Genomic DNA, 144179 nt, shown 5'->3' on the forward strand with positions numbered 1-144179 from the left:
TTAACATAATAAACAGTGAGCGATATCTAGCAACACATCACTGCTACCCAACACACGAAAATGTCATGTGATATGATAAATCCTTTTGTGATAATACTTATGTGTATAATTACCCTTTTTCCCTTATGTCTATATTGAACACAAGGCATAGACCGTGTCATCCTTGTCCAGTTCAATATTGGGCCCGTAGACATTTATCTTGTTATGCAGGATGGGCAAATTCCATCTAGGTCACTCATGTCCATCAGCATGCTTCGTGGAGTACCCATCAACTGCCTTTATGGTCATCCAGTTACGGACAAAGTTTGATCAACAATAAGGCACTCGACTCTACATCTAGGGTCCATAGTGGTTTCAGGTCGAAGGGTGGTATACACCATTATCACCATGAGAATAACTTATGACACTTTGCATAACATTCTATATAGTATTCTCGTAGCGGGTCAATTCAGTATAAATATTACTCCTAATATTCATACATATGTTTAAGACTTGATAACTCCTTATCCATGATCCATGAGATGTGATCATCAGTATATATACATAACAATCTTAATGCTTTAATGTTATCCCACTTCACAACAAAGCTCGACTACAAATACTTTAAGAATATTGTCCTTATGTTTAATGGGATCTCATGATTAAGTCACACTTGATACATTAAACGGACTAGCTATTCTAGGGACTTTATTAAACAAACATAATAAAGAAAAAGCATATTATTATTAATATATAATTCGATACAATTACCAAAAGTATTGGCCTCTAGGGTTTACACCAACAATAAGATCTACTAATCAGAATCCGGTTAAGATATTCGAGTAAGCCAGAAGGAACTGGCCTCCCATAAAGCCGAGAATAGTCCAAATATTACATGTCGGATCCTATGACAAGGCCAGGATATCATTTGTAGGGTCATAAGAAGAAATTATAGGGTGATACATTATGACAAGGAGATATAATTAGTGAAGAGGCAAATGTCACATGACAATTATAATGGCGGCGAACGTTATTGATAGATAGATTTATGAAGGATACGGAGAGTCAGGCAAAAGGGTAAGAGAGGGAGATGGAGACCTATAAATATGAGGATGTTTTGAGGGAAAAAGGAGAAGCAAAAACTAGACAAGCACACATAACAGACACCCAAACCATTCATTTTAGGCTCTCATTAAATTAGAACAAGGAAGTCAATATTTTAGTATTTTTTAGAAAGAACAAATGGTACATATCAAATATTAGTAATGACATAACACAAGTGTTATGAAAATGGTACAATAACAGTAAAGGTGCAAATATATTACTATAAACAACATGCAACTTGCTGTCATCTGTCTGATCTTTCAAAGACAACCTTCAACTAACTTCGAGTACAGTTAAACCAAACAAGCGCCCCCCAATTGTACTCATGAATTCGGTCGAAGTCAACGAAGTATCTAAGGTAAACCACCTCGACATAGTTAGCGTGTTTGTTCACAAATATGGACGTGTACTAAATACATGAGGTATGACCTCAATGCACATGTTTTATGATGTATAACCTGTGCATCATCACCATCGGTCTCCACTGCCGCAACTAGGTGGTGTATATACAACTTCTCCAAAAATGAAAATCTAGCATGACACCATATGGTGTCTTCCAGCTCCTTTAGGGCATCCTTTGGGATAACTCTCAAATAGGTTATCATCATCTCTAGTGCATCAGATATGGTCGTTATTAAGTGGTCTAATAATCTTGCCCTGATCGGAAGATGTAGCAAGGATGACACATCATCAAGTGTGATGGACATCTCACCATGCAGAAGATGAAAAAATGATGTCTTTGAGTGTCATCTCTCAATGAAAGTTAACAACATACGATGGTTAATAACAATATAACCAGTCATGCATAAATCTTGCAGCGCAGATAGACACATGGCATCATGAAATCATTACTCCTTATGTTGTTGTAAGCCCACAATATTCATACCTTGGTTGATACATTTTAAAGCATCACGGTATTGCAAAAAAACATCATCGTTAGAAAGTTCGAATATTATAACACATGTGTTTCAAAGAATAAATACAGATAAATTATACCTCTTTGTCCCACACGTGTCTAGCAGCATGATTTACATACAAAGATAGTAGCGAAGTGTCATAGGGGCCTCCTCTAAATTCCTCAAGAACAACAACATCGACAACATGTGCATCAACATGACCAGATACACCTAAATTCCAAAAGTTGGCGCTTTCGCATAAAATGAATTGGCACCAATTGGTGGTCGCGAGGGTCAGGCTTTGTCCCTACGAACAAATGCATGATGGGACACTTTACTGTGCATCAATCATTCTTGGTTGTCAGTCATTTTTCCTATAAATAAATCATACAAAGTAGACAAAACAAGCAAAATCAAACCCATATGAAAGACAATAAAAATCAAACAATACAGACATAATACTGAAGTGTACTTCCGTATTTTTGGAAAATCAATTTCAAACAAAATAAAGAAATTCACTTCCATATTTTCCTGAAATTCCGAGAATGCAAAAATGATAGAAAAATAGGGAAAGCTAAAATGACATAAAACACTTGCCTCGATAGACTACCTAACTAGGAGTATAACTACCTATAATAATGTTTCTTAAACATTCTAATGTACATATTTAGTAATGCATGAAGAATGTAACACTCTGATTTTAGTTTATTAATTTATTTAAATTATTATATTTAATTGGATGAATATATATGTCTTGCTTGAATTATTGTTATTTCACATGTTTTATGGGATTAAGGGTAATTTTGCAATTTAATAAATAATAGGAATATAGAGTATTGAGAGAAGAGAAATAAAGTAGAATTAATTAATTTAGAAATAATTAGATATTTTAATTATTTAGAGATAATTAGAGAAATTATCAGATTAAATAGAAAATGAATATTTTATAGTTAATATATAATTTAGATTTTTTATTAAATAATTATTTAATGGAATTTTATTTAACTAAAATAAAATAAAAATATTATTTTAATTAAATCAGATATTAGAGGGGGGGTGAGTGAGAGGGACGTGGAAACAATATGAAACTACTATTAGGATTTACGTGAAAAATTGGAATTTGGGAATATATGCGGATCAAAAGTGAGAAGAGAGCAACATTGGAGCGATCGTGAGGAAATGGGAAGAATTTCATCAACCATCAAAACTTCGAGGTAGGGGGATTTTTTTACTCATGAGTGGCTTTAAGTAGTCAGGATGATAAAGGGGTCATTACCCTCTTATCTCTGCATTTTAATTTACATGGTTTGTGGTATTGTTGGTGACCAAAGGGGTTTGGCCAAAACCCCCAAGGTTACTGATTGATGTGTTGCTCTGTATTCTGTTACTGTAATGAAAAATATGTATGAATTTGTGAATGTTATGATATGCACTTTTGGGATTTTTGTGATGCATTACATGATTAATCTGTGATATTTTATGGTAAATTGGGACTCATATGATTGTTTGTGATATTTTAAGGATAAATAGGGAATTGTATTGTATATGTGTTTATCAATGAATTTATGCGCAACCCTTTTGGTCTTTTTCTTTTTCCCAAATACCATAAAATGTCAGAAAAGTTAAAAGTCAATAAAACTCAAAATTTATTGAAAATTGTGAAATCGGAAAAAGTCAGGACGACGTCGAGATCAGATGCCCCGTACGGCCGGCGGCGGCAAATGAACAATGTGGCATGGCGACGAGCCGCACCACGATTGCGGCAGGCAGAAACCGATGCCATGTTGACGGTGGAGCTGCGCCACGATGGTTGCGGCCAATGAGGGTACCGTGTCCGCTTAAACCGCGACATGGGTGCGGGTCATAGGTCGGGGCTGGAGGAAGCCATGCGGCGGAGGAGGTCGTATGACCGCAAATTAGGGTCGTTCGGCGGGTATGGTCGGGGCAGGTCGGCAGCGTTTCAATATTTTTCGACTTCGGGGGCCAGTTCAGTGATTTTGAGCAATTTTAGTGTCAATGACCTTTTGTTACCTTTGTGTTATTTTTGAGTAATTTTAAGTCAAACTGCCAGTCCTTTAGAATTCAGTATAATTATCACTTGTGAAATGTTGTCAGTAGAATATTTTTGAGCATTTTAAAGTACTTTTGAGTACTCTAGATTCATTTTTGAGATTTAGGAATTGTTGTAGAGATGCTTAGAGTTCTTTGAGAACTCTATTGAGTTATATATATATATATATATATATATATATATATATATATATATATATATATATATATATATATATATATATATATATATATATATATATATATATATATATATATATATATATATATATATATATATATATGAATTATTATAACCTTTGATGAGCTACAAGTATATAATAAAATGATAAATTACTCTGTTGAGATGTTTTGAGTATGATGGTTGATTTTTGAGCTTATGAGTAATAATACAATTTTAGTCAGTTGTTGATAATTTTTGAGTTATAATATAATTATTAAAATTAATTATATGAATATTTTTGAGTTGAGTAATTTAGAGGAATTATAGTGTGGCCTGATAATTGGCAAACTCATGGTTCAAGAGAGGAACCTGTTTGAGTATGAAATTTTGAGAATGATTTTGGTGATTGTTTGAGTTCTATTATTGTTTATGCCATAATCATGATGATATCCTGGGATTTTTTACTTATCAAATGAATGATGCATTAGTGAAATGTTAAGTGTTAGCATTGATGGGTAGGAGCCGACAATAATGACACGTCAGCTAAGGCATCCTGACTGACATCTTGAGACGTGGTTTGAAAGAATATCAAGAGCAGATCTTGAGATTTGGTTTGGAGGAGTCCTAGAAACATACCTGTATAATCGCTCGACACCATGTCGAGGACGAGACTCTCGACAAGCTCCAAAGACTTAGAAAATTGAGGAAACTAGAGATAGAAGGGACTAAGCGGTATCAACAACTACCTTTGACGAACATGTAGTTACTAGTTGACAAGAGCAGTTAGAAAATGTGAGATAATGATTTTCAACAGTTTCAAAGTATTTCCTATGTGGTATTACATTAGAAGATAAGTTGCATGCATTTGAAGACATGTCAATTTTTTAGGAGTAAACTGTCAGAGACTGTTATTCATAGTTTAGTATATATAGCAGACTCATATGTTGTAATCAAGGTCACAAATTTCATATACTTTCTCTCTAGAACTGGAGTACCCAAGCCAAAGTGTGAAATAGATTGTGAGTAATATTTGAGTCTGCGTCCCTTTTATTGTACCTTTTTTATATTTCCTTAATTGAAACACCTTTTCTTTTGTCATCAACTGCATTCATTTAATGTTGTTTATTTCAAACATTTTTTACTTTAATTCAAACTTTACTGTTTTTAAAATTTACTTTTACATTGCATGTACACATACATTCATAATCACATCAAACACATATTTTCTTGTAAACGTTTTTGCACAAAGTTATTCTCAAGATTTTTTCGAGTTAATCTCAAAGACTTTCAAAATCGTGATTGTTCGTTAAAAAAATATGCGAACAAATTGACATGCCCAATGAGACGCATTTTGTGCAAAAAATCATTTTTCTTTTACAAGAAATTGTCGTATTATTTATTTCGTGATTTTTGAAATATTTTCAATGTCTGAGGTCATGTGCGTTTGAGGAGCGGTAAGATCTCAGCATAAATGGTTAACCCTGAGAATACTTCTTGTGCCCGAAACGATGCTTCAGATCTTGAACCAACGGTTACTATGACGGTTGATACAATAGGGACGACACACATTATCGGAGTCACGGGCGTCATCCTATCTCTGATAACAGCGACTTCTACGTCGATGCTAGGAGTGGTAGCTACTTTACCGCCTCTCCCATGCCTACTTCAATGGTTGCGGGGGACCTTAATCTCCCATATGTCTCAAGTTTCAATTTGCCCTTAATTATGAGAGATTACCCATATGGCATGCCAACTGCCATGACAGAGGGGTTGCAAAGTCACACTTTGACGTTTGCACATAATGCTTCAACAATAACGTCACCCCTCAATCCACATTTGGCATCAGAATCTTCCATAAGCAATCCTGGTCAGATGACACAACCATATGGAGGCTTCCGATATGGTCCTCCTAATGCCACACCATATATGTTTCATTTTATCCAACCAAAAGAGGAAGGTTTCCATAACAACTCAATGCATATTTTTCATTTTGGACTGATGAATGTTTATGTTGAAAGATTTTAATCTCTCTTACACTCTCTCTCCTGATCGACTAGACTGAATCGATACAATGAAGATAATAGATGAGAGAGTGATCCTAAGTAAAATGATTGCCCTATGAGGTACCGTATTGGGATCATATTTTCTTTTGCCCATCAGGCATCATTGGTGATCCATTGAAACATTGTCCACATGCCCGACTTAATGGGGATCCATTTACATAATCATAATTTAACTATTGGTCACATTCAAAGGATATAAGAACTTATCTATCATGCACTTAGTTTAAATTAATGGATCATTGGTGCATACTTTATCAGGTCATTTTGCTGAAGATGATTGATCGATGCAAGCAAATAACTAGAAGAGGGGAAAACTGGAAGATCATAAAATCATGGGGTTTAGTTTTGTAGATCATCCTCCTAAGTGTTTGAATCCAACTTGAGGTATGTTATATTATATATAGATATCTTGATTGATGCTTGGGTCTTGCTTTCTGATTTTTAGTATGGGTTTCCACTTCATCTAGTACATGTATCTAAGTATCTAAGTTGGTAGTATCAAGTAAACGATACATTAAGACTTGTCATTCGATAGGAGAATATAGGAACTATTACCACCCTATTATAATATAATAATAGAAATACATACCCTATCTACAAATGGGTACGCGAGCTTCTTTCACTTTCGTTTTGGAGAGATCATTGTGGAGAAGCAAAAGACATAAATAAGGGGAAGGGGCAGATTCCCTTGAAAATGTCTTAAAATAGTGAAGGCTAATGTAAATTCGGTGTAAGATAATGAATTCTTCCAATGATGATCCAGCAACCTTGTTAGAGTTATTTTCAACCATTCTAATACTATCAACAATGGACTTGATGCTACGTTTCCACTCAAGAGACAATTCTTCCAATCTTGCTTGTTTCTAGCTTGCCAAATCTCAGACAAACTAAAGTGGATTCCAATAGCTATGACCACTTAGCATTGAGGGAATCAACCTCTGCCAATAACCTTTCAACAATCATTTAAACTCGAGATGTTGAAATTGACGATGCTATAGAAATAATGTCAAATGCAGGAAGCGGATCCACAATGGAAGAAGAGATGAACGGATGTTTCCTCATGTAGGAGGAAGAGACTACATCAGGAAGGAAAATGAATCTTTCTAAAATTTTCTCGCCAGTTGGAATGGCATTATGGATGATTCTCCAAAGAAGGAGATACATTGAAAGATGAATGCATGAGTGCCACATAAGCTTGCTCCACAAGACAGAGTTGGAATGACCATTGATGAACTCGTAAGCCAACTTTAAACTGAGGATACCATTCTCAATGTTATTCCAAGTCCAAACATCCTGTTTAAGATAGTGTAGGAATTTAATAGTAGATAATTATATTTGATTTGATTGTAAAATCTTTTTTGTTTAATAAATTTAAGATATTGAATTCAAATTTTTCTCAAGAACAATTAAAAATAATTATTTGTGTTACTTTATTTAATCAAATATTAATATTTTTTCAAAACAATAAAATTGAAAATTGCACTAAAAACATATAATTAAAAAGTAGCATTATAAATATAATTGAAAAATAATTAATGTGATATTAGAGAATAAAAATTGAAGAAATATAACTTTTTCTTTCTAAAATGTGGGCAGTTTATGGGTCCAGCCAACAATTGTTTTAAAGAAACTTGTTAAGATTAAAAGGAATATTTTTTTTGAAAAGAATAATTTCTAAGTTTAAAAAAAATCAACTACACTATTTTTTAGATAATATTTATATATTTGATTTTTCAACATAGGTTTTAAAGCAATTGTTATCATGTACCTTGTATTTTTATAGTATTTTTAAAAGCGAGTGTCATATAAATATGATAGCTATTAGGGTGTAATCAGTTCGGATTGAATCCGTTTTTGATAAAAAAAGATTTGAATCGATGATATCTTCACCGGTTTGCCTTGGTTCGGTTTTTAACAATTTTAAAAAATAGATCCAAACCAAAATAATCGTTTTGGTTTGATTCGGTTGATCGATTTACAATATTTGTTTCAAACATTATATTCATCAATTTATTCTTCACTTTGGTGTTTTTTTTACGTATTTATACTATTATTTTTCAATATAATATATTTCATGTAATTTATTTCTTGTTCTATTTTTCAAACAAATTACAAGTTTCTCTTAATCCATATAAAATAGTGACATGATTTCCATTGCATCACAAAATAAGTTCTCTATCATAAAAGTTGACACTTGGAATTAGAAGGTTGGTAAGAGATTTGAAAGCTTAACACAAAAAAACACATCAATTAACATGTTTCACACCCCAAACACGCATCAAAACTATTTTGTAGCAAAACTAGAAGGAATTTTGTGGAAGAAGAAGAAACAAAAAAGGTAAAAAAAAATGAAAATTAAATAAGAGAACTTAAACACAAAAAAGACGACCGTAACATATTAGAACGACGATAGAAAGGGAAACACTTGTGGTGGGCAGTGGGAGCAATAGTTCAATGGAAGCAAGTTTGACTTATGGTTTCTACTTTTTATTATTTGGAGTTTGGTTTTAGATGTGTGTTTTGTTGAAAAGAAGGAAGTATAAACAAAGGTGGAGAATGGTTGAATTGATACTAAATTTGGGCTTAATGACGAGTGAAATAAAATATTTAAAGCGTAATTATATTCATTGGTTCGATTAATCGTTTTGATAGTTTCTAAAAATTAAAACCGAGAACCGAACCGAACCACAACGGTTTTCATTGGTTCGGTTTGATTTTAGAACCGAATCAGAAACAATTGGTTTTATTTCGATTTAATTTGGTTTGAATTATTGATTTAATTGATTTTTTCTTATCCGCTTACGCCCCTAGTGACTATTAAATTGAATAATGTTAATAATTAACTCTTTAATATGTATTAAAAAATTGACTTATTTGTTAATTAGGCAAAATTTCATCTTTTTTATAGATATTTAGATATAAATAAATGAATCTCGTATCTTGGTACATGCATTCTTATAAATAATTGAATTGATTTATCGAAACATCTCTTTTATTAATTTTAGGTTTAATTTATCTTTTAGTCTCTTAACTTATTTTATTATTTCTATTTAGTTCTTTAATTCAAAAATATTACACTCAAATCCCTTAAAATACTTTCGTTAGTCTAACAAGTCTCTTTTGTTAAATTTTATAGGAAAAACGTTAAAAAATACAAATGTAGCATATTGAAAATATTTTTGTTTTATTAATAAAGTTATTTTAATTTAAATTATGAAAATAATTTCCAACTTTAAAAAACCATTTCTAAAATTATTTTTAGATTGATCCAAGTTTCATATTTGGAACCCTAAGTCATATTTGTAACCTTAGCAATGGAGAAGAGGAATGACAAAGGTTATTAAAGCGAGAAGAATCTCATTAAAGACGCAATGAATATTAACTTTCATTCTTCATTTCCAGTCATTTAATCAATGTATAGTAAATATTGTTCGTGTTTTTTTTTCTTTCAATTTTTTATTATTTTTTTATTCAGATATAAAAAATGGATTTTGTTCTTATTTGTGTTTTCTTTGAAGTCTCAAGCTTTTATGAATTAGAGTAGCTTTAAAGTCTTTTAATTTTGATAGATAGATATTTTTAATTGTTGGATCCGATGTCTATTCTTAATTTTGGTAGATAGAGATGATTAGTTCTTAACATGTCTTTTTGGGATCATCACATGGTCGTACAACAGATAAGGCTAAAGAAGAGATGATCCACTCTTAAGGACCTGGATCTCAATTCTGTGTTTCGCCTGCAAAGAAATTGGTTCAAGGATCTCATCAAGTAAGTTGTTCTAGTGACTATTATCTTGCACTGCTACTTAGTATTATTTTGCATGCAAAGATAGATTACATCTAAACTTATCATGGTTTTTGTGCAGACAAATGAAACGAGATGGTGAGTTTTTGGAAGTTGAGGAAATTATGGATTACAATCTTTTGATTGTAATTATTGGTGCTATTTGGTGTAGTTGTATTAAATTGAATGATTTTTTATTTTGCAGATATGAACTAATTTAGGAAAATATATTTGTTTGATCTATACATTATTAATTTATGGAAGTGTTTGATATTTTTTTTACATATTACTAATATTTTGTGGGGTTTTTAATCTCCTAAAATAAAACATCTTTAGTTAAAATAAAAAATATATATTTTAATATATATGCTGACTCAGCCTTCTAACCTATCATGAACTTAACTAAGTTAATGTTTTTTTTCTAATTTTTAACGATAAAGATCTTTTTGTGTAATAGAATAATTCTTAGGGGACCAATATGTAACTTTTTTTTGTTAAGGATAAAAAAAATATTAAATTAAGTTAAAAGATTTTTGAACTAATTATGCCTTAATTATATATATAAATTTCACAATTTCTCATTCCTTTAGAAAAGGCAATGTCGTGGCGGACAAGCTTGTTAAACTAGGGTTTTTTCATTCGGGTTTTAATTGGGTTCATTCCCTTCCCAAGTTTTGTATGAAAGTTTTCAATCATGATAAGTTGAACCTCCCCAACTTTAGACTCATTCTGTTTAATGGGTTTGATTTTCTTACCATTCTTATATATTTTTCTTCTTATTTTATTGATGATTCTTTCAAAAATAAATATGAATCCTCTTAAATTTATAAGTACTCAATATATTGTTAGAATCCATTTGAATAAAAAAACATTAAAATGCGTGTTTCAGATAATGTACTTCTAACACTTAATATATTCTTATAAAATTTATAATATTATAAAATGTTAAAAAAATATGCTTTAAAGATTGTTTTATAAACATCTTTGTAAAGGTTAAACCTTCAAAAAATAATATATTTATTTTAAAAATTATTACTCTATAAATATAAATAACTTATTTAGAATAATTCACGTCAATTTATCAATAATTTATTTACAATATCTCACATCCATTTAATTCAATTGACACATATTAATTGATCAATCACATCACCATAATGTTTTTATTTATAATGTTGATATAATTTTAAATATTCTATTTTAAAAATATTAAAAGATAATAATTTTTTTTGTTAATGAATACAAAAGTATTTATTTTTATTTCAATAACTTCAATATTATAAAGTAAAAAAAACTTCAATAATACAAAGTTAAAAAAACTTTAATAATTGTCATGATCACCAAGAAACCCACAAAGATGGAAAAAAAGGAAAGCAAGAAGAATAAAACAAGTTGATTATAAACTGTTATTCTTTATTTTCTCTTTGAAACAATATTACAAGTATTACAGAGTAACAAATAACCTCTCTGGCCTTAATTAGGATTTGCGTTATGCCATGACGAGAGACTAGTATGTATTTCTAAAAAAAATAACACACTAAACTAATAAGTTTTTACAAACATACTCATTACACACAAGCCCAATTCGACATACTAACAATCCTAGCATACTTCGACTACAACATGTGAACATACTTTGACGACATGCTGATGATCCTGTCGGATTGTCGAACTAAGAAGCTATCCTTCGACCATACTAGAGTTCGATCCAATATCTCACAAATCTCCACCTTGAAACAAACTCTATAACATTAATGGAACAAACTAGCTTTCTCCATGTAACTTTATCAACTGCATAATGTGGAAAGACATATAACTTGGTAATCGAAGCTAGCGGAAATATACTCGAACGTATCGCACGCTCGAACATACAATAGAGTTGCCATCGAACTTTATTTATTCCTGAAGGAAAGGGAAAACATCGATAAAACCCGGGGGAAAGAGATATGCTGGGTAAGGAAGTCGGTTATGCAAGGGAAAAGTATTAGCATCCCAAACATCCATGGTACTCCATGGAAACCGTTTTGATTGTTCTCGCTCGAATATGTGTGATATCTAAGGATTACTCGCAAAAGAATGGGGGGAAAGGAAGAGAAATAGATAAAATGCTCGGTGAGGATTAGGGTCCTCGTGCCTACTTATCCTCATAGTGCAATGAGGAATTCAGAGCTCCGTGGTTCAAAGAACTAGTGGTGGGAGATGAAAAGAAGTTGTGATCAAAGTAAGGTCTGAACCAAATGATTATGTTTTAAACTCCAACAAGAGTGAAAATATGAACCCAAGAGTAAGGTGGCTATTACCAGTATGCGGGTTAGCAGGACTGCCGCTATAGGGTAATATCGAAAGACGAAGAAATAGGTGTTCGGGCACAGTCCCAAACATCTCTTGGTTCACAAGGTGGCGCAAGAAGGAGCACAAAGAGGTAGTGTATTTGGCTCGAATATCTGGTATATCACATGGATTGAATGAAGGTAGAATATGAATGCATCATGGAGATGAATGGAATGAAGTGACCAAAGTTACAAAATTTAATATTTGGTGATAAGTGACTGAAGAAGTATTATTTGAAACCGAAAGGTGAAAATGTATTGGAATCCATAAGAGAAATGAGATTTGTACCATAGAGGGAAATAACTTTAACCGATACATGGACTAGAATGACTGCCACTATATGGTGATTAGCTAAAAAAGAAGGAATTAAATGGTTGGGCATAGTCCCAAACAACTCTAGGTAGAAATGTGGACTTTACGTTAGGCGCTCTAAAAGGGTGTATATGGATATCCAAAGAAAGTGTGTTTCGATGTCAAAGGAATAATATGTCACTGGGTGAACGATTTATGATCGAAGGTAGATAATGGATTGTGAACGATATGAATGATGACCTAAGGCGGAAGAATAATTAGAAGTATGCTCGCCAAGGATTCACATCCTCGTTCCTACGTATTCTCATCGTGCAATGAGAAAGTCAGACCAATCGTAGTTCGTGGAACCACGAAAGAGAGAGAGAGAGAGAGAGAGAGAGAGAGAGAGAGAGAGAGAGAGAGAGAGAGAGAGAGAGAGAGAGAGAGAGAGAGAGAGATACAGTGATGAAAAGTATAACTTGTACCAACAGAATGGTAACAAAAAGGTATTTGTCCAAGCAATGGGTACTCCCAAGACAAACTAAACTTTAAAGGTTAACTGCCATGAAACAAGGAGATATATATATATATTTATCTAAGCAACGGGGACTCACAAGATAAACACCACATCAAGGAATGATTGCAGTACTGTATTATAAGGAATAATGTATCACTGGATGGGGAACAAATAATTCGAGATCAAAGAAGGGCAGTATCTTGGATCTAAGAAGGAGATAGACTCTAAATCAAAGAGCAAGGTAGGCGTTTACCAGTACGTGGGCTAGCAAGACCGCCACTGTAGGGTAAAGCCCAAAAACAAAGACTGGATTAAGTGTTTGAGCATAGTCCCAAATAACTCTCGATTGATGAGGTGGACTGCCGCTAAATCGTCCTAAAAGGATAAACAAGGAGTCCAAGGAGAAGTAAGATTGATCTAAAAAAGATGGCATTAATTGAATGAATGAAGAACGATTTCAATAAATAGGGTAGCTCGCGAAGAATCTGGATTCTCCTGCCTATGTATCCGTATAGTGCAATAAGGAAATCAGAGCTTTCGTAGTTCAACCCACTAGGGCTGAAAGCAAGATAATTGGAGGCAAACGAATGTGATTGAATGATTTAGTAGAAATGAAGAGTGAGTAATATGAGACTTAACAGTTGATTGATAAGAATCACACTAAAGTCTATGAATAAGGGTGAACGCTTTGAATATTTGGGGCCTACGCCCCATACACAAAGTCACTCTAGACAAGGATAGGAGAAACTTCGTCTCATCATTCCTTACTACTTAAGGCTCGTGGCGCATGATACTTCTCTTAACTGAGAAGTTGCTGGTGAAGAGTCTTCATTGTTGATCCTTATGTTGATGTTGATTTTGTATGAAGGATACTTGGTAGGTTAGTCGATTCGTATTGTACTAAAGTCTATGAGTAAGGGCGAACACTTTGAATATTTGGGGCCTACGCCCCATACGCAAAGTCGCTCTAGACAAGGATAGGAGAAACTCTGCCTCATCATTCCCTATTGCTTAAGGCTCATTTCGTACAATTTTGATCGTGTTTACCAAGTGTGACCTTTGATTTATCTTGTATAATTCTCTGCTTGATGTGACCGAGGATATCTTGATTGAAGATCTTGACTTGAGGCCTTGAGCTCCACAGCTTAGGGAAAAAAGTCATATTAAGTGACCAAGGGTCTTTTGGTCACTCAATTTAGACTGTGGGATTATACAAGTTCAAATGATTTAATTAATCAAAATTACTTTTGATCAATTTAAATCATGGGTTTTATTTGATTAAAGAAACTAGGTTTATCCTAATCTAAAGGTGAGACTCAAACTATCCTAAGGGTACATGTTATGATTGATTAAAAAATCTATGTTAAAATCTTAGGGGAGCATGTTATAGTTAGGCACAACAATTCTATGTTAAAATGCTAAAGGAACAAGTGATTATAAAGTAAAAATGACAAAATAATCTCAAAAGGGTAACATGGGCAATTTACAAAGATGTCCAATTAATAACACAAATTAAATTCTAGTTAACATCTAACTAAAGCCAAAAATTGATTAAGTCTTAAAGCTTGACTTTAACCTAATTGTTTAGAATTTAACTAAGTTCTAAAAACCAACTAAAATCTAATTGATCCTAATTAATTCTAACTTTCTAAATCAAGCTAAAAGTATACTAAAAAAACCAATTAAAACCATACAAAGTTCAATTAATCCATAAACTATATTAGAATCTAATTATCTCATCTTAATACCTAAAAAAATAAAAAGCAAAACAATTATGCTAAAAGAAATGCAAAAGAAAAGTCAAAATTGGGCCAAGAGGGTATTAAACCCAAATCGGTGGTGTAAAGATGAAACCTAGCGCAATGGGCCTTCTGCCAAGCCCAAACCACAAATTGTTTTGGCCCTATGGGTGCAGCAAGGAAAGGCAGGGTGTATCAGGAATTCGCGTGTGGGCCTAGTCACAAAGCCCACATGGAATGAATCTTTTCCAGGGAGTGAGAAGTCGAAATAGGGTGTTTACATGAGGCAAAACTGGATCTGGCCAAATTAGGCCCTCCAAAAACAGGTCCAACAACATTTGAAAACGAGTCAAACGCTCAGTCCCTCTAAAATGTCTCGCAGGACACGTCATGGGCTACCACACCGGACGTTGCTCTCGGCGGCCGTGGCCACCAAAACATTAACTGGAGCTACAACATTGTTCACCTCCCCATGCTTTATTCGATTCTTCAGTCAATTTCAAGAAATTGGAGTTCTATAACCTTAATCGGAACTGCTCACTCCAAGAACCCTAACATGAAAGTCTCAAATTAAATTCTATCCTCACTAGTCCAAAGCCCCAGGGGTGAGGGCTTTGAACCCTCTCATCATGTTCTACATACTGGTAAACATGATTTGAAGAAGAGCCAAAGTTTTCCGAATTACCTTTGCGGAGTTGGCGACGATGATGATGAGCTTCCAGGTAAGTGGTTATGAATCTTTATCTTTTACCCCGGCTTTCGAATTCTTATCTTTCTTCTTCTTCTTCTTCTGGATCCGAGAATAGTGAACTTAGATAACTGGCGAAAAGGCTAAGCACAAGCAATATTGAAGCTCTGATGATGAGCTTCAATGGCTTCTGAATAGTGCGTATAGTGAGGGTGAGAGAGAGATAGTTCGAGATGAGTGCAATGAGTTGATAGTGGTGATGCAAAGGGAACTGAAATATTGATGGAGGTGTTAGTTTATAGATGGTTGGTTTGGAGGAGACATGGTTTGGAATTAATTATTATCAGGTTAGGATCTAGCTTAATAGTTAGTTAGAATGGACTCAGTGAGCTCAGTTGGTTAACTCACTGAGTTAGAGGTTAATTCAATCCAACTAGGTTAATTTTTTGTTTCTCAATGCTAGTGCTTTTAGTTCTCACTTCCAATTGACTGGCTACTACAGGTGATTTAAGTGGAATTGGGCTTGATCATGAGCCATGACCTGCTGAACAAGTTTCCCCTTTTAACATGAGCTTGATTAGTGAGATATGCATAGTGCTTGTTCAGGATAGGTTTAACTTGATAACTCAAGAAGAATGAAAGGAAATAGAAACAGGGTGGTTGCATTTATGCTGCAGGTCAAGGTAAGGTCCTTTCTCATGCCAGGTTGTTATATTGTACTGCATTGTTACTTGGGATATGTAGCGGGGTTTTCGTTACCTTTAGGTTTATTGACTAAACCAAAAGTCAACATACAATTCGAGTCGCCACCACACTTTTATTTGTCCAAAGGAAAGACTAAAAAGCGAACAAAAGCCAAGTAAGAAGTTTTTCAAATCAAAAACTAATAAAAATGTCAGAGATCTAGGTAAGGGGGTTGGTTATGAAATGGGAAGGTTTTACGCAACCAAAACATCCTTAGTACTCTAAGGGAACCCTTTTTGCAAATATGTGTTGTAGGTTGGTATTTGTGAAAAGATTTGTATAAAAGATTGGAGGGATGAGAAGAGAATAGGTTATATTTACAAATTTTATTGTTTGAATGGATGAACCCATTGCCTACGTACCATCACAAAGGAGGATCAAAACCTCGTAGTTCGGGGTAAAAATCTCAAAGATTGGTGAATTGATTTTAATCAAAAGCCTTAAGGTCTTTTGTTATCAGAGGGAGAAAACTCAACCTAAACCAACAATCCACCATGTGAGGAACACTTCAACATGCTAGTGAGGGGTTAACCCTATAATAAGCATGGAAGGCTTATAATCCAACACTAAGGATGAGGTAAGATTTACATCAACCACTATGATAACTCAAACCTATGACTAATGTTTTTGAAAAGGTTTTAACAAGGTGGTCATTGGAACCACAAAAACAACTTGAAATGGGTTATATTTACAAGTAAAGTTATTTACAAAATGAGGTCAAAGTTGGATTAAAGTTTATTTACAAATGAGTATTTTATGAAAAAATGGTTTTGAAAAGTCAAAGGCTTAAGGCCTAGGTTTCTAATTTGAAATAAAGTCAAAGTTTTAAAAATGATTTTTGGCTTGGTTAGAGTGGGGAGAAGAAGAGAAAGGCTATTCCTAAAGCATACAAAGATAAGAGGGGAAAGAAAAACCCTTGGAGTTCCTTTTCTTGGAGTCATAGAGATGACTCAAGATGCTCATTTCCTTTGGACTTAGCACACAAATAAACAATCAATCATTTGGATTCAAGCTCCTAGGATCTCCATTTGGCTTGGCTCTTAACTTGGCTACCAATGACAATGGTCCTCTTTTCACAATCTCAAGGTGGGATCTCTATCACACAAAAGCAAACATCAAAAAGTTCACAACACAATAAAGGGAATGGACAAAGAATAAGTTTGGAGGAGAAGTCCCTTTGAGTTCAACTTTGAATTTTAGCATTCTAAAGGCATGAGGCCTAGTTGCTCTTCAACAAATTTTGCATTCTAAAGGCATGAGGCCTAGTTGCTCTTGAACTCCTTTAAGCATAGGTAAGTCCTAATTCTAAGTCCTTTCTCCTATTTGCATTTGGTTCACATCAAAACAAACACAAACAAAACAAGATAGCAATATATTTATATACAATAATGGGCTCAAATGAGCAAAAGAAAAATGACATAAACATAAAATATGAGCTCAAGTGAGCAAAGATGAAAATCAATATGAATAATGAGCAAGAAATAAATGACATTAAAAGTAAATGACAAGAAATTAAAAGCTCAAATTAAAGTTAGTAGTTAGTGAGGTTATGTTAGCTTGTCATAAGACAATGTAGCGCTATGTTAAGCAATTGTAAGTGGACTAATGTAGTAGTCACACCTATCTGAGGCCGGTCAATAAGAATATAGGCAAAGAACACAAGTTAGAGATCATGACTAGTAAGCCAAGCTCCATAAGCTTGCCATGCCAAACAAAAGGGGAAGGGCCTTGTATTGACTTTTGGTTATTTGCTTGACCAAGAAATAACCTATCTTTGACACAAAATAACTCACTTGATCATGGATCTAGTTGAGTTTGGTTTGGATCAAAGAAGATTAAACTTCTCATTTGTCAAGACCAACCTCAAATTCAATTCAAAGCAACTTAAAAAAAAAGTCCAATTAAATTTTCATAGGTTCAACATAGTCAAACAAGCTTTGACTAATTTTCTCACAAATTTTTGAAACCAGAAAGTAATTAAGACCAATTAAAAACAATTAAAAATAGCATAATATGAATTAAAATCTCAAATAATCTCAAAACAATCAAGAAATTGTTGAGACTATTTTTCATTGACTTATCGTGATCCATAAATGCTATGAAAATATTTTTGGATTTTTTAAAAGTCAAAAAGTATTTTAAAATGAATTAAAACCATTAAAAATCAAATAATCCATGAAAAATATCAAATGAAGTCACAAAGGTAATTAAAAATCATAATATGAAACTAGATTTTTCAAGAATTTTTTTGGAATTGGTCTCATATTTTTATGACTTCAAATGAATTTTTCATATTTTTGAAAATAAAAGGAATTAACAGAAAATAAATGGAAAATGAAAATAAGCGAAAAAGCCACAACCATCAAATGCGTTTCATTAATTGACGTGGCACAAGGCAATGGTCCAGATCTGAGGACACACGGTGCTCACAAGTCAAACACGCCACATCCAGCATTAAATGAAGTAATTATAATGGATGATCAAGATTAGATCGTGGCAAGGTGATCCAATGGCCAGGAAGTGACACACGTGGTGGTGGTGGTGGAAACTACCATCTTCTCCGGTGAAGCAACAAATTCCGGCCACCAATTACAGAAAATAAATCTTAATGAAAATTGAAAACAAGGCCATGGAAATGAAGCTCGTGTGATGGAGATCATCACTGTACCAATGGATCTCCATCACTCTTCCTATATTGAGAGAAATATGAAGGAGAAAATCATGGTGTTCATACTGATTGTTCATGAAATGAAGAATTGAAAGCATCAACAGCTTGCCTCAAGTGTGAGGACTTCAGAAAACCACAGAAACACAAGAATGCAACATTGAATTAAGAGTTCTAGATCCAAAAAGTTTGAGATTATACCTCTGAATTGATGAACTTCTGGCCACGAATTCTCCAAGATCCTTGCTCCTCTTTGATCTGTGAATGTAATGGAAGTGATAGGCTAAGGAATTTGGCTTTAAAACTCAACTAATGATGCTGAATTTCAAGCTCGAAAAATTGAAGAAAAGTGATTAATTCCTTTAGTGATGGCTATGGTTTCACTTCTGCAGCACTTGGGATCTCCAAAAGGTTAGCAAATGAATGAGAGGAAGCCTCTATTTATAACTGAATGCATCAGCTGATCATGCTTTGTTCATGTGCATGACAAATGGAATTTGAATTGCATGGGCCTGTGTAGGCGTGTAGAAGGCCCAATGATGGCTGAAACAACTTGCTGAGTTCATGTGAAAAGCAATTGGACGTGTACATTGGGTGGAATGTGCTTGCAATTCAAGTTATAACATAAAAATACCAAAATGCACATAAATGGAAACAAATTCGAAACTCACAAATGGTAGACCTAAATGAGTATTGTGAGTAACGGTTGGAAAGCTCTTGAAATAAGGAACAAAAGTCATGTTGGGAAAAAATCATTTGGCATGTGCAAATTGATCAAAACTGGCTGTGAAAATTCAAGTACAAAACATGTTCAAATTACTTTGAAAATTTTCACCCAAAAGCAAGCTTAATCAAACCCCTCTTCTCTCATTATACAAGCTTCAAATGAGAAACCCTCAAACATAAAAGTTGTATATATTTTCAAGGTGATAAATTTAGACTCAAAGTTTGCATCATTTGGATTTTCTATGACAAAGTTATGGGCATTTGAAGTTGGGTACTTTTTCAAATTCAATGAATTAGGTCCAAGATGACCTATAATGTTTTGCATTATCACATGTATTTATTTTAGGATTATGAAATTTTGTCCAACATAACATTTTAGGTAGACATCTCAAGATTTCCAATTCATTTAGTCTCACCTCAAAATCATAAAAATTAAGGAAGTTATTCCCTTGGTAAGTTGACCCAAAATTAGGGTTTCAATCAAAATGACCTATAATGTTTTGAAATGAATGATGACCTTACAAGATTCAAATGGATTTTTGATGAAAATGAAAGTTGTTAATATGGTTCTTAGGAGCATTTTTACTCTTGGGGTCATCTTCATTTGACAAACACATCAAAAGTTATATCTCATTGATTCTCAGCTTAGTCAGATAACTTGACTGGTCAACTTTTCAAGGTCAAACTTCCAACCTTGATGAATAAATGATTGAGGATCCTCAAATAGGCTCATATATGCGTAAAATGATGAATGAAATAACTTACCTTGATTAAATTTGATCAGAGGTTGAGGTTACTTCATGGGCAAGACACAGTCAAAGCATAGTGAAATTAGGGTTTCCTTGGGAAACAATCTTCAAGCCCTTTGGATTATCTTGATCAAATTGGCAAATTGAGATACTTGGGAGACATATATGATGATTAGGAGCTTTATGGGCCATTGTCATGTTTTTTCTCATCTTCATCTAGCCATTTCATTGGGCTCATGAGCCTCCTAGGAGCATTGTGGAGCACATGATCACTTGAGCTTCAAAACAACAAGAGTTAGTGACATTTTTTTGTGCTTTTGGTTAGTAATCAAATAAGAAAAGCAATAATATACAATACAAGCATGCTTGGTGGTCTCAAAACACTCAAACAAGTCCAACTCCTAGGGTTAAGGAGCCAAACATGCTATGATCCTTGAGGCAATGCACTTGTGCAATAACACGATGCCACGAGGGATATTAGGGTCAAAATTAGGATCTTACAGGATATTATTGCCTTGATGTATGTTTCTTGGTACTGAAACAAGTCAAGGCATGCTGCCATGATTTGCACCTCTACTTCCTTGAACAATGGTGTCAATTTGTACTGTATCTAGAGCCATCTTCCACATGTTACACTAGGTTAGTCTAAGATCCAGTCTTGCTGCTTATGCCATGCCCTATCCTGTTAACTTGACTTGATGATGGGTTGCAAGATTTTATTGTACGTTGAAGGACATGGTTGCTTGGTGATGTTGCAACAAGTATTGCCTTGATTCAGGCTAAGCATTACAGGTTCTATTTGTGGCCATGTTATTGCAAGCTGCAGCCTTCAGTTGGGTAGTGTAACGTTGTTGTTTGATTCAATGCTTGTGTCCACTGCTGTTAATGCTGGTATGAATTGATGAATTGTTAGCACACTCCTCATGATCTTACAGTGGTTTGACTATGATGTTGCAGGTCTTTGGCAAGCCTTGGTTCATGCTATGCATTGCATTGGTTTTGTTGGCAAGGTTAAACCATGGTATTAAATTGGTTTTGCTGCTGGTTCCTATGATGGTCATGTTACATCAATGTATGTTGTGCACAGCTAGTTCCAGTTGTGACTTGACTTGCCTCAAGTGATGCAGGTAAGGTCAAGTTAAGCTGGAAATATCCAGGGTTTAGAGGTGGTTGTGGAGTGTTCCAGCTGGCAAGAACCTGACACATGATGAAGCTTCAATTCAGCACCACTGTCCATTGCGGTGTGTGTGCATTTGACTTGGGCAAAGGTTTGTGTTGAACATAGTTGAGCAATCATTTGTGCATTATGGTCTGTCAAGGGTTGTGATATAGCGGTAGTAGTTTGTGTAGCCTTGGTTTGATGCAAAAATATTTGGACCTTTATTATGTTAATTCCATGTTAAGTTGTTGTACCAAGTATGCAGGTTGTGGTTGGTCAATTAGCATTGGTTAGGTTGATTAACTGATGCAAATGTTAATTGGGAAATTAGAACTGCTAGATTTATGATTAAATGTTAGTTGAATTGGACTATTATCATGTTGATTGATATGCCTAGTTGTGATTTTACTGAAAAAAAGCCATGTTGCAGTTTCACAAGCAGGTCTGCTAGGATGTATGTGTATGAGATGCTTGGATATTACTTGATGATGCAATTTTGTGATCTGTTTAGGGAAATGGCCATGTTAGTTGCAATGGTTTGTAATGCCTTCTGCAGGTCTGCTCATGGTGCAAAGTTGTTAAGGTCGTGCTTGGTGGATTGCATTGATGCTTAATGTTATAAACCAATTTGTCTTGCTTGGCTACTGCACTAGATTGATGGCCTAAAATGTTGCAAGTCTGCTCCTGAGCCACACTGTGATGGTAGTCCTTTGTGGTTTATGAACATTGTTATACCATGGAACATGTAATGTATTCTGGTTTGGTGTTGAATGCAGGTTAACCTCTGCTTGGATAATGTGTTCACTGCTCCAAATCCTGCAGAATTGTGGCCATGTTGACAATTAGCTGCATTTCCCCTGGTTTGGCCTACTCGATATGAACTAATGAGCCTCAAAGATCATGATGGTACTGTCTCCTGGAGTTAATTTGTGGATTCCTTTAACATAGCATGCAGATCAAGATGGTGACGACCAATTTTATCACTTGCAGATTTGGTGGAACTTAGTCTCATGATTTGAACTAGTCTTTTTAACTGCAAGATCTAGTTTATGGCAGGGTGATAATGCAGGCCAATTGTGTGTTGCTGCAGGAAATGTTGCTTATAGTTGGTTCATGTATTGGTCTTTGAATCTGAAGCAAATTTGGCGAGCTAACCTAATGCAGTCCAGGTGTGACTTTGCTTTGTATGAGGCTCATGGAGCAAGGCTAATGGCTGCTATCAAAGGTCTGTTTCTACTTGCCAATATGCCAATTGGCTTCCTTGCAGGTTGCTCCAGGCAGGATGGTTGTCCAAGTAAGTCTAGAACCAAACTCATGAGTGTTCTTTTGTTCATGTGGCCAATATGAGTGTAATATCTGATCATGTGACTATGATGCTAGGTTGTGGTGAGTGTAAGACTTTGTTAGCAATGCAGGACCAAGGTTGACAAGGCCAAAGGCCAAGACATGGTGCACATGAAGTTGTAAAAGAGCTAAATTACTTGGAAATGAAGATACAAAGCAAAACACCTCAAACATGACTTTTGGATGATGAATCAATGAAGAAAGGCTAGATTAGGTCTTAGGTGGTCAAAAATGGATGAGTTGACTTTGGTCAAAGTTGACCAAAAAGTCAACTGTTGACCAAAAAGTCAATTGTTGACCAAAGTCAAAGTTGTAAAAATATGTATTTTTTTCATGTAATGACTAATGTAATGGCTTGTAATGGTTAAAATGGATTGGAAATGGTTTGAAAATGTTTTTCTTCTTTACATACGTATGCTTGATTTTGAACTAAAATGAACATGACTTTGACTTGTAGATGGAATAAACACACCCCATGGCTCAAGGACATAGGTATAACTTAATGAAATAAGTCTAAGACTTGAACATGAATCACTAGGCATAACTTACAATTGGATTGTGATACACTAGTCTTTTGGTGGTTTGGATAGGTGGGGTTATGCATGCACCAATAAGAAGACATTGAGACCAATATGGACTGGATTCAAGACCAATGACCAAATGAAACCAATCAAAGATTGGACCATGTATATTGATGACAATGGGTGAAAAGTGGATGACATTAAGGTCTTGGATGTCACTAGATGGAAAGTCAATCCACCAAGTCCCTCAGGTTCATTACCTTCTTAATTAGGGTTTTGGTGAGGCTTACTTCCCCAATCAATCATCTTGAATCAAACCAGATGCTCCAACAACAAATTTCCCAATGTATGAGTCTTTACTAGAGTTTTGATGGCCAAGACAAATCCTAGAGAAGCTCTAGAGGATCCATTACCAAATCATCAGGAGTTAGGGTTTTGAAGAACCCTGAAGATTACTTAGATAACCTCTTGTTGAATCCACACTTCCACCATTAAGTAATTAGGGTTTTGACCTCTCCTATGCTTTGATCGATAGTCAAACCATGCTTTTGAAGTTTGATCTATGCCCAAATCGTAGTCTCACAAGCCAAGAGTCTTGAGTCCATAGTGATTCACTAATGTATGAATGATGCATATGAATACTATTAATGTATGCAACTGATCCCCAAGTTAAGTATTTGGATGAAAAGATGGAAAAGTGAAAGGCAAATTTTGGGGTACAACAATAATGTCTTGGTGATCATATCAACAACATTGTGATTTGTTGAAACCTTCAACACTTGGACTTTTGCACGCTCGATTACCCCTCTGACGAAATGCAGCCTCACATCGATGTGTTTGGTTCGCTTATGATAGGATGAATTTTTTGACAGTTGTATATCACTTTGACTATCACATTTAACAGTGATAACTCGACCTTAAAGTTTAATATCCTTAGCAATACCTTCCAGTCACAATGCTTCTTTCATAGCTTTAGTGAGGGCGATATATTCCGCTTCAGTGATTGATAACGCAACAACCTTCTGAAGTGTTTCGTTCCAACTGATTGTTGTGACAAACATAGTGAACACATATCCAACTGCTCAACCCGAATTTTGTCTTCACTCATCTTGAATGAATATAGAGCTTGCTTCAAGTAGAGGCAATTGACCAACTATTTGGTCATGTAAAAACTTTCAAGTTTCACCCATAACTTCGACGTTGCCGTCTCCTTCGAAACTTGTCGAAGAACCTTATCACCAAGCCTCAATAAGTGGCGTTGTGGGCTTTCTCTATCATAGTTGTTTTTTCTTTGTTCATTAACGCAACATCCATGGCTTCGACTCCCTTCAACGCTTATAAAAAAACCTGTTGAACCAGTAAAACTTTCATCTTCAAGCGCCTTAGACCGAAATCGTTCACTCCGGTGAACTTTTCAATCTCATACTTTGTTGATGACATCTTCTCCACGCTCATTGCACTAGTTTATTTTGAAAACTATACTGGAATAACAAAGTATAATAGATTTCTTGATCAGCAAGAAACTCACAAGGGTAGAAAAAAGGGAAGCAAGAACAACACAACAAGTTGTTTATAAACTGTTATTCTTTACTTTCTCTTTGAAAAAAGATTACAAGTATTATAGAATAGCAAATAATCTCTCTCACTCTAATTAGGATTTTCTTTATGCAATGATGAGAGACTAATATGCTATTTATAAGAAAACTAACACACTAAACTAATGGACTTTTACACACAGATCTATTACACAAGTTAACTTAGAGAACAAGTTAACTTAAACAATTGGACATGACAAACAGACTCAATTCGATATGCTAACAATTCTAGCATATTTCAACTACATCATGTGAACAGAATTCAACGACATGCTAATGATCCTGTTGAATTGTCGAACAAAGAAGCTACCCTTCAACCATGCTAGAGTTTGATCCAATGTCTCACAATAATATTATTGCATAAATAAAAAGTTGCAATTATTTAATATAAAACTTAAAACTTTTTTTTTAAATGAATGACTTTTTTTTTCAATTTCTCCTTATTCTACTGCTATTTTTCTTCGGAATCTATTTCAAATTCCAATGCATTTTATCACCACTTTATAAAGTAAGGTTCTTTAGTACATTTCTCTCACAATCCTATCTGAATAAATACAAACAAATCTATTTAACATGGAGAAATTTATGAAACCTTAGTTGTATGAACAATTTATTTACAACAGCTCATATTTTCCTTATTCTTGACAACTTTCTTTGACATCATCATCTTCCTTTGTTGGCATAAGTAAAAGATTACAGATATTTAATATGGAACTTAATACTTTTTCTTAAATGAATGACATATATTTTTTTAAAATTTCTCTTCATTCCTTCCGTGAAGGCAATGTCGTGACGGACAAACTTACTAAATTAGGATTTTCTCATTCGGATTTTATTTGGGTTTATTCTCTTCTCAATTTTTGTTTGAAAATTTTCAATCATGATAGATTGAGCCTCCCCAATTTTAGACTCATTCCGCTTAATGGGTTTGATTTTTTTTTCATTCTTATATCTTTTTCTTATTTTATCGATGATTCTTATAAAAATAAATATGAATCCTCTTAAATTTAAAAGTGCTCAATATATTGTTAGAATCCATTTGAATTAAAAAACATTAAAACACGTGTTTTAGAGAATGGATTTCTAACACTTTAACACATTCTTATAAAATTTATAACATTATAAAATGTTTTAAAAAATATGCTTTAAAGGTTGTTTTATAAACATCTTTGTAAAGTTTAAACCTTCAAAAAGTAATATATTTATTTATTTATTTTAAAAATTATTACTCTATAAATATAAATAACTTATTTATAACAAGTCACGTCAATTTATTAATAATTTGTTTACAATATCTCACATCCATTTAATTCAATTGACACGTATTAATTGAGCTATCACATTCACCATAATGTTTTTATTTATAATGTTGATATAATTTAAAATATTCTATTTTAAAAATATTAAAAGATAATAACTCTTTTCTTAATGAATACAAAAGTATTTATTTTTGTTTCAATAACTTCAATATTATAAATTTTAAAAAAAACTTTAATAATACAAGTTAAAAAAACTTCAATAATTGTTGTGAAAGCGATATCTGAATAACAATATAATCAGTTTCATGATCGGTAAGAAATCTACAAGGATAGAAAAAAAGGAAAGTAATAAGAACACAACAAGTTGGTTATAAACTGTTATTCTTTACTTTCTATTTGAAACAATATTACAAGTATTACAGAATAACAAATAACCTCTCTAACCTTAATTATGATTTGCGTTATGCAATGATGATGACTAGTAAGCATTTATAAGAAAATTAACACACTAAACTAATAGGTTTTTACAAACAGGTTCATTACACAAGCTAACTTAGAGAACGAGTTAACTTAAACAATTGAGCATAACAAACAAGCCCAATTCGACAATGCTAACAATCCTAACATACTTCGACTATAACATGTGAACATACTTCAACGACATGCTAATGATCCTATCAGATTGTTGAACCAATAAACTACCATTCGACCATACTAGAGTTCGATCCAATATCTCACAAATCTCCACATTGGAACAAACTCTATAACATTAATGGAACAAACTAGCTTTCTTCATGTAACTTTATCAACTATATATCGTGAAAAAACTTATAACTTGGTAATGTCTTGGTGATCATATCAGCAACATTGTGATCTATCAAAACCTTCAGCACTTGGACTTCTCCACACTCGATTATCCCTCTGACGAAATGCAGCCTCACACCGATGTGCTTGGTTCGCTCATGATAGGCTGAATTCTTTGACAGATGTATAACACTTTGACTATCACATTTAACAATGAGAACTCGATCTTGAAGTTTTAGCTCCTTAGCAAAACCTTCAAGCCACAATGCTTCTTTTACAGCTTCAGTGAGGATGATATATTTCGCTTCATTGGTTGATAAAGCAACAACCTTCTGAAGTGTTTCTTTCTAACTAATTGTTGTGCCAAACATAGTGAACACATATCCAACTGCTCGGTCATAATTTTGTCTTCACTCATCTTGAATGAATACAAAGCTTACTTCAAGTAGAGGTGTTTAACCAACGGTTTGGTCATGTATAAACTTTCGAGTTTCACCCATAACCCCGACGTCGTCGTCTCTTTCGAAACTTGTCGAAAAGCCTTATCACCAAGCCTCAATAAGATGTCGTTGTAGGCTTTATTTATAATAGTTGTTTTTTCTTTGTCTGTTAACGCAACGTCCATGACTTCGGCTCCCTTCAACGCTTCTAAACAACCCTGTTGAACCAGCAGGGCTTTCGTCTTCAAGCGTCTTAGATCGAAATTGTTCACTCCAGTGAACTTTTCAATCTCATACTTTGTTGACGGCATCTTCTCCACGCTCACCGCACCAATTTATTGTGAAAACGATATTGGAATAACAAAGTATAATCGATTTCTTGATCGGCAAGAAACCCAAAAGGGTAAAAAAAAGAGAAGTAAGAACAACGTAACAAGTTGTTTATAAACTGTTATTCTTTACTTTCTCTTTGAAACAAGATTACAAGTATTACAGAATAGAAAATAACTTATCTCACCCTAATTAGGATTTGCGTTATGTAATGATAAGAGACTAGCATGCTATTTATAAGAAACTAACACACTAAACTAATGGGTTTTTACACATATGTCCATTACACAAGTTAACTTAGAGAGCAAACTAACTTAAACAATTGGATATAACAAACAAGCTCAAATCAAAATGCTAACAATTCTAGCATACTTCAACTACATTATATAAACAAATTTCGACGACATGCTAATGATCCTATCGAATTAAGAAACTACCCTTCGACCATACTAGAGTTATATCAATTGTCTCACAATAATATTATTGCATAAGTAATAAATTACAATTATTTAATATAAAACTTAAAACTTTTTCTTAAATGAATGATTTTTTTTTTCAATTTCTCTTTATTCTACTGCTATTTTTCTTCAGAATTGATTTCAAATTCCAATGCATGTTGTCACCACTTTATAAAGTAAGGTTCTTTAGTACGTTTCTCTCACAATCCTTATCTGAATAAATACAAACAAAACTATTTAACATGGAGAAATTTATAAAACCTTAGTTGTATGAACAATTTATTTACAACAGCTCATATTTTCCATATTCTTGACAACTTTCTTTGACATCATCAACTTCCTTTGTTGGCATAAGTCAAAAATTACAGTTACTTAATATGGAACTTAATACTTTTTCTTAAATGAATGACATACTTTTTTGAAATTTCTCCTCATTCTAGTGCTTTCAGCATTGATTTCAAATTCCAATGCATGTTCTGACCACTTTATAAGGTAAGGTTTCTACTACATTTCTCTCACAATCTCATCTCGATACATACAAACAAAGCTATCTAACATGGAAAATTTTATGAAACTCTTTGCTGTAAGTCTTTTTGTGATTCTGAGTGTGCGTGATGTATCTTTGGCAAGAACAGAGAATAGTGAGAATAAGAAGATTACTTACATTGTTCATGTTGCCAAATCCGTAATGCCAACAAGCTTCCACCACCATTCAATATGGTACAAATCAATTGTGAAGTCGATATCCCAGTCAGCTGAAGTGCTTTACACCTATGATAAAGCAATCAATGGATTCTCAACAAGTTTGACAGTTGAAGAACATAAGTTACTAAAGAGCCAACCAGGGATTCTAAAGGTGACACCAGATCAAAAGTACAAACTCCACACAACTCGAACACCAGAGTTTCTCGGGCTCGATAAAATCGCTAGTTTGTTCCCCACGACAAACAAAAGTAGTGATGTAATTGTGGGAGTCCTTGACACAGGTGTATGGCCTGAAAGCAAGAGCTTCGACGATACTGGATACGGGCCAATCCCGCGCAATTGGAAAGGAATATGTGAAACAGGTACAGATTTTACAACATCTAATTGTAATAAGAAATTGATTGGTGCCAGATTCTTTTTAAAGGGTTTGGAGGCATCTATGGGTTCAATTGATGAAACCACCCAGTCTAGATCGCCTCGAGACGATGCAGGCCATGGAACCCACACCGCGAGCACAGCTGCAGGATCTGCGGTGGAAAACGCAAGTCTTTTTGGCTATGCCAATGGGACTGCACGCGGGATGGCAATTGGCGCCAGAGTTGCTATGTATAAGGTTTGTTGGAAAGATTTATGCACCAGTTCGGATATATTGGCTGCAATAGATCAGGCCATTGCTGACAATGTCGATATTATTTCAATGTCGCTTGGAGGTCCAACACGTGATTATGTTAAGGATAATATGGCAATCGGAGCCTTTGCAGCAATGGAACATGGCATTCTAGTCTCATGCTCAGCAGGAAACTCTGGTCCTACTCCTTCCCGTGTCACTAACGTAGCACCCTGGATTACCAATGTGGGAGCTGGAACACTCGATCGAGATTTCCCTGCATACGTCAGTCTTGGAAATGGAAAAAATTATTCAGGCGAGTCCCTTTATAAAGGCAACTATTTGCCCGATACTCCTGTGCCGTTCATATATGCAGGAAATGCAAGCAAAGATGACGAAGAAACTGCTGGGAGATGCCTTCCAGATAGCTTGGCTCCGGAAAAAGTTGCAGGAAAGCTTGTGTTGTGTGATGGAGGATATTTATCTAGGGTAGCCAAAGGAAATACAGTGAAATCTGCTGGTGGTTTGGGCATGGTGTTAGCCAACACGGAGACAGATGGAGAAATACCTCGAGCAGATGCCCATATTTTGCCAGCAACTGCCGTTGGCTACACAGATGGTGAAGCTATCAAGAAATACTTGTTTTCTGATCCAAAACCGACGGGTACAATTGTGTTTCAGGGAACAAGGCTAAACGTTGAGCCATCTCCTGTTGTTGCAGATTTCAGCTCACGAGGCCCCAATTCAATAACCTCTCAAATACTGAAACCTGATTTTATTGCTCCTGGTGTTAACATCCTAGCAGCTTATTCAAAAAATGCTAGTCTCACAAGCTGGGACGCTGATCCTAGACGCGAAGATTTCAACATTCTATCAGGCACATCCATGTCATGCCCACACGTAAGTGGACTAGCAGCACTAATCAAGTCCATTCATCCAGATTGGAGCCCAGCCGTCATTCGATCCGCGTTGATGACAACCGCTTACACAACTTACAAAAACAATCAAACGTTATTAGACAGTGTAACCAACAAGCCAGCAACTCCATTTGATTTTGGTGCTGGACATGTCGACCCCGTTTCCGCCTTAAATCCCGGACTTGTCTACGATTTAACAGTGGATGACTATTTGAGCTTCCTCTGTGCATTAAACTACTCAGCTGTGAATATCGAAATTGTGGCGAGGAGAAACTACACATGCGATCCAAAGAAACAATACAGTGTAACAAATCTTAATTATCCTTCATTCGGTGTGGTCTTTGAGGGTGGCAATAATGAGATTAAACACAGTCGGACTCTTACCAATGTGGGTGAGGCAGGAACATACAAGGTATCAGTTAAGTCAGATGTTCCATCCGTCAAAATCTCAGTTGAACCAGAAGTGTTGAGTTTTGAGAAAAATGAGAAAAAATCATACATAGTTACATTTACTACATCACCTTCGAAACAAAACATTGCTCAAAGCTTTGGAAGTTTGGAATGGTTTGATGGAAAAACGGTTGTTAGAAGTCCTATAGCGTTTAGTTGGAAATTAAAGTAAAAACTTGATGTTTTAATTTATGATTTTATAATAATATAAAAGCATTATTATGTTTTTATACATTTGAAATTTATTACTTTTGTGTTATCATGTATGAATATACACTTTAGTTCTTCTTCTTGTTTGTTATTTTCTTAACCAATCAAATTATATTGCTGGTTAATATCTAAAACATTTTAAACTTTAAGGAACAATAATAATTCACTTCACCCTTTTAACTTGTTTAAAATCTTCAAATACTTGCAATTTTTATTGAAAAAATACAATTTTAATTTATTAATTAAAAAACATTTTTACTTACAATTTATTGATTATAATAAATTTAAAAATCCCAAATTTCTTATCTTAAAACCTTAATCTCAAATTTTACAAATCCTTCAATGCTATCAAGTTTCTTACTTTTTTATTTTATTTTATATTTCAAATCAATAATTAAATGAAAAAATCGATTTAATTAGGCCCAAATGCAAAAGAAATTTATTTTAATTACGGAAAGAGGGACGGAGGAGGCTAATACTCGTCCTGCACCTACCACCATCTTATCCCAGCTTATTAAATTTGTTTTATTACTCTTATTTTTAAATAATTTTATTATCCATTTATCATTCTTAATCTTAAGAAACTACGGAAAAAAAAATATATTTAATAGCGATTAAAAGCGTTATTAAAGCCTAGGTCAATTAAGCGTTATCCGATGTTAAAACTTTAATAGCTTTCCTCTTCAAAGAGCTATTAAATGTTTAAACTTTAATAGAACTCCTTTTAAAAGTGCTATCATAGTTGTTTGGTAGGAGGGCACATGTTTGTGTATTGGATTTAATAGCACCTTTATAAAAAGCGCCATTATAGACCCTATTTTTAATAGCATTTTTTTAAATAAAATGCTCTCTCAAAACACTATGTTTAAAGGCTTTTTTTAGCTTACAAAAACAACACATTCATTTTTTTCATAAAATGTATACAACAAAGACCAGTTAAATGACCAAAATTTTTAATCACGGGTTGATAGCATGGTAAGACATACCAGAATGTACTCACATTTATTTATTTAACCATTTAAATTGAAAGCATGCATTCATAATACTAGAAAGAAGAGAACATGTATTTGAGAAACACATGTGAAAGAATGATATGATTATAAAGAATTAAAGTTAGTTGGACTACCTGAAAATACCAATTCTAGAAAGCAATAGATGAGACAACCTACTATTATATTAGTTGATAATGTTGAAAATGTATTAAGTATGAGTAGTGTGAGTAATAGTCTCATATTGATTGAAAATATAGAAACTTGAGTATTTATAAGTGAGAGAACTCACTCACCTATCATTTTAAGGTTTTAGGTGAATATGTGGTGTGTCTCTCACAAATGTATTGTTCTAAAAAGAAGTCTCACAATGTTCAATGCTCCCTAGTGAAAAAACCCCAACAAATGATATCAGAGCCTGGTTCGAGAAAGTGACTTACTTGTATCGAAAGTCAACGGCGACAGGGTGGTGAATAAGAAACGTTTCGTTGAAGAGTGTCAACGACGCTAGTGTGGTGAATAAGAAATGTTCTGTGCGGTATAATAGTCCGACATTGGTTGAGAATATGGATACTTTAGCATTTATAAGTGAGAGAACCCACTCACCTATCACCTTAAGGATTTAGGTGAATATGTGGTGTGTGTCTCAAATGCTATCAGAGTCTGGTTCGAGAAATCGACCGACTTACTTGTATCGAAAGTCAACGACACCAGTGTGGTGAATAAGAAATGTTTCGTTGAAGAGTGTCAACAACGCCAGTGTGGTGAATAAGAAATATTCCGTGCGGTATAAGAGTTTGTGGAAGTAAGAAGAACTTTCACTTGAGGGGGAACATTGTGGACACACACACTTGAGAATGAGTGTTGAGAATGTATCAAGTGTGAGTAGTGTGGATAATAGTCCCACATTGATTGAAAATATAGATACTTGAGAGAATCCATTCACCTATCACCTTAAGGTTTTAGGTGAATATATGGTGTGTCTCTCATAAAGGTGTTTCTCTAAAAAGAAGAAGTCCCACAATGTTTAATGCTCGCTGGTGAAGAACTCCTCCAACAGATAATAGTTATCTTAATATGCTGCATATGCCAAAAGAAAATGGCATATACTAGCTAATATTATAATAATTCAAACAATATGAATTAAAAATGGATAATATACATCTATTTTGTTCTCGAGTAATCAAACGCAAGATGTATACCTTGTTTAAGTCGATTATCTGTCTTCCATCCAAAAACATGACAACCAATCAAAGTTTCTTTTTTCACCACCAGACGAGCAAAATTTTTCAATCAAACCATTTATGCCTTAGCGCGATCAACTTTTATTAATTAAAATCTATCAACATACAATTTTTTGCTACCCGGAACTACGTAGCTTTGAATTCTCCATCGCACTTGGGGATACATAGGAGCAAAATTCAACGTCTTGTCAAACACCCAAATAAAAAAATTATTTTTCCCCTATTCCTTTTTTTTGTAAATATATCGTGATAATTAGGAGAATTTTAACACCTTAGGCTAACACTTGCACTCGCAAAACTAATTATAGGTAACCGTTCTTTACAATGGATGTCATAGGATGCTAATATCCTCCCCACGCATAATCGACTCCCTAACTCAAATTTGGTTGAGATGGCCATATTTTTGTTCTTTTAGGGTTTTATCGATGTTTTCCCTTTAAAAATAAACTCCGATGACGACTTCATTATCATTCAAGCGTTCACACGCTCAAGTATTTTTTATGCTGTAACAGCTGGCGACTTCACTAGGAAAGCTTACTAGAGAGTCAAACCTATTTTAAATTAGTTATGCGAATATTGTAGGCCTTGTTTATGCTTTCTTCTAGTGTATTTATATTTTTTTATGTTCTTTGTTCATTTATTTGTTTTCATTGATCATATCTTGTTTGTATATTTCTGTATTTTGATTGCTCTATGGGTTTGGGTGGCATGTGCTTTCACACATACACACACACACACACACACACACACACACACACACACACACACACACACACACACACACACACACACACACACACACACACACACACACACATTTTTGAGTGAGGCTCTATATCCGTGTCTAAGAAACCTAAGTTTAAGTACGGTGGTTGGTAGTATCGACCCACAATATTTACATCTTGCTTGGTCGACATGATGACCCCATCTAGAGTAGATCCTTTTGTGGGTATTGTCCTATAATGGCTAGCCCGTTACTATGACAAAATTCTGAATAGGGTCCTTAACTCTAGGTACCATGTCTAGAACTGTTTTTTGAGTACGGTGGTTGCATAATGTTGGGCTTCAGATGTACATCTCGCTTAGTTGACACGAAGACCCCGCCTAGAAGAGATTCTTTTTGCGAATGTTATCGTATAATTGCTAGCTTGTTACTATGGAAAAATTATGAATGGGTTCGTGACTCTAGATACCCTATCAAAACCCTAGAGTAATCCCTTGTAAGCTCATGGTTTATAGATCATTTAGAACCTTGCCCATCATAAACAACCCTAATATAAGTTGTGTAAAACTCGATCATACATACCTATATAACCTCCAAAACACATACATGACATTACAATACATCCACTCTCATAAACAAAAAATTCATGCATCATCATGCATTCACATTCAACGACATGCATGCACATTTTTTCTGCAAAAAAAGAAACTCATTCCACCTTTTGTCCATAACAAGCAAGCTGATTCTCCGGAACCCGTACGAAACATGAGACAACTCCCGGAGAATCATGGAAGAGATAGAGCAAGGTCAGGAAACAGTTAGAAGAGATGTTGATCAAATGAAAGGCAAGATGGACCAGATTCATGAAGCCTTGCAAGCCATGGTAAGAAGGGGAGACAATCCTCAGCAGACTGTGGCTATAGAAACCGTTACTCTGTCACACCCACCTGGCTTCACCCTAGACCAACAACAAGACCATAGGGAAATCATTTTATTCCCCATATACGATCTCCCTTTTGGTTATACTCTGCCATAAGCTAGTGGTTTGTCTCATCCTTAGCCCGCGAAAATATTAGTGCCTAACGTGAACGAGGTCCCCACTATTCAGGAAAGCTCCAACGTCCATGTTGAACACCCTTCACCTCAAGGCGCTGTAGAGGATCCCCGATTCGCATATCATATGTCGATTCCCCAAGACACATACCCGGTGGCAAATACAGAAAATCCTCAAGGTTGGCAACAACCTAAGTGGAATGAGGATAAAGATCCCAAGGGAAAGTATCATGTCCTAGAAGAAAGGATAAGGGCTATCGAGGAGCATGACGTGTATGGACTCAAAGCTTTCGATATGTGCTTGGTCCCAGACATGGCCATCCCTCATAAGTTTAAAATGCCTGGATTTGAAAAATATAAGGGTCTTAGCTGCCTAAGAAACCACTTGGAGATGTTTTGCCAAATTTTTTTTACCTTATATGCCCGCAACAATAAGTTCTTGATTCACTACTTTCAAGACAATTTGAGTGGGGCATCATTAAACTGGTATATGCACTTAGAAAGGATCTGGATTCGGTCGTGGAAGGACCTGTATGACGCCTTCTTAAAACAATACGAATATAACATGGATATGGAGCCCGATCGCATGCAATATAACATGGATATGGAGCCCGATCGCATGCAATTGCAAAGTCTAGTCTAGAAAAGCAATGAAACCTTTAAGGAATACATGCAGTGGTGGAGAGAGTTGAAATACCTGTTAGAACCATTACTCAGAGAGAGAGAGAGAGAGAGAGAGATAGAGAGAGAGAGAGAGAGAGAGAGAGAGAGAGAGAGAGAGCTAGTTGGTATGTTCACGGACACACTACATCGCCCTTATTATGAGAAGATGATAAGAAGTGTATCCCCGGGATTCTCAAGCTTGGTGGTAGTTGGGGAACGAATAGAAAGTGGTCTAAAAAATGGGAAGATTTAAGGCGTTTCAGGTAGCCAAAGTGGTACATAAAAATTTCAACAACTTCTAAAATAAGAAGGAAAATGAGACCAATGCAATCATGGCAAGCGTGGGAAGTTCTTAGTGCACTGAGAAAAGCTTATCATCCCCTACACTTCTAGCAACCTCTACCTCTGGTGACGTATTATCCATATCCATATGTGGCAGCTATAAAACTAGATCAATATCCACAACAAATGTTTCCCGTACCTCAACCTCAACAACTCTTACAGAACCAGGATTAGAATCAAGCTCAATTCGGACATCAGGTTAATCAAAAATAAGAAATACCCATTTTGACCCGATATCTATAACCTAAAATCAATTGTTGCCACACTTAGTCTAAAATGCATAGTTGGTTCCAAAACCACTTAGACAATTAGTGTCTCCAGTTCTAAAATGGTACAATGCAAATGTTAAATATGAGTGACATGCTAGAACTATGGTGCATTTTACCAAAGGCTGCAAGAGTTTCAAAGATAAAGTATAAGAGCCAATTTACACCAAGTGTTTAACCTTTAAAGGAGAAGGCCCGGATGTGAAGAGTAACCCCTTACTCGGATGAGCGTGAAGGTTTAAAGAAGTGTCTCCAAAAGCTAGTGAATCAAGCATCAAAACTTAGCTTTTAAGATGATGATCATTTGGCTATTTTATCCTTTTCATTTGAAATTTCCTTGCTTGTTAAGTACTAACTTAGTTTCAAATTTGTTATTCTTTGAATTATAAGATTAATGAATTGATCGTGCATCTTTTGAATTAATCCTTTTGCGTTCACTCTTTTTTATATTTCTTCTTTCCTTTTTCTCACAAAATAATATCAATGTTGCTTCACCTTTTCCTTTATCAAAGTTTCGTTTTAACTAAGATTAGATGGAGAATGATGTAAAGAAAAAAATCAAAAATTGTTGAAGTGTGCTTTCTATGATAACCCATATCTTCTTAAATGCTCCATTTTTCGTTAGTTGAGACACTTTGAGTTCTTATATGCTCTATTCTTTGTCATTTTGGATAAATAGAGTAATTAGTGAACTCAAATGAGCTTAATTTTTGCTCAGTGTGATTGAAATTTACTAATTAATAAAAGAAATGACTTTTGGTAGCATCGGTAAATGGTCATTTATCCACTAAGGGATAAAATCCTATTAAGATGCTTTCCTCTCATTCTCTCTTATCCATCAATAACATAAATCTTGTAGTAAGAGAAAGAAAAGGAGAAATAAGAAGAGAAAGAGAAGATAAACATGAAAAGAGAAGCGAAGAATAAAGGAAAAGAGGAAAATCTTGGAAGTGGAGATCAAGAGCTTGGATCATCAAGAACTCACCTCCTTAGTTCATCATTTTAATGCTTTAAAGGTGGATTCCTTGTTAGAGATAGCCTTGGAGGGAAAAATCCATGAAAAGAGAATTTAGGATTTTGTGAAAACTTTTATATGTGTGGAATTTATGCTTATGCATGATCATCGTGTTGTTTTGCATGCCTATTTGTGTTAAGCCATGATACTTGGTGTTATTGGATGCAATATATTGATACATGATGATGTGTGTAGCTTATTTCCCTTCCTATTGCACTTTTGAACTGACCGAGTTATGCAATTCTCACTAGGCAAGAGAATTGCTCACTAGGTGAGCGTATCAGTTCAACGTTCAGAAGTTATCTGCTAAACTCGCTAGGCAAGGACATGTCTCATTATGTGAGACAGCGAAAATTTGGGAAATTATCATTATGTTTGTCTCGCTTGAGCCTCACCAGGAGCTCGCTAGGCGAGAACTCGCTTTGATGCCTCGCTAGGGCTCTCTAGACGAGATTATGAGACTTTGAGAAAATGATTATTTCCCTGTTTCCACCATAAAATGGGATTTGTATCTCTGATTGATACAAGTCGGATACATTGGAAAGCTAGTACAATGATCTACCTTTTTGTAAAGAGAAACGATGTGTGTATTCCAATTGTTATTGGATAATGGTAGTGAACTACTATGTGTGCTTCATGTATCATATTACGATGTGTATGTATTGAATGGCTAATGAATGAACCAAATTCCATGATGATGAGTGAGAGAAAACCTAGAGTTATAGCTAAGTGAATGGAATTAGTAAGATAACTTAGGTTATGGTAAATAACTTGGTTGTGATATTCAAATGTAAGAGGTGCCTCGGTGTGCATTCGTGAGCGAGTAGTTACTAGAGATGAGTCGTCCCATCTATAAGAATGCCAAAGGCATGGATATGGAACAATGTCATAGTTGTGAATCAATGAGCTTGTATGGAAACACATTGTGATATATTATGATTGTGACATAATCACATGGAAATTGTGTATAATCTCATGATGGTTGTGATATAATCACATGGTGATTGATGAGAATAATCACGTTCTGATTAATGAGACTAATTACGTATTTAGGAATAACCCTCATTCGTACTCATCCTGAATCCAAGACTTATATAAGGTAGTGATTGAGATAGTTAAATTATTGAGATGGATATTGTGACCTGTGACCATAGTCTGTGGATTTTGATCGGCTGAGGAGTTCCAGTTATACGAAGTCCATGACCCATATCCATGGTCCATGGATTTGGATCGACTAGGGGGAATAAATTTCTTATTGTGCGGAAAATCATGACCCGTGTCCATAGTAAGTGGATTTGGATCGGCTAGGGAGAAATCCAAGATGATAGAGATCTATGCCTCGTGTCTATAGTCCTGGACATAGGATCAGTCGGTCTATACTTTACATTTTCGAATAGTGATTCATCAAGTTATGTGAACTCACGTGTGTTTCCATACACATCATGAAATTCCTTGAATGCTTAAGCCCTTGTTATATTATGCGAGTGAAACACAAGTAACCTAAAGATGAAAGGCTTAAGTTAATAAAATGATAAGATTCCCTTTATAGCCGAGTGAACCCATAAAATAGGGGGACTCACTGAGATTATTATTGCACCACACTATTATTGTTGTTTTTCAAGTAGTTCTTTGCAAGTTAAAGGCAATGGCAAGATTTCTTGATGGTGTTTGGTGACTTGACTTTTTGGTCATGATCTTTCATTGTGTATTATGTGGACATTGTACATAGATCCTAGTTTTTTTAGGCACTCTTGTATATCATGTGTCATATTATGTATATTATTCATTTTGGACATGTATATATAACAATGTCGATATGATCTTATGTTGTATTAGTATCAGTTACACTATGTATAATGTATTTTATAAATGTAGATCATATGTGGGTGTTAGGATGTCTAATAAATATTAGTTGATGATGTAAGGATCTTTTCACTTCCCAAACACTAAGGAGTTAAGAAAGTTTAATCCCTAGTTAACTCATTTGCGCCTGAAAGTTAGTTTTCTTTCTTTATTAAAAACCCTTAATTTTGACTAGAGGTGGGGTAGTTTTTTTTTTCAATTAGTTCAACTATGTATTCAAAATTCAAGAGAATCATTCCATCTATTCACTCCAAACACCTTCTAATAAGAGGTTAAACCCTTCTTCTTTCTCATACACATCATATACTGTCGAAGAAGTCGTAAAAATCTAAAAGTTTATAGTGGTTGTCTCTCACTAACCATTAACATGTTTTTCATGACCCTTTCAACAAAATCAAACCAAAAGAATAATTTATTCTTAAAAAAAAGAACAAAAAAAAAAGAGATGAAAAAAAATTTCAAAAAAATAAATTAAAAAAGGTCACCAAAATCCTTAACAAACAAGATTAGGTGACCATCATATCAAAAAATAAAACAAAAATAGGTGACTGTCATCTCAAAAAATTATATCTCATTAGTTCTTAAGCCATTATATCTTCACATTTACCGCTTCAAAATTCTCTTGAAAATTGAATGCGTGTATTGAATTGATTGAATATAGGAATGGAGATAACTATAAGGATAAATAGGGGATTAAAATGAATTTTGAGCCTTATAATCCTTTCATTCAAAAACCGTGAACCAAGTCATGTTACAACCATTAAAAGACCTAATTGAAGCAAAGTTTACTTAAAGCATACTAAATCAAAATTGTGTTAAACTAACTAAAAAGATACTTTCTAGCCATATCATGCTCTCGCATTTTCACATTTTTACACTTCGAATATCTAAATCAACATTGTGTTTTGATATTGATCCGTTCACTCTACATCACAACATTGTCTCAATGACAACTTTTCAAAACTTGTATGGACATTGCATTAGAATTACCATCTTGAAGGAACAATTTTCTTGCAAGTCATCATTTAGAATCAAGGAAATTATGACAATGTACAATCAATTATGGAACTTGATTATTCATAAGTGGTCACATCAGGGGAAAACTTCTTCATGTCTCGGTTAATCAGGGGCGAAACGGTTGGATGAGAATATGGATACAACAAGGTGTAGAAGGGGGATTAAATAAACCCTTATTCCCTTAAGATAATTTGCAAAACTTTTTAGGTCCCACAAACGAAATCAGAGAATTTAAGAAACGTGGAAGCAAAACACAAAAATATGAGAGCTTGGAAGCATCTCAATGAATCAAGCCACATGAAATGGTACATGAGGTTAGCATGGGATTGATTGTTTCTATTGAAAGTTACTTACAAGACAATCAAAGATGCTTTAGACAAAGCGTTTAAAAACATGTTACATAGATGTTCTTAACAAATCATAATTGGCTTCATGATGATTTCATAAGATTGATACACTATAGACCTAATCTTATACATTAAATCGCTATATGAACGGTCTAACCTATATGGCATACAATCAATGCAATCATGTAATGATGCAACAACAAATATGAATGAGTGCATGCAAAATAAAAGAGACAAGGGAAAGGAAAAAGATACACATAGATTATAATGCTTCACCATTCAGTCTTGCTTTGCCTACTGCACTCTTCAATGGATGATGCCATCAGAATATAATCACAGTCTTCAACTATTTTGATAAAATTAATTACAGCGTTTTGATTACAAAGAACTATCACACGATAATTCCCTCTATTGATCTAGACACTAAACTGCTAACAAAAATAAGATCCCTCAAGATTATGATCCAATAACCTCGTTATCCACAATAACCTGTTCCAAGTATTCATGTGTAGATATCCCACTAATTTCTTATCTGAGTGATTTCCATTTACTAAGCATATATTGAACAATTCCCAACTTTTTTTGCGAGCAATCTTTCTCCAATGCTATCAAAGAAGAACAACTTCCAACTCCGCCTTACGGACCATTGATACTCTATCTCACCAAATTCTTCCTTTGAGTATATTGGAAACTCTATTCTTGATAGATAATAAATCAATACCAAACTTCATTCAAGAAATGATACCTGCCCCTGTTACATAACAACCAGTTTCACATAAAAACATTAGATACCCTAATGTACCATTATTCTCCCTTAACACTCAATCTTTAGAGGAAGGTCCACAATCAAAGGGAAATGACTAAGGATGAAGATGGTGAACAGTGTCAGCTAATCTCAACCAACCACTAAAATTACAAGGTGTTAGTCAAGTAACTCAATTTTGGTGAATGAAGAACATACATACAAGGTTCTATCAAGTTTATAGATGAATGAGTATCGGTTCTTGATTGATATCAAGAGCTTGATCAATCACAACAAGATTGATCGGCTCACTCTCTAATTCACACAAAGACAATAACAAAATTGCACAAGAACAAGATACAACAAAAAAAGATAATGAATTGACATGGATTCAATATCAAGAAGTTGGTTTTGGATAAGAAGATAGAAACATGGTGTTAGGATGAACACACTAATAAGAGAAGACAAAAATCACATTTTTGCCTCTATGTAATCCACCATAGGTTTCACGCACTTGTTACTTTCACCAAAAGAAACAACTATTTAAATAAAAGATTGAAAATTGGATTTTTAGAAACGTGATTCGAATCAAGAAGGATTTGTGATTTGAACCAATCTGGACATGCCCAAAAGAGGCATTTTGCAAACTTATGATTCAATCATGACATGCACTTGATCCGAATAAAACGGGGTTATGACTTGAATCATGTTCAAATTATGATCTAAATCATTTCGTCTAGAGGTGAATTCCAATTTTCAAAGGTGAGTGGTATGAATCAGAGATAACATGTGATTCGAATTAAATACCACAACATCCAAATTTAAAAGTTATAACTTATGATTCAAGCTACACTTATGGAAATGACAAAAGAGTACTTTCATGGGCTCAAAAATGAAATATTAACAAGGATAAAAGGAATTCAATTCATGAAATGTAGAGGGCTCTGAGTGGTACAAATTAATAGTAGCCGAAGTGATTACAATCAAATAGAAATGATATAAGCGTACAAGCACACAACGAAATTAAAAATATGCAATTCTACTTATATCAATCAATAGTCGAATTGTAAAAACATCAAAACACACAATTGATACTCAAAGCACATAAACGATACCAAATGGTACTTTGTGCTTTCAAAAACAACTTCAAGACTCTGTCAATCAGGGGCAAATCGCTCCAAGGTTCAAACCATTGGGGAAAACCACCTCAAAATCATGTTGTGTCAAATCATTTCAAAACTCATATTAAGGCAAATTTCTTCAAGATCCAACAGACTGAGGCAACATAAGTTGGATAAATGATGGGGCAAGTTTTCCATACCTCAAGGTGTTCAAGAAAACTCTACAATACATTAGCAACCATTGAGTTCAAAACAAGTGCCAAGAGATTAAGCTAGTGCAATATCTTGTCAAGTACATTTTCTCTTGACGAGAAGTTTTGTTGTAAAAGAATAGTTTTGTTTAGTTTTAAACATCCATTGCACGACGTAAATCATTTCATAAAAAAAGGACATCCAAATCATCATTATCTTTGCATTCCCTACACATATATTATAATTGAATTTGTCTTGTGTCAACCATGTTGGCATCACTCTTATATCAATCATGTATGCATTGCTCTAGCGTAAAACCATGCATCTCATATCATTCATCTAGCATATTTCCACAAGATGACGTGGTATCACCCTTATTTCAAAGATCTAAAAGCCTTAAAATGCAAGCTAAAACTTAGACACTACCGAAACCCCAATCATAACTAAGACCAACCGAATAGCCCAATATTCATTGGAAAAACTACCTTAAAGCGTAATACCGCCTGGCACCTCAAAGCTCAATACTTATTGGAACCCTAAAGCCCAACACCACTTGGCACCCGATGACAGACTGTCATTGCATAAATTTAGTCATAGAATCAGAGCAAAACAAGTGAAAGATGATCCAAAATGAAGAAAAATGACCAAAGAATTAGGAAAAACTAGCTAAGTGTGAAGATTGTGGACTTAGTGAAAATATGAGTGAAAAAGGAGCAAAAAAGGACGCAACTTTGGAAATAATCGCATGCACCATCAAGCAACATTGCACGCGCGGGAGGGCCATAAAAGCTGCATCGCGCGTGATGGTCACTTTTTCTGGGCTTTTCTGACGCGTTCTAGTCCATTCTGAAGCAAATAAAAGAGGATTTTCTACAATTTCACAAGGGTTACAATTTGAGAGAGCAAAACATGATTTTGAGAGTACAATGGGTGATTTTTAGAGCATTTGAAGCCATTGGAGGCCATTACTTCAAGGGTATTCATATATTATTTTCATCTATCAATTATGGTATTATTATTTAAATTGTGAGTAGCTAAGCTCCTATAGATTGGGTTGTGTTATGATGAACTTATTTCAATATTGTTGGATTCTATATTGATTTGACTTTGTATGAACCTTTTGATCTATATTGCCATTCAATTTCTTATTATTCTTAATGCTTTTTATGTGAGATAATCTTTTAGTTTGATTATGGGCACATAGGGAATACTAACCATTAGTTTATGTGTTGGACCTTGGGCAATTGTTGTACTTACGCTAGTTGAATAGGAATAAGAGACCCCAAGTAGTGGCATATGGAATTAACGTTCTATACATCGCCTAACCCTGCTTACGCTGGCGGACTAGAGATATAAAGCTTTGAGTAGTGATTAGTGAGTTATTTCGTGAGGGATCGACTATAACGGTTTTGTTAATTCGTCGTGGGGTCATAGTGATAATACCATTCATACAAGGCATCAAACATCAACAACAGAGAAATAGGGGATTCTAAAACACAACCTGATCGTTTTAGCGATTATGTTTACTCGTTTATTTACTTTTTGAACTAAAACTTGAAACCCCCTATTTTTACTAGTTTTTATACATTGAACACATTTTGGCATGCTTGAAGGCAACCCTTGTGGATTCAATCTTTTTATTACTGTGACATTATCGGTACAGTTTCTGAGAAGTCATCAGGGTTTTGACGCCATTGGCGGGGACTGTTGATTTTTCAACAAGGCGACGTTTGTGCAACATTTTAATTTTTTATTTTTTTATTTTTTTTTATTTTCTTGTTTATCATAGTGCTACTGAGTTATTTTATGTTTATGTATGCGCACTTCAGGATCATTATCAATACCATTAGATATAGAGATTGAAAGAACCGCACATGCTCGCAAAAAAGTAGTTAGAGAAGCAACTCTAGACAATGGTGAAGGTGAGAAAAACAAGAAAGGGGGGTTTGAATTGTTTGAAAAATAAGCGCTTTTGCAAAATGAAATCACACAACGATTTTATACTGGTTCGCTTATAACACAAAGCTACTCCAGTCCACCCGGCCAAGGTGATTTCGCCTTCAACAAGGACTTAATCCACTAATCTTGAAAGATTACAAACAACCCCTAAGAGAGAAGAAAATCTCTTAGTCCTCTCAAGTCTACAGACTACAAAGAGTCACTTGAGGAAATCAAATAAAAATTAGATACAAGATGTGTAATCTAGAGTGCTTCTAAGAAAGCAAATATTACAAACTTAAGAACAAATTTTTCACTTGATAAGCAAAAGCTTAGTGAAATTCTTTGAAGAACAAAGATGTTTTTCTTGAGCGTGATATAATTTCAGTATAGTTTTGGCTAGTGATTTCTTGTTTTCTGAATGTTGATTTCTTCTCTATTTATAGGAGTTGAAGTAGAGTTGAAGTAGCGTTGAATCTGTTGGATATTGAGATGTAATTACGCCATTCCATTAATAGCTTCTGCAGTAGACTTTTTCATCTTAGAAGTGACTACTTACCACAATTAGTATCTTCTCTCTTGGAAGTGGAGATTAACGTCTCTTTCTAATTGAGGAAATCCATTTGCAGAACTTTAACTTGGCTTAAACGTTACTTCATCATGATTAACAATTCTGATTAGAGTCTTTGTGTATCTGGAGAAACTGGCTTCTGATGTTATCTCTTGAAAGTTCAGATAGCGCTGATAACTTCAGAGTTTACAGAAGGCATTTGTTCAGAGTCAGAGCTTCTAGACTTTACTTCATGTTCAGATGCTTCTGATACTTTGCAGTTTTGTCCAGAGTCAGAGCTTCTTGAAACGAGATTCCTCTTTAGATGCTTCTGATACTTGAGATATTGCATCTGATCTTGTTTTGCATCTGATGACATCATCAGATTTATTTCTTCTTTCTATAGAACCCTGCACACTTAGAAACTTTTCGTTAGGGTGCCATTTTTGGTTTCATCCTTTGTTATCATCAAAATCATGGAATCTATTGTAGAACTATTTTTGTTCTTACAATCTCCCCCTTTTTGATGATGACAAAACAAATAAAATTATCAGATGAAACATGAAAAATATTAGATCAGATAGACAAAAGCTCCCCCTGAGTTAGTACTAGGGAGTTCAGAAGTTCTTACCAGAGCTTTCCAAGCAATAAGATTTCTGAAAACTTTCTGCAATTTCTTAATTTTAATGTTAGAGTTATTTAATCAGAGCTATTATTTAATCAGAGCTATTTATATCAGAACTATTTCTATAATTGTTGCAGAATGTTTAAGGTTTTAGACATAATTTTCATCAGAGCTATTTAATAATTTCTCCCCCTTTTTGGCATAATCAAAAAAGGCATAAAAAATAAAAAGAATAATAAAGAGAAAAACACTTCATTAAAAAGCACAAAGGCAAACAGCAGTCAAAAACATCAGATTCAAGAGAATATCAGAGCTAAAAAAAGACAGAAGCAAAAACACTTAGGCAAACAAACAAAAATAAATCCTAGGTGCCTAAGGGTTTGGAGGTTGAGGAAGTCTCTGAAGCAACATGGCAAACATGTTCTGGATGTTTTCATTCAAGGCATCTTGCTTGTCCATCCTGGCACGAAGCTCATTCTGATCTTTCTTGATCTCTTGCTGATCTTGCTTTATCTCTTTCAGAGTGTTAAGAATCAGAGGGATCGCAGAGGAAGACTCCCCCTGAATCAGAGCCTGCTGAGCTTCAGCTTCAGCAGCAGCTTGGGCTTCTGCATCTGCCTGAGCCTTGGCTTCAGCTTCCTGAATCCTTAGAAGTTCTGCTTCCTTTGCCAGGCGTTCTTCTTCTAACCTCTTGGCTTCTTCTGCTTCCCTGGCCAACCTTTCCTCCTCTAACCTTCTGGCCTCAGCTTCTCTAGCCAGTCTCTCTTGGAGTCTTTCCTCAGAGTCTCTGATGTAGCCATTTCTGACTTGTTCAGAGATACTCTTCAGCCTATAAGACTCAGAGGTCATCCAACTAATGACTTTGTTCCAGTGTGTCCTAACAGATTTAGGATCATCACTAACTTCAGAGTTTTTAGCCAGAGACTTGATCTTCTGGACTGAGGCTTCTGCAACCTGTATAATGGCCTCCTCAAGGGTAGGTATGGTAAGTTCAGGTTCAGGTTCAGGTTCAGGTGAATGAGGTGGAGAGTTTTGAGGGCTGAGATTTAGAGGTTGAGGTTCAGTTTGTTGAGGTTCAGATTCTGCTTGAAGTTCAGAATCTGCGTCTGGTTGAAGACTGGGGGATGAAGCATATAGTGGATTTAAGTCTAAAGGGTCAGAGTCTGGTCCAGGTACAGCGGGAATAAATGGTGGAGTGATATTAGAGGTGAAGGGATCAGATGGTTGAGTTTCAGAGGGTAAGGTTGTTGTTTGTTGTGGTGGAAGTGAAGTTTGGAGGGGAGAGGTTACTTCAGATTGTCTTAAGGGTTGTGGAGCGAAATTTTTAGCATAAATTTCAGCTATTGTTGGGGAGTTTGGGTCAGAGTGTTCTTGGTCAGAGGACTCTTGTTCAGAGAACTCTTGGTCAGAAGAAGGAGAAAGGTAAGGGGGTGATTCATATTCAGAGGATGAAGAAGAGCTGTGGTGATATAGTTGATTAGGGTCAGAGGTTGTTGTGAAATTACGAGCAATTTTTAGAACAGGTGGAGGTTGAGAGGTTCTGATGGTTGAAGGAGGGATTTCAGAGGTTGTAAATATTGGTTGAGAGGAGAGAGGGTTAGAGGAAGCCATTATAGATTCAGAAGAGACAGGAGGAATAGACTTACCAGAAGAGACATTCAGAGGTGCTGAAGCTTTGGTGCCAGAGGTTTCTCCAAGTCTGGCTTTCTTTGCCTTCCTTGCTTCCTCAGCTATCTTCTTCTCAGAAAGACCTCTTTTGTATCTGACCAGATCTTCTACAGAGTCCAGACAGTCTTCAAGGCGGAAATCAGAAATATCAATGCCTTCATCCAGACGATCCTGAAGGTAGATAGCAATGGCATCTCTGGGTTCATTCTTGAAGAACCTTTCAAGGCCATGAGGCATCTTCCTCTGATCTTTCAGAGCTTCCCAGGTCACATCCATAGTGGGCTTGACTCTGATGTCTTTGATGATTCCCATACTCCTCAGATTTTTGGCATTCAGAGGCTTTCCAACGTCAATTGCCAGAGCATCCATACATCTAGTCTTCTCCAGAGCATCTACCAGCCCATGCTCAATGAAGATGTCAGAGAGCAATCTACCCAGAGGAATGTAGGATCTGGGCTTCATGTTATTCCTGGTTTCTCTGACTGAATCCCTCAGATATCTGAAGAGGAGAACAGGGAGGTTGATCGGGATACCCTTCTGAATACAGTAGAGGATGCATTTCTGATCAGCATTTATGTAATCTGAAGAGTTGGAGGCTGGACGATGATGGATTGTTCCCAGAATAATCTTCAGCCAAACTCGGAGGTTCTGATGAAGCTCCTTGTTCTTAGAGGGGTTTCCTTCAGCGTTTGCTTTGAAGATTGTAGGGTTAATGACTTCTGTGATGCGCTTGGACCTTGGAGGAATATTGTAAATCCTTTTACCTCCAGCTTTCTCCATGTTTAGCAAGGAAGCAATTGATGCTTCAGTGATGACAATCTTCACACCCAGAACAAACGAGACAATGAACTGGTCATCAGCATCTGCACATCTCCAGAATTCCTTCACCAGAAGAGGATAGATTGGACCATAAAGCCTGTTGAAGTAGGTTTCCCAACCTTGTTTGCGAAGATCTTCAGTAAGATCAACACCGTTTCTTCTTAAGTTCTCAAAATCCACCAGTGATTCACACAGTACATCTAAACCTTCAAAGGGAGTTGAAAGGTTTATGTGTTGTTCACGTTCCAAAATGTGAGGTTCTTTGTAGACTGGGGTCGTGGTGACGTCTATAACCATGGGTGTTTGAGTGTTTGAGGTTTGGGGATTAGAAGCGGCTTCCATTTGTTGGGAGAAGTTAAAAACTTCTTGCTCTTGAGGATTCATGAAGAAAATTGATGAAGAAGATGAAGAACTGAAGGAGTTGCAGAGAAAACTTCGAGAGAGGGTTTAGGGTTTAAGAGTGAGTGAGAGTGATAAGTGTGTGAAATGTGAGAAAAGTGTTTATATACTAAGGGTAAAAACACATGCAAAACGACACACATACCAGCGTTAGCACAAAAACCAAAATAGCACGTTTGGGGGAAAAATGATTACAGCTCATAAATGAATGTCTAATCCCACAGTTTGCACACTGCTCGAGGAAAACTCAAACGTCTGCCTTTTGAATTTCTTGACAGCTGTCTAGAAGTTCTAAAGTTTGACGCTTCAGAGTTCCACGCGTTGATGTATCTGATCTTCAGGAATACCAAGAGATTGGTTCTGAAGATTTCTAACTCAGATATCTTCTTAACTTGTAGAAGTATCAGAGTCAGAGGCAGAAGTGTATTTGTTTTTATCAGATTCTCATTTTACATGTTCAGAGCCAAATTTTACTCAGGGCAATTTTTAATGTTCAGATTTTCTAAGATAAAAAGAAATCTATCTTCAGCTAGAGGCTTAGTAAAGATATCTGCCCATTGATGTTCTGTATCAATGAACTTCAGCGTTACTATTCCTTTCTGAACATAGTCTCTAATAAAATGATGTTTAATTTCTATGTGTTTGGCTCTGGAATGTAGAATGGGATTCTTACTTAAACAAATAGCAGCAGTATTATCACAAAGGATAGGAATGTTACTCTCAAAGATTTGAAGATCTTCTAGCTGATGTTTCATCCAGAGCATCTGAGTTGTGCACAGTGACGCTGAGATATATTCTGCTTCTGCAGTTGATAGAGCAATTGTTGACTGTCTTTTGCTAGCCCAGGAGATTAGATTGTTTCCCAGAAGCTGGCAATTTCCAGATGTGCTTTTTCGTTCTATTCTATCTCCTGCATAATCTGCATCACAATAACCAGAAAGCCTATACTCTGATGTTTTCTCATACATCAGGCCCAGGTTAGGAGTTCCTTTCAGATACTTAAGAATTCTCTTAACAGCTGTTAAATGAGATTCTCTAGGATCTGATTGGAATCTGGCACAAAGACAGACACTAAAGAGAATATCAGGACGAGTAGCAGTCAGATAGAGAAGAGAGCCTATCATACCTCGATAGAGCTTCTGACAAACCTTGTTGCTTACCTCTTCCTTTTCCAGAATGCAAGTTGGGTGCATAGGAGTTTTTGCAGAGTTGCATTCAGACATATCAAACTTCTTCAGAACGTCTTTAATGTACTTGCTTTGATGAATGTACGTGACTTCTGGAGTTTGATTGATTTGAATTCCCAGAAAGAACTTTAGTTCTTGCATAAGACTCATTTCAAATTCTGCCTGCATTAACTTAGAAAATTCTTGGCAAACAGAGATATTAGCAGAACCAAAAATAATGTCATCAACATAAATCTGGCATATCATGAGATCATTATTAAGGTTTTTACAGAAGAGTGTAGAATCAACTTTCCCTCTGATAAAATTTTGTTCCAGAAGAAAATTACTTAAGCGTTCATACCAAGCTCTGGGAGCTTGTTTAAGTCCATACAAGGATTTCTTAAGTTTGAAAACATGTTCTGGAAAGTTTGAATTTTCAAAACCAGGAGGTTGATTGACATACACTTCTTCTGAGATATAACCATTAAGAAATGCACTCTTGACATCCATTTGGTATAATTTTATAGAGTGATTAATAGCAAATGATACAAGAAGACGAATAGACTCTAACCTTGCGACTGGAGCAAAAGTTTCATTATAATCAATACCTTCTTGTTGACTATAACCTTGAGCTACCAGTCGAGCCTTGTTTCTGACAACTTCTCCTTTCTCGTTCAGTTTGTTTCTGAAAACCCATCTGGTTCCAATGACATGAGTGCCTCTGGGTTTAGGAACGAGATCCCAGACATCATTCTTGGAGAATTGATCTAACTCTTCTTGCATAGCTGCCACCCAATCGTTGTCTTGAAGAGCTTCATCACAGGACGTAGGCTCAATCAGAGACACTAGTCCCAGAGGAATATCTTCAGAAGTTCTGAAGGTAGATCTGGTTCTAACAGGTTCATCTTTGTTTCCCAAAATCAAATCTTCAGATACGTTGCTACGACTCTTGACTTTCCTTGGAATTTCTGGAGATTTAATTTCTTCAGAGTCTGGAGTGACAGTTGCTTCTGGAGTTTTCTCAGATTCTACCAGAGTGATCTCTAAATCTGCAAACTTTTCAACTAGCTTTGACTTTTCAGGGTCAAGCTTATCATCAAATCTAACATGGATTGATTCCTCTACAATTTTGGTTTCTGTGTTGTATACTCTGTAGCCTTTAGAGCGTTCTGAGTATCCTAACATAATACCTTTCTGTGCTTTGGAATCAAACTTGTTCAGATGTTCTTTAGTATTTAATATAAAGCAAATGCATCCAAAAGGATGAAAATATGAAATGTTGGGTTTTCTTCCCTTACACAGTTCATAGGGAGTCTTATCCAGAATAGGTCTAATAGAGATTCTATTCTGAATGTAACACGCTGTATTTACAGCTTCTGCCCAAAAGTGCTTTGCTACATTTGTTTCATTGATCATGGTTCTGGCCATTTCTTGGAGTGTCCTATTCTTCCTCTCTACAACTCCATTTTGTTGTGGAGTTCTAGGGCAGGAGAAATCATGGGATATTCCATTAGAATCAAATAGTTCTTCAAAATCTTTATTTTCAAATTCTCCACCATGATCACTTCTGACTCTAACAATTTTAGAGTCAAATTCTTTTTGCACTTTAGAACAGAAACTGGTGAATACAGAGTGAGACTCACTCTTGTGCTTTAGGAATTTTACCCATGTCCAGCGGCTGTAATCATCAACGATTACAAGTCCATACTTCTTTCCATTGACTGATGCTGTTTTCACAGGACCAAATAAGTCAATGTGAAGAAGCTCCAGAGGCTTGGAGGTAGAAACAACATTTTTCTTTTTAAAAGATGTTTTTGAAAACTTTCCTTTCTGACAAGCTTCACACAGAGCATCTGAAGAAAACTTCAGTTTAGGTAAGCCTCTGACTAACTCAAGTTTAGTTAGCTGAGAAAGTTTTCTCATGCTAATGTGGCCTAAGCGTCTATGCCATACCCATTGCTCTTTGTGAACTGACATTAAACATTTAACATTTTGATCTTTTAAATCAGAAAGATTTATTTTATAAATGTTGTTTTTCCTCTTGCCTGTGAAAAGGACAGAGCCATCGTTCTGACTAATGGCTTTACACGTTTTTTGATGAAAGATTACATCATAACCGTTATCACTTAATTGACTTATGGATAACAAGTTATGCATTAATCCTTCTACATAAAGAACATCAGATATAGAGGGAAGAGTGCCGTTACCAATAGTTCCGGAGCCTCTGATCCTTCCTTTCTGATCTCCTCCAAAGCCTACGAAGCCAGCGTCTTTAAGTTCCAGGCTTTGGAACATAGACTTTCTTCCCGTCATATGTCGCGAGCATCCAGAGTCCAGGTACCATGACTGGTGTCTGAACTTTGCTGCATAGGATATCTGCAACATAGATAATCTTATCTTTCGGTACCCAGAATCTCTTGGGTCCTTTCAGATTAGTTTTCCCAGAGTTTCTTACAACTTTGGGTCTTCTAGCATTTTTAAATTTGTGTTCTTGTGTGTGTGTGTAGTGGTATGAAAAAGGCGATTTAATTAGGTTACTGGTAGAAGTTTTATCAGAATCAGAATCATACCCAATTCCCCTTTTATTATTCTGACCTACTCCATAAATCATGGATGCCATAATACTCCTATTTATCCCATTCTTCAGAAATTGTTGAAAGGCTTCTTCATATTTATAAATAATTTCATTTGAAGTTTGTGGTGCTTGAGACAACACTTCTTCTAATTCTAAGTTTTTCGTTTTAGCTTCATCTCTTTCTAATGTTAAAGATATGATTGTATCATCTCTTGTTAGAATTGTTGTCTCAAGTTTACTACACTCTTCAGATTTTGCTTTAAGAAGACCTTTAATGTTTTTAACTTTTTGTTTTAATTTCTGAAGAGAGGTAAGAGTTTCTGATAAACATGATTCTAAGTCAGATCTAGAAAGTTCAGAAAATACCTCTTCAGATTCTTCATCTGAGCTGCTGGATGTGGTAGCCATAAGAGCTACGTTGGCCTGTTCATCAGAGTCAGATTCTGATGATTCGGATTCACTATCGTCCCAGGTGGCCATTAATCCCTTCTTTGTTCTGAAGGCATTTTTCTTGAAGCTTTCTTTCTTAGAGTTATCTTTCTTCAGCTTGGGGCATTCATTTCTATAATGACCTGTTTCTTTACATTCAAAACAGGTAATATCTTTATTAGGTTTACCTTTTGAAGTTGACTCTGATCTATCCCCTCTGGGTCTTGATCTTCTGAAGTTGTTGTTGTTCCTTCTTTTCCAGAGTTGCTTAACTCTTCTGGTTAGTAAGGACAGTTCTTCTTCATCATCAGAGTCTTCAGGTTCAGAGTCGTCAGTATCTGCAGTTTCTGCCTGGAGAGCTTTGGTTCTGTCTGACTTCCGTCTTTCAGGTCTGGACTTCAGCGCCACTGACTTGTTCCTTTTCTGAGGCTCATCCTCCTCTAGTTCTATCTCATGGCTTCTGAGAGAACTAACAAGTTCTTCAAGGCTGATATTGTTCAGATCCTTTGATAACTTCAGAGCAGTAACCATTGGTCTCCATTTCTTTGGCAGACTTCTGACTATCTTCTTAACATGATCTGCAGTCGTGTATCCTTTGTCTAGCACTTTAAGACCTGCAATAAGAGTTTGGAATCTGGAAAACATAGCTTTTATAGCTTCGTCATCTTCCATCTTGAAGGCTTCATATTTCTGGATCAACGCCAGAGCCTTCGTCTCCTTGACTTGGGAGTTTCCTTCATGGGTCATCTTCAGAGAGTCAAGTATATCTTTAGCCGTCTCTCTGTTGGTGATCTTTTCGTATTCGTTGTATGATATAGCATTTAGAAGTATTGTTCTGGCCTTGTGATGATTTTTGAACTCACGTTTCTGATCTTCTGACATTTTGCTTCTGGGAACTTCAGCTCCATTTAAGGTTGGAGGTTTGTATCCATCTGTGACAATGTCCCAGAGGTCAGCATCGTAACCCAGAAAGAAACTTTCGATTCTATCTTTCCAGTAATCAAACTTTTCTCCATCAAAAACAGGAGGCTTGGCATTGTAAGAATCTTTCTCATTTGAGTGGGCCATTTGTTTTTCTCGCACTGGATCTCTCTACACGGTTAAGTGTTTGATTTGAAAATCAATAACAGAGCCGGAGCTCTGATACCAATTGAAGGTGAGAAAAACAAGAAAGGGGGGTTTGAATTGTTTGAAAAATAAGCGCTTTTGCAAAATGAAATCACACAACGATTTTATACTGGTTCGCTTATAACACAAAGCTACTCCAGTCCACCCGGCCAAGGTGATTTCGCCTTCAACAAGGACTTAATCCACTAATCTTGAAAGATTACAAACAACCCCTAAGAGAGAAGAAAATCTCTTAGTCCTCTCAAGTCTACAGACTACAAAGAGTCACTTGAGGAAATCAAATAAAAATTAGATACAAGATGTGTAATCTAGAGTGCTTCTAAGAAAGCAAATATTACAAACTTAAGAACAAATTTTTCACTTGATAAGCAAAAGCTTAGTGAAATTCTTTGAAGAACAAAGATGTTTTTCTTGAGCGTGATATAATTTCAGTATAGTTTTGGCTAGTGATTTCTTGTTTTCTGAATGTTGATTTCTTCTCTATTTATAGGAGTTGAAGTAGAGTTGAAGTAGCGTTGAATCTGTTGGATATTGAGATGTAATTACGCCATTCCATTAATAGCTTCTGCAGTAGACTTTTTCATCTTAGAAGTGACTACTTACCACAATTAGTATCTTCTCTCTTGGAAGTGGAGATTAACGTCTCTTTCTAATTGAGGAAATCCATTTGCAGAACTTTAACTTGGCTTAAACGTTACTTCATCATGATTAACAATTCTGATTAGAGTCTTTGTGTATCTGGAGAAACTGGCTTCTGATGTTATCTCTTGAAAGTTCAGATAGCGCTGATAACTTCAGAGTTTACAGAAGGCATTTGTTCAGAGTCAGAGCTTCTAGACTTTACTTCATGTTCAGATGCTTCTGATACTTTGCAGTTTTGTCCAGAGTCAGAGCTTCTTGAAACGAGATTCCTCTTTAGATGCTTCTGATACTTGAGATATTGCATCTGATCTTGTTTTGCATCTGATGACATCATCAGATTTATTTCTTCTTTCTATAGAACCCTGCACACTTAAAAACTTTTCGTTAGGGTGCCATTTTTGGTTTCATCCTTTGTTATCATCAAAATCATGGAATCTATTGTAGAACTATTTTTGTTCTTACAAATGGAATATCAGTAGAAGAACAACTATTAAGTTCTTCTGACTCTGAAGAGGAAGTCACCATGGCAGCTGCATAACGCCTAACTATGAGGGACTACTGTAAAATAACTGATGAAGGACAGGATTCGAGAGGGTTTGTACCGACAAACCCTGCTAACTATGATATTAAAAACTCTGTACTTTTAAGTTTAAGAGTAAATTCATTCAACGAGAACGCCTCTATGAGCGCATCTTGCACACTTCTACGAAACAACTTAAATGTGAAAACCAACTGATGTCACTGAAGACCAAGTTAAATTGAGGTTGTTTGGGTTCTCACTGATTGGAAGGATGAAATATTTGTTACTTTACATTCCAAATGGAACAATTCAGACTTGGAAGGAATTGGAGGATAAATTCCTAGAAAAGGTTTTTCACTACTACTCAGTTTATCGAGCGTGAAACATAAATTGTGAGTTTTGAGCAAAAGGAAACTGGGTGACTTTATGACTCTTGGGAAATATTCAAACTTTTGTTACGCAGATGTCCGAATCATAATATGAATAATATGGAGCATAAGCAAAACTTTATCAATGGTCTCAAGAGTCAAACTCGCATGTTATTGGATGCTTCCGCTGGAGGTACTATCCGCCAAATGACCAAACCACAGGTAAAAAACCTTATTGAGAAGATTTGTATGAATGGATACCATTCAAAAAGAGAAAGGTTGGTCAAGATTGAAACTATGAGCACGCCTAAAGGTATGTTAGCTATTGATACACATACTGCTCTTTTAGCTTATATTGAATTGTTAAATAAAAAGCTATTTGAAAGCAGCTTAGGTAAAGCTAACGTGAGTCAGGTACAAGCACTTAGGTGTGATTTCTATGGAGGAGAACATGTGAGTGAAAGGTGATTGTCGGAAGGGACAACTGATGAGGTCCAATTTGCTAATTTTCAAAAGAACAACTTGTATTCCAACACATACAATCCGGGTTGGAAAGATCACCCAAATTTCCGTTGGAATAATAATCAAAATTCAAATGCTAATCAAGGGATCCAACAAACCCAACAAGCTCCATTTTAAAGGAAGTCGTCATAGTTGGAGGAGACCTTGCAGGATTTCATTAAATTCACTAAAAGTAGCTTTGAGCATGTAAATAAGAACCATAAAATAATGAGTAGAAACCATGATGCATCAATCAAGAATTTGGAGACACAGATTGGTTAGTTATCCAAATAAATAGTTGTTTTCCCAAGTATCATACTCTAAAATTTACCCTACCCTTTTCATTGTTCATCTGACTTTTGGTCTTTAATTCATCTACATTCTCCTAGGCATTTAGGTAATTTCTTTCATTCCATTTTTTTAAACAAATATCATTGTTTCAAAAAAGTTATGATTGGATTCTTGTTTATTGATTTGGAAATTCTCATGGAATAAGGTTTTCTTCCATGGCATATATGGAGATCAAACTATGGGCTTGCATTACATTAACTTGGTTTTTTCACTTCTTGAAACCCTAAATCCTTGGTACAAACTTTGGTCATGATTTGATTGCATCATGGTGTGGTTGATCTTGAAAGTCTTTTTTTTAGGGTGATCATGATCATAGAAAGACTTAGTGATTGCTAAGTGATTATTGGTTGATTCATGGCATGCATTCAAAGCAAAGTTCAAGTTCAAGAGTTTGAATGTTCAAAACTCAAATATCAAGATTATGAGAGAAACACATGATTACTTGGAACATAAGTTACAGTTCCTTTCAAAAGCTATTTCTTATTACAAATCGTCAAGTTTATATTTCAACCATTCATTTCAAGTCCATATAGAATTACACCAAGAAAACCCTAATTTTGGCCAAGGTTAACTTTTGGTCAACTGTTGACTTTTTGGTCAAATAGTTGACCAAAGTCAACTACCTGTCTTGAACCCTAACTCCTTGTTCTATATTCCTAAGCCATCCTCTTTTGTCCAAAATCCTTCATAGATCTTCAAGTCATCAAGGTATCTTCAAGTCAAGTGATCAAAAGTCTCTTGATTACTTGATAGGATTATATATATATACTTTCACCTGGACCTCGAGTCAAATAAAGCTTCTCATACAAGACTATGAAGATTGGGAACATCAAGCACAACAAAATAATCTTCTTTAACATTTGCCAATTATGATGAGGATTGCACGCTGTGAGCCTTAAGTAATAGAGAAGGGATGAGAGGGAGCATTCCTATCCTCATTATGAATATCTTTGGATACAGGACGAATGACCCAGATGTTCAAAGTATTCACCTCTACTCATATACTTTAGTGTAATTCAAGTTGAATACTTGTCAAGTCTTCCCCCCCCCCCCCCCCCCCCCCCCCCCCCACAAATAACACTTCACCGTTAAGAGTTGGAAGACAAAGGAACCTCAAGGCTGAATACTCTTTATCATCAAGCTCAACAAAGGATTCTCTTGTCAACACTTTTCAGTTATGATGAGAGTTGTGTGTCACAAGCCTTAAGTAGTAGATAAGAGATGAGAGGGAACATTCTTATCCTCATTCTGGATATATTTGAATATGGGATGAATGACCCAGTTGTCATACGGTGAACTGACTTGGGGTGTTTTGCTTTTTATCGCAATGTCGCGGATAGCAAGAGTCGCCACCGACTTTTCTTTTATCCAATAAGGAAAGGTGGAAAAGAACAGGAAAGACCTCAATAGATTTTGGGTTCGGGAGGTACATTATACAAAGGGAAGGTGTTAGCACCCTTTGTATCCATGGTTATCCATGGGCTCTTAATTACTGGATCACTTATATTTTTGTCTGAAAAGTGTCGGTGAATTGCTTAAAAATGTTTGAAAGAGAGTTTAACTTTGTAATGATTCTCGTATGAATGTATACAAAATATTTATCTCATTTGATTTTGAAAATGGTTTAGAAAAATATAACTCGGTAATGATTCTAGTATGAATGTATACCAAGTGGTGATTTTCTAGGATTTGTAAAGTGTAAAGTATGAGGGGTGGAAAATGTTTTAGGTTATGATCCAGTAATTGAGAGTTATACCTTCCTGAGGTCGTTATGGGCATTTCCAATCCTTATGAGGGTAAAACTGTCCTTACTATTGAGAAGTAAGTAGTTTTACCCTTTGGATGTTTAAGGGTCACCGTAGGGTCATCGATAGGTCATTGAAGGCAACAGTTGTAAGGATACCTTAGCATTCGAATGGACTATCATCATTTAACCGTAGGCTACACCGAAGGGTCATCGAGGGACAAAATCGTATTTTCGAAGGCAACATCCGAGGGACCATGATTTATTTTATGATGATTTAATCGAAGGGTCTTTGCTAAGTGTATCCCTACATTCGCGGGACATGACCGTAATACCGTAATATCATAAGGCAAAAGAGAGGTCCAAGATCACATATTTAAAGGCCGCATTTTAAAGTCAATTAGGTAATTAGGATGAATCTCCACATTAAAATCAATACATTAAAAATAATACATTAAAATTAATACATTAAAATTTATTATTAAAATTAATTATTAAAATTAACACATTAAAATTAATTAAGCAATTTAGGGTGAGTCTCCACAAGGGTATCCCACAAATAAAGTGGAAGACCTAACGGCAATCTTTTCCTGGGACATGTGAACCTTTGCAAAATTCAACAAACGGGTTAGCATACCAAATCAGGGTGCAATCGAGGATTACACCGCAAAAGAAATCACAACAGTAATAGGATCAAATAAACAATGCCTGGCTATGATAAAACATGAATGAAAAGTCATAACAGAAAAGTTGGCTACTGTCAGGTTCGCGCCTGCCTCGCCTAGCGAAGGCCTAGCGAATACTCGCTACATGCTCGCTTAGCGATGTGCTAGCGAGCGGCTGCGGATTTTGAATTTCAGAATAGTATGACTTCAACCTGCGGCATGGCTTATGGCATCCAACACATAATTACATGGTTCAGCATTCACAATATTCAGGCACACTTAAATTCACATGCAAAACCTCAAATATGTTTATGAATTCAATTATAATATCACATGCAAGTTACGAACATAAAGCGGTATCACATGCAAATTAAGAAAATAAAGCGATAATAGTAGTGCAAACCTGTTTGCAATGGAGTGGTAATGCTGAATTGGCGAGCCGGATTGAGTTGGACGGAGGTAGCTTTGCGGCCGCCGGCTTTTCCTTCAGGGTTTTCCGTCTGTGAGCGCTAGGGTTTGCTTGTTAGGGTTCTCCTTTTCCTTTTTTCGTTCCCTTTTCATTACTGAAGTGCTGGTATTTATAATGCCATTTTTCATGACCTAATGGGCTCAGAATGAAGCCCGAAATTTTTTGTTGTCTGTCAGCCTCGCTAGGCGAGCTGGTAGCGAACGCGTAGCGAACGTTCGCTAGGCGAGCGTGTAGCGAACGTAACGTTCGCTAGGCGAGCGCGTAGCGAACAGGCCAGTTTGGGCCATTTTCTGGATTGGGCCATTCGTGAGTTGAGCCTTGGTTCTTTTAAGATCAGTGTCATAAAGATGAGTCGGAATGCCTTGAAAAATGTCTTGAAATATTAATGGGCAAATTTTGGGGTATGACAGCTGCCCCTGTTCAATATTCTTGAACCGAGAGAGTAGAATGGTATGTGCACCATTCGTGGTCTGGAGGTGGAAGATTATTGAACACTAGAATGCCCCGAAAATTTGCGCTTGTCCATCAGTCTTGACGGAGATGGGCTTAAAGATGCCATCCAGGAAGTTTGATGAGGAGATTTCCAGATTCTGTCGTACGTTAGACGATATCCGGAGACATGGGTGTCACACCGGGTCGTACATCAGACCGTATAGTGAGTCATCCATTATGCTGTCAACTTCGCCGGGGAGTCGGAGTATCCTATACACTGCTGGGGATAAGGGATCAGAATGGATCATACACTGGACCGTATCTGAATACCAGAGTGAGTTGTTCGTTAGGCAGATGACTTTGATGGGGATGCAAGATCAGAACGGATCGTACGCTAGATCGTTTCTGAGTTGCAGAATGAGCCGTCCGTTAGGCTGAATCTGCTTGAAGAGGGAGTAGTCGTATACTAGACTACCATTCAGAAATGTACCTGTCCGAAGGTAGCATCTGAGTAAGGGAGTAGTCGTATACTAGACTACCATTCAGGAATGTACCTGTCCGAAGGTAGCACCTGAGCAAGGGAGTAGTCGTATACTAGACTACCATTCAGGAATGTACCTGTCCGAAGGTAGCACCTGAGTAAGGGAGTAGCCGTATACCAGACTACCATTCAGGAATGTACCTGTCCGAAGGTAGCACCTGAGCAAGGGAGTAGCCGTATACCAGACTACCATTCAGGAATGTACCTGTCCGAAGGTAGCACCTGAGCAAGGGAGTAGCCGTATACCAGACTACCATCCAGGAATGTACCTGTCCGAAGGTAGCACCTGAGCAAGGAGAGTAGCCGTATACCAGACTACCATTCAGGAATGTACCTGTCCGAAGGTAGGACCTGAGCAAGGGGAGTAACCGTATACCAGACTACCATTCAGGAATGTACCTGTCCGAAGGTAGCACCTGAGCAAGGGGAGTAGCCGTATACCAGACTACCATTCAGGAATGTACCTGTCCGAAGGTAGCACCTGAGCAAGGGGAGTAGCCGTATACCAGACTACCATTCAGGAATGTACCTGTCCGAAGGTAGCACCTGAGCAAGGGATGAGGGTCTAACTTGGTCGTACATTAGACTGTATTTGAGCAGCATCTGGTCTAACTTGGTCGTACATTAGACTGTATTCAAGTTGAAGAAGGTCAGAATGGATCGTACGCTAGATCGTATCTGAGTTGTTGAAGGTCCAACTGGGTCATACATTAGACCGGGTTGGGAGTAGTTGAAGATCAGAATGGATCGTCCGTTAGATCGTATCTGAGTGGAAGGAGTTATATGATGAGCTGAATCAGAATGAACCGTATGCTAGGCTATATCTGATAGTATTTGTATATGTTGTATTTGCAATGAATATTTGGGATGGGCTTATAGATGCCATCGTTAGGAGGATGTCAGAATGGATGTTGACATGGAGCAGATCGGAAAGATGTATCTGAAGAAGAAAGTAGTCGTACGCTAGACTACACCTCGGAATATACCGTACGCTAGGCAGTATCTGAGGGATATAGTTGAATCTTGAATGTAATTGATAAAGCTGTCCGTCTGAATGGACCTTTGTTTTGATTGTGTCAGGAGGATAATTGTCCTGAAAAATAAAGTTAGCTTCATGCCATGTCATGATGCATGAGATGCAAATGTTGTATGCATGCGAAATGATGTAATGAGTGAATTATGCGTCTGGAATAAATGAGAGCATTGTATACATGTATATGTTATGAAATGATGTAATGCATATGATGCGGAATGAAAATTGTATGTAGGCATGTGATGTGAAATGATGTAATGAATGCACTGTGTGTCTAGAACGTTCTTCCAGGGGACTTTACTGGGGAAATAAATCTCAGTCTGCTGGTCGGAGACATTGGTATTGATGACCCGGTCTCGGCTGGGGATACTTGATTTCTGTCTGACGATGGAAACACTCAACAGAGCCTGGCTGGGGTAGAAGAGATGACCAGTCTAGTGATGCCAAGTTCTTCTGGGGAATAACTGGCTTAGCTGGGGAATAGAATTAGCAACGGCTTCATTGGGAGGCGTGGTTAGACCTTCTCCTCGATCCTGAACTCCTGTAGTAATTGCTATTACTATTCTAGGCATGTATTTTTGGTAAACATTGATCATATTCAAATGCATATCAATTCAAGTTAAGTCAATGGACGTTTACGCAAACAAAACAGAAAAAGTGAAAACAAAAGCATCTTTTTTTGGGGATAAAATTGTATTGATTTTGAAAGAGGGCCCATGAACAGGCAAATCGTGTACAAGGAGACAGAAATCCTAGTAAGAGGAAATTGCCGAGAAAACAAAGAAAAAGCTATGCAGGAAAAGTCCTGTTGATTTTAAATCCACTACCGTCATTATGTCTTCAAGCATCTCATCTCCTGCTGTCGGATAGAAGTGATTGGCTTGTTCGGTCCCTTGAAACTTGGGTGAAGCTGACAGAGAACGGGACATAGTCATACGCTTTAATCCCTAATTTTTGCCTGGACCGCCTTTTCAGGTTTTCAGTCCACCAGGATACCCCTTTTTGCCCAAGCCGCCTTTTCAGGTTTTCGACTTGCCGGGTGTACATTTTATATGTTTATCCCTAATTTTTGCCCGAACCCTTTTGGTTCGCCGGGATGCCCTTACTTTTGCCTAGGTACGTCGACCTAGCGGGTCTCTTTTATGCGTAGTATTTTTTTTAACTATGTCCGCGTTCACAGGATGCGGGAAATCTTCGCCGTCCATTGTAGCAAGTATCATGGCTCCACCAGAGAATACCTTCTTAACTACAAGTGGCCCTTCGTATGTGGGAGTCCATTCGCCCCTGGGATCACCTTGTGGTAGAATGATACGCTTGATCACCAAGTCGCCAAGTTGGTACACCTGTCTCTTAACTCTTTTGTTAAATGCCTGGGTCATGCATTTCTGATATATCTGCCCATGACAAACAGCCGCAAGTCTCTTCTCATCAATCAGACTTATCTGCTCGAGTCGAGTCTGAATCCATTCATCTTCATCTAAGCCCGCCTCTTTCATGATTCTTAGAGAGGGAATCTGAACTTCCACTGGTAAGACAACTTCCATTCCATAGGCTAAAGAGAAAGGGGTTGCCCCTGTCGAAGTGCGGTAACCATGAAGAGCAAAAGGTAACATCTCATGTCAGTCTTTGTAGGTTACTGTTATCTTTTGTATGATCTTCTTGATATTGTTAGCAGTTTCCACGGCACCGTTCGTCTTTGGCCGGTACGGAGAAGAGTTATGGTGCTTTATTTTGAACTGCGTGTAGAGTTCAGTTTAGTACCATTATCAGTGATAACTCTCTCAGGAGACAGCAGGTTTCTCAGATATATATTTGATAGAATCCATCTTAGAAATCAATAAAGTGGTATGATTCAACATATATTGTCTTAGTCGGCGAGCAGCCCAAGCCAAAGCGCAGCAAGCTTTCTCGAGCTGTGAGTATCTTGTTTCACAGTCGATACCTTTTGCTAAGGCAGTGTATGGCATGCTCTTTTCGACCAGACTCGTCATGTTGCCCCAGCACACCCTATTGAATTTTCTAACACGGTCAAATACATGATTAGAGGTCTTCCTTCAACTGGTAGCATTAGAATTGGAGGTTCTTGGAGATATTTCTTGATTTTGTCATTCATCATTCCATACCATCTCTTGATTTTTCTTTTTTGGTAATTTGAAGATGGGTTTGCAGGTAGCAGTCAAATGTGGGATGAATCGGGCAATGTAATTCGAGTGCCCCAAGAAACCTCTGACTTCTTTCTTGTCTATTTCAGTACCCATTGCAATTTCAATTGATTCCTCCTGCGGCTGTATGGTCTTTTCTTCTTGTAGTAACAGTCTGACAAGTTCACCAGGGACTTCACAATCTTCCTTGCTTCCATCCTCGGCTTGGTAGATCGGATTTTCAAAGTCATAATGAACAGTAGCAGAACTATTATCAACAGGATCCAGAGTGGATATGGATCGGAAAACTGTTACGTGTGTGTGTGCAAGAAAACATAGCTTGTTTTGAAAAAAATGACAGGAAAGATAAAGAGCGCAATATTTGAATGCGAAAAAAGTCCATTGATTTATTGAATATGAATATGCTTATGAAATGACAAAACCCTTGAAAAATTAGCTATTATGCCCCGGGTATAGACACAATGCTTTAAAAATGCTAAAATAGCAATAACAATTACTCCTGACTAAAGGAAATCGGGATAGTGTCTTCAGCCTTCCAATTGTTGGGTCCGTCACCAATTGTTGGGAAAATCCAGCTATCCAAGTCATAATCGTTATCAGTATCTTCCACAGCATTGACAGTCTCGTCCTGATTAGGCAGAGGGGCAGTGATGCCATTAGGAGTCTCCGGAGGATCAAAGATAGTCGCTTGTATCTTCCCACTTCGAATGCCACTTTCAACATGTTCACCTGTTAATATAAGTTCAGTGAAACCCAATGAGGAACTCCTCAATAGATGGCTGTAGAATGGGCCAGTCAGTGTGCTCATGAACATGTCCACTAATTCTCGATCAGTCATAGGGGGTTTGACTCTGCCAGCCAAATCTCTCCACTTTTGAGCATATTCTTTGAAACTTTCTTTAGATCCCATAGTCATATTCTGCAACTGTAGCCGAGTAGGCGCTAGTTCAGAATTATACTGGTACTGTTTATAGAAAGCAGTTGCTAAATCAGTCCATGTGTGGATGTCAGAGCTCTCGAGCTGATAATACCACTCCAATTGTGTGCCAGACAGACTCTCTTGGAAGAAATGGATCCAGAGCTTCTTATTAGTGGTATACGGCTGAATCTTTCTCACGTAAGCTCTCAGATGCATCTGAGGACAAGATGCCCCATCATACTGAGTGAAAGCGGGGACCTTGAATTTGCGAGGAATGGTCACATCGGAGACCAGACCCAAACTTTCTAAATCTAGACCAGGCGCCTTCTGACCCTCCATGGCTAGCATGCGTTCTTCCAGCAATTTGTAATTATCATCTCTTGGAGAGTACTGTTCATTTTCATAGTCCTCATCGTCATCCTCAGGGTTGGAGAAATCAGCATTCTCTTCCTCTGAGTCATTCTCCGCCCCCTCTTCTGGACCATTCGGGATTCCAAATTTGATTCCCGTAGCCTGTCCTTTACGCCTTCTTCCCGGGTTAATGAAACTCACAGCTTTCTTGTCTTTCTTCTTCTCGACCAAAAGAGCCTTCAGTTCCTCCTGCCCCTTGGATAAGCTTAGCATCATCTCCTTGAATTGAGCATTCTGAGTCTGGAGATCTTTGACAGTTTGTTCGAGGTCCATTTTTCTGTTTGGAGGAAAACCGTGAGAACACTGATCCCTTTAGAGTACCTGTTATGCTATGTTATGCTATGCAATGCATGAAATGTTTTCAAGGCCTTTTGGAATTTAACTTTGCATAAACTACCGAAAAGGGAAACTTTTTTTTGTTTTTTTTTTGTTTTTTTTTTTCATACAAAACAGAGCAAAGTTAAATCCCTAAGTCCTTGAAATGGTTAGTACAATGTTATGATGTCATGATGTTATGATGTTATGATGTTATGAGGTTAAATAAATAACAAGCACAAGCAAGTCACACAACCATCATTCCTAGGTTTTAAGGCTTGCATGAGTTCCATAGGTAAGTACCCTCCCCACTGAAGTTTAGTTGGTTCAACCTGTCCTAGAATAGTAACCGGGTTCTAAAAGGATCTCAGATCATCGACCTTCCTTTAAGTCCACTTCAGTGCAACACCAAGTGGTTGACCAAAGCTTCCCTAAAGTCCAATCTCAAAGAGTGTAGTATCGAGTCTCAACCAACCCCAGTCGGAACCGAAGTCAGTTATCTCACTACTTTCTAATGGCCAGGATGAGTCAATTAGGGTTCTAAAGGTCTGGTTAATGCTTTAATGACACCACGCGGAAGCCAAATTTTTCCTCAAGTAACATGAGGAACATCAGGACAACCAAAGTGTCACATTAACCGTAGCCATCATTTTAACCATTCCAGTATACGCCGGATAGTCGCGATGATCTATTGCTACTTACCTAAGGTACACTAGATCCGGGTGTAGGATCTTTCACTCAAGAATACCCAAGCAATCCCTTAAAAGTAAATCAGACAATTTTAAATAAGTGATCTTGTTTTTTTAAGGTAACCTCTCTTGTAATCGTCCCCAGCAGAGTCGCCAGTTCTGTCATACGGTGAACTGACTTGGGGTGTTTTGCTTTTTATCGCAATGTCGCGGATAGCAAGAGTCGCCACCGACTTTTCTTTTATCCAATAAGGAAAGGTGGAAAAGAACAGGAAAGACCTCAATAGATTTTGGGTTCGGGAGGTACATTATACAAAGGGAAGGTGTTAGCACCCTTTGTATCCATGGTTATCCATGGGCTCTTAATTACTGGATCACTTATATTTTTGTCTGAAAAGTGTCGGTGAATTGCTTAAAAATGTTTGAAAGAGAGTTTAACTTTGTAATGATTCTCGTATGAATGTATACAAAATATTTATCTCATTTGATTTTGAAAATGGTTTAGAAAAATATAACTCGGTAATGATTCTAGTATGAATGTATACCAAGTGGTGATTTTCTAGGATTTGTAAAGTGTAAAGTATGAGGGGTGGAAAATGTTTTAGGTTATGATCCAGTAATTGAGAGTTATACCTTCCTGAGGTCGTTATGGGCATTTCCAATCCTTATGAGGGTAAAACTGTCCTTACTATTGAGAAGTAAGTAGTTTTACCCTTTGGATGTTTAAGGGTCACCGTAGGGTCATCGATAGGTCATTGAAGGCAACAGTTGTAAGGATACCTTAGCATTCGAAGGGACTATCATCATTTAACCGTAGGCTACACCGAAGGGTCATCGAGGGACAAAATCGTATTTTCGAAGGCAACATCCGAGGGACCATGATTTATTTTATGATGATTTAATCGAAGGGTCTTTGCTAAGTGTATCCCTACATTCGCGGGACATGACCGTAATACCGTAATATCATAAGGCAAAAGAGAGGTCCAAGATCACATATTTAAAGGCCGCATTTTAAAGTCAATTAGGTAATTAGGATGAATCTCCACATTAAAATCAATACATTAAAAATAATACATTAAAATTAATACATTAAAATTTATTATTAAAATTAATTATTAAAATTAACACATTAAAATTAATTAAGCAATTTAGGGTGAGTCTCCACAAGGGTATCCCACAAATAAAGTGGAAGACCTAACGGCAATCTTTTCCTGGGACATGTGAACCTTTGCAAAATTCAACAAACGGGTTAGCATACCAAATCAGGGTGCAATCGAGGATTACACCGCAAAAGAAATCACAACAGTAATAGGATCAAATAAACAATGCCTGGCTATGATAAAACATGAATGAAAAGTCATAACAGAAAAGTTGGCTACTGTCAGGTTCGCGCCTGCCTCGCCTAGCGAAGGCCTAGCGAATACTCGCTACATGCTCGCTTAGCGATGTGCTAGCGAGCGGCTGCGGATTTTGAATTTCAGAATAGTATGACTTCAACCTGCGGCATGGCTTATGGCATCCAACACATAATTACATGGTTCAGCATTCACAATATTCAGGCACACTTAAATTCACATGCAAAACCTCAAATATGTTTATGAATTCAATTATAATATCACATGCAAGTTACGAACATAAAGCGGTATCACATGCAAATTAAGAAAATAAAGCGATAATAGTAGTGCAAACCTGTTTGCAATGGAGTGGTAATGCTGAATTGGCGAGCCGGATTGAGTTGGACGGAGGTAGCTTTGCGGCCGCCGGCTTTTCCTTCAGGGTTTTCCGTCTGTGAGCGCTAGGGTTTGCTTGTTAGGGTTCTCCTTTTCCTTTTTTCGTTCCCTTTTCATTACTGAAGTGCTGGTATTTATAATGCCATTTTTCATGACCTAATGGGCTCAGAATGAAGCCCGAAATTTTTTGTTGTCTGTCAGCCTCGCTAGGCGAGCTGGTAGCGAACGCGTAGCGAACGTTCGCTAGGCGAGCGTGTAGCGAACGTAACGTTCGCTAGGCGAGCGCGTAGCGAACAGGCCAGTTTGGGCCATTTTCTGGATTGGGCCATTCGTGAGTTGAGCCTTGGTTCTTTTAAGATCAGTGTCATAAAGATGAGTCGGAATGCCTTGAAAAATGTCTTGAAATATTAATGGGCAAATTTTGGGGTATGACAGCTGCCCCTGTTCAATATTCTTGAACCGAGAGAGTAGAATGGTATGTGCACCATTCGTGGTCTGGAGGTGGAAGATTATTGAACACTAGAATGCCCCGAAAATTTGCGCTTGTCCATCAGTCTTGACGGAGATGGGCTTAAAGATGCCATCCAGGAAGTTTGATGAGGAGATTTCCAGATTCTGTCGTACGTTAGACGATATCCGGAGACATGGGTGTCACACCGGGTCGTACATCAGACCGTATAGTGAGTCATCCATTATGCTGTCAACTTCGCCGGGGAGTCGGAGTATCCTATACACTGCTGGGGATAAGGGATCAGAATGGATCATACACTGGACCGTATCTGAATACCAGAGTGAGTTGTTCGTTAGGCAGATGACTTTGATGGGGATGCAAGATCAGAACGGATCGTACGCTAGATCGTTTCTGAGTTGCAGAATGAGCCGTCCGTTAGGCTGAATCTGCTTGAAGAGGGAGTAGTCGTATACTAGACTACCATTCAGAAATGTACCTGTCCGAAGGTAGCATCTGAGTAAGGGAGTAGTCGTATACTAGACTACCATTCAGGAATGTACCTGTCCGAAGGTAGCACCTGAGCAAGGGAGTAGTCGTATACTAGACTACCATTCAGGAATGTACCTGTCCGAAGGTAGCACCTGAGTAAGGGAGTAGCCGTATACCAGACTACCATTCAGGAATGTACCTGTCCGAAGGTAGCACCTGAGCAAGGGAGTAGCCGTATACCAGACTACCATTCAGGAATGTACCTGTCCGAAGGTAGCACCTGAGCAAGGGAGTAGCCGTATACCAGACTACCATCCAGGAATGTACCTGTCCGAAGGTAGCACCTGAGCAAGGAGAGTAGCCGTATACCAGACTACCATTCAGGAATGTACCTGTCCGAAGGTAGCACCTGAGCAAGAGGAGTAGCCGTATACCATACTACCATTCAGGAATGTACCTGTCCGAAGGTAGCACCTGAGCAAGGGGAGTAGCCGTATACCAGACTACCATTCAGGAATGTACCTGTCCGAAGGTAGCACCTGAGCAAGGGGAGTAGCCGTATACCAGACTACCATTCAGGAATGTACCTGTCCGAAGGTAGCACCTGAGCAAGGGATGAGGGTCTAACTTGGTCGTACATTAGACTGTATTTGAGCAGCATCTGGTCTAACTTGGTCGTACATTAGACTGTATTCGAGTTGAAGAAGGTCAGAATGGATCGTACGCTAGATCGTATCTGAGTTGTTGAAGGTCCAACTGGGTCATACATTAGACCGGGTTGGGAGTAGTTGAAGATCAGAATGGATCGTCCGTTAGATCGTATCTGAGTGGAAGGAGTTATATGATGAGCTGAATCAGAATGAACCGTATGCTAGGCTATATCTGATAGTATTTGTATATGTTGTATTTGCAATGAATATTTGGGATGGGCTTATAGATGCCATCGTTAGGAGGATGTCAGAATGGATGTTGACATGGAGCAGATCGGAAAGATGTATCTGAAGAAGAAAGTAGTCGTACGCTAGACTACACCTCGGAATATACCGTACGCTAGGCAGTATCTGAGGGATATAGTTGAATCTTGAATGTAATTGATAAAGCTGTCCGTCTGAATGGACCTTTGTTTTGATTGTGTCAGGAGGATAATTGTCCTGAAAAATAAAGTTAGCTTCATGCCATGTCATGATGCATGAGATGCAAATGTTGTATGCATGCGAAATGATGTAATGAGTGAATTATGCGTCTGGAATAAATGAGAGCATTGTATACATGTATATGTTATGAAATGATGTAATGCATATGATGCGGAATGAAAATTGTATGTAGGCATGTGATGTGAAATGATGTAATGAATGCACTGTGTGTCTAGAACGTTCTTCCAGGGGACTTTACTGGGGAAATAAATCTCAGTCTGCTGGTCGGAGACATTGGTATTGATGACCCGGTCTCGGCTGGGGATACTTGATTTCTGTCTGACGATGGAAACACTCAACAGAGCCTGGCTGGGGTAGAAGAGATGACCAGTCTAGTGATGCCAAGTTCTTCTGGGGAATAACTGGCTTAGCTGGGGAATAGAATTAGCAACGGCTTCATTGGGAGGCGTGGTTAGACCTTCTCCTCGATCCTGAACTCCTGTAGTAATTGCTATTACTATTCTAGGCATGTATTTTTGGTAAACATTGATCATATTCAAATGCATATCAATTCAAGTTAAGTCAATGGACGTTTACGCAAACAAAACAGAAAAAGTGAAAACAAAAGCATCTTTTTTTGGGGATAAAATTGTATTGATTTTGAAAGAGGGCCCATGAACAGGCAAATCGTGTACAAGGAGACAGAAATCCTAGTAAGAGGAAATTGCCGAGAAAACAAAGAAAAAGCTATGCAGGAAAAGTCCTGTTGATTTTAAATCCACTACCGTCATTATGTCTTCAAGCATCTCATCTCCTGCTGTCGGATAGAAGTGATTGGCTTGTTCGGTCCCTTGAAACTTGGGTGAAGCTGACAGAGAACGGGACATAGTCATACGCTTTAATCCCTAATTTTTGCCTGGACCGCCTTTTCAGGTTTTCAGTCCACCAGGATACCCCTTTTTGCCCAAGCCGCCTTTTCAGGTTTTCGACTTGCCGGGTGTACATTTTATATGTTTATCCCTAATTTTTGCCCGAACCCTTTTGGTTCGCCGGGATGCCCTTACTTTTGCCTAGGTACGTCGACCTAGCGGGTCTCTTTTATGCGTAGTATTTTTTTTAACTATGTCCGCGTTCACAGGATGCGGGAAATCTTCGCCGTCCATTGTAGCAAGTATCATGGCTCCACCAGAGAATACCTTCTTAACTACAAGTGGCCCTTCGTATGTGGGAGTCCATTCGCCCCTGGGATCACCTTGTGGTAGAATGATACGCTTGATCACCAAGTCGCCAAGTTGGTACACCTGTCTCTTAACTCTTTTGTTAAATGCCTGGGTCATGCATTTCTGATATATCTGCCCATGACAAACAGCCGCAAGTCTCTTCTCATCAATCAGACTTATCTGCTCGAGTCGAGTCTGAATCCATTCATCTTCATCTAAGCCCGCCTCTTTCATGATTCTTAGAGAGGGAATCTGAACTTCCACTGGTAAGACAACTTCCATTCCATAGGCTAAAGAGAAAGGGGTTGCCCCTGTCGAAGTGCGGTAACCATGAAGAGCAAAAGGTAACATCTCATGTCAGTCTTTGTAGGTTACTGTTATCTTTTGTATGATCTTCTTGATATTGTTAGCAGTTTCCACGGCACCGTTCGTCTTTGGCCGGTACGGAGAAGAGTTATGGTGCTTTATTTTGAACTGCGTGTAGAGTTCAGTTTAGTACCATTATCAGTGATAACTCTCTCAGGAGACAGCAGGTTTCTCAGATATATATTTGATAGAATCCATCTTAGAAATCAATAAAGTGGTATGATTCAACATATATTGTCTTAGTCGGCGAGCAGCCCAAGCCAAAGCGCAGCAAGCTTTCTCGAGCTGTGAGTATCTTGTTTCACAGTCGATACCTTTTGCTAAGGCAGTGTATGGCATGCTCTTTTCGACCAGACTCGTCATGTTGCCCCAGCACACCCTATTGAATTTTCTAACACGGTCAAATACATGATTAGAGGTCTTCCTTCAACTGGTAGCATTAGAATTGGAGGTTCTTGGAGATATTTCTTGATTTTGTCATTCATCATTCCATACCATCTCTTGATTTTTCTTTTTTGGTAATTTGAAGATGGGTTTGCAGGTAGCAGTCAAATGTGGGATGAATCGGGCAATGTAATTTGAGTGCCCCAAGAAACCTCTGACTTCTTTCTTGTCTATTTCAGTACCCATTGCAATTTCAATTGATTCCTCCTGCGGCTGTATGGTCTTTTCTTCTTGTAGTAACAGTCTGACAAGTTCACCAGGGACTTCACAATCTTCCTTGCTTCCATCCTCGGCTTGGTAGATCGGATTTTCAAAGTCATAATGAACAGTAGCAGAACTATTATCAACAGGATCCAGAGTGGATATGGATCGGAAAACTGTTACGTGTGTGTGTGCAAGAAAACATAGCTTGTTTTGAAAAAAATGACAGGAAAGATAAAGAGCGCAATATTTGAATGCGAAAAAAGTCCATTGATTTATTGAATATGAATATGCTTATGAAATGACAAAACCCTTGAAAAATTAGCTATTATGCCCCGGGTATAGACACAATGCTTTAAAAATGCTAAAATAGCAATAACAATTACTCCTGACTAAAGGAAATCGGGATAGTGTCTTCAGCCTTCCAATTGTTGGGTCCGTCACCAATTGTTGGGAAAATCCAGCTATCCAAGTCATAATCGTTATCAGTATCTTCCACAGCATTGACAGTCTCGTCCTGATTAGGCAGAGGGGCAGTGATGCCATTAGGAGTCTCCGGAGGATCAAAGATAGTCGCTTGTATCTTCCCACTTCGAATGCCACTTTCAACATGTTCACCTGTTAATATAAGTTCAGTGAAACCCAATGAGGAACTCCTCAATAGATGGCTGTAGAATGGGCCAGTCAGTGTGCTCATGAACATGTCCACTAATTCTCGATCAGTCATAGGGGGTTTGACTCTGCCAGCCAAATCTCTCCACTTTTGAGCATATTCTTTGAAACTTTCTTTAGATCCCATAGTCATATTCTGCAACTGTAGCCGAGTAGGCGCTAGTTCAGAATTATACTGGTACTGTTTATAGAAAGCAGTTGCTAAATCAGTCCATGTGTGGATGTCAGAGCTCTCGAGCTGATAATACCACTCCAATTGTGTGCCAGACAGACTCTCTTGGAAGAAATGGATCCAGAGCTTCTTATTAGTGGTATACGGCTGAATCTTTCTCACGTAAGCTCTCAGATGCATCTGAGGACAAGATGCCCCATCATACTGAGTGAAAGCGGGGACCTTGAATTTGCGAGGAATGGTCACATCGGAGACCAGACCCAAACTTTCTAAATCTAGACCAGGCGCCTTCTGACCCTCCATGGCTAGCATGCGTTCTTCCAGCAATTTGTAATTATCATCTCTTGGAGAGTACTGTTCATTTTCATAGTCCTCATCGTCATCCTCAGGGTTGGAGAAATCAGCATTCTCTTCCTCTGAGTCATTCTCCGCCCCCTCTTCTGGACCATTCGGGATTCCAAATTTGATTCCCGTAGCCTGTCCTTTACGCCTTCTTCCCGGGTTAATGAAACTCACAGCTTTCTTGTCTTTCTTCTTCTCGACCAAAAGAGCCTTCAGTTCCTCCTGCCCCTTGGATAAGCTTAGCATCATCTCCTTGAATTGAGCATTCTGAGTCTGGAGATCTTTGACAGTTTGTTCGAGGTCCATTTTTCTGTTTGGAGGAAAACCGTGAGAACACTGATCCCTTTAGAGTACCTGTTATGCTATGTTATGCTATGCAATGCATGAAATGTTTTCAAGGCCTTTTGGAATTTAACTTTGCATAAACTACCGAAAAGGGAAACTTTTTTTTTGTTTTTTTTTTGTTTTTTTTTTCATACAAAACAGAGCAAAGTTAAATCCCTAAGTCCTTGAAATGGTTAGTACAATGTTATGATGTCATGATGTTATGATGTTATGATGTTATGAGGTTAAATAAATAACAAGCACAAGCAAGTCACACAACCATCATTCCTAGGTTTTAAGGCTTGCATGAGTTCCATAGGTAAGTACCCTCCCCACTGAAGTTTAGTTGGTTCAACCTGTCCTAGAATAGTAACCGGGTTCTAAAAGGATCTCAGATCATCGACCTTCCTTTAAGTCCACTTCAGTGCAACACCAAGTGGTTGACCAAAGCTTCCCTAAAGTCCAATCTCAAAGAGTGTAGTATCGAGTCTCAACCAACCCCAGTCGGAACCGAAGTCAGTTATCTCACTACTTTCTAATAGCCAGGATGAGTCAATTAGGGTTCTAAAGGTCTGGTTAATGCTTTAATGACACCACGCGGAAGCCAAATTTTTCCTCAAGTAACATGAGGAACATCAGGACAACCAAAGTGTCACATTAACCGTAGCCATCATTTTAACCATTCCAGTATACGCCGGATAGTCGCGATGATCTATTGCTACTTACCTAAGGTACACTAGATCCGGGTGTAGGATCTTTCACTCAAGAATACCCAAGCAATCCCTTAAAAGTAAATCAGACAATTTTAAATAAGTGATCTTGTTTTTTTAAGGTAACCTCTCTTGTAATCGTCCCCAGCAGAGTCGCCAGTTCTGTCATACGGTGAACTGACTTGGGGTGTTTTGCTTTTTATCGCAATGTCGCGGATAGCAAGAGTCGCCACCGACTTTTCTTTTATCCAATAAGGAAAGGTGGAAAAGAACAGGAAAGACCTCAATAGATTTTGGGTTCGGGAGGTACATTATACAAAGGGAAGGTGTTAGCACCCTTTGTATCCATGGTTATCCATGGGCTCTTAATTACTGGATCACTTATATTTTTGTCTGAAAAGTATCGGTGAATTGCTTAAAAATGTTTGAAAGAGAGTTTAACTTTGTAATGATTCTCGTATGAATGTATACAAAATATTTATCTCATTTGATTTTGAATATGGTTTAGAAAAATATAACTCGGTAATGATTCTAGTATGAATGTATACCAAGTGGTGATTTTCTAGGATTTGTAAAGTGTAAAGTATGAGGGGTGGAAAATGTTTTAGGTTATGATCCAGTAATTGAGAGTTATACCTTCCTGAGGTCGTTATGGGCATTTCCAATCCTTATGAGGGTAAAACTGTCCTTACTATTGAGAAGTAAGTAGTTTTACCCTTTGGATGTTTAAGGGTCACCGTAGGGTCATCGATAGGTCATTGAAGGCAACAGTTGTAAGGATACCTTAGCATTCGAACCTGCGGCATGGCTTATGGCATCCAACACATAATTACATGGTTCAGCATTCACAATATTCAGGCACACTTAAATTCACATGCAAAACCTCAAATATGTTTATGAATTCAATTATAATATCACATGCAAGTTACGAACATAAAGCGGTATCACATGCAAATTAAGAAAATAAAGCGATAATAGTAGTGCAAACCTGTTTGCAATGGAGTGGTAATGCTGAATTGGCGAGCCGGATTGAGTTGGTATGAGGTAGCTTTGCGGCCGCCGGCTTTTCCTTCAGGGTTTTCCGTCTGTGAGCGCTAGGGTTTGCTTGTTAGGGTTCTCCTTTTCCTTTTTTCGTTCCCTTTTCATTACTGAAGTGCTGGTATTTATAATGCCATTTTTCATGACCTAATGGGCTCAGAATGAAGCCCGAAATTTTTTGTTGTCTGTCAGCCTCGCTAGGCGAGCTGGTAGCGAACGCGTAGCGAACGTTCGCTAGGCGAGCGTGTAGCGAACGTAACGTTCGCTAGGCGAGCGCGTAGCGAACAGGCCAGTTTGGGCCATTTTCTGGATTGGGCCATTCGTGAGTTGAGCCTTGGTTCTTTTAAGATCAGTGTCATAAAGATGAGTCGGAGTGCCTTGAAAAATGTCTTGAAATATTAATGGGCAAATTTTGGGGTATGACACCAGTTGTTCAAATTATTCACCTCTACTCATAGACTTTAGAGCAATTCAAATTGAATAGTTTCCAAGTCTTCCTCAACAATCAACACTAAAATCAACAACAATGATGCTCACTTGTAAACCACACATATTTGTCTTGGTTTAAACATCATTCTTATCTTCTTTTTCGATTTAAACACGACATTTCCAGTTTAAACACCGCTTTGTTGGTTTGAACACTACTTTTCCGGTTTAAACACCGTTTCTTTGGTTTAAACACCATTTTTCCAGTTTAAACACCGCTTCTTTGGTTTAAACACCACATCTCCTGTTTAAACACCACTTCTCCGGTTTAAACACCATTTCTTTGGTTTAAACACCACTTCTCCAATTTAAACACCCCTTTTCTGGTTTAAACACTGCCTCTTTGGTTTAAACACCACTTCTCCGGTTTAAACACCTCCTCTTTGGTTTAAACATAATTTCTCCGGTTTAAACACTACATCCTTGGTTTAAACACCACTTCTTCGATTTAAACATCGTTTCTTCGGTTTAAACACCACTTCCCCAGTTTAAACATAGTTCATGTGGTTTAAACACTGCTCTTATTATCCTTTGGTTTTAACATCACTTCCATTTCTCTTTCGATTTAAACACCAGTTTTATTCCCCCTCTTTCGGTTTAAACACCACTACTATACTTGTTTGGTTTGAACATATTTTCTTTACTTATTCGATTTAAACACCGCTTTATATTCCTTCTTTGGTTTCAACACCACCTCTATATCCTTCCTGGTTTAAACATCACATCTATCACTCTTATTCTCTTTGGTTTAAACACCACTCTTATGACACCCCTTTTCTTGTAGGTCTTGATCCTTCAGATCCAGGAAAAATCCTGCAGCATCTTTGGTTTAAACACCACTTCTTTGGTTTAAACACCACCTTTATTACTCCTTTGGTTTAAACACCACTTCCTTGGTTTAAACACCACTTTCACCACTCTTTTGGTTTAAACACCATTCAATTGGTTTAAACACCACTTTCCCGGTTTAAACACCACTATCTTGGTTTAAACACCAATTTTTATCCCTTCTTTGGTTTAAACACCACTTTTACTCGTGTTTGGTATAAACACCCCTTTTACCTCCTTTCAGTTTAAACACCACATATATCACCTTTATTCCTACGTCTACCTCTTTGGTTTAAACATCACTCCCTTAGTTTAAACACCATTTTACTTTCCTTCCTGCTTCGTTTAAAAACCAATCCTATCATTTCTATTATTCTTTGATTTAAACACCACTCTCCCGGTTTAAACACCTCTCTCTTGGTTTAAACACCACTCTCCGGTTTAAACATCACTTTTTATTCCTTATTTGGTTTAAACACCACTTTTACTCATGTCTGGTTTAAAACACCTTTTTTACCTCATTTCAGTTTAAACACCACTTCTATCACCTTTATTCCTACTTCTACCTTATCTGGTTTAAACATCATGAAGGTGAGAAAAACAAGAAAGGGGGGGTTTGAATTGTTTGAAAAATAAGCGCTTTTGCAAAATGAAATCACACAATGATTTTATACTGGTTCGCTTATAACACAAAGCTACTCCAGTCCACCCGGCCAAGGTGATTTCGCCTTCAACAAGGACTTAATCCACTAATCTTGAAAGATTACAAACAACCCCTAAGAGAGAAGAAAATCTCTTAGTCCTCTCAAGTCTACAGACTACAAAGAGTCACTTGAGGAAATCAAATAAAAATAAGATACAAGATGTGTAATCTAGTGTGCTTCTAAGAAAGCAAATATTACAAACTTAAGAACAATTTTTCACTTGATAAGCAAAAGCTTAGTGAAAATCTTTGAAGAACAAAGATGTTTTTCTTGAGCGTGATATGATTTCAGTATAGTTTTGGCTAGTGATTTCTTCGTATATACTGAATGAGATTTCTTCTCTATTTATAGGAGTTGAAGAGAGTTGAAGTAGAGTTGAAGTAGCGTTGAATCTGTTGGATATTGAGATGTAATTACGCCATTCCATTAATAGCTTCTGCAGTAGACTTTTTCACTTAGAAGTGACTACTTACCACAATTAGTAACTTCTCTCTTGGAAGTGGAGATTAACGTCTCTTTTCTGATTGAGGAAATCCATTTGCAGAACTTTAACTTGGCTTAAACGTTACTTCATCATGATTAACAATTCTGATTAGAGTCTTTGTGTATCTGGAGAAACTTGCTTCTGATGTTATTTCTTGAATGTTCAGATGGCGCTGATAACTTCAGAGTTTACAGAGGACATTTGTTCAGAGTCAGAGCTTCTAGACTTTACTTCATGTTCAGATGCTTCTGATACTTTGCAGTTTTGTCCAGAGTCAGAGCTTCTTGAAACGAGATTCCACTTTAGATGCTTCTGATACTTGAGATTTTGCATCTGATCTTGTTGTGCATCTGATGACATCATCAGATTTATTTCTTCTTTCTTTAGAACCCTGCACACTTAGAAACTTTTCGTTAGGGTGCCATTTTTGGTTTCATCCTTTGTTATCATCAAAATCATGGAATCTATTGTAGAACTATTTTTTGTTCTTACAATCTCCCCCTTTTTGATGATGACAAAACAAATAAAATTATCAGATGAAACATGAAAAATATTAGATCAGATAGACAAAAGCTCCCCCTGAGTTAGCGCTAGGGAGTTCAGAAGTTCTTACCAGAGCTTTCCAAGTAATTAGGTTTTTGAAAACTTTCTGCAAATGCTTAACTTTAAAGTTAGAGTTATTTAATCAGAGCTTTTATTTAATCAGAGCTATTTATATCAGAACTATTTCTACAATTGTTGCAGAATTATTTAATCAGAGCTATTTATATCAGAACTATTTCTACAATTGTTGCAGAATGCTTAAGGTTTTAGACATAGTTTTCATCAGAGCTATTTAATAATTTCTCCCCCTTTTTGGCATAATCAAAAAGGCATAAAACATAAAAAAGAATAATAGAGAGAAAAACACTTCATTAAAAAGCACAAAGGCAAACAGCAGTCAAAAACAACAGATTCAAAGAAATATCAGAGCTAAAAAAGAAAAGACAGAAGCAATAAACGCTAGGCAAACAAAAGAAATCCTAAGTGCCTAAGGGTTTGGAGGAGGAGGCAGTCTCTGTAGTAGCATAGCAAACATATTCTGGAGGTTTTCATTCAGAGCGTCTTGCTTGTCCATCCTTGCCCGGAGCTCACTCTGATCTTGCTTGATCTCTTGCTGATCTTGCTTGATCTCCTTCAGAGTGTTAAGAATCAGAGGGATCGCAGAGGAAGACTCCCCCTGAATCAGAGCCTGCTGAGCTTCAGCTTCAGCAGCAGCTTGGGCTTCTGCATCTGCCTTAGCCTTGGCTTCAGCTTCCTGAATTCTCAGAAGTTCTGCTTCCTTTGCCAGGCGTTCTTCTTCCAATCTCTTAGCTTCTTCTTCAGCTTCCCTAGCCAATCTTTCTTCTTCTAATCTCTTGGCCTCAGCTTCTCTAGCCAGTCTCTCTTCCTCTAATCTTCTGGCCTCAGCTTCTCTAGCCAGTCTCTCTTGAAGTCTTTCCTCAGAGTCTCTGATGTAGCCATTTCTGACTTGTTCAGAGATACTCTTCAGCCTATAAGACTCAGAGGTCATCCAACTAATAACTCTGTTCCAGTGTGTCCTAACAGATTTAGGATCATCACTGACTTCAGAATTTTTAGCCAGAGACTTGATCTTCTGGACTGAGGATTCTGCAACCTGGATAATGGCCTCCTCAAGGGTAGGTATGATAATTTTAGGTTCAGGTTCAGGTGAATGAGGTGGAGAGTTTTGAGGGCTGAGATTTAGAGGTTGAGGTTCAGTTTCTGGTTCTGGCTGGGGTTCAGATTCTGCTTCTGGTTGAAGTTCAGAATCTGGGTCTGGTTGAAGACTGGGGGATGAAGCATAGAGTGGGTTTACATCTAATGGGTCAGAGTCTGGGCTAGGTACAGCGGGAATTAATGGTGGAGTGATATAAGGTTCAGATGGGCGAATTACAGATGGTTGAGTTTCAGAGGGTGTGGTGGTTGTTTGTGGTGGAAGGGAAGTTTGATTTTCAGAGGTAATGGTGGTTGTTTGTTGTGGAATAGAAGTTCGGAGGGGAGAGGTTACTTCAGTTTGTGTTTGAGTTTGTGGGGCGAAATTTTTAGCATAAATTTCAGCTATTGTTGGGGAGTTTGGGTCAGAGTGTTCTTGATCAGAGGACTCATGATCAGAGAACTCTTGGTCAGAAGAAGGTGAAAGGTAAGGGGGTGATTCATAATCAGAGGATGATGAAGAGCTGTGGTGATATAGTTGATTTGGGTCAGAGGTTGTTGTAAAAGTACGGGCAATTTTTAGAACAGGTGGAGGTTGAGAGGTTCTAATGGTAGAAGGTGGTATTTCAGCGGTGGTATATATTGGTTGAGAGGAGAGAGGGTTAGAGGAAGCCATTACAGATTCAGAAGAGACAGGAGGAATGGACTTACCAGAGGAGACATTCAGAGGTGCTGAAGCTTTGGTGCCAGAGGTTTCTCCAATTCTGGCTTTCTTTGCCTTCCTTGCTTCCTCAGCTATCTTCTTCTCAGAAAGGCCTCTTTTGTATCTTACCAGATCTTCTACAGAGTCCAGACAGTCTTCAAGGCGGAAATCAGAAATGTCAATGCCTTCATCCAGACGATCCTGAAGGTAGATAGCAATGGCGTCTCTGGGTTCGTTCTTGAAGAACCTTTCAAGGCCATGAGGCATCTTCCTCTGATCCTTCAGAGCTTCCCAGGTCACATTCATAGTGGGCTTGACTCTGATGTCTTTGATGATTCCCATACTCCTCAGATTTCTGGCATTCAGAGGCTTTCCAACGTCAATTGCCAGATCATCCATGCATCTGGTCTTCTCCAGAGCATCTACCAGCCCATGCTCAATGAAGATGTCAGAGAGCAATCTTCCCAGAGGGATGTAGGATCTGGGCTTCATATTATTCCTTGTTTCTCTGACTGAATCCCTCAGATATCTGAAGAGAAGAACAGGGAGGTTGATTGGAATACCCTTCTGAATACAGTAGAGGATGCACTTCTGATCAGCATTTATATAATCTGAAGAGTTGGAGGCTGGACGATGATGGATTGTTCCCAGAATAATCTTCAGCCAAACTCGGAGGTTCTGATGAAGCTCCTTGTTCTTAGATGGGTTTCCTTCAACGTTTGCTTTGAAGATAGTAGGGTTAATGACTTCTGTGATGCGCTTGGACCTTGGAGGAATGTTGTAAATCCTTTTACCTCCAGCTTTCTCCATATTCAGCAAAGAAGCAATAGACGCTTCTGTGATAATGATCTTCACACCCAGAACAAAAGAAACGATGAACTCATCATCAGCATCTGCACATCTCCAGAATTCTTTCACCAGAAGAGGATAGATTGGACCATACAATCTGTTGAAGTAGGTTTCCCAACCTTGCTTGCGAAGATCTTCAGTTAAATCAACGCCATTTCTTTTCAAATTCTCAAAATCCACCAGCGATTCACATAGTACATCCAAACCTTCAAAGGGAGTTGAAAGATGAATGTGTTGTTCACGTTCCAAAATGTGAGGTTCTTTGTAGACTGGGGTTGTGGTAACGTCTACAACCATGGGTGTTTGAGTGTTTGAGGTTTGGGGGTTAGAAGCAGCTTCCATTTGTTGGGAGAAGTTAAAAACAGCTTGTTCTTGAGGATTCATGACGAAGATTGATGAAGAAAATGAAGAACTGAGAAGGTTGCAGAGAAAACTTCGAGAGAGGGTTTAGGGTTTAAGAGTGAGTGAGAGTGATAAGTGTGTGAAATGTGAGAAAAGTGTTTATATACTAAGGGTAAAAACACATGCAAAACGACACACATACCAGCGTTAGCACAAAAACCAAAATAGCACGTTTGGGGGAAAATGATTACAGCTCATTAATGAATGTCTAATCCCAACAGTAAGCACACTGCTCAAGGAGATTTCAAGCGTTCTGACCTTTGATTTCTTTTGACAGCTGTCTAGAAGTTCTAGGGTTAGACGCATGTTCCCCACGTGTTGATGTTTCTGATCTTCAGGAATACCAAAGGATTTCTGAAGATTTCTAACTCAGATATCTTCTTAACTTGGTAGAAGTATCAGAGTCAGAGGCAGAAGTGTATTTGTTTTTATCAGATTCTCATTTTACATGTTCAGAGCCAAATTTTACTCAGGACAATTTTTAATGTTCAGATTTTCTAGGATGAAAAGAAATCTATCTTCAGCTAGAGGCTTAGTAAAGATATCTGCCCATTGATGTTCTGTATCAATGAACTTCAGCGTTACTATCCCTTTCTGAACATAGTCTCTAATAAAATGATGTTTAATTTCTATGTGTTTGGCTCTGGAATGTAGAATGGGATTCTTACTTAAACAAATAGCAGCAGTATTATCACAAAGGATAGGAATGTTACTCTCAAATATCTGTAGATCTTCTAGCTGATGTTTCATCCAGAGCATCTGAGTTGTGCATAGTGACGCTGAGATATATTCTGCTTCTGCAGTTGATAGAGCAATTGTTGACTGTCTTTTGCTAGCCCAGGAGATTAAGTTGTTTCCCAGAAGCTGGCAATTTCCAGATGTGCTTTTTCGTTCTATTCTATCTCCTGCATAATCTGCATCACAATAACCAGAAAGCCTATACTCTGATGTTTTCTCATACATCAGGCCCAGGTTAGGAGTTCCTTTCAGATACTTAAGAATTCTCTTAACAGCTGTTAAATGAGATTCTCTAGGATCTGATTGGAATCTGGCACAAAGACAAACGCTAAAGAGAATATCAGGACGAGTAGCAGTCAGATAGAGAAGAGAGCCTATCATACCTCGATAGAGCTTCTGACAAACCTTGTTGCTTACCTCTTCCTTCTCCAGAATGCAAGTTGGATGCATGGGAGTCTTTGCAGAATTGCATTCAGTCATGTCAAACTTCTTCAGAACGTCTTTAATGTACTTGCTTTGATGAATGTACGTGACTTCTGGAGTTTGATTGATTTGAATTCCCAGAAAGAACTTTAGTTCTTGCATTAGACTCATTTCAAATTCTGCCTGCATTAACTTAGAAAATTCTTGGCAAACAGAGATATTAGCAGAACCAAAAATAATGTCATCAACATAAATTTGGCATATCATGAGATCATTTTCATGATTTTTACAGAAGAGTGTAGAATCAACTTTCCCTCTGATAAAATTTTGTTCCAGAAGAAAATTACTTAAGCGTTCATACCAAGCTCTGGGAGCTTGTTTAAGTCCATATAAGGATTTCTTAAGTTTGAAAACATGTTCTGGAAAATTTGAGTTTTCAAAACCAGGAGGTTGATTAACATACACTTCTTCTGAAATATAACCATTTAGAAATGCACTTTTGACATCCATTTGGTATAATTTGATAGAATGATTAATAGCAAAAGATACAAGAAGACGAATAGACTCTAACCTTGCGACTGGAGCAAAAGTTTCATTATAATCAATACCTTCTTGTTGACTATAACCTTGAGCTACCAGTCGTGCTTTGTTTCTGACAACTTCTCCTTTCTCGTTCAGTTTGTTTCTGAAAACCCATCTGGTTCCAATGACATGAGTGCCTCTGGGTTTAGGAACGAGATCCCAGACATCATTCTTGGAGAATTGATCTAACTCTTCTTGCATAGCTGCCACCCAATCATTATCTTGAAGAGCTTCATCACAGGACGTAGGCTCAATCAGAGACACTAGTCCCAGAGGAATATCTTCAGAAGTTCTGAAGGTAGATCTGGTTCTAACAGGTTCATCTTTGTTTCCCAAAATCAACTCTTCAGATACGTTGCTACGACTCTTGACTTTCCTTGGAATTTCTGGAGATTTAATTTCTTCAGAGTCTGGAGTGACAGTTGCTTCTGGAGTTTTCTCAGATTCTACCAGAGTGATCTCTAAATCTGCAAACTTTTCAACTAGCTTTGACTTTTCAGGGTCAAGCTTATCATCAAATCTAACATGAATTGATTCCTCCACAATTTTGGTTTCTGTGTTGTATACTCTGTAGCCTTTAGAGCGTTCTGAGTATCCTAACATAATACCTTTCTGTGCTTTGGAATCAAACTTGTTCAGATGTTCTTTAGTATTTAATATAAAGCAAATGCATCCAAAAGGATGAAAATATGAAATGTTGGGTTTTCTTCCCTTACACAGTTCATAGGGAGTCTTATCCAGAATAGGTCTAATAGAGATTCTATTCTGAATGTAACACGCTGTATTTACAGCTTCTGCCCAAAAGTGCTTTGCTACATTTGTTTCATTGATCATGGTTCTGGCCATTTCTTGGAGTGTCCTATTCTTCCTCTCTACAACTCCATTTTGTTGTGGAGTTCTAGGGCAGGAGAAATCATGGGATATTCCATTAGAATCAAATAGTTCTTCAAAATCTTTATTTTCAAATTCTCCACCATGATCACTTCTGACTCTAACAATTTTAGAGTCAAATTCTTTTTGCACTTTAGAACAGAAACTGGTGAATACAGAGTGAGACTCACTCTTGTGCCTTAGGAATTTTACCCATGTCCAGCGGCTGTAATCATCAACGATTACAAGTCCATACTTCTTTCCATTGACTGATGCTGTTTTCACAGGACCAAATAAGTCAATGTGAAGAAGCTCCAGAGGCTTGGAGGTAGAAACAACATTTTTCTTTTTAAAAGATGTTTTTGAAAACTTTCCTTTCTGACAAGCTTCACACAGAGCATCTGAAGAAAACTTCAGTTTAGGTAGGCCTCTGACTAACTCAAGTTTAGTTAGCTGAGAAAGTTTCCTCATGCTAATGTGGCCTAAGCGTCTATGCCATACCCATTGCTCTTCGTGAACTGACATTAAACATTTAACATTTTGATCTTTTAAATCAGAAAGATTTATTTTATAAATGTTGTTTTTCCTCTTGCCTGTGAAAAGGACAGAGCCATCGTTCTGATTAATGGCTTTACACGTTTTTTGATTAAAGATTACATCATAACCGTTATCACTTAATTGACTTATGGATAACAAGTTATGCATTAATCCTTCTACATAAAGAACATCAGATATAGAGGGAAGAGTACCATTACCAATAGTTCCGGAGCCTCTGATCCTTCCTTTCTGATCTCCTCCGAAGCCTACAAAGCCAGCGTCTTTAAGTTCCAGGCTTTGGAACATAGACTTTCTTCCCGTCATATGTCGCGAGCATCCAGAGTCCAGGTACCATGACTGGTGTCTGAACTTTGCTGCATAGGATATCTGCAACATAGATAATCTTATCTTTCGGTACCCAGAATCTCTTGGGTCCTTTCAGATTAGTTTTCCCAGAGTTTCTTACAACTTTGGGTCTTCTAGCATTTTTAAATTTGTGTTCTTGTGTGTGTGTATAGTGGTATGAAAAAGGTGATTTAATTTGGTTACAGGTAGAAGTTTTATCAGAATCAGAATCATACCCAATTCCCCTTTTATTATTCTGACCTACTCCATAAATCATGGATGCCATAATACTCCTATTTATCCCATTCTTCAGAAATTGTTGAAAGGCTTCTTCATATTTATAAATAATTTCATTTGAAGTTTGTGGTGCTTGAGACAACACTTCTTCTAATTTTAAGCTTTTTGTTTTAGCTCCATCTCTTTCTAACGTTAAAGATTTGATTGTATCTTCATGTGCTAGAATTGTTGTCTCAAGTTCACTACATTCTTCAGATTTTGCTTTAAGAAGGCCTTTAATGCTTTTAACTTTTTGTTTTAATTTCTGAAGAGAGGTAAGAGTTTCTGATAAACATGATTCTAAGTCAGATCTAGAAAGTTCAGAAAATACCTCTTCAGATTCTTCATCTGAGCTGCTGGATGTGGTAGCCATAAATGCTACGTTGGCTTGTTCATCAGAGTCAGATTCTGATGATCCTGATTCACTATCGTCCCAGGTCGCCATTAATCCCTTCTTTGTTCTGAAGGCATTTTTCTTGAAGCTTTCTTTCTTAGAGTTATCTTTCTTCAGCTTGGGGCATTCATTTCTATAATGACCTGTTTCTTTACATTCAAAACAGGTAATATCTTTATTAGGTTTACCTTTTGAAGTTGACTCTGATCTATCCCCTCTGGGTCTTGATCTTCTGAAGTTGTTGTTGTTCCTTCTTTTCCAGAGTTGCTTAACTCTTCTGGTTAGTAAGGACAGTTCTTCTTCATCATCAGAGTCTTCAGGTTCAGAGTCATCAGTGTCTGCAGTTTCTGCTTGAAGAGCCTTGGTTCTGTCTGACTTCCGTCTTTCAGGTCTGGACTTCAGCGCCACTGACTTGTTCCTTTTCTGAGGCTCATCCTCCTCTAGTTCTATCTCATGACTTCTGAGAGAGCTAACAAGTTCTTCAAGGCTGATGTTGTTCAGATCCTTTGATAGCTTCAGAGCAGTAACCATTGGTCTCCATTTCTTTGGCAGACTTCTGACAATCTTCTTAACATGATCTGCAGTCGTATATCCCTTGTCTAGCACTTTAAGACCTGCAATAAGAGTTTGGAATCTGGAAAACATAGCTTCTATAGCTTCGTCATCTTCCATCTTGAAGGCTTCATACTTCTGGATCAACGCCAGAGCCTTCGTCTCCTTGACTTGGGAGTTTCCTTCATGGGTCATCTTCAGAGAGTCAAGTATATCTTTAGCCGTCTCTCTGTTGGTGATCTTTTCGTATTCGTTGTATGATATAGCATTTAGAAGTATTGTTCTGGCCTTGTGATGATTTTTGAACTCACGTTTCTGATCTTCTGACATTTTGCTTCTGGGAACTTCAGCTCCATTTAAGGTTGGAGGTTTGTATCCATCTGTGACAATGTCCCAGAGGTCAGCATCATAACCCAGAAAGAAACTTTCGATTCTATCTTTCCAGTAATCAAACTTTTCTCCATCAAAAACAGGAGGCTTGGCATTGTAAGAATCTTTCTCATTTGAGTGGGCCATTTGTTTTTCTCGCACTGGATCTCTCTACACGGTTAAGTGTTTGATTTGAAAATCAATAACAGAGCCGGAGCTCTGATACCAATTGAAGGTGAGAAAAACAAGAAAGGGGGGGTTTGAATTGTTTGAAAAATAAGCGCTTTTGCAAAATGAAATCACACAATGATTTTATACTGGTTCGCTTATAACACAAAGCTACTCCAGTCCACCCGGCCAAGGTGATTTCGCCTTCAACAAGGACTTAATCCACTAATCTTGAAAGATTACAAACAACCCCTAAGAGAGAAGAAAATCTCTTAGTCCTCTCAAGTCTACAGACTACAAAGAGTCACTTGAGGAAATCAAATAAAAATAAGATACAAGATGTGTAATCTAGTGTGCTTCTAAGAAAGCAAATATTACAAACTTAAGAACAATTTTTCACTTGATAAGCAAAAGCTTAGTGAAAATCTTTGAAGAACAAAGATGTTTTTCTTGAGCGTGATATGATTTCAGTATAGTTTTGGCTAGTGATTTCTTCGTATATACTGAATGAGATTTCTTCTCTATTTATAGGAGTTGAAGAGAGTTGAAGTAGAGTTGAAGTAGCGTTGAATCTGTTGGATATTGAGATGTAATTACGCCATTCCATTAATAGCTTCTGCAGTAGACTTTTTCACTTAGAAGTGACTACTTACCACAATTAGTAACTTCTCTCTTGGAAGTGGAGATTAACGTCTCTTTTCTGATTGAGGAAATCCATTTGCAGAACTTTAACTTGGCTTAAACGTTACTTCATCATGATTAACAATTCTGATTAGAGTCTTTGTGTATCTGGAGAAACTTGCTTCTGATGTTATTTCTTGAATGTTCAGATGGCGCTGATAACTTCAGAGTTTACAGAGGACATTTGTTCAGAGTCAGAGCTTCTAGACTTTACTTCATGTTCAGATGCTTCTGATACTTTGCAGTTTTGTCCAGAGTCAGAGCTTCTTGAAACGAGATTCCACTTTAGATGCTTCTGATACTTGAGATTTTGCATCTGATCTTGTTGTGCATCTGATGACATCATCAGATTTATTTCTTCTTTCTTTAGAACCCTGCACACTTAGAAACTTTTCGTTAGGGTGCCATTTTTGGTTTCATCCTTTGTTATCATCAAAATCATGGAATCTATTGTAGAACTATTTTTTGTTCTTACACATCATTCCATTGGTTTAAACACTGTTTTACTTTCCTTCCTGCTTTGTTTAAAAACCACTCATATCATTTCTATTATTCTTTGGTTTAAACACCACTCTCCCGATTTAAATACCACTCTCTTGGTTTAAACACCACTCCCCGGTTTAAACACCACTTTTTATCCCTTCTTTGGTTTAAACACCATTTTTACTCATGTCTGGTTTAAACACCATTTTTATATCCTTTCAATTTAAACACCACTTCTATCACCTTTATTCCTACTTCTACCTTCTCTAGTTTAAACACCATTCCTTTGGTTTAAACATCGTTTTACTTTCCTTCATGTTTGGTTTAAAAAACACTCATATCATTTCTACTATTCTTTGGTTTAAACACCACTCTCTTGGTTTAAACACCACTCTATTGGCTTAAACCACACTATCTGGTTTAACATTATTTTCTTTTCTTCTCCGGTTTAAACACCGCTTTTATTACTTCTTTGGTTTAAACACCACTCTTGAGGTTTATCACCTTCTCTTGGTTAGTCACCTCCCCTTTTGGTTTAAACACACCTTCTACTTCCTCTTTGGTTAAACACCACTTTTATTACCCTCTTGGTTTAAGCACCACTCTTTTGACTTCAATCGCTTCTTTGGTTTAAACACCACCTTTATGACTTTTATTCCCCCATTAGTTTAAACACCACATCTATTCCTTTTCTTCGGTTTAAACATCACTATCTAGTTTAAACACCATTTCACAAATCTTTCATCATCCATTCACACACCTTTTTAATTCCTACCCTTAGTTCCACGAACTACGGAGATTTGATTTTCTCATTGCACTATGATAATACATAAGCACGACGGTTTGAATCCTCAAAAAGCACTCTAATTATTGAGCCTTTTTCCCCTTTCGCAAGTAATATTTAGATAGTAACACCCATTTGAGCAAAGCATAATTAAAATGGTTCTCGTTGAGTACAATGGATGTGAGGGATGCTAATACCTTCCCCTTGTATAACTGACTTCGTTACCCTTTTCTCTTCCCATGGGTTTTATCGATATTTTCCCTTTCCTTCAGGAATAAATAAAGTTCGGTGGCGACTTTGTTGTATCTTTGAGCGTGCGATGCGCTCAAGTACTTTTCGTGGCGCGAAACCAAGCACGAGCGGAGGATTCACAAGTAACACTATAGACAATCCTAAGAATAAATCATGCAAGGTTGTGGATACAGATTTAGAGGTGATTATTGAAAAGGGTGAAGATGAGATAGTTAAAGAAGATGTAATTTAGAAAAAATAAGATGGGATTGAAAAAGAGGAAAGTGGAAATCAAGGTGACAACGAGGAAAGAGGAGTCACCATTAATCAACTCATTGATAAAAACTCATCATGGAGAATAACAAAGAAGTAGATCTTGACTGAAGTAAATCCTCTTTTACTGGATTACATAAAATCATCATACCCGATAGTTAAAAAGAAACTGGTTCAAAAGGATGAAGTAGGGATGTTTGTAAAATGCAAGGAAATTCTATCTACTCTCCAGGTAAGTATTTCATTCCATGAAATTTTAGAACTAATTCCTAAGTTTTCTAAATTTATGAAGGAATTACTAAAGGGAACGAAAGAGAAAGTGGTCAAGGAACATGTAAACATGACCGAAAAGGATGATGTGGTACTACCTCAATCCTTGCCACCAAAATTAAAAGACCCAAGTAAGGTTATTATTTCTCGTAATATCGGTGGAGTGAATATTTTGCATGCTCTATGCGATCTTGGATCTAACATTATGTCATGCCACTAAAAATAATTAAATAATTGAAAATGGGTGAGATCACACTGAGTAACATGACTCTCACTCTAGCTTACTCATCTGTTACTCATCCAATTGGTATTTTATGTGGCATGTTAGTACATGTCAATGAATTAGTGTTTCCTGCAGATTTTGTAGTGCTTGATACAAAAGGAGATTCGAGAGGATATGTTATTCTCGAACAACCATTCTTGGCAACCGGGAAAGCAAAGATTGATGTGGAAACGGGATAACTTATCTTGAAGTTCAATAAAGAGAAGGTAGTTTTCAAGATGTATGACTATACACCATATATGGAGAATTTGGATACTTGCTATCATCTGGAGGAAAAAGGTAGGAAAATAGACAGAGGAACAAGAAGAAGTGAAATGACCGGCGTGAGGGTATCCCTTGCACCTGACGTGCCTTATACATGAACCATCAAGTTAATGACGTAAAGAGAGCGCTTGATGGGAGGTAATCCATTAGTAATAATTTTTTTTGTCATAGTGAATTTTAATTTTTAACATTGTAAATTTTTTGTGTTATGTTGTTGGAAGATAAAATAGGTAAAGGGGAAGAAAAGAGACAAAGAAAATAGATAGGAAAGTTTCAGCCCCTGGTATAATCATGCGGCCTATCACGCGTGTGATAGAGCTCCATTGCACGCATGATATAGGCATCACACGCGTGATAGAGACATTGGGGAAATTATGAGTTCGGTTATCATCATGTGCGTGTTGAGATTATGACGCGCGTGATATGACCATTGGAGAAAGACGTTGGAGGTAACCATTACTATCGCGCGCGATGCAGGTATTATGTGTGCGATGAGCAATAACTAGTTGGCCTATAAATAAAAGTTTTTCAAACCACTTTTTCCTCATAATTCTCTTTTTCTCATCTGCTTTCTACCCTCTACTCTGAGATAAAATCTACGCAAATTTTCTTCTTCTTTTTCTCTGTGTGTATTGTTGTTGTTGTTGTTGTAGATATCATGGCTTCCAAAAGAGGACGTGTGTCAAAAGGCTCATCATCAAGGGCTGCCCCAATGCCTAGCGCTCTTACCTTCCCAAACCTCAAATTTTTATCCGAGGCCCACGTTAAAAAATTTCTCAAGCTAGTGGATTACCATATTGTGAGGGAAAGAGCATTTGATTTGAATGATTTATGAGGTCTTGAAGAAATAGGAGAGCATTTGCAAAAAAGGCAATGGGTAAGTTTTAATAATTTAATTCATGAAACAAATAAGAGAATTGGTTTAGAATTTTATGCGAATGCGACGTTTGGTGATGCGAACTTCTACACCTTTTATGTGCAAGGTAAGTACATTGACTAATCTCCTTCTACTATAAATTCTCTTTTCAATTTTCAATCTCCTATGATGTGTGCTCTCATTAACTATAAGCATGAGCACAAGATCATAAACAAGGAAATGACCCATGTAATGTTAGATCTTTTTTGTACGCCAGAGGCGCTGTGGGTGATTGAGCGTGGGTTAGCACTACGTCTCAAAATCTACGAATTCTGCCAAATTCCTAGGGCGTGGGCCTCATTTCTTGTTCAAACTTTAGAGGTTACATATAATAAATCACAATTTATTGTGAAGAGATGTCTAGGTCTATTAGCTCTTTTGAGGGGGAACCTATTAATTTGGGGCAGTTAATTGCTAAAAAAATTAAATATATGGCTAACGCTACACAAAAGGATTGTGGGCATTTTTGTGTTATAAATGAACTATGCAGAAGATCAAGTGTTCCAGTTTACCTAGATGATGAGATGATTATTCTAAAAGGACCGCTCAATGCTTCAGCCATCCGGAGGTTGCAAAACATGCATAAAGAAGAATCTGCTCAAAATGATAAACAAGACAACCAACAAGGGAATGATGAAAAGTTCAACCAGCCGCAAGAGAAACACCAACCACAAAAAATACAAGGTCAACAAGCATCAAAATTTCAAAGAAGGATGGAAGCTCATGTAGTGGGGGTTACAAGGTGGATAACGAAAGTTTCACCCACTTTGTATGTTGAACCTCCAAGATTTACACATGTGTTCAGAGACTTCTATGAATAACAAGAAAACCATATGTCGTCTTAGAGATTAAGAGCCCAGTTTGCATCAGCTGAAGAAATGGATCATCACTTCACAAAACATGATCAAGAGTAAGCAAGGAGGAGAGACCACATGCACACAAAATGTACAAGGCAGAACAATGAATTCAACAATACAGTGCATGATATGCATGATCTTTTCCATAACAATAACATGTGAAAAGACACGTAGTTTGTTTTAATTTTTAGAATATTTTTTTTTCAATTGTAACCTAGATAAGAGAAATAGTTATCATAAGTTCTCTTCCTCTCCCATTGTATTATCCAAATCATTATCTTTAATAAACAAGTTTGTAGATGTTTGTTTTTTCAGATTTGCAAGTTTTGTACTTTACTATTGAACAAATGATCCAAAAGAAACTTGATCATCACAATAGCAACTAGAAACTTGAAGGTGAAGGATGAGAAAAGAATCAACGGAGTTGTACTCAACCTACATATACCTCATCTAGTAAGGTTTGATCCAAATAACTTCCATTGCTCACTTTTCTTTCTTTATGAGTGTATCCATGCATTACTATTTATCTGGTTTGATCTATTTCCACTTACATTGTCTGGTTTGACCAACACACAATGAGGCAGTTTTTTGTTTATAACTTTGAGCCTTTTTAAACCATCTTCTAGTAATAAGTATGTCCATTGCTAACCACTTTGATCCGTAGCCTTTATTTTGGTGACGTAGCCTGAAATTCTTAGCCAATAACTTGAAAGATCTTTTCTTTCCATCCTCTCTTTGGAGTTAGATAGAAGTATAGTTTGTAAAGTGTATGAAAAAGATTAAGTTTGGGGTTGCTCTTGAAAGTGAGCAAAGTTTTAAGATTGGGGTTGGGGTACTAGAGAATATTGGCCAAATTTTTCAAAATTTATGAGAAAAAAGAAGTGGAAAAGACACTTCTTCAGGAAAAAAAGAGAAAAGAAAATAATGATAGTATAAGAAGGACAAAAAACCTCTAGTACCGTAAAAAAAAAGGACAAAGAGGTATGATGATAAAAGGAGAACTATGCACCTAACTCCAAAGGTTTAAACCTACTTTCCTAAATATATCTTACCAAAACTTAAGCCAAGTTACAACCTGAAAAGACCTCTAATGTGTGTGTTGTGATTTTTTTTGATGAACTCTATTAAAACATGATCAAACTAAGCATAATTGATTTTGCATGTTGATTGAGAGATCACCATATCCATTAAGTGAGTTAAAGTGAGCTGAGAGACATGTTTAGTACTCGTTAATGTTGAGGATGTTTTCCAAATTCACCGGATAGAAGTTGGAAGCTAGAAGAATGGTCAGGTAAAAGAAATATTTAATTTGGTAATGTTCGATTGTTATCGTGCGACTTGTTTTCTGTTGAAATATGCAGTTGCAGACGAGTTATTTGAGGACAAGCAACGATTTAAGTTTGAGGTTGTGATGACAGTTCGTCATTGCATAAATTTAGTCGAAGAATAAGAGTAAAACAAGTGAAAGATGAGCCAAAATGAAGAAGAATGACCAAAGAATGAGGAAAAAATAGTTAAGTGTGAAGATTGTGGACTTAGTGAAAATTTGAGTGAGAAAGGAGAAAAAAATGATGTAGCATCGAAAATAATCACATGCACCATCGCGCAGCATCGTGCGCACGATATGGCTATAAAAGTTGCATCGCGCGTGCAATACAAGCCATCACGTGCGCGATGGTTACTTTTTCTAGGCTTTTATGATGCGTTCTGGTCCATTCTAAAGCAAATAAAAGGGGATTTTCTGCACTTTCACAAAGGTTACAATTTAGAGAGAGCAAAACACGATTTTGAGAGCACAAGGGTTAATTTTTAGAGCATTTGAAGCCATTGGAGGCCATTACTTCAAGGGAATTCGTATGTTATTTTCATCTATCAATTATGGTATTGTTATTTGAATTATGAGTAGCTAAACTCTTATAGGTTAGGTTGTGTTATGATGAACCTATTTCAATATTGTTAAATTCTATGTTGATTTGACTTTGTATGAACCTTTTGGTCTATAATACCATTCAATTGCTTATTGTTATTAATGATTTTTATGTGAGATACTCTTTTAATTTGATTATGGGCACGTATGGAATACTGACCATTAGTCTATATGTTGGACATAGGGTAATTGTTGTACTTATGCTGGTTGAATAGGAATAGGAGACCTCGAGTAGTGGCATAGGGAATTAACATTATATACATCGCCTAACCCTTATTACACATGCGGACTAAGGATAGAAAGCTACGAGTAGTGGTTAGTGAGTTATTTCGTGAGGAATCAAATATAACAGTTTTGTTAATTCATCGTGGGGTTATAGTGATAAGACCATTCATACAAGACATCAAACATGAATAATAGAGGAATACGGGATTCTAAAACACAACTTGACCGCTTTAGTGATTATGTTTACTCATTTATTTACTTTTCACACTAAAATTCGACCCCCCGCCTTTACTAGTTTTTATACATTGCACACATTTTGTCTTGCTTGAAGGTAGTCCATGTGGATTAAATATTTTTATTATTGCAACATTATCGGTACACTTGTCGAGAACTCATTAGCACCCAAATCCCATTCTTCATTGGCACCAACTAAATCTCAATCATAATTAGAATCAGTCATCCGACCTTTGTATCCACGTGAAGCTCCTCACTGAAGCTCACTAGCTATTTACCTTTATTTTATTTTCCCCTAGGGAATCCTCTCCCTAACAAATCCCTTCACAACTTTCCAAGTGAGTCTTCTTCCTAGTAAGACTCCTCGCAAAGTGTCCCCAGGAAGTGTTTTCCTTAGTTAGTTTCTTTTGAGAATCTTTCCCAATTGACCTTCTTCATAAAACTTCCTAGTTAATTCCTAGTGAGTCTACCTTGTAACCATTCCTTGGTGAGCTCCCCTTTTAACTTTCTTGATAAATTCCTAGTGCATATTCCCAATAGTTTTCTAACTTGCTCGATCTAGGCACCAAACCTCTTATTAGAGATGATCTTGTTGTCAACCTAAGCTCCATCTCTCGAGTTGGAGATGATATTATTGTCTATCTAGGCACTAAACCTCGCATTGGAGATGATCTTATTGTCAATCTAGGCATTAACTCTCGTGTTAAAAATGATCTTATTATCGATCTAGGCACCAAGTCTCATTTGGAGATGATCTTGTTGTCGATCTAGGCACCAACTCTCGTGTTGGAGATGGCCTTGTTGTTGATTTAGACATTAACTCTCGTGTTGGAGATGACTATGTTATAGATCTAGACACAAACTCTTGTGTTGGAGATGACCTTAGTGTCGATCTAGGCACCAACCATTACGTTGTCAATCTATGCACCAACTCTCGTGTTAGAAATGATCTTGTTCTCGATCTAAGCACCTAATATCATGTTGTAAATGATCTTATTGTCGACCTAGGCACCATCTCTCATGTTGGAGATATCTTGTTGTCGATCTAGATATAAACTCTTGTGTTGGAGATGTTCTTGTTGTCGATCTAGACACCAAATCTCGCGTTGGAGATGATCATGTTGTCGTTCTAGACACCAACTCTCTTGTTAAAGATGATCTTATTATCGATATAGACACCAACTCTCACGTTGGAGATGATCTTGTTATCAATCTAGATACAAACTCTTGTGTTGGAGATGATTTTGTTGTCGATCTAGACACCAAACCTCGCGTTGTAGATGGTCTTATTACTGATCTAGGAACTAATTCTCGCATTGGAGGTGATCTTGTTGTCGATCTAGGCATCAACCCTCGTGTTGAAGATGATCTTTTTCATTCCCTAGTGAAGGCGATCTTTCAAGATTCTTGACATTTCATTTATTTCTGCTCATAGAAGGACAAAACTCAGGTCTTTCCTACTTAATTATCCTTCACCAATATTATATGAATACTTTCATCATTCATATTCTCTAAGTTAAAAAATAATTAAGTAGGAGCAGAGACGTATGTGTGACTCCACATACAAGAGGGGGGAGAGGGTGGGGGTTGAGTTATGTGTTTTATAAAAACGATGGCTTGAAAACTTTTTGTTATCTTTTTTAGAGCTTAAAATCATTAAGACAAAAACTTTTGATTAATAGAAACAAAAAATAAATATGCATAAATTATAGAGTTAAGGGTAAGAGAAATGACACCAGAGATTTATACACGTTCAATTAGGAAGACTAAATCATATCCCCAAAATTTGATCTTGAGAGTATCCATTAATTCTTAAGATCTTTTAGTAGGTTAAACTCTAAAATCCCCTTACACAAGGAAAAATGAAGTTTCAGGATAACTTCCAACCAAATAACAAACACCGGAGAGAAACTCTTAGTCTTCCTTCCAAACAAAAAATTGCAGAGAGAAATGGTTAGTCTTCCTTGCAAACACGAACTTGTAGAGAGAAGCAGTTAGTCTTCCTTCCAAACACAAACTTGTGGAGATAAGCGTTTGGTCTTCCTTCCAAATACGAACTTATGGCGGTTAGCCCCTAAGCTAAACCGAGATTTTCTACGGACTTATCTTGAACCAAAGTCAATTTTTGACCAGGTTGAACTCACGGACCAAACCGGGGTTTTGACCGGGATAACCACGATCCAAATTGAGATTTTGCACCAGGCTTATCTCAAACCAAAATATGATTTTAACCGAGCCAGCTTATGAACCGAACCAATGACTTAGAAACTAAATCCCCAAACCAAATTTTTTAACAGGTTTAACTTTGAAACCAAATAAACATTCCCTTAAGGCTAAATTATTCAACTAAGAGACAAAAACACTCCTTTGTTAATTTACAATAATTCCCTTTTCTAGATTACAGATTTTTTCACCAAACGCAAAGACTTTACCAAAGTGTTACTACTAAATTTAAATGAGAGAAAGTAGAAAATATTTTAGAGAGAGAGTGATGAGTGAGATGGAAGGCTCATGTTTCTGAATTGTGAAAATTGTGAAGGGATAAGTCAAAATAGAAAAGATCCATGGGCTAAAATAAATGTTCCAATTGATTAGATATTAAGCTAGATTTATTGGGAGCCCTAAATAAATGTTTATTGGTACTCAAAATGGTAAGGATAGATAATAAAATTTTCCCTTTATTAAGACGATGTCAAAATTGTTTATGGATGACGCTTGCCCTAACCTCTACTGATTGGGTATAAGTGTCAATCAATTGAATAATTCAAAAACTTGTCCAAAGTTATTATGAAAATTCTTGATTCAACTTGCATGTCTCCAAAACATTTTTGAGATATTTTATTTAAGAATTAGAGACTTCAAAAGTTATTTTAGTGTGTGTATGATTTAGCCATGAAATTTTATGGAAAAACTCTTGTGTTTTTACAAGACATGTTTCACTCAGCCGCGATCAGGCGAACTTTCACACTTCCTCTCTTTCACACTTTCGAAGGTTCAATACTTGTCAAATTAACCAATCCTAGAAACAATTGCTTGAATCTTCTTAGATATGAGGCTTGAGATATCTTCATGTTGAATATCATCATCAGAGGATAAAGATCATTAAACAACCATAGTTGGTCTGCTTGATCCAGAGGAAAAGCTTTGAACAAAACTGTTTGTGCATCTTTAACCACTTGAAATTTAAGTGGTCATCATAAAAATCAGAGATAAAGCATGATAATTATCTCCTACAAAACTTGGTTCCACACAATGGGCCAGGTATTAGCGTTTGTTGATTGTGCACTTAGTAATGATAGTGTACCGTTGAATCCTTATTTCCTAAAAAGACGTGGGTAATTCTCTTGACTTTTGTATTACATTATCTCTGACCAAGACATGTCATTTTTCACATTTTCCTATACTGGATGAGTGGAGAGTCTTGCGGACGATGTCATCTTCCCATGAGTGATAGAACTTCGTCGCCCCTTATTGGGATATGGTCTCCTCGCGTTTTATGGGCCATTCAAAAATATATTACAATTATATATAACATGGAGAAATTTATGAAACCTTAGTTGTATAAACAATTTATTTACAACAGCTCATATTTTCCTTATTCTTGACAACTTTCTTTGACATCATCAACTTCCTTTGTTGGCATAAGTCAAAAATTACAGTTACTTAATATGGAACTTAATACTTTTTCTTAAATGAATGACATACTTTTTTGAAATTTCTCCTCATTCTAGTGCTTTCAGCATTGATTTCAAATTCCAATGCATGTTCTCACCACTTTATAAGGTAAGGTTTGTACTACATTTCTCTCACAATCTCATCTCAATACATACAAACAAAGCTATCTAACATGGAAAATTTTATGAAACTCTTTGCTGTAAGTCTTTTTGTGATTCTGAGTGTGCGTGATGTATCTTTGGCAAGAACAGAGAATAGTGAGAATAAGAAGATTACTTACATTGTTCATGTTGCCAAATCCGTAATGCCAACAAGCTTCAACCACCATTCAATATGGTACAAATCAATTGTGAAGTCGGTATCCCAGTCAGCTGAAGTGCTTTACACCTATGATAAAGCAATCAATGGATTCTCAACAAGTTTGACAGTTGAAGAACATGAGTTACTAAAGAGCCAACCAGGGATTCTAAAGGTGACACCAGATAAAAAGTACAAACTCCACACAACTCGAACACCAGAGTTTCTCGGGCTCAATAAAATTGCTAGTTTGTTCCCCAAGACAAACAAAAGTAGTGATGTAATTGTGGGAGTCCTTGACACAGGTGTATGGCCCGAAAGCAAGAGCTTCGATGATACTGGATATGGGCCAATTCCGCGCAATTGGAAAGGAAAATGTGAAACAGGTACAAATTTTACAACATCTAATTGTAATAAGAAATTGATTGGTGCTAGGTTCTTTGGAAAGGGTTTCCAGGCATCTATAGGTTCAATCGATGAATACAGCCCTTTTATATCACCTCGAGATGATGGTGGCCATGGAACCCACACTGCGAGCACAGCTGTAGGATCTCTGGTGGAAAACGCAAGTCTTTTTGGCTTAGCCAACGGGACTGCACGTGGGATGGCCATTGGCGCTAGAGTTGCTATGTACAAGGTTTGTTGGGTAGTATTCTGTACCGATTCTGATATATTGGCTGGAATAGATCAGGCCATTGCAGACAACGTCAATATGCTTTCATTGTCTTTGGGAGCTATAGCAACTAATTACTTCAAGGATAATTTAGCAATTGGAGCCTTTGCAGCAATGGAACATGGCATTCTAGTCTCATGCTCTGCGGGGAACTCTGGTCCTCGTTCTTTGAGTGTCGACAATGTAGCACCTTGGATTACAACCGTGGGAGCTGGAACACTCGATCGAGATTTCCCCACATACGTCCGTCTCGGAAATGGAAAAAAATATTCAGGTGTATCCTTTTATAATGGAAAATCTTTGCCCGATACTCTTGTGCCGTTCATATATGCAGGAAATGCAAGCAGTGTTGAAGGAAAAGGTGATGGAGCATGTCTTCCAGGCAGTTTGGATCCAAAAAAAGTGGCGGGAAAGATTGTGTTGTGTGATCGTGGAAATATGGAAAGTGTCGAGAAAGGAAATATAGTGAAATCTGTTGGTGGTTTGGGCATGGTGTTAGCCAACACTGAGAAGAATGGAGAAAGACCTATGCCTGATGCACATATTTTTCCAGCAACTGCCGTTGGCTTCACAGATGGCGAAGCCATCAAGAAATACTTGTTTTCTGATCCAAAACCAACGGGTAAAATTGTGTTTGAAGGAACAAAGCTTGAGGTTAAGCCGTCTCCTGTTGTTGCAGATTTCAGCTCACGAGGACCCAATTTGATAACCCCGCAAATATTGAAGCCTGATTTAATTGCACCGGGTTTCAACATCTTAGCAGCATATCCAAATAATTTGAGTCCTACAAGTTGGACTTCAGATCCCAGGCGCGTAGATTTCAACATTCTATCGGGCACATCAATGTCATGCCCACATGTAACTGGACTAGCAGCTTTGATCAAATCGATTCATCCAGACTGGAGCCCAGCCATCATTCGATCCGCGTTGATGACAACCGCTTACACAACTTACAAAAACAATCAGACATTATTAGACCTTGCAACCAACAAGCCAGCAACTCCATTTGATTTTGGTGCTGGACATGTCGACCCCGTTTCCGCCTTAAATCCCGGACTTGTCTATGATTTAACAGTGGATGACTATTTGAGCTTCCTCTGTGCATTAAACTACTCAGCTGTGAATATCGAAATTGTGGCGAGGAGAAACTACACATGCGATCCAAAGAAACAATACAGTGTAACAAATCTTAATTATCCTTCATTCGGTGTGGTCTTTGAGGGTGGCAATAATGAGATTAAACACAGTCGGACTCTTACCAATGTGGGCGAGGCAGGAACGTACAAGGTATCAGTTAAGTCAGATGTTCCATCCGTCAAAATCTCAGTTGAACCAGAAGTGTTAAGTTTTAAGAAAAATGAGAAAAAATCATACATAGTTACATTTACTACATCACCTTCGAAACAAAATATTACTCAAAGTTTTGGAAATTTGGAATGGTCTGATGGAAGAACGGTTGTTAGAAGTTCTGTAGCGTTTACTTGGAAATTAAAGTAAAAGCTTGATGTTTTATTGTTATGATTATATAATAAAATAATAAGACATTATGTTTGTATATATTTGAACTTTAGGTTTAATATTTTTTTTCCAATCATAACATTGGAATATTTAAAAAATGTTCATATAAATTTTTAACTCTTTAAAAAATATCATATTAACCTTTTTGTTTAATTAAAGAGATTAATTACTATACACTGTCAGTGTAAAAAGTTTTACACCGTCGGTTCATCACCATCACCCGTTTGTATTACTTTATAGATTTTTAAAATAAAAGTCAAACTTCTTTTAATATCCAACGTCTATAATTAAGTGATGGTGTAAAACCCTTTTACACTGACATTGTATTTCAATTAATCTCTTAATTAAAAGTAAAAAATTTAAAAATTTAAAAATTAATCACTAGATTCATCTTTAATTTGATAAAAATGAATCAATATAAATATTTCTTTAAATATAAATATTTTTGAAGTAGAAGAAAAGAGATTAGTATATGAGACTAAAAAGATACTATTTCTTTTTGTATACTATTTTGTCAACTAATCAAATTATATCATTTGTAAAATTTTAAGACATATTAAATTTTACCATAAAATAATATGTATATTCCTCAATATTCATAAATTTTGGTTGAATATCATACCTTTAATGCAAATTAAATTAAAAAATTAATTTACTTTAAACTAAAATAAATTAAAATAAAAAGTCTCCCCCTCTTAATTTTATTTAAAACCCTCAAATTCTTACCGTTATATTAGAAAAGAACAATTTTAATTGATTAATTTTCTTTTAAGAACATTTTTACTTAAAACTTGGAAAATATCCTAAATTTCTTATCTTAAAAGCTTAATCTCAAATTCGACCTAATTCTTCAAATCTATTAAATCTCTTACTTTTAGTTTTATTTTATATTACAAGTCTATAATCAAACCTTTAATATTTAAATAAAAAATAAAACTTTAAAGAATTTAGACGTAATACATGTTTTAGTCTCTTAACTCAATTTAATGATTAGAAAAAGACTCTTGTTGGATTCAAAGGAAGCTTTCAAGGATTTAGGAGACGAGAATATGCGGAAAAAATAGAAAGGTTGGGGTTTAACCCATTTTATAGAGGTTTAAAGGCTAGGGGTGATCAAGGGTATCTCATAGGTTTCTCATCATTCAGGAAAAGTTTTGCACGCTTCTGACACATGTGGAAGATTAAGGCCAATTTAGCGTCTCAAGACTAAATCATCATTGATCACATTTAATTTCACGTGTGTGTTTCATCTCAACTGACGTTTGGAGATTTCCTTTAATTGACGTATGAGGATCCACCTCATTAACACCTAGAGGTCTAACCCATGCCATGCTTGAAAGACTCGCCCCATGCTTAAGGGATCCACCCCGCGCTAGATACACCTGAGGGACTCGTCCAAATGAAAACTAAACCACTATGCTTTTTCCAAGCCATCGTGGTTGAGGGATTGCGCACTAGTATATTCTTAAATGACTCACAAAAGCAGCATAAGAAGTTCACTAAGGGCAAGCGACGTAACATATCACCCATGTCAACATCCTAGCCGCCTATTTATTAGAACAAGTGTCTGTCATTTGGTAGTGACACCCCTTTTCCCTCATCACTTGCCTTTCTATAAAAACATGAAGGTGACGTGGAAGTGTCTATCATCTGCTCTCACCTGAAGTCATCAATGCTTATATAGGTAGAAGCAAGACTGCTAAATCAGATGTTGTCCCTTTTTTGGACATGATTGCTAGAGAAATCACAATTAATTAAGTCCAACAATGGCCAAAGAAGAGCTTACTCTCCTCTGGGAGCCTTAGTGTGAAATATGTTATGTTGAATAGAATTTGTGCAACAAATTAGGCACCCATCAATCATAGCTCAAACATCACATTTGTCTTGGTCAAGCTTATTTTTCAAATTGAGACAAAGTCCAAACTAAATTTTGGAGAACATACTTTTTATCAGACAATGAAACACGTTGACTTTTATGCACTGAAACTTCCCACTGTCTTTCCCTGTTTAATCACTTATATCATATTGAAGCAATACTACAACATAGTACATGCTGATGAAATCAAGAGCAAAAATCCAAGTCCACCGACTTTGGACCACATGCTCTTTGATGGATCACATGTCCCATACATTATGGTGACAAGAAACAAAAGTCATGCAGCTAGTAGGAGTATCTCTTATGTGTCCAAAGCCACCAAAGAGGATGTTCTTGAAGAACTAATGGAAGTATCCAAAGCTTTACAAGAAACAATCACTTCAAGGATCATTAGAAAAAAGAAGGTGGATGATTTGATTATGTTGTTGACCAATGAAGAGGATGAGGAAAAAAAGGTTGATTATGAAGAAGAACATCCTATAAGGGAAGAAAAGTAGGACAACTCTGAAGAGTAAGTTGTCAGACGTTGTCAACCAGGATATGCCATACATCTAGTTTGACATGTGGTATTTGATGTAGTTGGCTGATGTTTAAACTACTTCTTTTTTATTTTCTATTCAAATGTATTTTTGGCCCTTATATGGGTACCTTTTGGGTTGTAATGGTGATGTAAATTCAACTATTAATTGTACTTATGAACAAAGTATCACATATATTGATTGTCAAGGACTTTTGTTCCAGCATTAGGTTCAACACCTTGTCTGTCTTTTCCTGATTTGTTATGTGTATGTGCTAAAATACTAACCTTTGAGATGACTAACCTTCTGAGGAACACATTTGCCAAACTGTGGCAAAAAAGGGGAGTAATGGTGTGTAGTGAAATGATGTGACTACTGACTTTGTGATGTATGAGGATCTTCTGCTGACCTGATATATCCTGTTATACTTAGTACTAATTGATTTGTGTGGTACTAACTAATCTAGTTTCTGTATGCACACATCCTGAAGTAGTTGGCTTGGCATCTGGCCATCAACTACTATATGTGTTAATATCATTGTGTGTTAGTAGTAACTTATGACCTTTGACTATTGACTACTAACTGTGTACATGCATGACTAACCTATCATGAATGATTGCATGTTAACTATTTCTGAGAACATCTTTGTGTGTCAACTGACCGTTGTGTAGCAACTACTATGCTACTGATATATGCTTCTATTGATGATGTATGCTCTGATGTTTCTTCTTCTGTTTATGATGATGTTTGGTATGAGTACGGGATATCCTTGATACTCAACTTTGTTTCTGTTTGAATAGTTTTTTTTGCCAAAATTTGCTAAAGAGGGATTGTTGGTCCTTTTGGGATTGGCTTGAAATTATGTTCCTTAGGGGACAAACGTCGAATACGATGTCCTAGAGAACTGGTTCGACAAGTTAAACCAGAAACACAACAATAGAAAGTACTAGATAATTGAGCAGAAAATCAGCAAATAACACGATAGTTGTTTATCTAGTTTGGTAAAACCACGCCTACGTCTACACTTGAACAGTCTCCGCACTACGTCCTAAATAGGCCAAGAGGGGGTAGATGTTCTATGGTCCTCAGCTTCTCGGACCCAATTAGAGATAGTAATGCCTAACCATAAATACTTGTGTGACATTTCCAAATCCAAAAGAGTCTCCACTGAGCAGATGGGTCTCAAGCCAACTTGTTAAGGACTACTCCACACAAGTCGAACATGACTATACCATCCTCCTATCTTAATTGCACTCAAGTTCGGGTTAGAACTTATCTCACCACTCAGAGATCACAAAGCACAACAAGCAGAATATATCACACATACATATATACAAACATCACACATATATATAAATATATACATATAAAAAATAAGTTAAACCCACTGGAGACTATTCCCCAGCAGAGTTGCCACTTAATTGTTGTAGCGATAAATTCATGATCATCAAGCTATGGATAAGCTAGAGATCAAATAACAAGAGTCGCCACCACGCTTTTATTGTTTCCAAGGGAAAAGGGAAAAAAGTACGAAACCCAAAAGTAAGAAGTTTTCAAATCAAAACTAATAAAATGTTAGAGATTACAGGTAAGGGGGTTGGTTACACAGAGGGAATGTGTTAGCACCCAAAGTGTCCTAGGTACTCCTAGGGAGCCCTTTTTATGTGTATATGTACTTGGTATAAAGTGATGTTTACAAACAAATAGAATGAAATGATGAGAAAAGAATTCATTAATTATATTTTTTGTGTTTGACAAGACCTTCGAACTTGTGCCTACGTACCAACATAAAAATGAGGGATCAAAACCTCGTAGTTCGTGATATAAATTTCAAAATGGATGCATTGCTTTTAACAAAAATTAAGTTTGAAAAGGCACAAAAGGCCTGAAAATGGTTTGAATGAGTTAATTCTTTTTTGACTTTTCTGAAAGTTTAAGTCAAGTATAGTTAAGTTTATTTACAAATTTGATTTAAGAAAAGAAGTTTGAAAATGCAATGGCATAAGGCCAAAGTTTCTATCTTTTTGCAAAGTGGTCAAAGTTTAGAACAAAATAAGTTCAATCAAAGAAGATTTTGAAAAAGAGAGGGAGAGATTTTGAAATTAAATAAAGTGGGGAGAAGATGAAGAGACTATCCTATGTACAAAATTAAAAGTTTAGAGTTAAAAAGATCTGACCAAATGGGTAGCAATCCAATAGACAAGAATGTCAATAGAAACCCAGAATTCTCTTGGACTTTTAGAATCAAGCAACACACAAATGCACAATTATATTAATATTGAAGAGAAAAGGCATCAAATAAAGATGGCCACATCCAAGCTTATCCATTCCATGATCTTCTTCAAAATAACCCATGTAACAGATGAATTTCACAAGTCATAGGTTCAAAATAACAGCTTCACGATGATTATGTTGCAGATGAACTCAGAAGGATCTTGAATGATGTATCAGATGAAGTTTCAAATTGCAAGCACTTGGTTTCTCAATAAATTGGCATTGGCCAAGTCCTTTAGCATAGGAATATTGCCTAAATTCTAAGTCCATTTGTCCAAGATCAAGCCAACAGTCCACACAAAAGTTTTTTAGGGTTTTTGTTGTTATTATGTACATTAATGGTCAAAGACTACACAAACAAACAAAGTATACACAAACAAAATATATCACACAGTATGGTCCAAGTGGACAAAGTGAAAATTGCATTAACATAAACAATTAGAATGATATGAACAATGGCAAATGTATAAAAGATAGAATTAAATGACATTAAAGTAAAGGGATTGAAATTAAAAGTTAGTAGTTAATAGGTTAGAAGTTAGTATTGTTTTTCTTTTACTTTTCATTTTAAGACATTCTTTGGAGAACACTCAACCCACTTATCACAAGCATGGATCCTTGAACCAAGACATCTTCCAAAGGAAGGAAAAAAGGCCAAGTTTCCACACAATACCATGAAAGAGGGGAGACTTACAATCTCACTAACTAGAATGCTTATGCCTTTTATGTCACAAATTTAGCACTATGTTAAGCAATCGTAATTGGACTTATGTAGAAGTCACAACTATTTGAGGTCGGGCAATAGAATTTTTTGTGTTAATGCATGTTAAAGACATAATATAATAGACTATGCTCATGAAACATACCACACACAAAAAGAATATGCAAAAGGTGTGGTCTAATCTCATCCATATTCATGTTAATTTTTCAATCAACTAGCCTTAGGATTTTGAGATATCATAGGCCAAATGGAATGAATGAATGAATGAAGAAGGGGAATGAGATGAAGTGGGATGGAAATAGGTGAAAACACAAATTGGTCAAAGGAGGACTTTTACCAAATTAATATCATTCATTCATTTTGGGAGATGGAATATACATTCCATCAATCCCCTAAATCCAATGATATTAATTTGACAAAGTCAAATCAACCTTGACCAAGGCCCAACAACAATAATCAAACTCAAACAAGTCATCACAATTGGTCAACAAATTTATTTGGCATTTATTCAAATTAAAAATACTAAAATAAGGCATTTAAATTAAATATGGTTTGTCCAATTCCTAAAACCTCGTCAAAACACCAAAGAAATGGCCATGAGATTTATCATAGGTCAAACAAGGTCAAAGGACCTTGGAGAAAAAATTTCATAATTTTTGGACATTTAAAAGTGTTTTTAAACAATTAAAAACAAATACAAAATCAATTAAATCATGAAAAATATTAATAATGATCCAAAAAATAATTTTAATTCAGAATATGAAAGAGGAAATTTTTTGATGAAACTCCCATATTTTTTGGATCAATATTAAAATTAATATGAATTAATAAAATAAAAGGATTAAAATGAAAATTAAATGATCAGAAAAAGCGTGGACCACTTGATCTCCCTCATTAATTGAGGTGGCAGATCAAGTGGTCACAAGCGTGCAATCCACGATACGCCTGAGTCAGCGTGCCACAGAAAAGGTAATTCAAACCAACGCACGAGATTATTTCATTTCAAATGGATCATGTGGCTCTGAACACGCCAACTCACCACCGGAGCTACAGCTCCGGTCTCCTTCTCAAGCGAGCCTCGCCGGACTGGTTCAGTCATAACCATCACCAAAATTAAAAAGAAGAACATGATTTCAAAGTAAAAATGGCATTGAGCACGAATCTGACCTCAATTTATCCTAACTCCAAGTATATTGAGAGATACATGGAGTTGAAATTTGAGGTACATGAACTGAGTTGCTTCGATTTGGCCTCAAAGCAACTCAATCTTCTTGCCTACATTGGTAGGACTTCAGATAACCAAAGAATCAAGAGAATTGAGAAAAATTGAGAGAGAATCGAAGAGATTAAAATTTCTGGAAAATACCTTCAATGTAGGTCTGGATTCAGCTGTTCTTGCCTTGGCTCGTGCTTGATCTCACTCCAAATGCTTGCAGAAGAAGAATTGAATGCTCAAAAGATCTTGGATCCCTGGAGTTTTGAATCTCAAAACAGTGAGAATTCAAACTCAATTTCAAGTGAAATTCTCAGGATTATCCTTTGGAATGAGAGGGTTAGAGGTTTGGGATCAAAGCTGGTGCGAATGTGTATGAAATTCTGAGCATATAGAGCTCTATTTATATCCAATTCAATTGATATTTGCACACTTGAAGTGAACTTCCAAAATTAGCAATGTGTGATGCATGAGTGCATGGGCGTGTGCAGGCCCATGAAATCACTCCATCTGATCCATAATTGAGTGTAAGCAAGGTTGAAGTCATGTTGGAATACTAGGCAATTGTGCAAGGATGTTTGAAGTTCAATCTTGCCAAATGATGATACCATGTTCAAGCCATGTGCAGCTTATTCATTTCTTGTTCAAAATGAATGAACTTGGACGTTTTGGAAAGATTAGATCAAGAGGAACAACTTTCATGTTCAATACTTTTCCATTTGGAGCTTGGAACTTGAAGAATTTTGAGGTGGAAGTTTGGAAATTTTAACATATTGAAATTTTTTCTAAGTGTCAAGCCATATGTCTCAATATTCCACCTTGCTTAACTTTTGATGTGAGCTTCAAATGAGAAAAGTGTCTTCATAAAAGTTGTATATATTTCAAAAACCTTCAAAATAGTCACCAATTTCATGTTATTTGGATTTGAAATGATAGAGTTATGCATTTTTGAAGTTTGGAAAAATCACTTGATCAATGGTATAGGTCAAAAGTGACCAATAATGTAACCTCATATCACATGCTCATAAAAGTTGAATTAGCTCTCACTCTAAAATAAAAGTTTAAGTAGACCTCTTGAATTTTATTATGAAACTTGTAAATATTTCATCTCATAAAAATTGAGCAAGTTATGGCCTTGGGAAGTTGACTTTCAAATTAGGGTTTAAACAAAATGACCTATAATGTTTCAACATAGAAAATGATTTTCCAAGCAAAACTAGCTCTAGGTCTCAACATGAAAGTTTCTTTTTAATGTCATTTATAGTAAGTTTTATCTTGGAATCATTTCCATATGGTGAAAATTGTAGGAGATAGGGTATAGGGAGACCCAGTTTTGATCAGATGAATTCATCTGGCCAACCACCATCAACCAACTTGCTAATGTTCAATTCTATTGACTTTCTAGGCTCATGGTAGATCATATATGCATAATATGATGAATTTTGAAGTGTACCTTGATAAATTTGATCAATTGGTGAGATAGCTTGTTGGAGAAGTTACTCAAGATACCCAGTCAAACTAGGGTTTCCAAGGCAAATCACCCTCAAACTCTTGAAGAAAACTTGATCAATATAACATGTAGAGATGATTGGGACTCATATATGATGTTTATGACCATCCTTGAATCAATCCATGGTTGTGCTCTTTGTCATGAGGGTCTCAAACCCTAGATGTGAACTTGATAGATCAATGGAGATCATGCCCTACCTACAAAAGAGTTAGGCAAATGCAAAGACATATTTTTGGTATTTTGGTTAGTGAAATGATAAAATAAAAGTTTGATACAATTACATAGTGCTTGGTGATCTCTCCCAAAACAAACCCAATGAAAAAGGGGTGAGGAGGATACCAAGGTATGATCTCAATGCTAATGCATATGATGGAATTGCATGAGAGATCTTAGGGTCAAAATTGGGGTCTTACAGCTGCCCCTATTTAAGGACATTTTAACTGAGGAGGCGAAGGTTAAAATCTTCATGTCGACTCAGTAGAATGGGCTTAAATAACAACATATAGAAACAAATTTTGGTCCCTAAGAGACCTCATGATGCATATGATATGAATGTAAAAGTTAATGCTTTGTGGAGAAATATTGCCACAAAGGAAAAGAAATCAGAGGGACCGAAAATCCGCAGGAGTATAATGCATTCCGTAAGGAAAACTCACTGGGGAGACAGAGACTCTGAGGGGATAAAAAGGAGTTATGCGTAGGCCAGGCTACGACTTAAAACTAACTGGGGGACTCGAGGGATTCCATACAAACATGGAAAAGACTCAGCCAGTGAACTAAAAACATCTGCAGGGGATACGAGTAAGTCAGGATAAAACTGAAGTACTTGAATCATGCAGGGAAAACGATTTCTCTAAGGAAATGCGCACTCAAATCAACTGGGGAAGATAAATTTCAACATAGGAGGAGCAGAAATCTATTATCTACTACCTGTTACTGGGTAAGGAGATAATAAAGATCTGACAGAGAGGACATCCGTCACCGGTTAGGATGAACATATCAAGGATGACTCGCTGAGGATTCCAGGAGGGAGTATTCATTATCGGTTACTGGGTAAGAATAGCCTTGCTAGGGAAAACTGTAGAAAAATAGGATTTACAACTACCAATTGCTGGGAAGAAGACCAAGGGTGAGAGTATCCGTCATCGGTTAGGACGAACATATCAAGGATAAACTCGACAGGGAAGAAAATATGTCACCAATTAAGATGAACATATCAAGGATAGACTTGCCTGGGATTGCCAAGGAGGATACCCGTCATCGGTTAGGATGAACATATCAAGGATATACCAACTGAACAAAAGAGAATTACATCTATCGAATGCTGGGTAGAAGACCATCAAAGAGAAAATACGTCACCGGTTAGGATGAACATATCAAGGATACACTATGTGAATGGAGAAAATAAGGAGTACATCTATCATCTACTGGATAATACCAAGAGAGAGAATCTGTCACTGGTTAAAGTGAACATATCAAGGATAGACTCTGTAGAGGGAACAAGAGCAGGATTTACAACTACCGGTTACTAGGTAGAAGACCGCAAAGAGAAGGAAACCTGTCATCGGTTAGGATGAACATATTAAGGATTAACACTCTAGGGAACAAAAAATAGGGATTACAACTACCTTTTTACTGGGTAGAATACCAAAAAGAGAATATTCGTCATCGGTTAGGATGAACATATCAAGGATAGACTCAAGCAGGGGAGAGAAAGATATTCGTCACCGGTTAGGATGAACATATCAAGGATATACTTCCTGGGGAAATAGATCCACTAGGGACTCCACTGCTGGGAAAGCTGGGGTACTTTTGCCGGGTATTCGGCAAGAAGTAACAAACTGTAAACTAAGAAGACTATTGCCAGTTACTGGGAAATATACTCTTAGGGGACTCAAAGCATCTATCTAGGTAAGAGCTAGAAAGAAACGGTCAATCAAGACTCAACCCATTGAGGACATAACCCAAGGGGAGTGATTCCATCCAGATAATTAACTGGGGAGGAAACTGAAATAATAATCATCCACGAGGAAACAAAATAGGTGGGGGAAAGGGGAAAGGTTAAAGTCTTTCTGCTTAAGGAGCTGACACTCTACAATTGAAGGAGGATAGACACCAGATTTTGTATGGGGATAGAGTACCGCCATAACAAAGAATAGTCTCGAATGAATGAATCAAATATGATAATGCAAATTATGAAATTATATGAATGTGTATGTATATGCATATATGATGATTATGCTGGCAACACGATCACAAAGGATACAAAGGTGTCGCAAAGAATTTGAATCATCGGTACAATCCTCGGTCAATCCACAAAATATGGAGAAAACTGCTGGAGAACAGAGAGATAAACATCTCAAAGGCTCAACCCTAGCTGGGGAAGGAAGAGATCTGTTGAGGAAAGAACATCAAATTTATGGGGAATTTTAGGTCAACACCATAAAAATGGGATACAACCCTATAGAGAATAATCAAAAGCTGCTCAGAAACCAGGAGAAAACTCTGACTAGGAGCAAGTTGAATGGTGATTGGTGAGGAAACCAATGCGATCTACTGGGGAAGATCAACCATCTTTGCTGAAGATCCACCTTGTTGAGGAAATACGAACTCCGCTGGGGAAGGCCGAAACTCCATCGGGGATAACAACATGCCGCAGGGTATCTGAATCAACCAACTCAACTGAGGACAAGGAACAAAGATCCACTGGGGATCAAACACTCCTCCGAGGAACCGAATCAACACAAACGTCTAGGGATACCTGAAGGGTTAACTGCTTGGGGAACCTTCGATGTTTCACACTTAAGGACTTGCTATCCATCAAAATGCTGTTGATATTTCTTTTTAATTGCTTTGAAAAATTCTTGCTTTTATATATTTAAGAAAAACTGATTTTGATTAAAAATTTAATTCCAAAATGATCATAATAAAATTTTAAAACTATTGGCTAAAGTAAATAAGAGTAGAAACAATTGGATAAAAGCTCAACTTTATTTAATGGAATGGTAGTCTGTAAATGACAAGACTCCATAGATTTTTACAAAGTTGAAAATGGTAATTTACATGGAAAAGGGTTACATTGAATACAAATGATCCTTAATCCTTCTACCAACTCTTGATATCCATTGTGCTCTTGACCGCTGCTAGGATGAGCTGGTGTCGGCCCTTGTGCTTAAACAAGTCTTCGAAACCTTGAAGATCAGCAGAGTGCAGTTACTTGCCACAATCCCTAATTTTCGCATAAGTTGCCCCAAGGTGGGGTACTCAACTTATCGGGAAATTCTTTCTATTTTATGTCTCTAATTTTTGCCTGGATCGCCCTTTCGGGTTTTCAATCCACCGAGACACTCATTTTTGCCTAAGCCACCCTTTCGGGTTTTCAACTTAGCGAGCTGTTCTTTTCTTTTTTAGGACGAGTGATAATTTTTGCCTGGATCGCCCTTTCGGGTTTTCAATCCACCGAGACACTCATTTTTGCCTAAGCCACTCATTTTTTAGGACGAGTAACCAAGCAAGTTGTTGTAAGGTTTCTTGGCACACCATAACGGCATATAATCTGATTCTTGATAAACCTTACAACAACTTGCTTGGTTACATTTTCATACGACACCGCTTCAACCCATTTTGTGAAGTAGTCAATTGCCACCAAAATGAAACGATGTCCATTCGAAGCTTTGGGCTCGATCATCCCAATCATATCAATTCCCCACATGGAGAAGGGCCATGGGGAAGAGATAACATTTAATAGTGTTGGAGGAATATGAATCTTATCAGCATATATTTGACACTTGTGGCATTTCTTCACAAATTTGCAACAGTCATATTCCATTGTCAGCCAATAGTAATCTGCTCGCAATATCTTCTTCGCCATTGCATGTCCATTGGAGTGAGTACCAAAGGAACCTTCATGCACTTCGGTCATCAACAAGTCTGCTTTGTGTCTATCCACGCATCTGAGCAAAACCATGTCGAAGTTTCTCTTGTACAGTACATCATCATTCAAGTAGAAATTGTTGGCTAATCTTCTCAAAGTCTTCTTATCTTTCAAAGATGCCCCAGGCGGGTAAATCTGACTTTGGAGGAAACATTTGATATCATAATACCACGGATTTTCGTCTTTGATTTCTTCAACAGCAAACACATGAGCTGGCCTATCAAGATGCATTACAAATAAATTGGAAACTTCATTCCAATACTTCACCATAATCATTGATGCCAATGTTGCAAGAGCATCTGCCATCCGGTTTTCATCTCGAGGGATATGATGAAACTCAACCTTTGTAAAGAAAGTTGAAATCCTCCTCGCATAATCTCTATACGGTATCAAGCCGAGTTGCTTCGTCTCCCATTCACCTTTGATTTGATTCACAACCAAAGCCGAATCACCGAAGACATCCAAATACTTGATTCTGAGATTCATGGCCTCTTCAAGCCCTATAATGCAAGCTTCATATTCTGCCATGTTGTTTGTACACTTGAAAGTTAATCTAGCTGTAAATGGTAAATGCGTGCCTTGAGGAGTAATAATCACTGCCCCAATGCCATTTCCATATTGATTAACAGCTCCATCAAATACCATGCCCCAACGGGAACCAAGTTTTGGCCCTTCTTCAAGCAATGTTTCATCATAATCCTTCATTTTTAAGTACAAAATATCTTCATCAGGAAAATCATACTGCACTGACTGATAATCTTCAATTGGTTGGTGAGCCAAATGATCAGCCAAGATACTACCTTTGATCGCTTTCTGAGATTGGTATTCGATATCATACTCTGATAACAACATCTGCCAACGAGCAATCCTTCCAGTTAAAGCAGGTTTCTCAAATATATACTTGATTGTATCCATTTAGGATATCAACCAAGTGGTATGATTCAACATATACTGACACAGACGCTTAGTAGCCCAAGCCAATGCGCAACAAGTCTTCCCAAGCATCGAATACCGAGTCTCACCGTTGGTGAATTTCTTACTGAGGTAGTAAATTGAAAATTCTTTCTTTCCAGTCTCATCTTGTTGACCTAGAACACAACCCACACTATCTTCTAGCACAGTCAAATACAAGATCAACGGTCTTCCTTCAACAGGTGGAGACAAAATCGGAGGTTCAAGCAAATATTCCTTGATACTGTCAAAAGCTTTCTGGCAGTCTTCGGTCCAATCATAAGACTGATCTTTCCGAAGAAGCTTGAATATAGGCGCACACGTGGCAGTCACGTGGGAAATAAATCTGGAAATATAATTCAAGCGATCGAGAAAACCTCTGACTTGCTTCTCAGTTTTGGGCGCAGGCATCTCTTGTATTGCTTTGATCTTGGCAGGATCAACCTCAATACCCTTCTCGCTGACAATAAAGCCCAACAACTTACCAGAATGAACACCAAAAGTACACTTATTAGGATTCAAGCGGAGTTTATACTTCCTCAAACGCTGGAATAGCTTCAAAAAATGCTCAACATGTTCCTCTTCATCAATCGATTTAGCAATCATATCATCGACATAAACTTCTATCTCTTTATGCATCATATCATGAAAAAGAGTAGTCATTGCTCTTTGGTAAGTTGCACCAGCATTCTTTAAACCGAAAGGCATCACTCTATAACAGAATGTTCCCCAAGGTGTAATGAATGTGGTCTTCTCCATATCTTCGGGTGCCATTTTGATCTGATTATATCCGTAAAATCCATCCATAAACGAAAAGAATTTGAATTTAGCAGTATTGTCTACCAACATATCAATGTGTGACAGAGGGAAATCATCTTTTGGACTGTCTTTATTCAAATTTCTATAGTCAACGCACATGCGGACTTTTCCATCTTTCTTCGGGACTGACACAATATTGGCCACCCATTGCGGATACTCAGCTATCACAAGGAAACCGGCATCAATCTGATTTTGCACTTCTTCTTTGATCTTCACAACCATATCAGGATGCATTCTTCTCAACTTCTGCATGACTGGCGGGCATTCTAATTTCAACGGCAATTTATGCTCCACAATCTCAGAATCTAACACATGCATTTCTTAATAGGACCAAGCAAACACATCTGAATATTCTCGAAGAAGATCAATCAACCCCTTCTTAGCATCTGGACTCAGGCGAGAACCAATCTTGACTTCCTTCACATCATCCTCGGAACCCAAAATGACTAGCTTAATCTGCTCTTCGAATGGATGAATGTTCTTTTCATCTTGCTCAAGAAGACAAGATAATTCATCACTTACTTCTACATCACTTTCCTCATCGGCCTCAAACACAGGGAATTCAAAATTTGGAGAAGGAGAAGGATCATTGTATTCAATGGGGTTAGGAACCAACCTGCATAATGATTTGATATTTTGATTTTAGAGAAGTGAATTTGTGACCAAATATTATACAGATGGACAATTATATTGTTTATTTATGTTTTTTTTGTGATCACCATTTTCAGAATAAAGCAAAAAGTAAAAACAAACATCATAGATGTGGATGAATAGAATTAATTTCATTAATGATCAAATTGAAATGCCCAAACAATGTTCACTTCTCCCTTAGACATAGTGTCGCATTACGCGAAAAACCGGCGGGAAACGAAAACAACAGAGCCGCCACAGTGCGTTATTTATCCCAAAAGAGGGAAAGGAAACGCTCGAAGTAAACCTAGAAAAGACATGGTCTCACGACCAAAGAGAGATGGGATCGGGAGTCGGTTATGCGAAGGGAAGGTATTAGCACCCCTACGCATCCGTAGTACTCGACGGGATCCATGCACAAAAGGAAGGATAAAGGTTGCTAAAAGCTGCTCAAACAAACATCAAACACTGGCTGAAAGAGACACAGGAAAACAAAAGAAACTAACTCGGCAGGATATCGCATCCTGGGCCTACGTAGTCTATCAGGCATAGACATCAGAGTCGACGTAGTTCGGGACAGGGGGAAACGTGCTCGCTAGGGTGTCGCATCCTATGCATACGTATCTTCTTGGACTAAAGAAGAATCAGAGCACTCGTAGCTCGGCTCACGCACGCCAAACAAACAAACACAGGAAATCGACTGCCAATCGCTGGACTTACGTCAAACTCCACACAAACAGGCAAACATGGAGACCGAATGCCAATCGCTGGACTTACATCAATCACCGAACCAACAAACACATAATGGAAACCGACTAGCAATCGCTGGACTTACGTCAGACTCCAACAAAGAAACTGGAAACCGAATGCCAATCGCTGGACTTACATCGGACTCCAACAAGAACAGGAGAAACAACTCACACAAACAAAACAAAAGGGCGTCCGGAGAGATCTCGTACGACCTCCTGCCTACGTACCTCATCTGGTATGAGGATCAGGGCGACGTAGTTCCCCTTAACAGGGGAGAAACTTTCTCCTAACCCGAGACTGGGAAATGACTAACTAGAAGGGAGATTGACTCGAGTCTAATAGTTATCATGTATTCCACAATGGTCCTAGGTTGAGTTTTCTATCTAACTTGCACAGGCAGCAAGCTATCTTAAACAGCACGAAGCAAAGCATACAAGCACAATCAAAACAAAGCAAACATACACACAATTAGCACACACTATATACAAACAAAGTGGGCTCACACAAGGGTTAGGCTGTGAAACACAAGCCAACTGTATCAGGGTGATGTTAGCTCTTAACCCTAACATTGAGAGTTAGGGTGAAGTAGATGAAATGGGAAGTGAGGGGTGTGCCTCACAGCTCTTATCCCTGGCCAGGGAGAGCTTCAGACAAATGAAAGTGTGGGTTCAGAAAGTGGGAACCCTTCTACACTTATGACTGACTCAACAAAGATCTTGGGTTAATATCCACAATGCATCAACACAAGGTGTGTGAGCAAAGGGATGACTCAACTGAATAGCAGGAGATGGATTGCACATCTCTTGTATCTGCCAATTGCCTTATCAAAGGTCTTTTCCTGCTTAGCACAAAGATAAACAAACACAAGCATTGCCTCTTAAGGAGGACTTCAGACAGGTGCCTGCCCAAGTAACAGGACAGGTCTTCCAGACTACATGAAGTCAGTGAGTTATACCTCAATTGGTTAAGCAACCAAGCAACAACAAAAGCAAGTTCAAAAGAACTATAGCAACTAATGTACCTGAAAACAATCTAACTTAGTCAGTATACAACTCAAAAAGTCAAACAGACAGGCTAATGGTCAATAGTTAACTGTACAAACAAGCAAACATCAATGCACCAAGGCAAAGCACAAGCTCAACTCAAATGAGCTAATCCACCTACAAAACAACTCAATGTTAATCAACATCAATCAAATATCAATCCAAATGAGCAAATGAATCAATTCCTCAAGGCCATATGCTTCTTGTCCTGAAAACAAAGCTCAAACATAAGCACCAACCACTAGGACAAGGCCTAGGGTCAAAGAGGGAGAAATAATTCAAAACAGAACATGAAAATTGGCATGAATCAAGCTTAATCCATTAAGAACATCATCCAAGTGGTCTCATATCAATATCATCACCCAAGTTCATTTCACAAAGCATCTAAGGCAAGGCATGCAATTCCAAAGCTCATTGAAGCAAACAGAATGAACCAACCTACATCAACTCAAACATAATTCAATAAATCTCAAGAAAAATCATGGCTAAACAGCACACATCACATGATCATCATACCAAACATCAAGGCATTTGGACAAGTGGAAGCATGGCAAATAAATTCCATAAGGCAAGGCAAGGCAAAACAAGCTCAAATGAGGCACAATTTCATGCATCAACTTAACACAAGCCTAAAACAGAATCCACACATGATAAATGCATCAAACCAAAGCCACAATAAACTTCAAAGTGTCTAGAATCAATGTGAAAAATTTCAAGTTCATATGATAAACATCCAGCATTTCACAAATCATCTAAGTTCATGACTCATCAAAAGTCCACAAATGACCAATCAGCAAAGAAAATCTCAAACAAATCAGAAATGCATTCAAAAATTCTAAAAACATTCATGATTAATCCTAACATCCAGAAGAAGCATCATGTAAAACTTCACATCATTTGGAATTGAATTGGCATGGCAAAGAAATTCCACAAGTCAAGCAAGCAATGGTGTGACACACATTGTCTCACCTACATTAAACAGATCATATCTCAACAACCAGGAATGAGAAAAATGCAAACTCTATACCAAAATGTCCATTAGGATGTCTAGTTTATGCACACAAAATTTCAAGAGTATTAGATAAAATCTCATCATTTCACAATCAAAATGGCAAGCAAGGTACAAGATAGCACATGTATACATAATCCCTAGCCAAAATTAAAATCCATGCGTGCACAATTTCTGGAAAAATCATCAAAAAATAGTAGACATCTGAGGATCATTATGCAAAAAATCTCAGGCCAATTGGACAATTATTCATGGAGATATGATTTTTTGAATGAATGGAAAAAATAAAAACAAGCACATGGAAGCATACATGAACATGGTTGAAATAAGGAATAAAATGCCAAAGCCAAGTGTGGAAATGTTCATCAGCGGGAATCGAAGTGTGTGTATATTTAAAAGTGGTGCCCTTAAGTGAAACGCACCGTTTCACTTAAGGCTGAATGAAGCGCCCTCAACCAACCATCGTGCCACGCAGGATTTCATGCAGCCAATACATGAAGAGAAACACAAAAACACATGCAATCACGCGCTAACAGGATCAAACAGCTTCTGGAAATGGAAAACCTAAGTGTTCATACGTGTTCATCCAGATTCATAGGCTCAAGAACAAATTTGCACATAAATCAAAAACTCTTATATCATTGGAATCCTCTTCTAATGTACATCACTAATCTAAGATCAATTCAACCTAATTCTCAATAACATGCCTGGATCGAGCAAAAGAAATTTCATGTATCAAACTTAAATTCAACATAGCTAAGGCATTTCCTCATGAAATTTAATGAAACAAAACGCAGCATAATCACCAAGGAAAGATCTATAACATGCATACATCAATTTCAAGAATCATGAGAGTCGAATTCCAACCTTAATTGAAGTGCAGAACTGGAATCGGTTGTTTCAAGCCTTGCCAAGTCCAAACAGAAGTTCCTCAGCTCTTGGATGAATGAATGGAGGAAAGTTTGAGTGTTAATTGCGCTTGATCTTGCTCAAATATCCACTTGCCATTGATGAATGCTTGCTTCAACAGTTCCTAAAACGGCTCGAAAATGGATGGATTTTGCTTCCAACACACTCAATTATGCTTGTAGATCAAGGATTGATCAAGAACAAAGCAATGTTTGTGAAGATTTTTGATGAAAAAGTGAGAGGAAAAATTGTGAAGATTTTGGAAACTAGATCTAGATTTGAGAATTATGCAATGTTAATCCAATTTCTGTTATGCTTAGGCTATATATATGTGCTATAAATGATTCTCTTAATCACAATTAGGCAAATGCAAGTGTATTAAGCTAAAACCAAGTGTAAGTGCAAATTGTGCAATTCACCTCATGTGCATGAAAGCAATGGAACAGTGCACGTTTTCTAAGTTAAATCCACTTGAAATATGGTTTTGGAGCCAAGGCAAGTGATTGGAAGTGAAAGTAATGCATATTTTTCAAATTGCCATTTTCCCTCCAAAATTCAAATGGAAATTCAAATATTTTTATGATCAAAATGCATGGCTTATGATGTATGATTTGGATAGTACATGTCAAAACAAGAATGTTGCAAAAAGAACCACTTCATTTGGCCTTTTGGTTCAAAAGTTATGCACTTATGAAGTTCAAATTTGCTTGACCAAGATTGATCCATAACTTCTCAACCATACATGAGAAATTCATGTTCTTGGACTTTTTGGAAATGGGAGAACAAGATCTAAAACTTTCATGTTGGACAAAATTTCATTTGACGCATTTTTGGTCATGTAATCTTGAGGAGAAAACCTTTCCATTTTTGGCAATTTTGAATTACAAATCACTTTCTATTTTTGGAAAGTTTTGTCCTGACTTTATTTTCTTCATTGTTGATGTTTGAAATGTCAAATGAGACTTGTTTGAACATGAATGAAGTATTTCTAACCATCTCCCACCTCCAAATCCATCAGTTGACTTGTGGTTGACTTTTGTTGACTGATAGATGACTTGGCTATGCATAGATGAATTTGAGCCTCAATCTCGTGATGATCTGGCTCCAAAATGAAACCCTAGCTTCCACAAGCTCAATAAAACCATATAATGATCCCCATCTCATAAAAGACCTCATCTCCTTGACAAGCCCTGATTGGCACAAGGCAACTGATTAGGGTTGACCAGAGGTCAAAACCCTAATCCCAAGGAACATGACCAAGCACAATGAACCTCTTGGTGATGACAAGACCATGATGATGATGATGTGCCATTTCAACCAAGATAATGATCAATCTCCTTGAGGAACCAAGAAACCCTAATTTGAAGCACAATCCTCAGATGGCTAGTGATCCATTCAATAGGACCCTCAAGCTTGAATCTTTTAACCTCTTGTTCTTCTGATCAAGACCTAGGAGGATGACTTGCTCAATGTTACCACATGGTATGCAAAGATGCAATGACTAATGTCCTAAAAATGAAATGCAATATGCTAAGCTAGTCCCAAGAGAGGAGGGCAAATTTTGAGGTGTTACACATAGGAGAAGGATTTTTTTAAAAACATAAAAGTAATTACTTAGATCGATGCAAAATAACAGGATTTTAAACAGCAATCTAATTGTTGCACGTCTTTCCATGCATTACAAAGTTGGTGCAGTCTTCCTCTTCGTCCTCCTCTAGCACAGCAGCTAATTGTTGTTCATTGCCATGAATGAACCCTCTGTTATGGAAGCTAAGTTGCATATCTTCAGATCTAACAGTTGATGAACCTTTCTGGAACCCCAACCCAGTTCCGCCCTTGTTGTCGGAGACCTCTACCATGCGCCCCCATTGATCAACAGTTCCTTCCTCAACAATCTTCTGGGCATCTTTTAATAAGGACATAGGTGCCCTAACTCTCTTTTCAGCAGCAACAGATAAGGCTTGGAACGGAGTTCCAATCTCACCCTCAACCTCAACATAAGAGAAATATGATAAATGGCTAACTAATAGCGCCTTCTCTCCACCAACAATCACCAGCTTGCCATTCTTGACAAATTTCAATTTCTTGTGCAACTTGAAAGTAACAGCTCTCGCCTCATGGATCCATGGCCTTCCCAATAAGAAACTGTAGGCCGGGTGGATGTTCATTACTTGAAAAGTAATCTGAAAATCACTCGGACCTATCTTGACTGGAAGGTCCACTTCACCAATTACTGTTTTGCGCGAACCATCAAAGGCTTTGACAATTACATCGCTATACCTCATGGGTGCTCCTTGATAAGATAGATTCGACAAAGTTAACTTCGGAAACACATTCAGTGACTACCTGGTGTCAACAAGAACGTTTGACAAAGCATCTTCCTTGCAATTCTTGGAAATATGCAAAGCCAGATTATGGTTTCTGCCCTCCTCAGGGAGTTCTTCGTCGCAAAAGCTCAGATTATTACAAGAGGTGATGTTAGCCATAATGTGATCAAACTGATTCACAGTAACATCATGCTCTACGAACGCTTGTTCTAGAACTCTCTGTAGTGCTTCTCTGTGTGCTTCAGAATTCATCAGCAGAGACAACACTGAGATTTTTGAGGGGGTTTGGAGCAGCTGCTCCACCATATTGAACTCGCTTCTTTTGATTAGTTGGAGTACCTCATCATCATCATTGGTTTTCAAATTGCTGGATTCACCAGACTTATCTTTTGAACAACCAATTGGATCTACAACAGGCACTTCCACTTTCTTACCAACAATTGATTCTTCTTTATCCTTTGGGAACACCGGCCCAAACACTCGACCACTGTGGGTCACCTTTGTAACATCAGTAATGCTCACTACTGAACTGGTCGTAGGCAACGGGACCTCTTGACCATCCTTCATCATTGTAGCATTATACTGATATGGCATAACTTTATCAGATGAATACGGGACTGGGCCCGCTAACCATATTACCAACGACGATACTGATCTTTGACCATTGTTGTTACTGGAGTCATATTGGATTACCAACCGCTCTTGTTGCTTGAAAACGGGCACTATGACATTATCATCGTCATCTACATGACGGGATTGAACAATTTGGATCATGCATTCATCGATCAGTCGTTGGATGTCCCTTTTCACAATTTCGCAACCCCTCGGGTTAACACTACAAACAGCACAACCATCATGGTCGTGGGCATATTCACTTACCAAACAAACATCCTCATGCATCTGCACTAAGGACCTCCTGATAAAACGTACATCAAAAACTTTGAATTCTCTAGGACAACCGTCCACCATATTCATAGAAGAGTTCCCATGGGCGGGCAAAGGGTTGGCTTTCACATTTGGCGCACGGTACTCAAAGGACACCATACCACTCTTCATTAATTTCTGAACCTCATACTTCAATGGATAACAATTTTCAATATCACGTCCAGGTGCTCCTTGATGAAAAGCACAATGGAGTTCAGGTTTATACCACCAAGGAAGTGGTTCTGCAATCTGCGGTGGGTTCCTCGATTGAATTAAGTTCTTGAGAACTAATGAGGGATACAGCTCTGCATATGACATAGGAATCGGGTCGAAAGAGACCTTCTTCCTCTCAAAGTTCTGTGGATGATGATTGTTGTTGGTATTGTTGTTATTGTAGGTGTTTGTTTGTTGTTGTGGTTGCTGTTGTTGACATTGTTGTTGTTGAACTGGTGTTACTTGTTGATTAGAAAATACTGGAATTACTGAGGATACTTGATGATGATGATGTTGACGGAATGATGGATTCCTTATGATCTGAGGCCTCCTCTGCCTCCCACTGCTTATTGCGTTCGTCTCATTGTCTTTCTTCTTACCGAAATTACTGCCATACCTCTTGCTTATTGATGCCTCATCTCTTGGCAAACGTCCCTCTCGGACTCCTTCCTCAAGCCTCATCCCCATGTTCACCATTTCGGTAAAGTCACTAGGGGAACTAGCAATCATTTGTTCATAGTAAAATGAACTCAGAGTTTTCAAGAAGATCTTTGTCATCTCTTTTTCCTCCAAATGAGGAGTGATATGGGCAGCCAATTCCCTCCATCACTGCGCATACTCTTTAAATGTCTCTTTGTCCTTCTGAGACATAGACCTCAGCTGGTCTCTATCAGGCGCCATGTCCACATTATACTTATACTGCTTGACAAAAGCCTCCCCCAAGTCATTGAAGGTGCAAATGCTGGCACTGTCCAATCCCATGTACCAACGGAGCGCAGCGCCGATCAGACTATCTTGGAAGTAGTGAATTAGCAATTGATCATTATCAGTATGAGTAGACATCTTGCAGGCGTACATCACAAGATGATTGAGCGGACAAGAGTTCCCCTTATACTTTTCAAATTCAGGCATTTTGAACTTTATCGGGATCTTGACGTTGGGCACTAAACACAACTCAGCAGCACTCTTTCCAAACAAGTCCTTACCCCTTAGCGTCTTCAATTCCTTACGCAGCTCAAGAAATTGATCCTTCATTTCATCCATTTTCTCGTAGACATCCAGACCCTCAGACGGTTCGGAGTGATAAATGGTGTCCTCTACACGAGGTAAGGTGTGCACAAGGGGAGGTGGCACAGACATGATCGGGCTAGATATCGGTATGGAAGCAAAAGTAGGTGTAAAGCCTTTAGGCATAACGTTGGACGACATTCCCCACGGGAATCCGGAAGGCATATTGGGCGCAAAATAAGCGGTAGCAGCAGGCATGGTAGAGGTAGCCATCTCTGAAATAACTGTCCTCTGAGGAGGAGGAGTTGCAGGCGTTGGAGAAGATTGACTCTGAGCAGCAAGAACTGACTCCATCATGGCAGTCACGCGGGTGATCTCGTCCTTTAGCTCTATGTTCTCTTGCTCTAAATGCTCCATAATTCTCAGATGATTGGCATGGGTGTTGTACCGAGGAGTCAGCTTGGCTAAAGCACAGAAGAAACACCAATGAGACATCTGGCGAAAGAGAAACCTGCTTATGCAAATGATGCATGAAATGCAATGCTTGTTTATTTATTTTTATTTTCAAGGAACTTACCATATCATTTGCAAACATATATATATTAACAATTGAAATAATTTTCATATGACCAAAAATCTCTTTTCATTTATATAATTGGAAGGATTACACTGAGTACAATTTCAGAAACCAAATGAAAAATACAAGAGAAAAGGAGACTAGTCATCCTAAGGATCCCTAACAAAAATGTCAGAAGATCTGGCTGTAGGCGCGTACTTCCTTCGAATGCGACGGATCTCGGTCTCAAAAGAAGCCTTCATCTGAGTCTTCTCGAGGACAAACTGATCAATAATCTTCTTCCAAGCAACGGAAGGCTGAGGCATGCTAGAAGATGAAACCTCGGGCTCTCTCTGTCTCATTGTCACTCGGTCTTCAAGTAACTCAATAAGTGCATCTTTGTCCTTAGACTCCAATTGCAACTCTTCACGCTTCTTGCTCAAAGCATGGAAACGCTCTTCCCACATATCCTTCTCTTGCTTCATCTTGGCGAGCGCGTCTTCCAACTCCTCTACATCTTGGTTAGGGAGAGTTAATGGCTCAACCACAACCATAGACATAGGTCTCTCACAAGGATAAGGCATCTTCAACTCCAAAGCTCTCTTCTTCACCCAAAGAGTGTAAGCTTCCAAAGCTACACAATTGCACGGACCAAGCTCGGATCTTCCTTTCCTATGCACATTATGCCAAGCATGCACAATCTTCTGCTTCAAATATTGGGGATCTTTACCCTCTTGATAGAAAAGACCTTCTAACAAAGTGTTATTAGGTTTGTCTCTCAAGGGGAACTCAAGTTAACGGCAAGGCAGAGCAAGGTTGTAGTTAATTCCTCCTTGTGTACCAATGAGAGGCACATTAGAGAATTCACCACAACTATCAATAATATCCAAACCGCTTAATGATGGATCATACCAAACTATATCATCATTAGTGAGAGACATAAGTCTCTGAGACCATCGTAGACATTGTTTGTTCTCCACAAAAGCAGGCGTCTGAGGTAAGTGCGAAATAAACCACTTGTACAGAAGAGGGATACAACAGACAATTGTTCCACCACCTTTAGAATTCCTTAGATGCAAAGAGAAATACATATCACTCAACAAAGTAGGCACATGATTCCCAATCAAGAAAAGTCTAATGGCGTTAACATCAACAAAACCGTCAATGTTAGGGAACAAAGCCAATCCATAAATGAGCAACACAAAGATAGCTTCAAAAACATCCACACTACCGGCTTGAGCAAAGGTAGTAGCTTCCTTGATGAGGAAATCAGATGGCAACCCAAATAATCCTCCTTTCTTCACCCAATGAGCCTCTATCTCATACTTCTTCAAGTGAAGAGCTTCAGCAATAATACTAGATCGGGGAATCTCCTCCAATCCACTAAAAGGCACTCTACTAGAAATAGGTATCCCCAAAAGATGAGAATACTCCTCCAAGGTAGGCACAAGCTGATAATCAGGGAAAGTGAAACAATGGTAGAGGGGATCATAGAACTGCACTAGTACACTCAAGAGTCCTTCAACCACATCAGCAGACAAGATGGATAGAAGCTTCCCATGATGTTGTTTGAAATCCAAGGTATCTAATGCAAAATATGCTAGCTTCCTTAACTCTTTCAAATCGGGACATCAGAAACTGTACTTCTTAGTATTCCTTCGTCCACAATCCATAGTTTAAAAATATTTGCAAATGATACCTTAGTTCCTTGAAATTTTCATGTGATGAATGTTATTATGCACATGAATGCATGAATGCAACAATCACAAATAAGGGATCACACACAAGGCAAACACCCAAGTTCTTTGTCAAGATCAATCGTCCATTTTGGTGGATTATGGATTACACCTTATCAACACCCAAGTTCCATTGATATTGACAAGACTTGATTGGATCAACCAAGAATCAAGGGTTTGTTGTGAGTCATGAGCATGGAGTATGGGTAAGAACCACCCCTAAAGGAGTGAACTAAGGATAAAAACCTGTAGATCATGTTCTAAAAAGCTCCCAGAGTCTTAATTCCATCTATCGGATATTACAGGTTAAGATGACTGACTCATCGACCCATAATATTCTCAAGAGAAACTCGTCTGAGTGTAGTATCGCGTAACAACTGTTATCAAGTCTACACTTGAACAGTCTCCGCACTACGTCCTAAATAGGCCAAGAGGGGGTAGATGTTCTATGGTCTTCAGCTTCTCGGACCCAATTAGAGATAGTAATGCCTAACCACAAATACTTGTGTGACATTTCCAAATACAAAAGAGTCTCCACTGAGCAGATGGGTCTCAAGCCAACTTGTTAAGCACTACTCCACACAAGTCGAACATGACTATACAATCCTCCTATCTTAATTGCACTCAAGTTCGGGTTAGAACTTATCTCACCCCTTAGAGATCACCAAGCACAACAAGCAGATTATATCACACATACATATATACAAACATCACATATATACAAATATATACACACAAAAAGTAAGTTAAACCCACTAGAGACTATTCCCCAGCAGAGTCGCCACTTAATTGTTGTAGCGGTAAATTCATGATCATCAAGCTATGGATAAGCTAGAGATCAAATAACAAGAGTCGTCACCGCGCTTTTATTGTTTCCAAGGGAAAAGGGAAAAAAGTACGAACAAAACCCAAAAGTAAGAAGTTTTCAAATCAAAACTAATAAAATGTCAGAGATTGGTGATCTCTCCCAAAACAAACCCAATGAAAAAGGGGTAAGGAGGATGCCAAGGTATGATCCCAATGCTAATGCATATGATGGAATTGAATGAGGGATCTTAGGGTCAAAATTAGGGTCTTATAGAAAGAAAGAAAAAATAAAAATTAGGAATGAAAAGTGACAAAAGTTGGGAACCCTAAACTCATAACACGATATGAGTTTTATAGGGAAATAATAAAAGTGCTACAAAAAATTGGTTTAATGCAAAATATTTAGATTTGATACATATCCAATCATATATGATATCCACACTGCACATCAAGATCATACTCAAGTGGGAATGGTTGTGGCAACAACTTGAGAGATTTGGGCTCCACCAATGAGCTTTAAATCAGATATGGCAGAAGTTGAATATATGTCATAGGAATTGGATCTAGGGAAGCATTCCTTCTTTCCAGATTGTTTCGAGGCCTACGTTGTCTCTGATGTTTATTCTGATATCCTCGACCATGAGCTCGTTGATTTGAATGAGGAGCAGTCAAGGGTTATTGGTATGACACTCTGGGTGTTACTGGTTGCCCATAAGGATAGCATGGTGCTGGGAATGGTGACTGCTGAAAAGCTGGGGGACCATAAGGTCTTGCTGGTGCACCACGAGAATACACGACACCTTCCATAACTGCATTGGTTTCATCCTCTTCTTCCTCTTGGGAACTACAGAGGGATTCAATCTCACTTGCTTGGCTACTCAAGGTGCCTTGGATTATTCCACTTTTAAAGCCATTCTCAATGCGTTCTCCAATTTTCACATGGCGGGTAAAGTTTGATAACGCACTGCCTACCATCTTTTCGAAGTACGGGCTCTGTAGGGTATCCATAAACAAGTCAACCAATTCCTTCTCTAAGAGTGATGGTTGCACTTGGGCTGCCAATTCTCTCCATCGTTGTGTATATCCTTTGAAGGATTCGTTTCTCTTCCGAGATAAATCTTTCAAATGTTTGCGACTGAGGGTCATGTCCAAGATGTACTTTTACTGCTTCAAAAAGGTGTTGTCTAGGTCCAACCATGACTAAATAAGGCTCCTTTCTAACTTCATGTACCAGCTCAACGATGCCCACTCAAACTGTCTTGAAAATAGTGAATCATTAGCTTATTATTGTGAGTATAGGAACTCATTCTTCTGCAGAACATCACCAAATGGTGTCTTAAATATCTATGCCCTTTTTACTTCTCGAAGTCGGGTACTTTGAATTTCAGGGGTATAACCAGGCCTGGCACCAAACACAAGTCATCAAGTCTCAATGCACTAAAGCCTTCCACAACCCTTAATAATTTCTCAAATCACGACCTTTTTGTCAGACTTCAGCAACTTGAGAATGCTCCATTTTTGTCATCAGGTGGGCACTATGAAAATTTGGCATGTTTCTTGTAAATTGAGGACCCCATTCATCAATGTGAATAATGGGTTTCCTTTGCACACGAGTGTCACACCCTAATCTTGACCCTGAACCGCCAATTTAATACATTCATCATAGTTGTTGCATCTATGCATAGCATAACATGCACTCTGTACCGCATAATGCCTAAAATGCCAGTCGAAATAAATTTTCGGATCTAAAGGCAAACCAGTTGAATCAATTCTCAAATGTGTGTCAAACGGCAGGCAAATTTTTTCAAAATCAAGCTTTCAGACATCAGTTTTATTGATCAATGTTTCGCATAGTTTAATCTGGTATGCTCGATTTATTTTTCAGCTAATTTTTCTGGTAACATTTTGATCCGTCTGAGTGTTTTAAACGGGATTTTTCCATTTTAAAATTTGATGAATACTTGTATGTTTTCGATAAGTTTATTTCGCACTGATCATTATGGTGCAGTCATTTCATTTTTTCGGGCACTTTCGCGCCCAATTTTTATTCATTTTTCAATCGTTTTACTTTTACTTTTTAATCAAAATAATTAATGTAATTAGTTAGGATTAATTAGACATTTAATTTTAATTTATATTACTTTGTTTGTTTTTAATTTAATTATTTAAATCTACAAGATGGTAAAAGATATTGTAAAAAAAACTATCAGCCAGTTATTGCCAACTAGTGCACAATCCTTCCATTCGACCATGGCAACGCGTGAGAAGTATTGGATAGGATCACCAAAAGAAATTGGTTGTTGGATGTATAATAAATGAAAATGCGTCCCTCACATGCTCAGAGACGACAAAAAAAAGAATATTTTCTTTTCTCCATAATTGGAAAAAACCACCAATAAAACCTCTGATCTCTCACTTTGAGGATAATCTTTTTTAATAACTAATGGGAAGAACTTCAAAAACATAAAGATAAGTACTCTTCTTCTTTAATACTCACATATTTTGGTTTCTGAATGTCTCTCTCATACTCAATGAAATAAAAATAAAAAAACGAGAAGAACTCTCCCTAGGGAGAAAACGAAAAGGATTTTGGGATTTTTAGAATTCTTCTCTCAAAAATCTTCGCTTGCATATCTATTCACTTTCCTCACTTCCGTTTTCTCATTCATTTTTCCTCTCTGAAAAACTCAAGCATGCTTCGATGTTGCTTTTCATCTTTTAATTGCTGCCACCATCTTCTTTATCTACTCCACCTAATTCTTCCATCAAACTTCAACTCATCCACCACCGTGCTCACCAACATCATTGTTGCAACCCATAAACCGAAACAATAACATGTTATCTTCTCCCTAACAAAATCACTTCCCTCATACCAACCAAAACTCACCACCCATCGCTGAAAATTCACCGTCGTTGCAGGAACATCCAACCCAAAACTCGATGGTCGTAACTTTCATGTCGATGTCATCGGTGGTGGTCCAGCAGGTGGTGCAACCATAGAAACTTTAGCAAAATATGGCATAAAAACTTTCCTCATCAAATGCAAAATGGACAACTGAAAACCATGCGTTGGAGCCATCCCTCTTTGCATGGTAGGGGAGTTTGACCTACCACTAGACATCATAGATCGCCGTGTCACAAAGATGAACATGTGTGTGTTTATGAAGAATCATGCTTCTGAATTTGTTTTTGTTATTTTATTTTTCCATTTATTGTGGTTATTAAATATTATATATTTAAGGTTACGCTAGTATGGAAACTAAATGGTCATGATGGAGTGGTTGACACCTCGTTCTCCCAACCACCAGGACCTAAGTTCTAACCCAAGCGTTCCCCCTTTTTGCCATTTTTCATGTTATTTATGTTGCTTTTCCATTTTATAAAGCATTATATATTATATATTTATGGATGAATTTATTCTTTAGGAATAATACCGTGAATGAATGGTTTAAGCATCATGTCATCCGCCCCCATGTCCTAGATTCAAACCCTTGCTGCCACTTTTCCTTGTTTTTTTTCATTATTTTCATTTTTTCCATTCTTTTTCAAACTTATTGTTTTTCTTTTCTTTCACATTTTCCCAACCATCCAAATGATGTTTCTTTATAATTTTTGTGGCACATACTTCTTATTTGTAACATTATATTTGTAACTTTTCTTTCACTTATTTTATTCTGATTACGGTCATTGTAAACGCACCCTTTGGATGGTTAAAACAATGCGATACTTGTTGGATTTTTGCTTTTTTCCTTTGAATCTTTTCATTGCTAAACATTAGATTTTAATTTGTGGATTCGACATTCTCCATGTCGTTATTCCACCAATTATTTTATCGATACATTGATGGTATTTTGTCGCATTTTGATCCGTCGCATACGACATTTCCATTGTTGTCAATATGCGCAAATCAACTTTGATCACATCACCTAGGGTTTTGCTTGTACCTCTCAATTTCATTTTTGCCTTGCACGTCATTGCATTATGTGACTCTGATTCGTATCCTCGTAACATGATTTTAATCCGTGCATGCTTCGACTTTATTTCTTTCAATTTAATTATTAAACGTGTTGTAAATATAACTTGTGTGTTGCTATTTCCTTCACATAGCTTACTCTTGGACCTTCTTACAATGAGACAATTTCTTTGTACACTTAAACTCATCTATTTATGTTTGTTGATTGGGCTCAATTTAATTGTTTTATTATCTTATCTCCCTATTCGACAAAATGTGTCCCCTTTCCTATGACATGTAATATTTTTTATCGCTTTATTTCTTTGTTTGCTTGATTGTTTAGCTAGTTCTAACACAAGAATAATTTTTTTTTTAAAAGATCAAAAATAAAAACTCGATCAAATGACGAGTATTCTCTTAATAACTAATTCAATCATTTTAAACTCAAATGCTTGTACCTCTCAATTTCATTTTTGCCTTGCACATCATTGCTTTATGTGACTCTGATTCACATCCTCGCAACACAATTTTAATTCGTGCATTCTTTGACTTTATTTCTTTCGATCTAATTATTAAACATGTTGTAAATATAACTTGTGTGCTGCTATTTCCTTCACATGGCTTATCTTGGGGCTTCTTACAATGAGACAATTTCCTTGTGCACTTAAAAACTCATCTATTTATGTTTGTTGATTGGGCTCAATTTAATTATTTTATTATCTTATATACCCATTCGACAAAATATGCCCCCATTCCCATGACATGTAATAATTTTATCGCTTTGTTTCTTTGTTTGCTTGATTGTTTAGCTAGTTCTAACACAAGAATAAAATCAACCTTTTTTTAAAAAAAGAGCAGAAATAAAAACTCGATCAAACGCCGAGTATTCTCTCAATAACCATTTCAACCATTTTAAACTCAATTTATGTATACCCATTCCATCTTGCAAGCCATTTCATTCAAACTCTTTTTCAAACAGTCATTAAATGTTTGATCTAACGTCAAGTCATTTTCACAATAAAAACTTAAAAATACTTAATGCTTACTCAAAACTTTTCAATAAAGATGGAAATGTAATAGGGTGGATACCACGAGCTCCTGAGACTAAGATTCGAGATGGATATCCGCCCATCTTAGCTCTTTCTATTATTCAAAACTGCCAATGCAGTTTCTTCAAACCTTTTCCCAATCAAACTTCAAAACACCTAAAGATATCAAAAACTTTTGCAAATAAGATGGAAATAGGATATGATAGATACCACACACTCCCAAGGCTAGGATTCGAGATGGATATCTCGTCCATACAAGTTCTCACCATTACTCAAAACACATTCAAACTAATCAAACTATTTTCTCGCTGTTGTGCGATTGATCCTCAAACCCTCAAACAAAAGGTACTTTGTCTTGAGACGACACAAAAAAATTGTTTCGTCCACTTAAACGTGTGATTAAGCTTGCAATTTTTCCCATGAATGTTGATTTGTAAATCCATTCGTCTGTGATGTGAACATCCCTTTATCCACTTGTTTTGGGTAGTCCAACAATGTTTTCGTCGATTGACACAAAATAGATTTCTCTAAAATCGAACAACAAATAAACTTTTCCTACCTAAACTACGTAAGCCTTGAGTTCTCTATTGCACTCGGAGATACATAGGAGCAGAATTTGTAAATCTTGTCAGACCCATTAATAAAAAACTTAGGTTTAGTCCCCTTCATTGCAAAATCCAAAAACATTTTTCTCTTTTCTTTTGATTCTATTCTTCTTTCCCTCTTAATAACCCGAGAAACCTAACATTTCTAAGCTAACACTAACGGGCACAACTAACCTAATGGTTCTTGTTAAGTACAATGGACGTGAGGGGTACTGATACTTTTCCCTTGCGTAATTGACTCCCAAACCCTGATTTAATTGTGACACCCAATATCATTGTCGTTCTTTATTAGGTTTTATCGATATTTCCCCTTTCCTTTTTAGGAGTAAATAAAGTCTGATGGCGACTTTGTTCATTCCATCATTCCTTCATGCAAGCGTGTGATTGCAATTCACTAAGTCGTGTTATCATTTTTTTAAGGCGCGACAGATGGCGACTCTGTTGAGGATCAAACCTAGAATCTTTGGTTCCCTAAGTGAGTCAAGCCTAGTTAGGTTTTTGTGTGCCTTTTGATTGCTTTACTTGTGTGGATTTTCTTTATTGCTTTTGTTATCTCTATTTTTATATTGATATAATATGTTGTATTGGTTCCATTATGTTATGGTGCTGGATCATTACTCTTATTGCAAACCTTGTGGGAAAGACTCTCTACCCGAGTCTCGAGTAAAAACATTAGATATGATGATGGTTGAGTAGTACGGACTCCCAAGGTGAGTACCTCATAAGGGTCAGTATGAGAACCTCACTTAGAGTAGATCCTTTTGCAAATGTTGTCGCCCGAGGTGAATGCCTCATAAGCTTCAATGTTTCAAATAGGTCCATGACTCTAAGGACCTTTTAGAACATTGAACATTTGGCCAACTAGGAAATATGGTTGTGTAGCATGGATAACTGAGGTGAATACTTCATAAGGATCGATACAAAAAACCTCACTCAGAATAGATTCTCTTGATGGAGTTGACACCCGACAAGCATTTGCCCTAAGCGGCAAACAGTCTTGTGAATCCATGACTCTGAGTACCCTATCTAGAACCGAAGACGATGGTTGCGTAGTGCGGACCCCCGAGGTGGATACCTTGTAAGGGTCGGTACCAGAACCTCACCCATAATAGATTCCCTTGATGGAGTTGAAGACCGGAAAACATTTGATGTAAGCGTAAAAAATTCTTGTGAATCCGTGACTCTGGGGGACTTTGCAACAAAAACCCTAGATAATACCTGGTGAAAACCCCGTTTTTGGAAAACAATTAAATTCATCTGTTACCTCAGACCTATGAACTCGTGTACCAAAATCAAAAGATACATGTCATGATATTGCATCCATTCACATACCATTGAATTTGCATTCATAAGCATGCATTGCATATCACTCAAAACTCATCCATCCTATATCTATACCCACAACTAATTTCCTGACACCCGTATCGGGCTAGAAACAACTTTTGAAAGATCATGGACTCTGGACAACAAAAACAATTTGTATTGAGAAAAGATGTTGATTTTATGAAAAACCAGTTGAACCAACTTATGGATGTTATGATAGCTTTGGTAAAGATATATGACAATGTTCAACAAATTGTCGTCACTGAGAATGTCATTCCACCTCAAGTGAACGGTCAAGCTTAACCTCAACATGTACAGATCTCTATTGAGAACTCTAATATTCAACAGAATCTCACTATCCAAGACGAACATTTCTCACCTCATAACATTGTTGAGTATCATAGTTTTGCATTCTCATAGCCAAATTCTCGATGGGTAATCCCGGTGAAGAGAATCAATGATACTCGAGTCTTTGAGATTGTTGAAAAGTATCGCAAACTGGATGAAATATTTAAAGCTATAAAAGGGCATGATGCTTTTGATCTGGATGCTTTAAACATGTGTTTAGTGTCTGGCCTGGTTATACCCCCAAAGTTTAAAGTACCCAACTTTCACAAGTACAAAGTGGATAGCTGGCCAAAACACCATTTGGTGATGTTCTATTGAATAATGACCTTTTATGTCCTCGATGATAAGCTAATGATTCATTATTTTCAAGACAGTCTCAGTGGATCATCATTGGAATGGTATATGTAACTAAAATAGAGCCACATCCACACTTAGAAATACTTGGCTATGGCATCCCTAAAGTATTACCAATACAACTTTGACATGGCTCTCACCCTTATACAATTTCAAGGGTTATCTCAAGGTAACAACGACTCCTTCAAAGAATATGCCCAAAAATTGAGAGAGTTAGCAGCTCGTGTTCAGCCACCACTTCTGGAGAAAGAAATGGTTCACTTGTTTTTGGATACCCTGTCAGGTTCATACTATAGAAGAATGATAAGCAGTATGTCATTAGGTTTCTCTGACCTGGTGAAAGTTAGAGAACACATTGAGAGCGGCCTCAAAAGTGGAAGACTCCAAGGTGCCTCAAGTAGACATAGTAGTGAAAGTGAATCCCTTGTTAGTTCCCAATAGGAAAAGGAAGAAGTTAATGTGATTTGGTAAGCTCACCAAGCTCCACAAGCTCCATCTTTGGTGCCCTATTGTTGGTGTAATCCCTAGAGGCCAATACTTTTTGTACTTGTATCGAATTATTTATTAATAATAAAAGGCTTTTCCTTTATTATGTTTATTTAATAAAGTCCCAGAATAGAGAGTCCCTTTAATGTATCAAGTGTGACTTAATCATGATATCCCATTAAACATAAGGACATTATTCTTAAAGTATCTATAGTCGAGCTTTGTTGTGAAGTGGGATAACATTAAAGCATTAAGACTATTATGTATATAGATTGATGATCACATCTCATGGATCATGGATAAGGAGTTATCAAGTCTTAAACATAGGTATGAATATTATGAGTAATATTTATACTGGATTGACCTGCTATGAGAATACCATATAGAATGTTATGCAAAGTGTCATAAGTTATTCTCATGATGATAGTGGTGTATACCACCATTCGACCTGAAACCACTATGGACCCTAGATGTAGAGTCGACTGCTTTATTGCTGATCTAATGTTATCTGTAATTGGATGATCATAAAGACAGTTGATGGGTACTCCATGAAGCATGCTGAGGGACATGAGTGACCTAGATGGAATTTTCCCATCCTACGTAACAGGATAAATGTCTACGGGCCCAATATTGAACTGGACAAGGATGACATGGTCTATGACTTGTGTTCAATATAGACATAGGGGCAAAAGGGTAATTATACACATAAGTATTATCATAAAAGTATTTGTCAGATCACATGACATTTTCGTGTCTTGGGTAGCAGTGATGTGTTTCTAGATACCGCTCACTATTTATCATGTTAAATACGTGATTTAATATAATTGCTAATGTCGCGAAGCCTACAGAATCACACACAAAAGGACGGATTGATGAGAGATAGAGTAAATAAGAAACATCGTAAGGTACAGTGTACTTAAGTGAATTGTAGAACATCGTAAGGTACGGTATACTTAAGTAGAATACGAAATATGGTAAGGTACGACGCGCTTAAGTGATTTTTGGCATATCATAAGATATGGGTCACATACACTTAAGTGGGCTTTTTAGCTTGCAGCCCACGCAAGTGGTTCTATAGATAGAACCCTTGTGTAGAAGCATTTGTGCAGTTGAAATCTCATTTCTCTCTCTCTCTCTCTCTCTCTCTCTCTATCTATCTATCTCTCTCTCTCTCTCTCTCACACACACACACACACACTCAAAGCCTTCATTCGTAGCAGCTAGCACTGACATTGAAGGAATCCGTTCGTGTGGACTGAGTAGAGGCATTATTACCATTCAACGTCCGTGATCACTCCTTAGATCTTCATCAAAGGTTTCAATCGCCACAAGAGGTAACGATTCTATCACTGATCATGCCCATTCATAAGGATCACTAAAGGAGAAAAATTTTAATTTCCGCTGCGTTTTAGATTGCTATTCTCCTTCACCTATTACCGACATCCATATGCAATGGCGGTTCAATACCAACAACCACTACCTCCTGGTCCTCAATACCATCAACCGTGGCAAGGTCTCTCAAATCAGCCAGCTCAGGTTCCACGCCAGTATCAATGTCAGAGTCATCAGGCTCGAAATCCAAACAATCAACATCGGCGTCAGAATCAACGTGGACCTCCAAACCGACAAGAAAAATAGACTCTCCATATTGAACCGATCATAATGATTTATAGTCAATTATGATTTCAATTGGTCCAAAGCTCGTTGATAGCCCCTAGAGAGACTAAACCCATGAAGTTTCCATTTCCTCTTTGGTACAACCCGGATGTCCAACGTGAGTTTCGTGATAGAGTAGCGGGGCACTCAATTGAATAGTGTAATATCTTCCAAGAAGAAGTGCAACATTTGATCAACAAGGGGCAACTGACTTTCAATGGCCCTAATATGGCGAATAATCCATTACCCTAGTGAGAGCGAAGACTTCATAAGGCATTTCCTAGAGCTATCAAGCCAAGCATAAAAGATCATCCTCAACACTGGCAATCATTTGGATGTTTCAGTTTTTCATTTATATCTTCTTTGCTTGTTAAACGTTGTTTTCTTTTAAGCATTGTTGTTTTCTTTTAATGGTAATATTACTGAAGTGATCATGCATTTTAAATCATTCCATTTGTATTCACTCATTCTCCATTTATATTAAATAAAAAAATAAAAATAAAAAGTTTCTCCCTTTCATTTCTTTATAAAACTATTGTTTTAGCAAAGATTGGAGGGATAATGATGAAATTCAATTACCCATAATTGTTGTTGTATGCTTTCAAAGAGAACTCTGTCGATGATGTAAGGCATTGTTTCAAATTCCCCAAACAACAAAGACATAAGGAGTTAATCCTTAATCAACCACTTTAAGCCTAGAAGTTGGTGTTTCTTTCGGAATTAAAATCCTTAATCTTAACCAGGGGCAGGGTAGTTGTGTTCAGATAGTTTAATCATGAATTTAATTTTCAAAGAGAATTTATCCATTTGTACACCTTCCAAAGAGGTTCAACCACATGCCACTCTCCGCACACATCTTGAAGCGTCGAAGAAGCTGAGAAAAGATAAAATTTGTGTTGGTTGATCCTCATCCACCAATAACGTGGCAGTCACAACCTTTCAAAAAAGGAGAAAAGAAAGAAAAAAACCGATAAGTCGAATACTAAAAAGACTACTTAGGCAAAACATCAGGGCATCCCGGTGGACCAAAAGCTTCAAAGAAGTGGTCCAGGAAAAATAGGGATAACAAATAAGATGTCATCATATCCTTAACAAAAATAAAATAAGGTGACTACCATTTTAATAAAAACTCATCTTGAATCCTCATATTTACCATCACACCTTCGAAACTCTTGGAAGTTGAATGTGTGTGTCAGTTATTTGAATGTAGGATTGGAGATCATCAAGAAGAAGGGGTGAGTTAAAATTAATTTTTGAGACTCATATAATTTTTGTTTCAAAAACCGTGAATCAGGCCACCTTACAACCCTTAAAATACCTAATTGAGGCATGGTTTGTTTTGAAAGCATGCAACATCAAGACTGCGTTAACCCGACTCCTAAAAGATCCTTGCTAATCATTTGTATCGACCATATCATCTTTCACCCGGTGAATGGCAAGATCAACATTATGTTCTGATCATTGACTCGTTCATTGTATATCACCTTCATTTCAATAATGATTGATTTCAAAATTTGCATTAAAATTACCATTTGGGAATGAATAATTTTATTTGTAAGTCAGCATTTAGCGTCAAGGGAATCCTAACATGCGCAGCCAGTTAAGGAACTTGATCATGTGAAAGAAGTCCAGTCATGGGAAAATCACTTTGAGTATCAGTCAATCCGCCAATCACCTCAAGAGTCGTTAAGTTAAAGAACAAATCCTTTCCAGATTCAGACAGGGGCAAGCCACCTAAAGAGCTCGGTGAGTCTAACTCTCCAAAGGTCGATCAATAAGAGGTTTACCACTCCAAGGTATGGTTAGTCAACAACCGCTTCAAAGACATTGGGGAAGGCCATCTCCATATTCCTTATGAGGAGGAACTCTTCAAAGACACAACAAACTAGGGCAAGATAAGACACATAAGGGAAAGTCCTTTCCATACTTTCAAGTTGCTCAAGCAAAAATCCTGCAATGCATCAACAACTATTAAGTTCGAAATGAATGTTGGGAAATTATGCTATCACCCCGTCAAATAAACTTTTTCCTTTTGTCAAAGAAGCTTTGTTGCAAAGGGACATTCCATCCATTACCCATCGCAGGGGCATCTTTGGAAGCCTTCGAGTCATTGTGTAGATCATTCTCATGCATTAATCTTGTCACTTATCTCTAATGCAAGCGATGCATATCATCACATTCATCTGACATATTCCCATAGCATAAAGCCTTGAAAATCAAACATTTGCAATAAAAGTTCAACCTTGCTTGGCACCTCTCAAAGTCTAATTCTTATTGGCATGCATACATGCATAAATCAGTTGTTACATTTCATGTATCGTTACATATATCATATACCCACAAGTATGGGGCACTACTGTCGCATTACGCGAAAAACCGGCGGGAAAACGAAACAACAAAGCCGCTACCGTGCGTTATTTATCCCAAAGGAGGGAAAGGAAACGCTCGAAGTAAACCTGGAAAGGAATGGTCTCGCGACCAGAGATTGATAGGATCGGGAGTCGGTTATGCGAAGGGAAGGTATTAGCACCCCTACGCATCCGTCGTACTCGACGGGATCCACGCAGAAAAGAAAGGATAAGGTTGCTAGAAACTGCTCAAACATCACACACTGGCTGAAAAGAGACACAGGAAAACAAGAGAAACTAACTCGGCAGGATATCGCATCCTGGGCCTACGTAGTCTGTCAAGCACAGACATCAGAGTCGACGTAGTTCGGGACAGGGGAAACGTGCTCGCTAGGATGTCGCATCCTATGCATACGTATCTTCTCTAACCGGAGAAGAATCAGAGCACTCGTAGCTCGGCTAACGCACGCCAAACAAAACCACACAGGAAACCGACTGCCAATCGCTGGACTTACGTCAGACTCCACACAAACAGGCAAACATGGAAACCGAATGCCAATCGCTGGACTTACATCAGACTCCGAACCAACAAACACACACAGGAAACCAACTGCCAATCGCTGGACTTACATCAGACTCCAACACACACAAAGGGGGTTGAAAAAGAAAAAGGGCGCCCGGAGAGATCAGCTCATCTCCTGCCTACGTACCTCATCTGGTATGAGGATCAGGGCGACGTAGTTCCCCTACGCAGGGAAAGAACTTCTAACCTAACCAGAGACTGGGAAATGACAAACTAGAAGGGAGACTAACTCAAGCCTAATAGTTATCATGTAAATTCACCATGGCCCTAGGTTGAAGTTTCTACCTAACTTGCATAGGGAGCAAGCTATCCTAAACAGCACAAACAGTCATACAGAAGCACAAAGCAGGCACACACACTATATATAAACAGAGGGGCTCAAACAAGGCTAGGCTTTAGTCAAGGGGTCATGTCAACCTCGACAAACAAGCCACTGTAACAGGGTGATGTTAGCTCTTAACCCTAACATTGAGAGTTAGGGTGAAGCAGATGAAATGGGAAGTGAAGATAAGACTTCACAGCTCTTATCCCTGGCCTGGGAGAGCTTCAGACAAATGAAAGTGTGGGAGTCCATAATGGGGGACTCTACTCCACATGACTGACACGACAAAGATCTTGGGCTATTATCCACAATGCATCAACACAAGTTGTGTGAGCAAAGTGGATGACACACTGAATAGCAGGAGATGGACTACACATCTCTTCTATCTGCCAATGCCTCTTCACTTAGGAGGTCTTTGATATGTATAGGGGACAAAGATAAACAATCACGAACATTGCCTCTTAAGGAGGACTTCAGACAGGTGCCTGCCCACATAACAGGACAGGTCTTCCAGACTACATGAAGTCAGTGAGTTATACCTCAATGGTTAAGCAACCAAGCAAAGCAAAAGCAAGTTCAAATTGAACTTAATCAACTTATGTACCTGTTGAAACATCAAACAAATCAGTACACAATTCAAGTAACCAAACAGACAGTCAATAGTCAACAGTCAACAGTACACAGTCAGACAAACAAGCAATGCAACAGTGCAAGGCACAAGCCAATGGGCATAACACAAATAACTTGGCATCAACCTACAAAACAACTCAAAGTTAGTCAACATCCACCAATTAACCAACTCAAATGTGTGAGCATCATCAACTATGGCAAATGCTTCTTAACCTGAAATCAAAACTCAACTGTGAGAGGCAAACCACTAGGTCAAGGCCTAGGGTCAAAGATGGAGAAATAATCCAAAAAAGAACATGAAATTCAACATGAATCAACCTCAATCCATTAAGAACACCATCCAAAAGGTCTCATATCATTATCATTCACCAAATTCATTTCATGAACCAAATATGGCAAGGTATGCAAGTTGAAAGCACATTGTGACATCAGAATGAACAAATGCACATTAATTCAAAAATGATTCAATTAATCTCAATAAAATTCATGAGTAAACAGGACATACAACATGATCAACACACAAAAAATCAGAGGCATTGGACAAGATTAAGCATGGTAATCAAATTGCATAAGGCAAGGCAATCAAAACAAACGGAAAAGCAAGGCAAGGTACCAATAGCATACATGTTCATAAACCCTAGGGCAAAACAAAATCCAGCCAGGCACATTTTATGGAAAAATAACCAAAACAAACTAGACACAATAAGGAAAACAATTCAAAAATTCCCATATTTTTTGGACCATTATTCAATCATTTATGAATTTTTAAAGTGAAAGAAAAAATAAAAAAAACATGAAGAAGCATGTATGAATGTGGTATGGAGGGAAAAGAGAAAATGGCATGGCATTTGAAAATGTGCTGGAATGGGGAATCGAAGGGAGGCAGCATTCAAATTGAAGCGCGCCTTGCTGCAAAACGCAGCGCTTCATTAAACAGACGTGGCAAGGCGAATCAACAATGACCAATCATTTTGCCATGTGAGCGCCAACTGGACCAGTACCTGTTCAGCATTTCCACAAACACATGCAAACATAGAAAACACGCTGGGAGAGATCAAAACACATTTCTGGAAAAATATTTCATCATCTTCATACGAGTTCATCATGTTCATGCACGCTCAAGAACAAAAGTTGCCAGAAACGAAAAACAAGCATATCATCGTGTTCAACTCTCCTCACTCATCACTAATCCAGGCATGGTTTAACCTAATTCAACGTGTACACAAAGAATCGAGCACATACATTTTCACACATGAAACCCTAATTCACTATAACTAACTCATTTCTACATGAAATTTAATGGTTCGAAGCTCAGATTAACCAGTGTTCAAAGATCTACAGCAATGGCATAACAATTTCATGAATTAGAGAGATTAATTTTATGACCTCTTGAAGATGCAGAACTGGAATTGCTTGATTCAGGCCTTGAAAAGCTCAAACAGATCTTCCAAAGTGTTTGTATGGATGAATAGATGAAGACTTGAGGCTTAGATGTGCACGATTCTTCCAGAAATTGCAACTGCCATGGATGAACTTCAAGCTTTGAAATGCTTCCAACTGCACGAAATCCTTTGGTTCTAGCTTCAACCTTGCTCAAATATGCTTCAAAGTGATGAATGGATCAAGAAATAGGCAATGGTGTTTGAAGAAATTGAGAGAACAAAGTGAGAGAAACTTTGTGAAGAAATTCTAGATCTGAAAATGAGTCGTTTTTTCTGCTGAAACATTTAGGGTTTTTGTTTTATACCTCCTACTAATCATTCTCTAATCATGCTTAAGCCATTTGGTAATTGGAATTAGCATTTTGGAGTGTAAGTGAAAATTGATATTTTCACCTCTATGCATGGTATGCATGCATGAACAGTACCCGAATTCACCTTAATTTCACTCAAACAAAGCCCATGCAAGTTTCTGAATTGGTTTTGTAAGCCCATGATCAACCAAAATTGTTTTATGGAATTTTCTTTGCAAAATTTCATGAATGTGCACATGACCATGCAAGTGAAATTCATGTCATGTAATGGATGTTTTGGAAAGTAGAGGTTATAAGGAGAATTTTGCAAAAAGAGCCACTTGAATTGGAGTCTTGGTTAGAAAGTTATGCCCATTTGAATCTTCAAGTACACCTTGCCAAGATTGATCCATATCTCTTCAACCACACATGAGAAATCCATGATATTGGACTTTTTGGAAATGGGAGAGAAAGATCTTCAAATTTCATGTTGGACAAAATTTCATTTGAAGCTTTCTTGATGATGTAATCTTGAGTTGAAAACCTTTCCATTTTTGGCAAATTCAAATTACAGGTCACTTACTATTTTTGGAAAGTTTTGATCTGACCTCAAATTCTTCAATGTTGATGTTTGAAATGTCAAATGAGACTTGTTTACACATGAATGAGGCATCTCTAACCATCTCCCACCTCCAAATCCATGGTTGAACTGACAGTTGACCTCTGTTGACTTTCTAGGGTTTCAGATGAATTGATCATTGACTGATGAGCTTTGAACATCCAATGCTTGACCAAACTACTTCATAATGATCCTTGGGTCACATGAACTCATTGTACCAACCTTAGGGCTTTGATTCCATGGAAAATGCACTTGCTTGCTTGCACAGTTAAATCTTCTGACCAGTCTGACTGATGACATATGGTGGACTATGCAAATGAAATGCAATGTTAATGACCTAAAATGAAGATGTATGTACAAAATGAGAGGTGCAAATTTGAGGTGCTACAGCTGCCCCTATTCAATCAACTGGGAACCTGAACGGATGAGAGCAACGACTGTCAGACCTTCAGGGTAAACAGGGATTGAATACTAAAGAACCGTAGAAATTTGCACTCTGCGGGATAGGATACAAAGAAAAGCCAAGCCATTTACCGATGACGGCGACACGATAACTTCAGGAAAGCGAAACCATTTACCGATGGCTAAATACTGGAAACTTGATATTTACCGATATCAACTTCAGCGAGACCATTTACCGATGGCTGCTGGGAAACCACTTTCAAAAGAAGCAGGACCATTTACCGATGGTGGCTTCAACTGAGAATTTGATATTAAAAGGAAGCAAGACCATTTACCGATGGTGGCTTCAACTGAGAATTTGATATTAAAAGGAAGCAAGACCATTTACCGATGGTGGCTTCAACTGAGAATTTGATATTAAAAGGAAGCAAGACCATTTACCGATGGTGGCTTCAACTGAGAATTTGATATTAAAAGGAAGCAAGACCATTTACCGATGGCTGCTTCAAAGCAACTTGATATTTACCGATATCAACTTCAGCAAGACCATTTACCGATGGCTGCTTCAAAGCAACTTGATATTTACCGATATCAACTTCAGCAAGACCATTTACCGATGGCTGCTCCGACTGAGGATTCGATATTTACCGATATCGAAGAAAGCGAGGCCATTTACCGATGGCGGCTAAACCGGGCATTCGATATTTACCGATATCGAAGCAAACGGGGCCATTTACCGATGGCGGCTGTAACACCCTTCTAAAATACCCCAATAATTAATTAATTCAACAAAATATAAATCAGAGTAGATATGCAATTTAAGGGTGTCACACTTGACACTTCACACCATTCACACTTGTCATGCTCATTTATTAATCAAAAATAAAACATTGCACATTTCGCAGCGGATAGAGATCTAATCAATCATGCAAACCATGTAATCACATTACATGTAAAACTGTTCAACAACCACAATTGAAAACAAAGTAAAACATCCCGTCCCGATGTTACATCTACCAGAGCATGACCCACTAAGGAACTACACTAGACTCCAAGCACTAGCTTCTACTCAATCACTGCTCGTTACCTGAAACATAGTTGTAAGGGTGAGTTCCTCAATCGATATAATAAGCATTATAAAATATCATGTAATGCTAAGTAATTTAACACATTTCATCACCCAAATCAGATCACACATTCAGCAACGGCAATCTCGACTCATAATCATACTCAACACAACACAACACAAAACACCCGTATAATATTGGAATACATCCATTCATATTATACGTCATACATACATTATGCAATAAGACTCCATGCATGCGGTACCGACTATTCGTGAACACATAGTTCAACCTCACCGATCAAACCCAGATACGGCTACCAAGCTCACTAGTCCCACTCATTTGAGACCTAGTGACTCACTCACTAATTCCTCACCATGGGAATTAGCTACCACCCCAAGGGCTATGCTATGCACGCTAAATCACCTAGCATGCAAACATCAACAACAATCCACAATAACTCACTCACTAATTCCTCACCATGGGAATTAGCTACCACCATAAAGGCCATACTATACACGCTAAATCACCTAGCATGCAAACATCAACAACAATCCACAATGGACACATGCTCACACTCTAAGCCATAAACAGTCCATTCACAATTGCATACATAACCGATACATTCACAGCATTATGCATACCATCATACATCATCAGCATATTTATCACAGAATCATATTCATATCATGCCAAATAATAAATCACAGTATTAGCACACTCTACTAATACCTATACTGCTC

At 37.3% G+C, this 144179-nt stretch overlaps 2 protein-coding genes across 2 annotated transcripts; both read left to right on the forward strand.

Annotated features, from left to right (window-relative positions):
• Positions 1-28710: 28710 nt before the first annotated feature.
• Positions 28711-100271, forward strand: LOC127120448 (subtilisin-like protease SBT1.7). The gene is made up of 2 exons (XM_051050876.1): positions 28711-28910; positions 97853-100271. Exon 2 carries the CDS (start codon positions 97917-97919, stop codon positions 100209-100211), a length of 2295 nt encoding a protein of 764 aa, XP_050906833.1. The 5' UTR covers positions 28711-28910; positions 97853-97916; the 3' UTR covers positions 100212-100271.
• Positions 28904-31342, forward strand: LOC127120449 (subtilisin-like protease SBT1.7). The gene has a single exon (XM_051050877.1). It carries the CDS (start codon positions 28975-28977, stop codon positions 31267-31269), a length of 2295 nt encoding a protein of 764 aa, XP_050906834.1. The 5' UTR covers positions 28904-28974; the 3' UTR covers positions 31270-31342.
• Positions 100272-144179: the final 43908 nt, after the last annotated feature.

This window comes from Lathyrus oleraceus, chromosome 2 (assembly GCF_024323335.1).
Source record: "Lathyrus oleraceus cultivar Zhongwan6 chromosome 2, CAAS_Psat_ZW6_1.0, whole genome shotgun sequence".
In the NCBI taxonomy this organism is placed as follows: Eukaryota; Viridiplantae; Streptophyta; class Magnoliopsida; order Fabales; family Fabaceae; genus Lathyrus; species Lathyrus oleraceus.

What these genes read in the sequence shown, in the direction of transcription:
- LOC127120449 (XM_051050877.1), top strand. Translation starts at nt 28,975, where the DNA reads ATGGAAAATTTTATGAAACTCTTTGCTGTAAGTCTTTTTGTGATTCTG.
- LOC127120448 (XM_051050876.1), top strand. Translation starts at nt 97,917, where the DNA reads ATGGAAAATTTTATGAAACTCTTTGCTGTAAGTCTTTTTGTGATTCTG.